General features: G+C 37.8%; 1 protein-coding gene across 1 annotated transcript; it reads right to left on the reverse strand.

Annotated features, from left to right (window-relative positions):
- Window positions 1-3,191: 3,191 nt before the first annotated feature.
- Window positions 3,192-98,304, reverse strand: LOC149126997 (myosin-15-like). Its single transcript, XM_089331388.1, has 14 exons — window positions 98,217-98,304; window positions 93,864-93,970; window positions 86,923-87,120; window positions 85,457-85,613; window positions 63,602-63,697; window positions 59,407-59,510; window positions 57,393-57,531; window positions 50,284-50,402; window positions 45,335-45,484; window positions 44,774-44,944; window positions 34,674-34,853; window positions 33,424-33,556; window positions 24,568-24,685; window positions 3,192-3,486 (listed from the first exon to the last, which is right to left on the reverse strand). Exons 1-14 carry the CDS (start codon window positions 98,302-98,304, stop codon window positions 3,192-3,194), a joined length of 2,055 nt encoding a protein of 684 aa, XP_089187514.1.
- Window positions 98,305-119,521: the final 21,217 nt, after the last annotated feature.

Genomic DNA, 119,521 nt, shown 5'->3' on the forward strand with positions numbered 1-119,521 from the left:
AATTCTTCTTAAGTGCTGAAACTTAACTGAAAAGTGATCACTGTTAAATATAAGAATGGGAATAAGAGAGGGAAGAGATGTGCAATTCGGGACATGCTCAAGCTGACTTACCTCAAATAGTAGAGTTAGAAACATACCAGGGGATTCCAATTCAATCCCATCAAGGTTGCATGTACCAATGCCATCTCACTAGTCCCAGTGATCAATTTCTGTTCAGAATTGATCATAATGACAGGACTAAGAACCAAAGGGATCACATAAACAAGAATAGTGTCTGCAAATACTAGCTGATAGAATCAAAAAGGGAGAGAATGATCCAACATGGGAAACGAGATACACAGCAGACCCATAGAATGGCAGATGTCCTAAACAGCTCTCTGGCCTCGGAATCAGCCCTTAAGGCATGTGGATCCGGCTGAAAAGCCCATGAGAGTATTTCAGGCATGGAAAGCCAAGACACTCTGGGGGAAAAAAAAAAAAACCTAAATGAAAGATCTCCGCAAGTGAGATTCCAGTGGAAAGAATGGGTCATCAAAGAAGGAGGTACCTTTCTCTGAAGGGAGGAGAGAACTTCCACTTTGACCATGGCCTTTTCTAAAAATTATCAGAGTTGGTGAACTCAGGGGGCTTCCATAGCCTTGGCAGCTCATGACAAGAGCCTAGGGTGATTACTGAGGCCATAAACAAGAATGTCAAGTTGTTAAGTCAACAACAGGAGTCACTGTGCACTTACTCCTCATGTAGGATCTTTGTCCTTAGTGTGCTCTACATTGAGATTTAATGCTATAACTAGTACTCAAACAGTATTTTTCACTTTATGTTTCTGTGTGGGAGCAACCTGTTGAAATCTGTACTTAATATATGCTAAACTGATCTTCTGTATATAAAGAGAAACGAAAATGAATCTTGATGTGAATGGAAGGGGAGAGGGAGTGGGAAAGGGGAGGGTTGTGGGTGGGAGGGACGTTATGGGTGGGAAGCCATTGTAATCAATATTCTGTACTTTGGAAATTTATATTCATTAAATAAAAGTTTAAAAAAATTATTTCCATCTCTTGATCTAGTCTTTCTATTAGCATATTAATTTGTTTTTCTGTATTTCTTAAAATTCATTGAGTATCTCTGCAATAGCTATTTTAGGTTCTGTATTCAAAAATCTGTAAATGTCAGTTCTTTTCTGGTTCATTTCTGACATCTTATTTTGTTCCTTATACGAAGTCATGATTCCCTGAAATTTCCTGTTGCTTGTTGACATACAATGCCATCTTCACATTAAAGAATTAATTTTTTTTTCAGTCTTTGTAATCAAGTTTCATTTATAGCTCCCCTTACAGAAATTGTAAGCTGTCTGCTCATATTTCTCTGAACTGGTAGACTGTGGGGAGCAACTGGGAGCAACTCGGACTAGACTAAGTTACTGGAATTAAGACTTATTCTATGCATCTGCTCTCCCACAATATGGCGCTGGGAGAGGAGGAAACAGCTTCTACACAGCTGCCTCCAGTTCAACCAATAAACAGCAGGACCTGCTCCTGATTGGAGGAGAGCAGCGTACTAGGTGTGTGGGTAGCAGAGTTGGGATTGGTGGAAGAGGACTATAAAGGAGGAGAGAGACAACATGCACCAGGAACATCTATCTGAAGGAACACCTGTGCAGCCCCCAAGAGAGCCGGCCGGCGGTGTGCCGCTCCCCTGCGGAAGTGGGGAAAAGTGGCAGGGGGAACCACCCTTCCACGGAGGTGGAAGGGTTGGTAGCCAACCCAGGAAGAACCAGCAGCAAACCCGGGGAGGGCCGAGCAGACGAAAGAACAGCGCAGGGTCCTGTTTCGTTCCTCCACGAAGAGGGGGAGCGACAGTAGACATTTTTTCTATGTAACGTAAGATGGACCCTAAACTGAGGTTGCTGCAAGTTTACTGTTTCAGTCTTAAAGATCACCTCGAGCCTGGAATTATCCCAAATCCATCACTGATATTTTGTTTAGGATGAACTGGGGAAGTATTTAAAAAGGAGTAGTCTGCCCTTGAAGCCTCTGCCTGGAGATGTGGTAGGCCCATATGCTTGGTCTTCAGAATGTTTGGCGATCACAGCAGTCTAGGTGGCTAGGAAGAATTGTGAAAAGTAGCGAGTAATGGAATATTGGCTTCAGATCAGAGATGGAGGCTTAAATGCCAAGATAAAGATTTTGATTTCTAAAATGTACATGTTAGAGGACATGAAGGTGACTCATCAGGGAAGCAACATGGCGTTTTTTTTTTCCTTAAAATGATGGTTCTAAATCCTACCAGATATCAGAATCACACATCTATAAGGATAACCGTTAGACACATTAAGACATCACTTGGGATGCCTGCATCCCATATCACAGTGCCTGGTTCTAGTTCCAGCTCTGCTTCCAATCCAGTTTCCTGCTAATGTACACCATGGGAAGGCAGCAGAAGATGGCTCAATTATCAGGGCCAATGATATTCATTTTAAGACCTGGATTGAGTTCTTTGCTTCTGGCTTAAATCTGGATAGTCTTGGTTGATGTGGCATTTGGGTAGTAAAACAGTGGATGGCAGAGTTCTCTGTGTCTATTTCTCTGTTTTTCAAATAAAGTAAAAATAAATTAATTTAAAAATTTAAAAAGAATCACCCATGTAGAGTCCTTAGATCAAAACAGGGCTTGCTTAACTTAAAATAGCGGAGAGTGAGGTGTAGGCATCTTTTGTCTTTGTTTTAATGCTTCACACACAAAAAAATTCAATACAAAGCGAAATTAGAGAATTGCTGCTTTAAGAACTTATTAATAATGCATATTTGGACCACAGAAAAGGAAGTAAGAATACCAAAATAAGGAAATACAAGTAGAAACACTGCAATAATCCTGAAGCTCTCAGTTAAGCTCAATTAACTGTTGAGCCCAGCTGATTTTCTAATTGGTTACTTTAAATTGGGACCCAGAGTTTCATAACACCCATAATAGCTACGGTGCTTTATATACAGTGAAAACACTTCTGATAGTTTTTCCCTTTTTCAGAGACATGCTGCTAATAATAATAACAATAATAAAACATTTACTATGACATAAATGATCTTATAAGTTTCTATGGTCTGGTTTAATTTTTTTGAAATTCCATGATATTTGATGAGCCTGGACTTCTGCTTACTTTTTTCAAGACAACATTAACTGTGAAGCAAGGAATTCTAGTTAAAAACTTGATTCAAAGAAAACGGAGGGGCCACTCACAGCCTGCAGCTGAAGAAGTAAATCATTCTTTTCCTGAATGAGGGAGACTTGCTTCGCATTCAGTTCCTCCTTCTGAGAGTCTGCTTTTTCCAAGGTTTTCTGCAGTTTCATACATTCTTCTTTCAGTTTGGCTATCTCATCTCCCACTCCCATGTATTTAATAAGAGGCTTAATCATAAAGAAGAGTCTCATCCAGGGCCAATTCTTCACAGCCATGAAAGCTCTTATGTTCCACTGGATCAAAAGAAGTGCATTCCTAAATCAAGACCAAAAAGAAAACCAAAGTAACCTACACCACATTAAGGGGTTATTTTCCTTAAGATCTTCAGTAAGCACATCACTTCAGGAGTCATAATAAATTCTCAATAGCCTCCAGGGCATTTTATATCTGGGTCATCATTTGATTCTGTACAAAATCTCTAGGAGGGATTTCTGGGGCTCACACAATATGGAGTAGATGTCTAGAAAATATTTCAATCATTTTCATCCTCTAAATGACTGCTGAACCTATAAGAGAGTAAGAAACACAGAAGGAGGGGAAAATCTGACCAGTAAGTAAATGTACACATAACTTGACCATCTTTATGTAAAGGAGCCAGTTGGTGGTGTGAGCATTTGCATTTTCATATTCATATAGATAGAGGAAGGGCAGAGGCCATCAAAGACTGTACCCTCAATGAAAAGGAGGACTAAAGTATTCAGCCACTAGAAGAAAGACATCAAAGGAAAATATAACTACTGCAGCTATTTTTTAAAGTCTTAGTCCAGCCCCACTGGAGTTTGTCAGATTTTTACTATACTACTGGATTGAAGCAGAAATATTCAAGAAATGAGTGTAATGTATTGTAATTTTTACAGTGCTCCTCATAAAGAAAAGAGAGATAAATACTTTCTCAACCAACAAAAGCTATGAGTCAATCACCAGTACATACCTTATAAGAAATCCTATAGGGAGTTTTACCAAAAAAATTGATGCGAACTAACACCATTAAATATATGAAAGTATAAAGCTCACTATAATGGCAAAAGGTAACTAAATACACAATACTACAATATCATTAGAGTGATATATAAATTGTTTCTGACCCTAGCATAAACACTAAAAGATAAAAGTTTAAAAAGTAACTATAATTACAAAATTTGGTTAATGGATATATAATATAAAATTATATAAATTGTGGCATAAATAGCATAAAATGTTAGGGCAGAATAACATAACATAAAGAATGTTATACAGTGTAAAACAGGTTGTTATAACCATAGTTTTTATAAGCCACATCGTAATCTCTAGTATATACACTGCAGATAAAGAAAAATGAATCAAGGTAAACCACCATAAAAATAATCAACAAGAAAGGAATAGGACAATCAGGTACCTAACAATCAGAAAATGATGAGCAAAATCACAGCACTAAGTCCTAACCTACAAAAATGATTTTAAATATAAGTGAAATAAATCTGATCAAAAGACATAAAGTAGTTGAATAGACAGGAAAACAAAATCTAATTATATGCTGCCCATGAACAATACATTAGCTTTAAGGACACACACAGTGAAGGGAGAAAGATATTCCACATAAATGATAATGCAAAAATTATAAGAAGATGCCTATTTTCCTGCTGGTCTATAATCTTTTACTTTTTATTTGTTGAACTCTTTATTTATTGAAGCCAATAAACTGTAGGATATAATGTAAATTTAAAAAGTTCTTTTGAACAATAATAAATATTTTTAAAAAGAATAAAGGTAGCTATCCTTATATCAGATAAAAGACTAAGTAAAAAATTGGAATAAGAGATAAAAGATCAAGTCATTAGAAGAATATAACAATTGCAAATATATTAATACAACTCAGACACTTAAACATATAAAACAAATAATTAGCAGAACAGAAAGAAATAGACAGAAATATAACAGTAGATGACTTTAACAATCCAGTTTCTACAATGCATACACCATTAAAGTGAAAATAAATTAGAAAACAGTGGTCTTGGGGCCGGCACCGTGGCTCACTTGGTTAATCCTCTGCCTGCGGCGCGGCGCCGGAATCCCATATGGGCGCTGGGTTCTAGCCCCGGTTGCCCCTCTTCCAATCCAGCTCTGTTGTGGTCCGGGAGGGCAGTGGAGGATGGCCCAAGTGTTTGGGCCCTGCACCCGCATGGGAGACCAGGGAGAAGCACCTGGTTCCTGGTTTCGGATCTGCGCAGCACTGGCCGTAGCGGCCATTTGGGCAGTCAACCAATGGAAGGAGGACCTTTCTCTCTGTCTCTCTCTCTCACTGACTATAACTCTACCTGTCAAATAAATTTAAAAATAAATAAAGAAAAAAAAAATGAAAACAGTGGCCTGAACCACACCATAGACTCAGGGGCCCTAATAGACCTATAGATATCATTCTATCCAAAAGAAGCAGAATACACATTCTTTTGAAGTGTATAATGAATGATCTTTAGGGGGCTGGCGCTGTGGTGCAGCAGGTTAACACCCTGGCCTGCCTGAAGTGCCGGCATCCCATATGGGCACCGGTTCTAGTCCCGGCTGCTCCTCTTCTGATCCAGCTCTCTGCTATGGCCTGGGAAAGCAGTAGAAGATGGCCCAAGTCCTTAGGCCCCTGTACCTGTGTGGGAGACTGGAAGAAGCTTCTGGCTTCAGATCGGCGTATCTCCAGACGTTGAGTGAAACCATCACAAGTATCTTTTTTTTTTTTTTTTTTTTTTTGACAGGCAGAGTGGACAGTGTGAGAGAGAGACAGAGAGAAAGGTCTTCCTTTGCCGTTGGTTCACCCTCCAATGGCCGCCGCTGCCGGCGCGCTGCAGCCGGCGCACCACGCTGATCCGAAGGCAGGAGCCAGGTGTTTCTCCTGGTCTCCCATGGGGTGCAGGGCCCAAGCACTTGGGCCATCCTCCACTGCACTCCCGGGCCACAGCAGAGAGCTGGCCTGGAAGAGGGGCAACCAGGACAGAATCCGGCGCCCCGACCGGGACTAGAACCCGGTGTGCTGGCGCCGCAAGGCAGAGGATTAGCCTAGTGAGCCGTGGCGCCGGCAAGTATCTTTTACAACTATAGTTCTTGGAAATGAAAAATCAATAATGGGGGAAAATAGGATATTTTGCTAGTCTGTGCAATTTAAGTAATAAGCTCCTTCACAAGCAAGTGTTCAAAGAAAATCAAAAGGGATATATTTAGAAAACTATACTAATACAAATTAAAATAGAAACACAACCTACCAAAACTTATGAGACAATGCAAAATCATTTCTAAGACAAAAGTTTATAAGTAATAAAAGATGTCAAGCAATCTAACACTACACTTCAAGGAAGAAAACAACAAAAAAAAATAAGTAAACTAGAAAAATAAAAAATGTTCAATGAACAAATGACAATCCTTTATCTATACTAAGAATAAAAGAGATAAGACTCAAATAAACAAAATTATAATACAAGAGGATGCATCACAACTGATTTCACAAAAATATCATGAATAATTATAGGTCCAAAATTTGGATAACTTAGGAGAAATGGAATAAATACCTAGAAACACACAACCCAAAAAAGACTGAATCATAAACAAGTAGGAAAATTGAATAAAGAATGAGTACCAATATTGAATTGTAATGAAAATCTAAGTAGAGTTTAGGACCTGATAACTTCACTATAAATTCTACCATGGCCGGTGCCGTGGCTCACTTGGCTAATCCCCCACCTGTGGTGCCGGCACCCTGGGTTCTAGTCCCAGTTAGGGTGCCGGGTACTAGTCCCAGTTGCTCCTCTTCCAGTCCAGCGCTCTGCTGTGGCCCAGGAGGGCAGTGGAGGATGGCCCAAAGTGCTTGGGTCCCTGCACCCGCATGGGAGACTAGGAGGAAGTACCCAGCTCCTGGCTTTGGATCAGCATAGCGCTGGCCATAGCAGCCATAAGGGGAGTGAACCAATGGAAGGAAGAACTTTCTCTCTGTCTCTCTATCACTGTTTATAACTCTCTCTCTCTCTCTCTCTCTCACTGTCTAACTATGCCTGGCCAAAAAAAAAAAAAAAAAAAAAAAAAAAAAAAAAAAATTCTACCAAAAATTTCAAGAAAAATTCCAATCCTTCTCAAATTCTTCCAAAAATAATCAAGAGCAGAAATCACTTCTAAACTTATTACAGTTCAAACTTATCCTCTTAACAAAACTAGACACAGAAACTAAAGCAAAAAGCATTACATGCCAACATCCCTGAAATGTATAGATGAAGAAATACTCACTAAAATACTAGCAAATCAAATTCAACAACTTGTTGAAAGGACAGTACACCAGTGCAACATGAGGGAAGGCTCAACATCTGCAAATGAGAGTGTTATACATTGCATCTCATACCAATTTCTATTGCTCTAACTGAATATCATAGATTGGGAATTTATAAAGAATAATAATTCATCTATTTATCTATTGGTGCTAGAGGCTGGGAAGTCCCAGAGCATGATGGTGGCGTCCTGTGGAAGCCTTCTGGATACATCATGTCAGAGGGCATAACTTGCAGCACAGGGCAAATGTGCTAGCTTGGATCTCTCTTCCTTTTCCTACAAGGTCACGAATTCCTTCATGGGGGTCCAACCCTCATGAACTCATCTAATCCTAATTATTTTCCAAAGGCCCACCTCTGTAAACTGTTGATATATCATTTTGGAGACTAATTTTCCAACACAGGAATTTCAAGGGATTTACCTACACCACAGTACATCACATTAACAGAATGAAAGAGAAAAACACAATCTTTATAGATGCAGCAATTACATTTGATACAATTCACTGACCTTTCTGCTAAAAACCTTCAACGGATTAAGATTAAAGGGAATATACATTATGCTCTTAAAATTATATATGAAATATGTGAAATGTGTTCCATTTATATAAATAAGAAATTTCAAAAAGATAAAAAGAGCAAATAGAGTTAAAAAAGAGAGAGAGAAAGAAAAGTACCATGACATAAAACAACTATTCTACAACAGCCTACAAATAGCATCATAGTTAATGGTAAGAAACTGAAGAGTGCCCAGGTAGTCATTTCTATTCAACATAGTACTGGAAATGCTAGCCAGAAAATTAGGGAAGACAAAGAAATAAATGGTATCAAAACTAGCAGACATTAAACTGGTTTTGTTTGAAGTTGGCATGATCTTATATGAAGAAAATCATAAAGATTCAAACAAAAAATGATTAAAACTAATAAATCATTCAGTAAAGTTGCAGAATACAGTTAACAAATAAAAAAAACAATGACTAGTATTTCAATACACTAACAATAACCTATCCAAAAAGAGAAGTTAAGAAAACAACATAATTGACAAAACCATCAAAAATATACTTAAGAATAAATTTAATGAAGGAGGTGAAATACCTGTACACTAAAATCAAACACCAATGAAAGAAATTGAAAAAGATACAAATAAGTGGTTTTTAAAAAAAAAATGTCCTGTGTTTATGGACTGCAAGAATTAACATATTTAAAATGTCCTTACTGGGGTCAGTGTTGGGGTATAGGTGGGGGAAGCTGCTGCCTGGGATGCCAACATCCCTTATGAACTCCAGTTCAAGTCCACTCTGCTCCACTTCCAATCCAATTCCCTGCTAGTGTGCCTGGGAAAGCAGTGGAAGATGGATCAAGTACTTAACCCTTGCTACCGTCATGGAAGACCCAGAAGGAGTTCCAGATTCCTGGCTTCCACCTGGGCCTGGCCCAGCCATTGTGGCCCCTGGAGGAGTGAACCAACTAATAGAAGATCGATCTCTCTCTCTCTCTCTCTGCCTCTCCTCTCTCTGTGTAACTCTGACTTTCAAATAAATAAGTAAATCTTAAAAAAAATTCTAACTGCATTTTTCACACATACAGAAGAAAAATTTTAAAATCCATATGGAACCACAAAGAACCTCAGGCAGCCAAAGCAATTGAGCAAAAAAAAAAAAAAAAAAAAAACAAATTGGAGTAATCACATTACCTCATTTCAAAATAGACTTCAAAACTGTAGTAATCAAAATATCAAAATACAGACATAAAAACAGACAAATAGGACAATGGAAGAGAATAGAAAGTCCAGAAATAAATCTATCTAATTATATACGCAACTGATCTTGATAAAGATTACAAGAACACACACACAAAAAAGATTACAGGAACAAACAATGTGGAAAGGACAATCATTTCTTTTTTTTTTTAATTTATTTTCTTTATTTGAAAGATAGAGTTACAGAGAAAGGCAGAGCCAGAGACACAGAGAGGTCTTCCATCCACTGGTTCACTCCCCAAGCCAGGAGCTAGGAGCTTCTTCCACATCTCCCACATGGGTGCAGGGGCCCAAGGACTTGGACCATCTTCTACTGCATTCCCAGGCCATAGAAGCAAGCTTGATTGGAATTGGAGCATCTGGGACTTGACCTGACGCCCATATAAGATGCCAGCACCGTAGGCTAGAGCTTTAACCCACTGTGCCACAGCACCAACCCCAGGAAAATCATTTCAATAAAATGATTTGGTAAATTGGAAATCCATATTCTGAAGAATAAGTGGACAGTACCTTACACCATACACAATAACCAATATAATTGAGTTAAAGAAAGGAAGTGGGCTGAGGGAGAGAGACTGAGAGGAGTGAAGCATTGTTATCTTCTTAGAATTGTACCTGTGAAATACATGAAATCTGTTATCTTTATGTTAATAGGTTTTTCAAATAAAAATTGCCATAGAAAAAAAATTACCCCACTTGACATAATGACTTTATATAAATACTAAGCATAATGGATTGCTACTTTCTGACATTAGAGTCCCTGTTAATTACCTCTTCTTTCCTAACTCCTACAGTTCTCACAAATCTATTCCTCATGATCTGTTCCAACGCAGAATAAAAATGTCATGGCTAGTGCATTAGCATCCAATGTCCTGGGTCCTGGAGATGATATGTTGGTTTGTTTTGCTGTTGTTGACATCAAATTAATACTCAATACCAGAAATAAAAAAATAAAAGGACTTAAATGTGAAAGTGAACATCATAAAACTTCCAGATGAAAATACAGGGAAAAAACCTTCTTGACATTGGTCTGGGCAATGATCTTTTTATATTATCCCCAAAGAACAGGTAATACAAGTAAAAACAATTAGGATTATATCAAACTGAAAAGCTTCTATATAGCAAAGGAAGCAAACAACAGAGTGAAGGACAAACCTATGGAATGAGAGAAATTATTTGCAAACCATATATCTGAAGATGAGTTAATCTAAAATTCATAAGGAAACCAGACAACTGATTCATAGCATAAAAATAAACATTTTTAAAAATGGATGAAGGACATGATAGACATTTCTCAAAATAAGACACATAAGTGGCCAATGATAAATAAAAAATGTTCAACAATAGTAAAAATGAGGGAAATGCAAACTACAATGAGATATCAGCAATTCAGGTAGAATGGCTATTACCAAAAAGACAAAGAGAAGTGTTGATGAGTATAGGAATAAAATGGAATCATGTACATCTTTAGTAGGAATGTAAATTGGAACAATGATTATGGAAAACATAATGGAGGTTCTTCAAAACATTAAAAATAGAATACCATGTGGCTCACCAGCTCCATTTCAGGGCATATCAGAAGGAAATGAAATTATTATCTAAAAGATATCTGCACTACCATGTTCATTGCAGTATTATTCACACTAGGCAAGATATGGAACTGGTCTAAGTGTTCATCAACAGGTGATTAAAGAAAATATGTTAATATATGAGTATATATACTAGAATATCACTCAAAAGAAGGAAATACTATCATTAGTGACAACATGTATAAACCAAGAGGACATCATGCTGAATGAAATAAGTCAGTCACGGAAGGACAAACACGTGATCAGATTTATATGTGAGATATGAAAAAGTTGAACTCAGAAGCAGAGTAGAACTGCAGTTTCAGGAGAAGGGCCAAGGATTGAGGGAAATGCACTGATGATGGCACTCAGATTCAGTTAGGCAAGAACAACAGGCTCTGGAGATAAAATACACACTGTGGTGATGATAATTACTAATACTATATTGTCTACTGGAAATTTACTGTGTGTAGATCTTAAAATGTTATACACAAATACACAATAACTATGTGAGGTGATAATCATTAATTATTTTGATTGTGATAATCATTTCACAATGTAAATATATATCAGAATATCAAATTAGGGGCCAGCATTCAGCAGGTTAAGCCACCACCTGAGACACCGCATTCCATATGAGCTCTGATTTGAGTCCTGGCTGCTCCATTTCCTATCCAGCTCTCTGTTAATGCACCTGGGAAAGCAGTGGAAGACGACCCAAGTGCTTGGGTCCTTGAACCCAAGTGGGAAAACTGGATGAATTTCCAGGCTCCTGGCTTTGGTCTGGCCAATTCCCGGCCTGTTGCAGCCATCGAGGGAATGAATCATGCAATGGAAGTTTCCCTGGCTCCCTTTGTCTCTCCCTCTCTCTCTGTAACTCTGCCTTTCAAATAAATAAATAAATAGTGTTTAAAAGACTATCAAATTATTTACAATTTTAGCTGACAACTAAACCTCAGTAACACTGGAGGTGGGAGAAGAAGAAACCCAAGACAAATGGAATAAAAGAAAGAATTAATATGAGATGAGAATTTAATGAACCAGAGAGCAAAGAAATAATAAAATGTAGAACAAGTGTATATTAAATAGACTAATTAAATCAACAAAATTCATGCAGCATGAATGTTCAAGAAAAAGGAGAGAAGGCCCAAAAATAATACTAGGAATTCTTGGAATATAATAATTTACAATTATGCTATAGGAACTTAACTAAAGATACAATAGAGATTTAAAATTCACAATTTATTATGAATTTGTAAAAAATGATGCTGAAATTCATATGGAGACGCAGGAGACCTCGAATAGCTAAAGCAATCTTCTACAACAAAAACAAAGCTGGAGGCATCACAATACCAGATTTCAGGGCATACTAGAGGGCAGTTGTTATCAAAACTGCATGGTACTGGTATAGAAACAGATGGATAGACCAATGGAACAGAATAGAAACACCAGAAATCAATCCAAACTTCTGCAGCCAACTTATATTTAATCAAAGATCCAAAACCAATCCCTGGAGTAAAGACAAGTCTATTCAATAAATGGTGCTGGGAAAATTGGATTTCCAAGTGCAGAAGCATGAAGCAAGACCCCTACCTTACACCTTACACAAAAATTCACTCAACATGGATTAAAGACCTAAATCTACAACCTGACACCATCAAATTATTAGAGAGCATTGGAGAAACTCTGCAAGATATAGTTACTGGCAAAGACTTCTTGGAAAATACCCCAGAAGCACAGGCAGTCAAAGCCAAAATTGACATCTGGGATTGCATCAAATTGAGAAGTTTCTGTACTGCAAAAGAAACAGTCAGGAAAGTGAAGAGGCAACCGACAGAATGGGAAAAAATATTTGCAAACTATGCAACAGATAAAGGATTAATAACCAGAATCTACAAAGAAATCAAGACACTCCACAACATCAAAACAAACAACCCATTTAAGAGATGGGCCAAGGACCTCAATAGATATTTTTCAAAAGAGGAAATCCAAATGGCCAACAGACACATGAAAAAATGTTCAAGATCACTAGCAATCAGGGAAATGCAAATCAAAACCACAATGAGGTTTCACCTCACCCCAGTTAGAATGGCTCATATTCAGAAATCTACCAACAATAGATGCTGGAGAGGATGTGGGGAAAAAGGGACACTAACCCACCGTTGGTGGGAATGCAAATTGCTTAATCCACTATGGAAGTCAGTCTGGAGATTCCTCAGAAACCTGAAGATAACCCTACCATTCAACCCAGCCATCCCACTCCTTGGAATTTACCCAGAGGAAATGAAATTGGCAAACAGAAAAGCTATCTGCACATTGATGTTTATTGCTGCTCAATTCACAATAGCTAAGACTTGGAACCAACCCAAATGCCCATCAACAGGAGACTGGATAAAGAAATTGTGGGACATGTACTCTATAGAACACTATACAGCAGTCAAAAACAACGAAACCCGGTCATTTGCAACAAGATGGAGGAATCTGGAAAACACCATGCTGAGTGAATTAAGCCAGTCTCAAAGGGACAAATATCATATGTTCTCCCTGATCAGCGACAACTAACTGAGCACCAAAGGGGAAACTTATTGAAGTGAAATGGACACGATGAGAAACAGTGACCTGATCAGCTCTTGTTCTGACTGTTGATGTACAATGTAATACTTTATCCATTTTAGTATTTTCTCTTTGTTTTGTTCTAGTACTATTGGTTGAACTCTGTAATTAACAAACAATTATTCTTAGGTGTTTAAATTCTAACTGAAAAGTGATCCCTGTTACATATAAGAGTGGGAATAAGAGAGAGGAGATGTACAATTTGGGAAATGCTCAATAGTAATTGCCCCAAAAGGTGGAGTTAGAATCATGACAGGGGATCCCAATACAATCCCATCAAGGTGGCATGTACCAATGCCATCTCATTAGTCCAAGTGATCAATTTCAGTTCACAATTGATCACACTGATAGGTCTAAGAGTCAAAGGGATCACACAAACAAGACTAATGTCTGTTAATACTAAGTGATTGAATCAAAAGGGAGAGAATGATCCATCATGGGAAGCAGGATACACAGCAGACTCACAGAATGGCAGATGTCCCAAATAGCACTCTGGCCTCAGAATCAGCCCTTAAGGCATTCGGATCTGGCTGAAGAGCCCATGAGAGTATTTCAGGCATGGAAAGCCAAGACACTCTGGCCAAAAAAAAAAAAAAAGAAGACCTAAATGAAAGATCTCTGCAAGTGAGATCCCAGTGGAAGGAAGAGGGCCATCAAAGAAGGAGAAAGAAGGAGGTACCTTTCTCTGAAGGGAGGAGAGAACTTCCACTTTGACTATGACCCTGCCGGAATAAGATCAAAGTCGGAGAACTCAAAAGGCTTCCATAGCCTGGGCAACTCATGACTAGAGCCTAGGGAGATTACTGATGCCATAAACAAGAGTGTCAAATTGTTAAGTCAACAACAGGAGTCACTGTGTACTTACTTCTCATGTGGGATCTGTCCTTAGTGTTACTAAGTTACTTACTTCCAATGTGAAGTAATGCTATAACTAGTATTGAAACAGTATTTTCCACTTTGTGTTTCTGTGTGAGTGCAAACGATGAAATCTTTACTTAATACATACTAAATCGATCTTCTGTATATAAAGAGAACTGAAAATGAATCTTGATGTGAATTGAATGGGAGAGGGAGTGGGAGATGGGAGGGGTGTGAGTGGGAGGGAAAATAAAAAAAATACACAATTACTCTTAGGTGTTTAATTAATGCTATAACTAGTACTCAAATAGTATTTTACACTTTGTGTTTCTGTGTGGGTGCAAACTGGAAATCTTTACTTAATATTTGCTAAATTGATCTTCTGTATATAAAGATAATTGAAAATTAATCTTGATGTGCATGGAAGGGGAGACGGAGTGGGAGAGGGGAGTGTTGTGGGTGGGAGGGAAGTTATGGGTGGGGGAAGCTATTGTAATCCATAAGCTGTACTTTGGAAATTTATGTTCATTAAATAAAAAAAAGAAAAAAACTGATTAAAATTAAAAAAATAAATTAATTAAATTCACAATTTATTATGAATTTGTAATAAATTTATAATTATAATTATATAGTATAATTATAATTATTTATAATTATGAATTTATAATAAAATTGTAATTTATTAAATTGGAAAAGTTGAAGGAAATATAAATTTTCTTTTGCAAAAAATGAATTTTCTTAAGCTGATTCAAGAGGAAAATGTCTTAATAGGTCCATAATAATTTTAAAGATTAAATCAAAATTGTAAAACATGCACACACAAAAACACAAGAGGCAGATGACTTTCTTAGCAAATTCTACCAAAGATTCTCAAATAATTGAAGTATATAGTTTTCTGTTTTGAAATAAGGAAACATTCTTAAACTCATTTACGATGCTAGGTTAGTATTGACCAAAGATCAAATAAAATAGCAAAAGAATTGACAATTGCTGGCCAATTTTTTTTGAGTATTAATGCAAAATCTCATGATAACATCACAATTAAGGCCAGCAATTAATTATTAATTCATTATTAATTATAATTAATTATAATTAATTATAATTATTAATTAATTATTAATTCAACACAGCTTTAAATCAGAAAAAAATCTGTGATTGTTTTAAAATATTTCATCACTTACTTGATTTTAAAAAAATCAATAAAAGAAAATAAAAGGAATATCCACCATACAATAAATCATATTACTAAAAATATAGAAAATATTGTTTTAAAAAGAAAGAGTAGGGGACTGACATTGTGGCACAGTTGGTAAAACCACCTCCTGCAGCACTGGCATCCCATATGGGATCCATCTCCCTATTAATTTGCCTGGGAGAGCAGTGGAAGATGGCCCAAGTACTTGGGCTCCTATATCCATGTGGGAGAACCTGAAGGAGCCCTGGCTCTTAGCTTTGGTCATGCCCAGCCTTGGTCATTGAAGTCATTTGGGAAGTGAACCTGCTGATGGAATATCTTTCTCTCCCTGTCTCTGTCTCTCCCTCTCTGTCTCCATAACTCTAACTTTAAAATAAATAAAATAAATCATTAAAGAAAAAAAAAGATTGATTAAAATATACTTTAAGAAACAAAAATGAAAAGAAATGGTAGCAGTAGTTCTCCCCAGTGTCAGAAATAACGTTTGACAAATATTTTCAAACCTGAAATTCCACAAGTTGGTGAGAAAATGAGTCAATGGTAATCTCACATTCTGCTGATGGAAAGTAAATTGGAAAGGTTTTTGGAAATATGTTGGAAAGATGAAACTATATGTAATCTAAAACATACGAAGTCTTGCCATAAGGAATCGTGACTCCAAGCGTGTTCTGGTCAGCTGCCATCTAAAACTTTTTTCAGAGAACAGATCAATTTGAGTAACACTACCCTCAAGAAACATTGCATACATGCATGTAGGGTCATTTACAAAAATGTTAATGGAGAACTTATTGGAGCAGCAAAAAATATATACATGCATTTTATACATACATATATGGAAATAAATTCATGTGAGCTGGAAAACAAATTATACTATACACATGTAATATAATACTATTTAGCAGTTAAAATCAATAATTTATTCCCATATCAATATTATTATTATGTATTAATACTGACTATAAAATAAAACTCAGGAGTCATTCATATAGAATATTATTTACATAAATACTAGAAACATGAAAGATCAATGCACCTGTCAAAGATATCTACCTAGTAAAGTATGAAAACATACCTTTTTTATTTAAAGATTTTATTTATTTGAGAGGTACAGTTACTGATAATGAGAGGGAAAGACAGAGAGAAAGTCTTCCACCTGCTGGCTCACTCACCAAATGGCTACAACGGCCTGAGCTGTGCCGATCTGAAGCCAGGAGCCACGAGCTTCTCCTGGGTCTCACACGCAGGTGCAGGGGCCCAAGAGCTTGGGCCATCTTCCACTACTTTCCCAGGCCGTAGCAGAGAGCTGGATTGGAAATGGAGCAGCCGGGACTAGAAGCAGCACCCTTATGGGATGCCAGTGCTACAGGCAGAGGATCAGCCCACTGTGCCAATAGCACCACCCTCTGGAAACATAATTGTATATGGGTTTTTTAACCTGGAATGATAATGATAAATTCAGAATTGGATCAAAGAAGAAATACACAGGGATTTCAACTCTGATCAACAATTACAGAAAAAATATTAAGAATTTGTATATCTATATGATGTCTTTATGAGTGTGCACTGTAGTTGTTTTCATTACAATATTTCATAATAATTTTTGAAGTCAAAACTTTGAAAAAAAATGGATCATTCTGGCCTCATTTTGGAATTTAAGGAAATGAACCATGGAGAAAGGATTTTTTCCACAGTCACACACTTGTGCTGGAAGTCCTGTTTCCTCATCCCCAATCACTTGTACCACATTAACCCCTGAATGATAGTTATAGAAGATTCTTAGGATTTCTCTCTTTGGTATATTTGACATTCATGTAGCAATTGACTTCCTCTTTGATGTTCTCTTTGGAGAAACAGATGGAATTAACAAGTTGTCAATGAAGAACTGTGACATCAACAAACAGTAACCCTGGCCAGGATGTGGGGAAAAATGTACCCTAATCCACTGTTGGTGAGAATTTAAACTAGTATAGCCATTGTGGAAGATATCATGGAGATACCTCAGAAAGCTAAAAATAGATCTGATATATGGCCCAGCAATCAAACCCCTGGGAATTTACCCAAGGTAAATGAGTTCAGCATATGAAACTGTTACCTCTATACCCATGTTTATTGCAACTCAATTCGCAATAGCAAAGGTATTGAATCAACCCTGAAGTCTATCATGATGACTGGATAAAGAAATTATGGTATATATATACCATCTGTTAAAAAAAAGAATGAAATCCTGTCTTTTGCAACAAAATGGATGCAACTAGAACCACTATAATTAGTGAAGTAAGCCCGTCTCAAAAAGACAAAGCTGGCTGGTGCCGCGGCTCACTAGGCTAATCTTCTGCTGCAGCGCTAGCACACCGGGTTCTAGTCCCGGTCGGGGCGCCGGATTCTGTCCCGGTTGCCCCTCTTCCAGGCCAGCTCTCTGCTGTGGCCCGGGAGTGCAGTGGAGGATGGCCCAAGTGCTTGGGCCCTGCACCCCATGGGAGACCAGGGAAGCAACTGGCTCCTGCCTTCGGATCAGCGTGGTGTGCCGGCCGTGGTGGCATTTGGAGGGTGAACCAATGGCAAAAAGAAGACCTTTCTCTCTGTCTCTCTCTCTCACTATCCACTCTGCCTGTCCAAAAAAAAAAAAAAAAAAAAGACAAAAGCTATATGTTTTCCCTGATCTGTGGCAACTAATAGATTATCAAAAATATAATGTATATGAGTGAAATTGACATTTTGGGATTTGATGATTGTTTATAGCCTTTGTCTCTACTATTAAAAAACTATTAAAAAACAGTGTTTTTCTTCTATTTGTTGAACTCTTTTTTATTTTATTTTTTTATTTAGTAAATATAAATTTCCAAAGTACAGTTTATGGATTACATTGGCTTCCCCCCCCCCATAATTTCCCTCTTTTTTATTTTATTTTTTTATTTAGTAAATATAAATTTCCAAAGTACAGTTTATGGATTACATTGGCTTCCCGCCCCCATAATTTCCCTCCCATCTCCTGCTCCCTCTCCCATTCAATTCACATCAAGATTCATTTTCAGTTCTCTTTATATACAGAAGATCGATTTAGTATGTATTAAGTAAAGATTTCATCGTTTGCACTCACACAGAAACACAAAGTGGAAAATACTGTTTCAATACTAGTTATAGCATTACTTCACATTGGAAGTAAGTAACTTAGTAACACTAAGGACAGATCCCACATGAGAAGTAAGTACACAGTGACTCCTGTTGTTGACTTAACAATTTGACACTCTTGTTTATGGCATCAGTAATCTCCCTAGGCTCTAGTCATGAGTTGCCCAGGCTATGGAAGCCTTTTGAGTTCTCCGACTTTGATCTTATTCCGGCAGGGTCATAGTCAAAGTGGAAGTTCTCTCCTCCCTTCAGAGAAAGGTACCTCCTTCTTTCTCCTTCTTTGATGGCCCTCTTCCTTCCACTGGGATCTCACTTGCAGAGATCTTTCATTTAGGTCTTCTTTTTTTTTTTTTTTTGGCCAGAGTGTCTTGGCTTTCCATGCCTGAAATACTCTCATGGGCTCTTCAGCCAGATCCGAATGCCTTAAGGGCTGATTCTGAGGCCAGAGTGCTATTTGGGACATCTGCCATTCTATGAGTCTGCTGTGTATCCCACTTCCCATGTTGGATCATTCTCTCCCTTTTGATTCAATCAGCTAGTATTAGCAGACACTAGTCTTGTTTGTGTGATCCCTTTGACTCTTAGACCTATCAGTGTGATCAATTGTGAACTGAAATTGATCACTTGGACTAGTGAGATGGCATTGGTACATGCCACCTTGATGGGATTGTATTGGGATCCCCTGTCATGATTCTAACTCCACCATTTGGGGCAAGTCTGATTGAACATGTCCCAAATTGCACATCTCCTTACTTAGTATATGACTCATCTTAGAAGTATAAAGTAACATGAAAGCAGATCAAGGTACAAATTAACAGAGGGAATAAGAGAGGATGGATTAGGAAGGGTGGGAGTATGGGCAGAAGCAGGGTATGGTGGGAAGTATCACTATGCTTCTAAATTTCCATATATGAAATATAGGGAATTTTTTTACCTTAAATAAAATTTTTAAAAAATAAGTACTGTGAAACACACTCCAAAAGACAAACTGTACTAAAGAAAAAATAAATACAACAACTACAGAATTCTGTGCTCATGGCCCTTTGGAGATTTTGAAATCTTGCTTTTCATGATTCTATCAAGTAACAGGCAAAACCTTTAATTAAATGTCCAAATGTGTAGATACATATCTCCAGTTAACTTGCCTGAAATAAAATAAGAAATTAATAATTTCATGCTACTAAGAGCCATAGTTTCACACCCATGAGGGGTAAGAAAGTGAAGCAAACTCCCTCACAGAGTTGGCTGTGTGATGTATGCAAACCCTTCCAGATCTGCTTCTCTCATAAACTGTGAGCCATTCCGCCTTCAGAGATCCACACTTCTAGACTGTACAGAATCTTTCCCAAAGGAAAGGCTGGAAGACATGCAAATAATAATTATACTTTTACTTGGCTGGATAAGGGCAAAAATAGCATATTGTGCTCTGTGTTTTGGGCATACCATGATTAAAATATTTTAAGACCCAGACTAAACAGAAGAGGCGGCGCATTACCTTGGCCTGTTATTTGAAATAAAGTCATATTGGCTGAGGCATACCATTACTCTGGGAGTGGGGATGCAAGGTGAGGGTATGATAATACCTTTCTTCCAGAATATTCTGGTATTTGATTCGCATCAGTTTGCCCCTTGCTCTGGCTTGAAACAATGTGAAGAATTTAGAAAGTCTCCCATCTCTCATTGCTTCCAGCAGGTCCAGGAAGCCAGCTTTTAAAAACACCTAAAATAAATGTTGGATATTAGTTCTACTCATAATGGCTATGAAGCAAATGGCTGTTAATGATTCTGTGAACAACCTTGGGATTTTAATCAGTTCAAAATATCTGTTTGGGCTTTATTTAAGGGTAAAATCCACATTAGAAAGTTTAGCTTTATGAATCTAAAATTCATGCAAGAACTTTTAAATTTAATTCTGTGGTTAAATGGATTAATTAGGAACTTACAGAACTTTCTCTCTTATTTATTCATAGTGCCTAGGTTTTTTAAGGAACTTTATTTTAAGTTTTAATATGGTCCCAGGCACACAATGCTATAAATTGCCAGGCAGGACTTCACAAATGTTTTTCTCTAAAGGGTCAGATAGTAAATATTTTTAGTATTTGTGGACCCCAAATAATTTTTGTAGAATATTCTGTTTTGTTTTTTAAACAACTCTAAAAATGTAAAGCTAGTTTTAATTAGTGAGCCATATAAAAAAGTAGGCCATGGATATAATCCTTAGGACATAGTTTGCCAACCCCTGCTTTATAGAAACATTTTTTTCTTTTTATAGACAGAGAGAGCTCCCATCTGTGAGTTCACTGCCCACCTGTCCAGCAGCACTGAGACTTGGTGGGACTTTAGATAAGAGCCAGAAACCCAATTCAGGTCTCCCATTTGAGTGGTAGGAAACCAACTACTTAAGAAATCAATACTACTTTCAAGGTTGTGCATTGGTGGAAAGCTAAATCAAAAGGTGGAGCTAGGAAGCAAATCCAAGCACTCTGATACAGAATGCAAGCATCCCAACTGGTATCTCAACTGCTGGGACAGATGCCTGCCTTAGAAGGCACATTTGTCCTAGGCATTAAAAAATGCACAAAAATACTTTATCAAAATAATTAGTAGCAACCAAGGTGAAATGCTTTTAAGGAGGCACTAGGTACTTTTTGATCATCTGAGAGTGAGAGAAGCCTTAAAATGTTTGGCTTAGGAGTCTTACTCACTCTGTCCCTTCTGACCCAGATGAGTAGTATACAGCAAAACTAAACTAAAAACACAAGGAAGCAAAGCACTGTCAGTGAAGATCACTGGAATCAACAAAGGCAAAAACTGATTCGTGGGTCCTCAAAGTGTTGTTCTACCTGGATCTTCCAATTCTCCTTCAAATAATTTGTTCTGTATACGGATATCAACAGGAACAACTTGATATTCAATACAACATAAAACTAAATCTATTAGTCAGAAGTTTCTAAGATTTTTTTGGGCCTCCAAGATGGTATGGAATTTTGAGAATTACATTTAAGAAAATTGGTTTCAGGGGCCGGCGCTGTGGCACAGCAGGTAAACCCCTGGCCTGAAACACCGGCATCCCATATGGACGCCAGTTCTGGTCCTGACTGCTCCTCTTCCAATCCAGCTCTCTGCTATGGCCTGGGAAAGCAGTGGCGGATGGCCCAGGTCCTTGGGCCCCTGCACCCACGTAGGAGACCTGGAAGAGGCTCCTGGCTCCTGACTTTGGAGCGACGCAGCTCCGGCCATTGCGGCCATCTGGGGAGTGAACCAGCAGGTGGAGGACCTCTTTCTCTGTCTCTACATTTCTCTGTATCTCTCTTTTAAATAAATAAAATAAATCTTAAAAAAAAGAAATTGTTTTCAGATTAATGTTTTGATAGTTAGCTTGACTCTAAAGTTTTAAATTGTGGGAATAGTGTTATAATATATATTCCCCAGGGGACAGTGCTATGGCCTAGCTGGTTAAAGCCGTGGCCTGCAGCAACAGCATCCTATATGGGCACTGGTTCGAGACCCAGCTGCTCCACTTCTAATCCAGCTCCCTGCTAATGTGCCTGGAAAAGCTGCAGAGGATGGCTTGAGTCCTTGGTCCCCTGCACCCACATGGGAGACCCAGATGAAGCTTCTGGGTCCTGGCTTCAGTCTAGCCTAGTCTGGGTGGTTGCAGCCATTTGAGGAGTGAATCAGGGGATGGAACATCTCTCTCTCTCTCTCTCTCTCTCTCTCTCTCTGTAACTCTGCCTTTCAAATAAATAAATATTTAAAATGTATTCCTTAAAAGAAAACCATGGATAAATCAATTCACACACAGACAGGCAGTTAACACCAGGAAGCTGTAGCTGATTCACCTTTGTCTTGCTCTGATGTGTACACATATTTTCTAGCTCCATAAGATTCACTCAGTATTTTATATCTGGGAATAAATTGGCTTACCTAATTATAAAAAAGTAAATATAGGGGCCGGCACTGTGGCATTCACATTCCAGCTGCTCTACTTCCAGTCTTCTCCCTACTAATAGCTTGGAGAAGCAGCAGAAGATGGCCCAAGTACTTGGGCCCCTGGACCCATGTGGGGGACCCAGAGAAAACTCTTGCCTTATGGCTTCAGTCTGGCCCAGCTCTGGTCATTGTGGCCAGTTAGGGAGTGAACCAGAGGATGGAAGATTTGTCTGCCTCTCCCTCCCTCTCTGTAACTCTGACTTTCAAATAAAAATAAGTGAATATTTTTTAAAAATGTAAATATAGTCAAGAATGAGGATTAAGCATTGAGTTTTCTTTCTAAAACAGCAATGAAGTTCCTACTGTTAATTAAATTCTATATGTGTGTCACGAGAGTAGAAAAATGCTTTAGAACTGCTCATTCATGGATATTTTAAGACACAAACTTTCTTCCTGGTCTTCTTCAAATATATTCTTTGCAGTTTTCAGGTTACCTTGGTAATTCCAAATTGGTACTGGGTATGGTCTATATCCATGGAGCCAAGTAGTTCTTCCGTAACTTTTTTGCTGCTCAAAAACTTGCTCTTTGGAAAAGTCCTTGGATTCAGAATGCAGTACCTATTTTGAAATAGAGTCAGGAGACCATATGATTAAAATAAAGCTAATCTGAACAAATGAAGTGAAAGTATTGTGGGCTAGCTTTATTAATAATTTTAATATTAATATTTTGAGGGTTCTTGCCATTTATTCAGATAAGAATTCTGAATATCAGCTCGAATAAAACAGGCAACATGGTAAGTTTTTAGCATTTATTTAATGAGAAAAATACACAAGAAAGTGAGGGCTTTATTTAAGGGAGAAAGAAGTCTAGAAACGTAAGCTGGATCCATATCAGGCAGAGAGCTGACCATGAGCCACGTGGAGCAAAGCATGTGGTTAGGAGTAGCCATAGGTAGTATAGCACAGGCAGGAAAGCAGAGAGGGACGGCCAGAAGGCTGTCCTTGCCAAGAGGTGTGGGGCAAACAAGAGGAGGGGCTCAGGTGCTCCAGGCCTTTTATTCATTTCCAAAGCAGAGTGGTTATGTCGTCTGAATGACAGGTGGGCGTACCGGTGAGGCTGGATGAGGGCATGAGATCACAGAGGGGGCAGCAGTGGAGGTGGTCTCCAGCTCACAAATCTAATTAATTTAATCCTATCTGCCTGCCCATATCAAAAGAACATGCGGACTTCTATCCCTCCCATTAATATGTTCAATTTCATAAAACTCTTGGCAATAGGCAATAATGCTTTAGATTTGTATAATAGTTTGTACTTGTCATAGTGCTTTAGAAGCAACTTCATTATATTGTCTGTTCTATTAGGAAGCATAAAAATAGAAGGAGAAAGTAAGAGAGAAAGGTGAACAAAAAGGATCCCTATTGCATGGACCAGGAGACTGAAGACAGATACATTGAATATATTTTCAAGATTTCTTCATTCTAATGGTGAGTTTGCAGAAAATGACAAATACACCTCTTCATTCTGAGATTGGTTATTTTTTACTCTACCATACTGTGCTCAAATGGCTTGGTAATCTATAATTTACACTTTCAAAATTCAAAATATAAAAAGTAAAGAAGCTTCTTGTGCCTCCTGCCACACACACACTGCTGGCTTCCTTCCCTTTGCAGGCTTGCTTATAAAGTATTTGCCTGTTTGGATGGCAGCTACAATTAAAACATTTCAGAGATTCAATTCAGCCTCTAGACTTTTACTTCTATATGTAGTTCTTCAGTATGTGGGTCTATTATCTGTTATAGAGATTTAAGGATATTATAGTTACATAGATGTTGGTTTAGGGGAAAACAATAATGAACTGTCACTAAATATCTCACCATCACCAAAACACATAGATTTGCAGTCTGGAGCATATCCCAACAAACAATGCATGCCTAAGCACTCATAAAGAAGGGAAGAGAGGGCAGGATGCCTCAGTGTTCTTCAATATTGGGATGGATGTTTACCTTTGTTTAAAATCAGCATACAACAGTCGGTTTGGAAAACCTTCACGGAATATTCGAATCCCTTCCAAGACACCATTACAGCGCAGCTGTTGCAGAACCAAGTGAGGGTCCAATACACCTGAAAAAAGAAGTATTATTGGATCTGTATCTGCAAAAAGATTATGCCAGATTTTTTGTTAGGTGGTGCATCTTGTGTTTTAAAAATGAGTTAGAATTTGATGTTCCTCTACATGATAGATCATAGGAGTTTCTTCACTCCCACCCTGATGGTAGTTATACTACCCATCCTATTATTTGGGAGTTTCTAAATTCAATTAACACACAACACTTTTAGCATGCACCAAGACCTTCAGGTCACAGAACGGATTTTATAAGGAGATACTCCTGGAAGATGAAAAAGATAACACGTTTTACTATAATGTAAATGGCTGGTTTTTACCAGCAATTGACCAATCAAAAACCAACTAGAGAGCAGGATAAAAACACAAAAGGGAATTGCCATCTCTAAGTAGGAGAGAGAGGGGATTCCAAAAAGGAGGAATAAAAAGAAAGGAGTGGACGTGATATCGACTAGCCCTATTAATAATTTTAAATATTAGTATTTTTGGTGGGTTCTTGCTGTCTATTCAGAGAAGAATTCTGAATATCATCTTAAAATAAACCAGGCAACAGGGTAAGTTTTTTTTTTTTTTAACATCTATTCAGTGGAAGAAATGCGCAGGAAAGTGAGGGCTTTATTTAGGGGATAAAGAAGTCTAGAAACACAGGCAGGGTCCATACCAGGCAGAGAGCAGGCCAGGAGCCACAACGGAGCAAGCATGCAGGCAAGAAAGAAAAGGCAGAGGCCAAAACGCTGTGCGCCTGAAGGTGTGGGGCAACAAGGGAGGAGCCCACGATGCTCCAGGCCTTTTATTCACTTCCAAAGGGGTGTGGTTACATAGTCTGATTGGCAGGTGGGCATGCAGGTGAGATCAGGTAGGGGCATGAGATCACACAGTGGGTGTGGGTGAGGGTGTGGTCTTCCAGCTTACAAATCTAATCAATTTGATCCTATCTGCCTGCCTCTATCAGATGCACACAACAATAAAATTCTTACAGTTTTGCCTAGGAGGACTTGACAGCAGTTTGGTTTTTATTTTCCTTTTTGTATCTTGACAAGACCTAAATTATATTACATAGTATATACTTCCTTTTATGATCTCTTTGTTCATCAAAAGAAGCCCTAGTATACTGCATAAGCTGTCAGCTACACTCTCCCATAGAAGTCTGAAAATTCATTCAAGATGCCATTGGATCCTGCTCTCAGAAAGTCTTCTACAAGAAGTCAAGGAGTACTCCTATGACAAAAGCCACTACGGAATTCCAATAAAAATGGGAGAAAATGACTCTGTCTATACCCAAGGTCATAGAAATATATTTAAGTCATGTACCCATATTTCTGTAATGTAATCTCCTTCATGGACAGAAACAGACGATCTATAAGAACAGACAGAAATAGGAACCAAAGACATACTCATTCCTTTAACTATATATTAAGTATTGTTTTGATTAGATGGTGAATCTTTTGAGTTTGTCCTTACATAAATTTCTTTTAGAAAACTGCTGAATTCAAAATTGCCTCAATTAAAAGCAAATCTATTAGGTGATACATTGCTCCAAAGCAGAGGCATCTAGTTAGATTCCTTGCTAGATGGAAGTAGAATTCCTAGGTGCATTAAAAACTCAGGTGAAAGATCTTTGTAAAAATTAAGAAAGGGAATAAAAGATAGAGTAGGAAAAAGGATGGGAACATGGGCATGAGGGATGGTAGGGTGGAAAGAATCACTATGTTCTTAAATCTGTATATATGAAATGCATGAAATTTGTAGAATTTAGGTAAAAATTTTAAAAAAGAAGCAATGAAACAAAAATGTGCAACCCTAAATGAACATAAAGTTCACTGGCAAAACACAAATCACATTATCACTGTTTAGCATCACACTTTCCACAAATAGGCCACAGACTATCATAACCAAGGTCTTAATGACAGGAGGTTTAATAAGAACGCAAGATATGTTGAACATTGGAAGTGAGCATATAGCAACATCTGGCTATATACCTCCTGTGAGACTGACAGCATCCAGCAAAAGCTCTCTAAGGACTGCAGTTATAATGAGATGGTTCAGAATCTTTAAATCCATGATGTAGAGAAAGCAATCCACGTGCTTAATATCAGTAGAAATTTTGTTTTGATAATCATAAACATTTTATAAATCTTAAAAACCATTAAAATATCACATCATCCCTCTACTACTCTTCACTCATCAAACAAAAACAAAAATAAAAACAAAACAAAACCCACTTCCTAGAATCATATAACTAAGGAAATGGATGTTTTCAGGAAGAAGGCAGATGAAAGTGTTGGGAAGGATGTTAGTATATTATAGTAATTATACAATGACATAGGAATTGTCTTTATGGTCAATTTAAAGAATTCAGACCAAATAATTTTCTTTATGCTGAAATATCTACCTCGGTTTCTCAATTGATTAGTTAATCGCATTCTATGATACTTTGCTCTTGTAGACAGTGGCATAGAAACATTCACATTTTGGCATGAAATTCAAGAAGAAATTTCAATGGCAGTGTCAAGTGTTGCAATATTACCCGATTGATCCTGTTTTGTGAAATCCTTCTGTGTGTGGATTTGAATCTCAATTGTAAGGCAGTGTTGAGGAGGTATCAAAGACCTAACTTTTAACTTACATTTTATTTTTCAATCTGAAATTCTACCCTTATCTAAAAGGGATCAGTAAATGTTTCTGAAAAGACAGACAATGTGGCTAAAATAAAATGTGTTTCCTAGTGTAGATTGCAAAGAAATTTAGTTTTTACCTGGCATTTTGTTCACATTGGGATTTATGCATCTCACAAAATGAGGTTCTGTTGATTTCAGATTAGTCATCAATTTATTTAAAGTTTTCTAAAGTAAAAAACATAATAAACATGCATTAACTTTTCGAATCACTGAAAACACCAATCTAACTCATAACTGTCTTCAAATATCTTAATATTATAGCCAACATGAAAACTAATTCATAAAATAATAAATTCAACATTCTTCCTTATCAAAAATATATTGTTTCCTTCCTTTGGAAAATAAAAATTTATCTGACACACATAGTTGCAGCGTGAATAATTTATACTTGTTATTATTTGATAGCAATAACTTATGTCTTGATGATAAAATGGCTTGAAAACAGAAATTGTTTCTCACTTTCCTATCTGTAGAAAATTCATGCATTCCACTCCTAGAGAATATAGAGCCTCTGGTTGGAAAGATTAACTTAGACTGTAAGGGAAGTTTAAAGTGGGGCAGGAGAAGAAAAAAGCAATTGTGTGGATTAATTGATCTTGCTCCTTATAGGAGCTATAGATAGATGTATAACAATCATGACAAAATTGGTCCTTTCTTGAGGCAGGGAAGAGACCAAAATCTGGAGCAGAGGGCAAGGAGGCAGCTTAGCTTCCCATGTGGCCAAGGACAATTCTGGCAACTGGTATGTATAACGACCAATATTCACATCAACTGGAAGATGGGTGCAGATATGGCAGAGGGACCTTGTGAGGTACTCACAATGTCATCTAAAGTCCTTGATAATACCAAGATAAAGTTCCACTTTTTCAGGTTAGTTAACTTATAATACTTATGCTTATTTGAAAATATGGAATTTCAGATAAGTAATAATATATATAAATAGATGCAATTAAAATTACTTTGTGCAGAGACGCAACTGTTTGGAATGAAGTTCCCTTTTTGTGTTTCTTCTCCCCAAACTGTATTGCTAAAAGAAAGAATAGAAAAAATATATAAGCTTTTCTTGTCATTTTATCATTCCTTGTGTATGGAAAGATAAATGCATTAACATTCAAGAAACAGTATGACAATATCTACCAAAAACTGAAGTGATGCCTTAATACTAGGGACTCCATTTTAGAGTGCCCAAGACTCCATCTTAAGAAAGCACCCCTCACTGTGAGACTATAGTCTGAAAATAACTATAGTCTAAAACTAAGACAGTAACAGTGTACTACATCCTGCTTGACAAAACAAAGAATTCCCCTAGTATGATTGCTCAAGCTGAGAACAGATAGGCTGCACCTGGATTAATGTTACAATTTGATTTGTCTATGTCCCACAGATGACTTAGGTCAGTACCTGGATTAATGTCAAGACTGTAATTGGTATTATCAAGATTGCAATTGATATTAGTTTTACACTTGCTTCAGGTCAGCTTGATCCTAGCAACCACGTATTCCCCTTCCCTTCCTTGTTTTTTATTTATTTATTTTTTGTCTTTATAAAGCCTGTTGCTTTGAGTTTCAGGGTCAAGTGTTGACCACGAGTCCACTCTTGGCCACTGGCAACAAAGGACCCCAAAGTTCATCAGTGTGTGGTGCTCCTCTGTCAGCACTGGTAATGTACATCAAAGTTTCATAAATATGTCACTTAACATTAAATGTCTATTTCTAGTACTTTTCCTTTTGGAAATCATCAAGTAACTGAGCAAAGACACTGACTGAAGCATTATTTAGTCCACATACAAAAATTAAGTGGAAATCAGGGCCAGCATTGTGGCGCGGTGGGTAAGGCTACCATCTGCAATGCCAGCATCCCACATGGGTGCTGGTTTGTGTCCTGGCTGCCCCCCCACACACATGGGAGACTTAGAAGAAGCTGCTGGCTCCTGGCTTCAGCCTGCCCCAGCCTTGGCCATTGCAGCCACCTGGAGAGTGAACCAGCTCATAGAAGATCTCCTCTCTCCTTCTCTCTGTAACAAATGCTGGCAAGATGTGGAGAAAGGGGAACTTTAATACACTGTTGGTAGGAAGGTAAATTAGAATAGCTATTGTGAAAATCGTTACACATGAAGTATCTAAAAAACAAAACAAAACAAAAACAAACGAACAAAAAAACAACCTGGGGCTGGTGCTGTGGTGCAGCAGGTTAAACCCCAGCCTGCAGTGCCGGCATCCCATGGGCACCGGTTCAAGTCCTGGCTGCTCCACTTCTGATCCAGCTCTCTGCTATGGCCTGGGAAAGCAGTAGAAGATGATTCAATTCCTTGGGCACTTGCACCCACGTGGGAGACCCGGAAGAAGCTCCTGGCTCCGGGCTTTGGATCAGCTCAGCTCTGGCCATTGTGGTCATTTGGGGAGTGAACCTGTGGATGGAAGACCTCTCTCTGGCTCTACCTCTCTCTGTAAATCTGTCTTTCAAATAAAGTAATTCTTAAAAAAAAAAAAACCCTAAATTTAAAACTACAAAATCTAGATATATTACTCCTGGGAATATGTCCAAGAGAAATGTAATCAGTTCATCAGGGAAACACATGTAGTTCCAGAGTCATTTCAGTACTATTCACAATAGACAAGAATGGAAGCAATTGAAGTGTCTATCACCTGGCGAATGGATAAAGAAAGTACAATAACATAACAATGGAATATTTTTAGTGTCTAAAAGGGGTAAAATTCTGTCATTTTTGTTGTTTTCCATTTGCTGGGTGGAATTGGATTTCATTATGTTAAATGAAATAAGGAATGAGCAGAAAGAAAAGTACTGCATGGTCTCACTAAAATGTAGAGTTTTAAAATGTTCTCAAAGAACTTAACACAGAGTCATAGCAGAGACTGGGGAGAATAGGGTAAAGAGAGATAAGGAAGGTTCATCAAAGGGCTCTATGTTACAGTTAGGTTGAAGGAAGGAGAGCTGATTGTGTATTGCACAGTAGGATGACTATGGATAATGAAAATGCAGCACACATTTTTGAAAACAAGCTAGGACAAAGGCCATTGAGGAGCAGGCATTTGGCCAAGTGATTAAGATCGCAGTTGGGATGTCCATATCTTATATCAAAGTGCCTGGGTTTGAGTCTTGGCTGCGCTTCTTGTTCCAGTTTCCTGCTAATGCACACCTAGCAGACAGCAGGCAATGGCTCAGTAATGGGTCCCTGCCACTCCCATGAGAGACCTAGATTAAGTTCCTGGCTCCTAGCCTCCTCATAAGGGAGTCAGTCTGTACTTTGAAGCCAAGCATTAACTTCTCCTCTATAGCAATGTTAAGTCCTAGATGGCCTCTACTTCTAAATAATACAATTTTATCTGCATTGAATCTGTAGTTTAGTGTAGCCATTTTCCTCAATTAGCTTAGCTAGTCCTTCTAGATAACTTGTTACAGTTTCTTAACAGTACTTGCTGCTTTAAACTTCCATTTACATGCTGTGAAGATAGCTTCCTTCCTTAAACATCATGAAGCCAATTCTTCCAGCTCTAAACTTTTCTTCTTTAGCTTCCTCATATTAGGCTCTCTTTCTGTATGAGGCTTTGACTAATGTTGTGTCTGGTTTGAACTTCTACAGAGATGACTCAAACTTTCTCCATATCAGCAGTAGGAATGTTTCCCTTAGCATTCATGTGTTCACTGGAACAGCTCTTTTCATTTCCTTCAAGAACTTTTCCTTTATAAAATTCATTTACATAAAGGGAACAGATTCTATGTATTTCATATATACAGTTGTAAGAAATGATAATACTTCCTACCCTCCTTCCCTCCCTCCCTCCTTTGTCTCCACCATCCCTTCTCCTTCTCTTTCTTATTTGTCTTTTAATTCTCACAATAACATACTTTCAACTTACTTTATAGTCACAAGTTTAATCTTCCACTAAGTAAAAAATTCATGACAACTTGGCTGTTTGGAGCAAGAGGCCTAGCTTTCAGCCTATCTCAGCTTTCAGTATATTCCTCACTATGCTTAATAATTTTCAGCTTTTGGGTTTTTTTATTTATTTTTTAAAGATTTATGTATTTATTTGAAAGAGTTAGAGAGAGGAGAGGCAGAGAGCGAGGTCTTCCGTCCCATGGTCCACTTCCCAGTTGGCCACAACGGCTGGAACTGTGCTAATCTGAAGCCAGGAGCCAGGAGCTTCCTCCGGGTCTCCCACATTGGTGCAGGGCCCAAGGACTTGGGCCACCTTCTACTGCTTTCCCAGGCCATAGCAAAGAGCGGGATGGGAATTGGAGCAGCCGCGACTAGAACCGGCGCCCACATGGGATGTCGGCACTTCAAGCCATTGCGCTAACCCGTTGCGCCACAGCACCGGCCCCTTCAAGCTTTTGATTTAAAGAGAGAAACGAGAAGTTCTAATTGAACACATAGAGGACATTGTAGGATTTTAATTGGCCCAATTTCAATATTGTTGTGTCTTCAGGGAAAGAGAGGCCCAAGGACAGGGAGGAAGATGGGAGAGTGGCTTATCAATGGATCAGTCAAAACATAAACATTTACTAAGTTCACTATCCCATTCAGGTATGATTTGTGGAACTTCGAAACAATTCTAATAACATCACAGATCACATACCAAATATCATCATAACAGATATAAAATAATGAAAAGTTTTGAAATATTGGAAGAATGACCAGAATATGACACAGCAATGTGAAGTGAACATTTACTCTTAGAAAAATGGTGCTAAGAGCTCTGATGCAGAATTGCCACAAGCTTTCAACTTTTAAAAACAAAAGCCCACATAACTGCAAAGTACAATAAAATGAAATATACTTGCACTGTATTATTCATCAGTTTTCTACAGTGCATTCCTACTTTTTTAAAAAAAATTCACTGTAATGCAGGAGGCCTGTTATGCAGACAGCAGCTTCATGTAACTTGAGTTCAGTCTCATGATTGCATTAAGGAGCACCATTGAGTGATTGATTTGACATCTAGATTTGTGTGGGTACATTCTGATTTTTGGACAATGAGGAAATTGCCTAAGAACACATTTCTCAGAACATATCCTAGCCACTAGAGCAATGTTTGATAGTATGTAGTTGTGACTTGCTACTGCTCCAAAAATCATTCATCAAAATTACATTTGTAACAATTCTCTCTTTGCAGTAAATCAAGTAGAAAACAAAAGCAGCCCCCAAACATACTCTTTAATACAATGGAACTACTTCAAAAAGTTCTTGGGAAAATGAAATTAAAAGGTACGTTCAGGGCAGGCATTTAGCCTACCAAACAAGATGCCAGAATGGACACCCTCATCCGTTATCAGAAGGCCTGGATTGGAATCCTACTAATCTGCACCCTGGGAGGCAACAGGTGATGGCTTAAGTCATTGTGTTCCTGCCAGCCTCATGGGAGACCTGGATTGAGTTCCCACTCTTAGCTCAGCCCTGGCAGTTTTGGATATTTGAAGAATGAACTACCAAATGAGAACTTTCTGTCTCTGTATCTATCTATAGTCTCTGTGCCTCAAAAAGAGACAGAAAGAAAGGAAGGCAGAAAAGAAATGTATGTATTTATTTATTTAAGATAATAAATCCAGGAGCTTTTTCCAAGTCTCCCATATGGATGGTAAATCCCAAGCACTTAGGTCATCTTCTACTGCTTTTCCCAGGCCATTAGCAGGGAGCTGGATTGAAACTGGAGAGCTGGGACTCAAACCAGTGCCCATATGGGATGCTGGCATTGCATGTGGCAGTTTAACCTGCTGTGCCACAATGTCAGCCCCCAAAGTTTATTAAAGTATGTTTACTTTGAAGCAAACATATTTTGAAATCCATGCATACAAAGTTTTTCATAAAATGTCTTTTCCATAAACTTTTTAAGGTCAAAGTCCACATATGTCTTAGAGCACTAGCAATACTTCCCTATAGAACCACCTGCATGGGGGCAGAAAAGCTAATAAGATGGGATAACTTAGACTAGGGGGAATAGAAACAGATTGCCCCAGGAAAGAAGCAAGGATTTTTGTAAAATGAAGCAGCCATGAGTTCCATTCTGAGGTACAAAAATGAAGGAAAGTTGACTCACCACTGTCACTACTGATGTAATTTTCAAAAAGACTTGCCAAGAGTCTGTTGGAAGACTTCTGAAATATAGCCACCACTGTTTCATTAAGAAGGTCTTTATTTTTTTCAAGCCAACCATTGATGTTATAAGGTACCTTTAGAAAAGCATGCAAAAGGAGAAATTGCATAATAGCAAACTGTTCATCACTTGAGAAAATATCACAAGTTATGTAACTCCTTTAACTTTGAATCGGTGTGACATAACAGTACTGAATAATACTTCTAGATGTCCATTGTGCAACCACAATGAGGTTTTCAAAGTTTATCTTTCACATTATCAAAAGAAAGGGAGAGACAGGAGGGGAAGGAAAAGACACACACACACACACACACACAGAGAGAGAGAGAGAGAAAGAGAGAGAGAGAGAAGGGGAAAATAACGGGGAGAGGGAGAGAAGAAAAGGAAGGATGAGCAAGGAGATTAAATGATGTTTCCAGCTGGAAAAATTCCTATCAGCAGCCTGTCATCACAAAAACAGATGAAATCATCCAGCTGTCAATGATTAAGTGAGCACTCAAAAAAATAGCAAATAGAATGGCATTTTATTCTAAATATCATTTAATTAACATTCCAGGATGTCCAAGATGAGAACTATAAGAATACCTCTGTACATTTGGCACATCATTTTTTGATTGAAGTATTACCTGTCTTTTATCAGTTCTCTTTCTGTTCCACCCAGAGGCATTGACCAGAAGCAGAAAAGCAGAAAAAATGGGCATACATACCAGCAGGGAAATGAGGAGAAGCTGTGAGGGTCATATAAACTTTTGTTGGCCATAGTTTAGAGGCCATTACTTTATACTTTATATTCTTTATGGTAGAATAAAAACAAAAAAAAAAGTCAATAGAAACATCAATTGAAATCACTCATTCACATGATGCTAAGTTAAAGTTAAAGACAAATGTGGAAAGAAAAAATCATGACTTTGATGGACTCCATGCCTTTTTGAAGCTCTCTTGCTTTCAGTTGTGGTGAGTGAATTCATCTTGAGCTTTTTCACCTCTGTGCACATGGAATGGCATTGTAATGCGGCCATACCATTCCCAGAGTGTGCTAAAACACCACACTTCCTATTTCTGAAACTGAGATGTATTCTGTTTATCTCTTTGTTTAATATAAATGTTACTTAAATATTATCTATGGACTCTGACAGAGTGCATTTGAAGCGGACATACGAAAATTCAGGGCAAGCAGTCTAGAGGTGACTTACCATTCCTGCATAATGGACAACTTCAAAATGAGCTTCGTATTTTTTCTTTTTATCAGGTTTGGGCTTGTGGAGATGAACCGACTTTCCAAAATGATTGTCAAAGAGTTTGCTCATGAAAGTCATGTCCGTAGCCTTAGGGAACATGCATTCCTCTTCAAGAGTGGAAAGGATGCCTGTTGGCTGTTGGAGAGGCAAATGAGCAGCAGATTAAAAAAAAAAATAAAAAAAATAAAACAAGAAATAGTATTTTCAGTAGAAAATCAGTATTAATTCTGTCTTGAGAATATAATAAGTTAACAAAGGGAAAGATCTTCACTCCCAACACCTAGCCAATCATCTATATATCAAATGTTTGTTAAATACCTTCTACTGATATCAGTATAAGCTGATGATTCAGCTATGACCCACATACATTAAGTGCCTATCCTCAAGTGGTTTACATTCTAGTGGAGCAAAAAGATAATAAGTTAGTAAACAAATATATAAATATAAAAATAAATAACACTTTTCTATGTACAAATGGTCTCCACAAACCATAAAAATGTCTCAAAGAAATCATGCAAATAGATAGAGAATGAATAGGATCAGGGGCTCTGGTAAGTGGTGGGGGTGGTCAGATAACATCTCTGACCTATATAAGAAAAGCACCCTGAAAAGATCTGAGCATAAGTATTCAGGCAGAACAATGAAGGAGTACAAAGGCCCTAAGGCAGGAGCCCACTTAGCAAGCTTGAGATCCTGGCACAGGAAACATGGACAGATAAAAATTAGATAGAGAACACCACATGACATAAAATTCAGAAAGGTAAGAACTGGCTTAACAAGCATCCCACAAAGATGTTTGCATTTTAAGTGTAATGGGAGGCCTTCAGAGACTTTTAACGTGAAGTGATATGGTTTGATTTGTGCTTTAAAAGAATTATTGGTTTAGAATAGGGTGGATGAAGTGGATTGGAAAGCCACTGAGCTAAAATGAGCTTTTACCATTCTAAAAGGTCACCAAAGAAAAAGAATATGTGATCAAAATCTTTATAGCTCCCTTAAGGAAACTCTTTTTTTTCCCAAAAGGGCTATAGTAGTACTGAGAGCAGCAGTTAACATATAAACAAAATGGATGTGGTGATGTTCCAATAAACTTAGAAAAAAGGCTGCAGACTGGATTTGAATCAACTGAAGCTTGCTTTTCCCTGCCCTACACTAGTGATGGTATTGGAGGTTGTTCAAAGTCCTTGGATATAAAATATATGTCCAAAGAAGATTGAGTCACAATGTGCTGATTGATAGAATATGGGATATAAGAGAGTTTCTTGGCCTGAGCAACTGAGTAATGGCTGCCGCCATTCAAAACATACATGTACATAGACGAGGAGCTTCACAGAGTTCATGGTAAATTGGATTTAAAGGTCATATGAATTTTCATTGAATTTGTGGAGACCATTTGTACATAGAAAAGTGTTATATGCACACGTGGTATGCACAGACACATCTACACACAGGTCTTGAGGATGGGGGAAAAAGAAAGGATTCTTATATTTGAATATATATTCCAATTTTTATTTTACTAATGTACTCCACAAACACTTTTAAAAGAATTTATTTATTTATTTGAGTAGAGTTACAGACAGTGAGAGGGAGAGGCAGAGAGAAAGGCCTTCCATCTGCTGGCTCACTCCCCAAATGGCCAGAGCTGAGCCAATCTGAAGACAGGAGTCAGGAGCTTCTTCCAGGTCTCCCACGTGGGTGCAGGGACCCAAGGACTTGGGCCATCTTCTACCGCTTTCCCAGGCCATAGCAGAGAGCTGGATCAGAAGAGTAGCAGCTAATACTAGAACTGGTGCCCATTTAGGATGCTGGCATAGCAGGCAAAGGATTAACCTACTGTATTATAGCACCAGCCCCTCTGCAAACATTTTTGATCTGCCTTCTATGATCAAATTATTGTACCACACACTTTCAATTGTACAGGATGAATCGGACATGGGTTCTGGTTCCAAAGTATCTAGCCAAGAAGATAAGACATGTATACAATATTATGTACTAAAAAGCAGATAAAACAGGTACAGAAAAAAATGTGAGAATTCCAAAGCAGAACAAGCAAGATAGAACATGACTTATATTCCAAGCACTATAGATTTCATGATTCTTGACCAATCCTTGACCTATCAGGTTTGGAGGAGCCATTGAGAGTCTGGTCCAACTTTCCCAATGTATTCTTGAGTATCCCTCAAAAATGCCTTCTAACAGGCTGGTTAGCTTATACTCAAATATTTTCATGAAAAGAGAAAACGTTTGACCAATTCTGAGTCAAGGTTCTGGGTGGAATACATATGAAAACGAAATTCATTTGCCTTTTAGAATCTTTTGTACTAAATTATTTCAGTGGAACTATATGAATGAATATAATCCTTCTTCCATGTGGTGGATCATCAGATTATTTGATGATTGCATTTTTTAATTCACATGAATCTTTCACACGAAAAGGTACACTCTGATACTGTAGCCCTTTGCTGTATTTTTGTAGACCTGCAATCTGCAATTCATAGAATGTGTATTGAAAAACATCCCACCTCCAATTATAAGGAGTCTGGGGTATTTTACTTAATTGTAAACATCTAGCTGTGGAATACAGTATATATACAGAAGAAGGTTAGTGTGAGCTTGAAGGCCAAACTAAGACTAAAGTTGTTGTTAAAACACATTTATTTAAGTTTTATATAAATGTTTTTCCTATTATTTAGGGTTATTAGCCATGCAAACTCTAAAAGGCATCATCCCAAGATTCAAAAGAACATCTGTTGTAATTCAAAAAAATACTTTAAACCAAATAATTTATTATTTTGCTTTCACTAAAGCTCACACTAACTTTCTTCTGTATATATATACTGTAGAAAAATTTACTACAAGATTAGTTCACACTTACTTCATTAATTGAAATATTCTAATTTGTTTAGAACTTGAGCCTAGTCCCAGGGTAACCAAAATGTAGGGCCTCAGCAAATTTCTGCTAGTCAACTGATTGGCATGGGAACACTAATGCATACAGGTTTAAGTTCTGGGACCCAGATTGCTTAGCTGTTGTTAAAAAATAGTAAGAGTTGCCAACAACAAAAAATAATAGAGTTATGTGCTTAAAGACATATTCCTGTACAAAAAATGCATAAAACTAGGTATTAACATTTCATTTTATATGAAAAACACCAGAATAAGCACATCCAAAGAGCCTTCTTTGGGAGGCAACAGCGATATATAATGGCAAGATGCTTTCAGAACTTTAAAAAGGTATTTTACAACTTTTGTGGGGATATTTGGCATCATTGACCCTACTGACAAAGAGAAAGTTCCTGCTTTTTGAAAGTATATTATTATACAGAAACAATCAAAAGTCATTCAGACCAACAAATATGAAAAATACAAATAATGTCAGCAAATTATACAATTCAAATTGGACTCAAAAGCCAGCAAAATGATAAGTATTGAAGCAAATTTTCTCTTGAGGCTGGTAAAATTTTAACATCTTATCCTAATTCAAATACTTTGAGGGATTTTCCATGAAAGATGAAATATTCCAAGAAAGATGTAGTCTTCCAAGTGACAAAACAAAAAGGATAACAACTTTTTCTTAAAGATTTATTTATTTCTTTGCAAGTCAGAGTTACACAGAGAGAGGAGAGGAAGACAAAGAGAGAGAGAGAGAGAGAGGTCTTTCATCCGATGGTTCACTCCCCAATTGGCCGCAATGGCTGGAGCTGCACCGATCCGAAGCCAGGAGCCAGGGGCTTCTTCCGGGTCTCCCACGTGGGTGCAGGGGCCCAGTGACTTGAGCCGTCTTCTACTGCTTTCCCTGGCCATAGCAGAGAGCTAGATCGAAAGTGGAGTAGCTGGGTCTCGAACCGGTGCCCATATGGGATGCGGGCACTTCAGGCCAGGGCATTAACCTGCTGTGCCACAGCGCCAGACCCAACAAGTTTTTAAACATATAACTTTGGCTTTATTTATTAAGAAATAATAGCAATCAGAACCAGTGCTGTGATGTAGTGGGTAAAGCTGCTGCCTTTAATGCCAGCATTCCATATAGGCACCAGTTCATGTCCTGGCTTCTCTGCTTTTGATCCAGTTTCCTGCCAATGGCCTTCGGAAGCAGCAGAAGGTGGCCCAACTACCTGGGACCCTGCCACCTACAAGAGAGACCTAGAAAAAGCTCCTGGCTCCTGGCTTTGGCTTGGCCCAACACTGGGTGTTATGGCCCTCTGGGGAATGAACCAGATGGAAGATCTCCCTCTCACTTTCTCTCCTCCTCCTCCCTCTCCCCGTCTTTCTGTAACTCTTACTTTCAAAATAAATAATTTAAAAAAAAAGAAATAATGGAGACAGCTCCTTTATTAATGATTTATTAATACCATAAATATATAATAACATATTTATATATTAAAATATAAATTATCAGTATTCAAGTTGTACACAACCCAGAACATTTCAAATAATGAAGTAAGTATGAGCTAATCCTATAATAAATTTCTACACAGTATTTATATGGCAGAATGTTACTGTAAGCTTGAAATTAACAGCAAAAGTTAGTGTTAAAATACCCTTATTTCAGTTTGGTTTAAAATTTTTTCATTTATATACAGAAAAACATGCTATAAAACATTTCATACACACTGATGCATTTTTGTGTTTTTAATATTGTTTTTCATGTTATTCAAAAGAAGACAGATGGTGAGATGGAGATGGATGGAGATGGAGCTGGAGATATTCCATCCAATAAATAGTTCACTTCCCAAATGCCTACAATATTCAGGGTTTGGCCAGGCCAAAATCAGAGCCAGAAACTTCATCTGGGTCTCCATTGTTGGTGGCAGTGACACAACTATATTCAGCCGTCATTTGCTGCCTCCTAGGTTACACATTGACTGGAAGCTAGAACTGGAAGCAGAGCCAGGACTTGAACCCAAGCACTCTGATATGGAATGTGGGTAGCCCATAACTGAAACAGAAATTGAAACAGTAATGAAGGCCCTCCCAACAAAGAAAAGCCCAGGATCAGATGGATTCACTGCTGAATTCTACCAGACATTTAAAGAAGAATTAACTCCAATTCTTCTTAAACTATTCAGAACAATCAAAAAAGATGGAATCTTCCCAAATTCTTTCTATGAAGCCAGCATCACCTTAATCCCTAAGCCAGAGAAAGATGCAGCGCTGAAAGAAAATTGTAGACCAATATCCCTGATGAACATACACGCAAAAATCCTCAATAAAATTCTGGCCAATAGAATACAACAACACATCAGAAAAATCATCCACCCAGACCAAGTGGGATTTATCCCTGATATGCAGGGATGGTTCAACATTCACAAATCAATCAATGTGATTCACCACATTAACAGACTGCAGAAGAAAAACCATATGATTATCTCAATAGATGCAGAGAAAGCATTTGATAAAATACAACACCTTTTCATGATGAAAACTCTAAGCAAACTGGGTATGGAGGGAACATTCTTCAATATAATCAAAGAAATTATGAAAAACCCATGGCCAGCATCCTATTGAATGGGGAAAAGTTGGAAGCATTTCCACTGAGATCTGGCACCAGACAGGGATGCCCACTCTCACCACTGCTATTTAACATAATTCTGGAAGTTTTAGCCAGAGCCATCAGACAAGAAAAAGAAATTAAAGGAATACAAATTGAGAAGGAAGAAGTCAAACTATCCCTCTTTGCAGACGATATGATTCTTTACTTAGAGGATCCAAAGAACTCTACTAAGAGACTATTGGAACTCATAGAGGAGTTTGGCAAAGTAGCAGGGTATAAAATCAATGCACAAAAATCAACAGACTTTGTATACACAAGCAATGCCACAGCTGAGAAAGAACTGCTAAGATCAATCCCATTCACAATAGCTACAAAAGCAAACAAATACCTTGGAATAAACTTAACCAAGGACGTTAAAGATCTCTACGATGAGAATTACAAAATCTTCAAGAAAGAAATAGAAGAGGGTACCAAAAAATGGAAAAATCTTCCATGCTCATGGATTGGAAGAATCAATATCATCAAAATGTCCATTCTCCCAAAAGCAATTTATAAATTCAATGCAATCCCAATCAAGATACCAAAGACATTCTTCTCAGATCTAGAAAAAATGATGCCGAAATTCATATGGAGGCACAAGAGACCTCGAATAGCTAAAGCAATCTTGTACAACAAAAACAAAGCTGGAGGCATCACAATACCAGATTTCAGGACATACTATAGGGCAGTTGTAATCAAAACAGCATGGTACTGGTACAGAAACAGATGGATAGACCAATGGAACAGAATTGAAACACCAGAAATCAATCCAAACATCTATAGTCAACTTATATTTGATCAAGGATCTAAAACCAATTCCTGGAGCAAGGACAGTCTATTCAATAAATGGTGCTGGGAAAACTGGATTTCCGCGTGCAGAATCATGAAGCAAGACCCCTACCTTACACCTTACACAAAAATCCACTCAACATGGATTAAAGACCTAAATCTATGACCTGACACCATCAAGCTATTAGAGAACATTGGAGAAACCCTTCAAGATATTGGCACAGGTAAAGAGTTTCTGGAAAAGACCCAGGAGGCACAGGCTGTCAAAGCCAAAATCAACTATTGGGATTGCATCAAATTGAGAAGTTTCTGTACTGCAAAAGAAACAGTCAGGAGAGTGAAGAGACAACCGACAGAATGGGAAAAAATATTTGCAAACTATGCAACAGATAAAGGGTTAATAACTAGAATCTACAAAGAGATCAAGAAACTCCACAAAAACAAAACAAACAACCCACTTAGGAGATGGGCCAAGGACCTCAATAGACATTTTTCAAAAGAGGAAATCCAAATGGCCAACAGACACATGAAAAAATGTTCAAGATCACTAGCAATCAGGGAAATGCAAATCAAAAGCACAATGAGGTTTCACCTCACCCCAGTTAGAATGGCTCACATATAGGAATCTACCAACAACAGATGCTGGTGAGGATGTGGGGAAAAAGGGACACTAACCCACTGTTGGTGGGAATGCAAACTGGTGAAGCCACTATGAAGTCAGTCTGGAGATTCCTCAGAAACCTGAAGATAACCCTACCGTTCGACCCAGCCATCCCACTCCTTGGAATTTACCCAAAGGAATTTAAATTGGCAAACAAACAAGCTGTCTGCACATTAATGTTTATTGCAGCTCAATTCACAATAGCTAAGACCTGGAACTAACCCAAATGCCCATCAACAGTAGACTGGATAAAGAAATTATGGGATATGTACTCTTTAGAATACTATACCGCAGTAAGAAACAACGAAATCCAGTCATTTGCAACAAAATGGAGGAATCTGGAAAACATCATGCTGAGTGAAATAAGCCAGTCCCAAAGGGACAAATATCATATGTTCTCCCTGACCGGTGACAACTGACTGAACATCAAAAAGGAAACCTGTTGAAGTGAAATGGACACTATGAGAAATGGTGGCTTGATCAGAATAGCCTTGACTGTTAATGAACAACTTAATACATTATCCCTCTTAGTATTTTTTTTGTCTGTTCTACTTAATACTACTGGTTTAATTCTGTAATTAATACACAGTTATTCTTAAGTGTTAAAATTTAACTGAAATGTGATCCCTGTTAAATATAAGAGTGGGAATAAGAGAAGGAAGAGATGTACAATTTGGGACATGCTAAAGCTGACTTGCCCCAAATGGTAGAGTTAGAAACATACCAGGGGATTCCAATTCAATCCCATCAAGGTGGCATGTACCAATGCCATCTCACTATTCCAAGTGATCAAAATCAGTTCACAATTGATCATAATGAAAGGACTAAGAGTCAAAGGGAGCACATAATCAAGTCTAGTGCCTGCTAATACTAACCGATAGAATAAATAAAGGGGAGAGCGATCCAACATGGGAAGCGAGATACACAGCAGACTCATAGAACAGCAGATGTCCTAAACAGCAAGCACTCTGGCCTCAGAATCAGCCCTAAAGGCATTCCAATCTGGCTGAAAAGCCCATGAGAGTATTTCAGGCATGGAAAGCCAAGACACTCTGGCAAAAAAAAAAAAAAAAAAAAAAAAAGGGAACTAAATGAAAGATCTCTGTGAGTGAGATTCCAGTGGAAAGAACAGGTCTTCAAAGAAGGAGGTACCTTTCTCTGAAGGGAGGAGATAACTTCCACTTTGACTATGACCTCGTCTAAATAAGATAAGAATCGGAGAACTCAAGACTTCCATAGCCTTGGAAACTCATGACTGGAGCATAGGGAGATTGCTGATTTCACAAACAGGATTGTCAATTTATAAAGTCAACAACAGGAGTCACTGTGCACTTACTCCTCATGTAGGATCTCTGTCCTTAATGTGTTGTACATTGAGATTTAATGCTACAACGAGTACTCAAACAGTATTTTTCACTTTGTGTTTCTATGTGGGTGCAAACTGTTGAAATCTTTACTTAATGTATACTAAACTGATCTTCTGTATATATAGAAAATTGAATATGAATCTTGATATGAATGGAAGGGGAGAGAGAGCAGGAAAGGGGAGGGTTGCAGGTGGGAGGGAAGTCATCGGGGGCGAGGGGAAAGCCAATGTAGTCCATAAGCTGTACTTTGGACTATATTCATTAAATAAAAGTTAAAAAAAAAGAAAGTGGGTAGCTCCACAGTGGTATTAACTGCTGTGCCAAACCCGCCCCCATTCTTTTGAATTTTAAAAATTTCCTATGGTTCATTCTATCTCAACAAATAAATTTGATCATTATATTTGCTACAAATTTTCTTCTGATGGCCCAAAGCAACATAAAAGTTTTTATCCAAAATACAAAATCTTTTCAAGAAAAATTTTAGTATTTTTCATTTGCCTGAGCTGAATACTTTTAATATAATTCACAGGAAATCAAATATTTATTCCTCTTCTATCATCTGATCAGCATTTTTTTCATTTTATCTTATCAGTAGAAAATGCAACAGGAGGTTATTTCTGTACTGCTAATGGGTTATGTGGAATAACTAAATCCAGCATAAGTGAGGCAACAAACTCCAGATTTAATAAAAATCAGTAACATTCACAAACCTACCACAATTTTCATGCTTGACTAAAAACCTTTTTTTTTTAACCAACCCCAGGAAATTCACTGGTTATCAAATAAATAAAATCAATGTGATGTGCTTTACCATGAGGTAGCTACCTTAAAGGAAGATTTGGTTTCATTGAAAGCTTAACAAACAAAAGTGATAGACACGGATCTGAGGTCTACAAAGGCTGGCAACTGACCAATAACCTTAGTTGAGATTCAAAGGTATCAGCTAGCATGGCCAACACCTTTCAGAAAGATAAAGGCTCAGCCTACCCAGACTTCTCTCCAAAACTCCCTGTAATCTATGACACAGGGACTTATGACAGCTAACATGCTATCATGCTTGTTCCTGTGCACAAAACCAGAGAGACCACATGTAATTCCTCCAGCAGACCCTGTAACTCCCCCCACAGTACACTAAAAGATTTCAGACTATGAGGATATTGCTGAATTCAGAAACAGTACACTGCAGCTAATTTACTAATAAGCCATGAAGTGTTGTCATAAATTATTTAAATTAACTGGTACTTGTCCAATTAAATGAACAAACTACATTCTGCAAGGCAGTGATCTTTAAGATTTATGGCAATTGTTTGTTTGTATGCCAATTTGCTAGAATCACTAAGCTTCATTGGTTCTACTCATTCACCTTATGTTAATCAACCAAGCCCAACAGTGCTCATATTTTCAGTCCCGTGTTTGTCCAGTTATGACTATGACTGTTTTCAATCTCCACAGTTCTCTTGGTGTATAAGAATGCAGGCCAAATATGTTGTGATTGGCTGTGTCAGATGCGATGGAATAGATAACTGTGAGAATCCAGTTAGTATGCCACAGGTATACCCACATGAAGACCATTAAGAAATGTTGTAAAAGGCCTTCCTGGCCCATGTCCCATCTGCTGACATACTAAATCCTGACAGGGATCAATGTTGTAAGTAGGGACAATTCTCCAAAAATGAAATTAGACAAGGAGAAAAATATATATTACCTTCTCAATGAAATCTAGGCAGGCTTGCAAATCCAGGCCAAAGTCAACAGTTACCCAGTCAATGCCTTCTTTCCTATATTCTTCTTGCTCCCAAACAAACATGTGCTGATTGAAGAACTGTTGTAATTTTTCATTGGTAAAATTAATGCAAAGTTGTTCAAGAGTATTATACTTCAAAGATACAGGAAGACGAGATAAAAATAAAATTGAGGCTCACTTACAAGAATTCACAGTAAAGAGAAAACTGTAACTAATATCATAAAATGTAAAATAAGCCCAACAAGTAAAAACACTCAGTTAAATTCATGCCTCCTACAGATATACCCACAAACTAAATATTATAATAATAAAATACTTAATGACATTATAATTCAAAATCATGGAAGACTCTTCTCTATTTCCCTTTAATATTGAATAAGAACTCAATAAATCATTACTACTATTAGTTATAATATCTATTAGGTTCTCATCATGCTTTGACCATATTTTCTCATGTTGAAGTCATAATTTCTAATCTCCTTATATGTATGCACTGACTTCATTCTTACGAGACATACTTACATCAAGGATTTCAAAACCGGTGATGTCAAGGATGCCAATGAAGAACTGCCTTGACAGCTTGGTATCCAGGCCTCTGTTGACACGTGCCACCAGCCACTTAAACATCCTTTCATATACTGACTTGGATAGTGCACCGACAGCATATATTACCTAGAAACCACATTGAAAACCCCTTCATCTGCTAGCAGTCTCCATTTCAGTCCTGGGCATACTCTAACAGCAACCAGTGCCTAGTCAATTCTATATACATTAGTGACCTTCTGTGTACATATCTTCTGCTGAGTTCAATGAAAGAAAAACAAGTAAAGGAGGGAAAGAGGAGGAAAGGAGAAGGACAGGAGAAAGGAGTTTGCTGATTTTGTGCCTCCCAACCAAAAATGTAGCTGACAGAAATCATGTCCTTTTTCGTAGAGGACTGCACATCCTGAGGTAAGTCTTTGCAGTGTGTTCTAGCCCATCTGTTCAAAGTGTGATCATACATACAGCAGCATCAGCATCCTCTTGGAGCTTGTTAAACATGCAAACTCACAGACCTAGTCCCAGACTTGCTGAATCACAATCTGTCCTCTCACGTGACCCATGCTGATTCCTATGGACAGACTCTCCTTGAGCAAAGTGTGGTCAGGAGCCTCTGACCCTACCTTCATCTCATCTTGGTCCTGCTTAGACCAGTTGAAGCAAGAATCCTGCTAAGCCTCATTAGCAAAAATCCACCACCCTTGATATCTGATTGAGTTCCTATTCCTCCACCTCTAATGTACTGTATAAGTTCTTGGTCTGCTTTTAGCAAAAAATCATTAGACCAATTTAAGAATGTCTTTGCCCATGCTATCTCCTCTTAGTAATTTTCTATTCACTGATTCCTTCTGTGACAAAAATCTTCACTTGTCATTATATGTGAAGTTGAGCCAACCTTCTACACTATTGCAATATCCCTATTACAATATCCTGAATAAAGTCTTCCTTGTCATTCTAACAAGTATCAGAATTTTTTTCTGTTTAATACTGTCCACAATAAAATTTGAAAAGTGCTAGTATAGTAGATGGGAAATCTCTAAGTTCTAGCATTTGTTCTAATGCTGCAGTTGCTGCTGATAATAAATTGTGTAAACTTGGCAAATAACATAACCCTCTTTGGAACTGCAGTGTCTTCATCCTAATAATGCTCTGGAAAGTTCTCTCTAGTTCCAGCTTTCGACTCTCTTATATTAGTTACCGGTGTTGCTCTCAATTTCCCAGATGGAGAATGGCCATCTGGTGCATCCATATGACTCAGATTCCCCTACTGTGATAGGAGCTAGTGAAAACTCCTATCTCTGTATCTGGCTGACAATGTACAAATGTGATCCTGCTTCCAAAATGCAAAGGGCTCCTTTTTTCCAACAGATTTCCAGTAGGAATGAGTTACAGCCGGACGTACTCCAAGCCTAGAAACCAAATGTACTCCAATCACTTAACATTTAAAATGGGCTCATCACATCGATCCTTCTGCTGAACACAGAGCACATAGCAGGGGCCACTTGGTGTCTGGTGGTGATTTAGTTGTGAGTCATTCACTATCTGATCCATTATCTGAAGTCATTTGCACAGTGATCCATAAGCCCAATGGCATCACAGTTTTTTATTATCAGTATCAAAAGCACACTCAACAAATAAAGTGTCCAGAGTGATTTTCATTCTCTCCAACACCAAGAGAATCATTTTTTATCTACGGTAGTCATTATGAAAATTTAAAAAGAACATGACTAATTTGCTCACAACTTTTACTTTCCTAAACAATCAATAAGTGAAGAAGGGAGAGAAACTATTTGACCAGGTGTGGAGAGTGGTCAAAAAAATACAAGAAGAAAGCGTAAAGTAAAGGCAGAGAGAAATAGATGGCACAGTGTCTGCTAAATGAATTAGTGAAACTAATAGACCAATATACTCACACTGTTCACTAACTAAACATTGTAATCATTTTCTGTCCAATGAATAAAAATAAAGTGACTAAATTTATCCTTCTTTATAGGGGCTAAATGGATCCATTTATTATCCTTTCATAAAATAACTTCATAGAAGATTTTGATTACTAAAAGGAAGTTGTGTATACCAGAAAACAATAACAGAAAAAGCAAACAAAAAAAGTGTAGTCAAACCATCAAATCTTAATCACTCTACCTTTCCCATATATAAGATAGTAATAATAAAGCATGAGTATTTCAGGGATGTTATGGCAGATCCAGTGAGACAGACTGCCAACCTTCAAAGCACAATGTTTGCTATTCCGTATCCAGTAAATACTCATTTCCCTTTCCCTAGCCCTTATTCACCTTCATCACTTCCTCATCCTTACCTCGGCTTTGTCACCTTGGTCAGTAACTCTTTCTTAGAGTCACTATCTTTACCTATAAAATACAAATATTTACAAGCTCTGCTTTTAAGCTTGTTCTTAGAATGAGTGGCATAATCCATACAAAGTACTTAGTAAAACACTTACGGCAAGTACTTTGTGGATGTTGATTATTGTTATTATTATTTTGTCATAATAATTAATCTTTTTAAAATTGACTTACTTCTACAAGAATTCTCATGAAATCATAAAATACTAGACCTGAAAAATATTTGTTCTTGATAATCATGAAGAGTGGTTGTCTATTGGAGATAATACCTTCCCTTGAAGGAGAAGTGAATGTGGAAATACATTTTGCTACTCATAATGATGAAGTATGTTACTGGCATTTAATTGGCATTTATGAACAATTTTCTTATCTTTGATGCCTACTTCTCCACAAGTGAGAAACACAAAGTTGTTCAAACCCTTTATTGGGGTTCAGGAAGATAAAGAGATTTGGCCAACGTATCAGAGTTAGTTATTCTTAGAGTTAGAGTTAAATTTCGGATAGACTATTAACACTCTAAGTGTCTCCCATCTTTTACAACTGCCACCAATTGAGCACACACATCTCCATTTTTAGCACTGGCAATTGGCTCTATAAAATCGATAAAATTCCTAGGAAAAGAAAAGCCTTTTACAGTGATTTCTCTTACTCTGCCTCTAGTAGAGAGAAGGAAAGAATGATGACTTCCTTCTTTTTTAATGTTGAATAATAATACATTACCTTGCTTCACTGGCTAGTTGTATTACAGTAAAGGTTAGAGTGGTAACTCAGTCCTTTAGAACACAATAATAAAGAGGCAAATGTTTGACTTCAGTCCTCCTATAGGTTCACTAGTTTAACACATAGAAAGATACTATCCTATGATCATAGCATGTCATGCATGCATGTTGTGGTGAACATCTAAGAAAGAATGAGACTGCTAACTAACTCTAACCCCACTACCAAGAAATAGCTCAATTATTTGTCTTGCTGATTGCAATTCAGATGCAACTCAGTTTAGTCTGTTTTAACACTTGTGGAGCACCTACTGCTTGCAGAGCCATGTGTTAAATGCCATGGAATCCAAGACCATTAGACACAGCCCATGGCCTCAAGGAGCTTAGGTCACCAGGGAGGACAAAAATGCAAGCAGATTATTTTAAAGTGGTATAGTTAGTATTATGGCAGAATAGAATTATTGATTTACAGAGTAGGCTAATTATAAAAGTAATTTTGATTCACTGATTAAATGTTTTAAATAACAAATACATCAGATACCTTAATATACAAGGGAAACAAGTTTATTGCAGTACAAATGATTGTCTTTTAATCAAAAATTTCTTCATATGCCTATCTCATTTTCATATTTAAGTTATATGCAGAGTTAGAAAAGCTAAATCTCACCTAAATACAAGCTGGGTGTCCTTTGAAAAGTTGTCTGTTTCCTTATCCTCAGATTCCTCAATTGGAAAAATTTAAATTAAGTTTTCATGCCCTACTTACCTCTGAGTATTGTTGTAATAATGGAAGAAGATAATTTTGAATTATCTTTGAATGCTCTACACATTTTCTGTGATAGAGAGACAAGTCTGTTTCCATAAAACACTATTTCTTCTTTCCAAAAAGACATCTCACAGGCTCCCCCACCAGTAAAGTGGATATTTTGACTTATTCATACCAAAGGAATATTAGTGAAAGTGATAGCATTTCTAGCCCTAAGCACTTAAGGTAGTATACTTTCTTCAAAATTATATTTTCCCTTTGGGCAAGAACTCTGGAGGCCATGGCATAACTATAAAAAGAAAGAAGGCTGTATAGTCTGTATTAGACTTGATATAAAAAAATAAATGTTCTGTGTTACTGAAATTTCAGTGCACATGTATTATGATGGCACAGCCTATCTCATAATAATATACGTTACAGATATAAATTGCTATTTTGAAATGTACTAGTATACTTACATAGCTTCATTACCCAGCAGGCCTGGGAATATTTACTGCATGAAGTCAAAGCCTCCAGATCAGCAATCCTCAGAGCATTTGTTATTCAACCATTATAAAATTCTCTTGGGTGCTAAATAAAATCTACATGACCTTCCATCTGTCATTCCTGTTTTCAGACCTCCCCTTCCTTCAAGATTAACTTCAGCATTTGTTCTGAATCTTTACTAATATGCCATGTGTCTTTTACACTTAAAGAAGTCAATATGCCAGATAGGTGATAGATGCCAATTTGCCAATTGTATTCATGTCAGGAATCAGCAGACCTGAAAGCTTTTTAGCTAGACAAGAAAGACATTGTTCACACAAGTGGAGCGTTGGTTTGCATCTATAAAGAGATTTGCTACCTAAGGAAAAACTGTCAAAATGTATATTTCAGACTAGACAGACTCTTAACACAACAGCATTTACTGTGGTGCGCCACATAGCTTATATGTGGAATAGTCATCACAATAGTTCTTTCCTGCTTATTTATAGAAGCCCTTTTTGTAGATAAGCTCAGTAGTTAAAAGATTTACAAGTACAGTATGCATACTCACATAATTATTAGAAGCCCATAGGATCACATATTCTCAAAATACCATCTTACCTGTTCTACAGTTTGACTTCTGGTGACATATTCATTACCAACTTTGATTCTAGGATGGGTCAAGCCCTTCACCAACTCAGGGGAGTTAATGCCCATGAGGAAAGCAACTTTGTCAGCACCTGGTCATAACACAAGAAGAAAGAGAAGGAGGAAGGAAGGGTGAGATGGAGGAAACACTGTTAAAATTCATTACATCACAGTCAAATGTACTGCCCACTGGACAGACTGATGGTATGTTTAGATCAGGACAGCAAAGTAGATTGCACCTTTAAAATAAATGCCTGACTCTAAATGTTTAAAGGAATTTATTTCTTGGAAATGCAAATCAAAATTACAGTGAAATGTGACTTCACACCAACTAGAATGACTATAATAAAAAAAAAAACATGGGTATAAAATATGTTGGCAAAGATAAGGTGAACTGGAACTCTCATGTATTGCTGATGGGGAGGCAAAATGCTGTGGACATTATAGAAACCAGATTCCAAGTTATTTGAAAGTGAAATGCAATTCCTGTCTTATCCATACCTCCAAGGGAAATATAAACATACACAAAAGGACACAAAAAATTATTTAATATGTTCCCAGCAGCATTATTATAAAGTCAAAAATGGAAAAAAATTAAATGTCCATTATTCAAAGAAGAGATAAATAAAATGTGATCTAACCATACATTGCAATATTAACAATGAAGAGCCAAAGCATGGTACAACATGGCTGAAGCTTGACAACATTATGCTGAGTGAAAGATTTCAAAGGCCACATGATGTAGGATCCCCTTCATATGAATTGTCCAAAATAAGCAAATCCATGTACATAGAACATAGTCTTGTGATTGCCAAAGGCTTTAGAGATGAGAGAATGGGAATAACTACTAAGGGGTATAAGATTTCTTTAGGGGCAGGTGAAATGTTCTGGAATGAAATTGTGGTGGTGGTTGCCCCCTTTATAAATATACTAAATCCATTGAACTATACACTTTAAAAGACTCAATTTTATGTTATGTGAATAATATCTCACTTTTTGAACAAATATTATTCAATACTGGCACTCTTGGAAAACAAACTCTGAAGAATATGAGGAATCCCATGCTTATTATTTGCCTGTTTCCCCTCCTATGTACATAATTCTAGATTATTTCAGCAAAGCAGGGACTGGGCACTATACTTTGAAAATTCAAGACAACCACCAATCAACAGACACCAGGACATACACCTAGTTTCTGTTAAAATATCTTTCTTTTCTAGTGAAGTCTGTTTACTCTATAGTGCCCTCTGCTGCCCAGCAACAATACTTCTTTTTTTAAACTTTTATTTAATGACTATAAATTTCCAAAGTACGGCTTATGGATTACAATGGCTTCCCCCCCATAACGTCCCTCCCACCCGCAACCCTCCCCTCTCCCACTCCCTCTCCCCTTCCATTCACATCAAGATTCATTTTCGATTCTCTTTATATACAGAAGATCAGTTTAGCATACATTAAGTAAAGATCCCAGCAACAATACTAATATCCATGACACCAAATGAATAAAATTTCAGTTTTCAAAGGAAAGACACAGGTGAGAAAAATTGTTATGGGAAGGAAAAGCAAAAAGGTATCTATCACATCAAGTATTATAAAGTGACAATAATACAACAAAATGCCACAGGCAAAAAGATAATAAGTGTATTTCAAATTGTAAATTATTTCAGTTGCTAAACAAAATGAATCTCCCACTCATGTGAAAATTCTCTGAATGTTTTCCCTTTTAAATGAATTCTGAGATTCACTAACATATGTTTAGGATAATGTATTATACTAGAAGTTAATCACAAACAGGGAATGAAGTAAAACCAGAACACAATTAGAGCACTATATATCATTTGTATTAGTGATATCAATTTCCTTTTTATGGGTATTTAAAATTTTCACAGAGGCTTAATGAGCTTGAAATGTTTAATTTGTTTTTAACTAAAATTAATATAAATTATACACACTTTCCTACAAGCTACACAACTACTTTATGTTAGTGTATTTACAAGAATAACGGTGTAGGTACCAGGCTATAATGAAATCTCAAAAAATGAAGATCATGTGGCATAATTAAAATCTATGGGTTCATTCATGAGATCCTGAGATAATTGATGCCCATTGGTGTTAATTTTATAAAGCTTCTTTGGGAGCACAATGGAAACAAATGGAAAATTAAAAGCACAGCAGACATCCCCACCCTAAGCTGACATGTCCCTGCTAAGAGTGTCATGTTTGCAGACAAAAGACATTATTTCAAGTTGAGGATCCAGCGGGTTGGAACATAAACCTTTTGAGTGGATAGACATCTTGAGAGTATCTAACCAAATATGACAATATTTACAAGAAAGAAATAAATGAAATGTGCTTGATCAGTCTGAATACAAAAGACTAGTAGCTGACAATGGGACAAATGAACAATTCTACATTTCTGTTCAGGCAGAAAAGGTTAAAACTTTGGGTTTCTAAGCTTTGGAAATATTCAGATGAATAATACAAGCAATAGTCTCAAAGAATAATTTCCCACACCAAGAGCTTTCATGCATCCTTTTTCCAGCGTTAAAGACAATGTTTTGAGTCTAATTTTTCCCATGAACAAAGGAGACCCAAATACTCTGTACCATTTCCCATTTTGGGCTTTAACAGAAATAGTATCTAGTGTTACAGCATAATATCTCCCCCACTCCAAAAATGGCTAAGTATCCACAAACAGGAACGACGTACCTTGTATTTATCCCAGCATCATGCAAGTGCTCCATACTTCCTATGGGCCAGAAACAGTGACCACTGTGTTCCAGAAAATAAATTACTTCACTTGCACTATATGTTTATATATATGAAAACAGTGTAAGTCAATGAATAAACATTCATTGACATTAGTTAATACTACTGTAAAAGTAGCAAAGTCTGTAAAATAGCTTCATTAATTTGTCAAATTTACTAAGCCCTTGGTATGGGCAAAGCCTGGTGCTAGATACGTTACTAGGAAGATCAAGGAGCAGCATTGTGGCAGAGGGTTAAGCTGCCAACTATAATACCAGCATCCCATATTGTTGGATCAGTTGGAGTCCTGGCTATTCTGCTTCCAATCCAGATCCCTTCTAATGTGCCTGAAAAAGCAGTGGGAGATGGCCTAAATTCTTGAGACCCTAACACCCATGTGGGAGATCTGGATAGAGTTCCAGGCTCACAGGTATTGCCTGGCTCAGCCCTGGCCATTGCAATCATTTGGGAAGTGAACCAGTAATGGAAGATCTTACTCTCTGTCCTTCACTCTTTCTCTGTCAACATGCCTTTCAAATAAATAGTAAAATAAATATTTTTTTAAATTAATAAATTAAACATAACTCCCAAGCATCAAGAAGTTTATAAACCATTAAAGTAAATAAGACATAGGCACAAACAGCATATCAATAAAACAACTGTAAAGGAGACACAGAAATTGAGTGTCAAGAAAGTTTGAAATAAGAAAAGAGCTCTTTTGGACTGCATAACTGGGGCAATTTCAAAAAAGAACCAACATTTAATCTGAGACTTGAGTGGTTTTGCTAGGCAAATAAAGGAGAACAAGAATTTCTCAGAATGGCATGAAGCCACAGATATATCGGAGTTCAAGATATAATCAAAGTTCTGACTTTAATGTATAAAACCATGATGTCATGACTGAGCAGAAAACTGAGAAGAGGGGGGTGACTTCTGCTTGTAGAAGATGGCTGATGACACTCTAAGGTATTAAATAATTGGGAGAAGTGTTAAAGGAACTTTGAACAAAAAAATCATAATTAGAGTTATGCATCAGAATTATACTTGTAGAAGCATGCAACAAAGACCATAATGGGAAGAGTTTAAAAGGATGCAGAGAATGAATGCATGGCAGGATATCAAAATGCAAGATGCTAAAGGTCTAAATAATAATGAAAATGGTGGGGAAAAATAAGATTGAGAAACATGACCGAGATGTTCCAGTCTGTGCAGCAGGGAGTAGTATCATGAATGTGAACAGGAAGACAACAGTTGTGGTAGAGGACAGTGCACTGAGTTTTAGCCATGCAGAGTTCAAGATACCACAGAATATGTGGTTGAACATCAGAAATGTAGGATTGGTAGTCAGGAAAGAGATATTCACCAAAACTTTGTTCATAATAGCAAAAAATCTAGAAATAAACACTTAATAACATCTTTAAATTAGTATGGTACATCCATACAATGGAATATTTTATAGGCATATAAAAGGATACTGCAGAAAAGATGAACAATATGTTCATATATAATTCAATTTTAATAATCTTACAGAAAACAACATGAAGAATATCATCAATTTTTTTATTTTAAAAATTACAAATGCATAATAAGGTGGAAAAAGATGTGAAAGACATATATGTCCTGTGGTAATAAGGTTGATTGTCCTTGAAAGGTGAGACTTGTTTAACAAATAAAAATCCATCTATAGGTGACAGGCACACTTGAAAACCTGGAAATAACACAGTGAACAAACCCAGTTAGGTCCCCGCTCTTATGGAGCTTACACCTTGTGGAGACCAAGAAGAGTTCTACAGGTAGTGCAGGAAGAACAGTCAATAAAACAATAGTTGCATGAATCATAGAGAAAAATATTCAAGATAAGGGGTTAGTGATGGGATGGTGGGAGTATCAGAGAAGGCATTTCTGATAAGGTATCATCAAAGAAGTCATGTTAATAAAGTGAGGGAATAAACTAGGAGGATGCCTAAGAAAAGAAATTCTATCAGAAAAAATAAAAAAAAAATCTTGGTACCCCAGAAGGTACCAAGAGGCTCTGGGCTGGCATTGTGGCATAGCAGATTAAGCCCCTGAATGCAATGTCTACATCCCTTATTGGGGTAGGTTCAAGGCCTGGCTGCTCTACTTCCAATCCAGCTCCCTATGAATGCACCTGGGAAGGCAAGGCAGCAGAAGATGGCCCAAGTGCTTGGACTGGTGCGCCCATATGGGAGATCCAGAAGAAGCTCCTGCCTCCTGGCTTCTGCTTAGCCCATCCCTAGTTGTTGCAGCCATTTAGGGAGTGAACCAGCGGAAGATAGATAAATAAATTCCACCCCCCCTTTCTCTGTAGCCCTGCCCTTCAAGTAAGTAAAAAGTAAATCTTTATTAAAAAAAAAAAAAAAAAAGAACCAAGAAGAAAGGGTAACTGAATAGAGGGGAGAGAGGAAAGAGGAAATAATGGGAGATGGGGCTAGAAAGGAATTTAGAGAGGTATTGCAGTGGCCAAGGAGGCTATGATAAGGACTAGGAAATTTCTGTGGAGTAAGCTCTGAGCCATGTTCAGTTTAGAGCAGAGTGTGGTCGTGGACTGGCATGCATGAGGAAAGGACTGCCTCTAGCTTTCACATACAGAACTAAGTACCACAGGCAAAGGGCCAGGCAAGGAGATCAGTAAGGAGGTTTTACCAACAATCTTTTACAGGCAAGAAACAGAAGCTCGGGTAAATTGTAACAGCTGACATGATCATGAGATGTTGTGAGCTTTTGGAAACATCTAAATGAAAAGCAGGAAGAAAAGATGGAAAGGAGGGAGAGAGGGAGGAAGGGAGGGAGGGAGGGAGAAAGGGAAGGAAGGAAGAAGGAAGGAAGGAAGGAAGGAAGGAAGGAAGGAAGGAAGGAAGGAAGGAAGGAAGGAAGGGAGGGAGAGAGGGAGGGAGAGAGGGAGGAAGGGAGGGAGGAAGGGAGAAAGGGAAGGAAGGAAAGAAGGAAAAGAGGGAGGGAGGGAGGGAGGGTGGGAGGGAGGGAGAAGGAAGAAAATGGAATGATTCTAAGATTTTAGTCATGGCAGCTGGGAGACTCCAGTTGGCATGCATTTAAAAAAACTGAGAAATGAAGAGCTGTTAGTGAGCGCAGTGTAGAGTGAAGAGTTAGGTTCTATGCATGTTGAGTTTGAGATTATCGCCTAAGACATGAGTATAGAATAGAATACAGGAAAGTCGGACTCTGCAGCCCTATGGCAGGTAGCAGTGGGGAAGAAGGGGATGCTCTGCAAAGAACTGAGAAGGAGCCACGAGGGAGACTGGGGGGTGGGGGGGTCACTTCATTTGCTCATTTGTGTTTTCTGATTTATTAATAAGCATGCCTTGCTTTTGTGATAAAACTTTGTTTCAAAGCATTGCCAAGCAAGAAAACAACAAAATAAGATGCTATGAAAGCACACATTAATGTGTTAATATACACAATATCTGCAATATTGATCTTCATGTCACATTCCTTCACTTCATTTGCATCTGTGTTCAAGTGTGCTCCTCTCCAAGGGGACCTCCTGACCACCCTGTCTATAATAATCCCTGTCTCCTATTTCTCTTTATTCTTTTCCTCTGCATTATTTTCTTTTCATAATAATTAAAAGGACCTTTATTTATCTTTTGTGCATCTCCCACACTAGACAAGAGAGGGACAATACTTTGTACACAGATGAGCCCCCAGCATCAAGAGTAGTGCCTGTCACAGATTGACCTCAAAAATTATTTTTCAATAAAAACAACAATTTGAAAAATGAGTAAATGGGGTGAGCATTTGGCTAGCAGGTATGGCTTCTGCACCCCATCATCATACTACCTGGGTTCAACCCCCAATTCTGGCTCCTGACTCTAGTTTCCTATTAATGCAGATCAAAGGAGGCAACGGTGAGGTAACTGTGTCCCTCCCACACATGTGAAAAAAGCCTTGTGGTCTCACCCTTGTGGACTTAGTTACTTTGCCTTTGAATTCAAAGGATCTCAGTTCACATCTCTAATTAGTCACTTAATACATTTTATGGTAATTTGCTCCTTTCTCTGTTTTTCCCAAGTCTATGTGCTAAAGGCAGACCATGTCTTACTCAACTGTTTCATCCAAGTGTAGCAAATTCTTCAGCTATTTGAGGAATGCTTCTTATTCTATGGTAGGGGGATTCTATATCAGAATAGTTGTTAAGAGACTAATTTTGAAGAACAGCAAGCAAGTGAGATGATACTAATTTCAACATTTTTCCAAAGCGCAAAATGTGAGGTCAACTATAAGAAAAAATGAAGTGGAGCTAGGGTCAGGAATTTGAAGGGAAGTACATGCCACATCTCCAAAGCAGATCTTACTTTCCGTGCCATCTGCTTCCGGCTGCTCTTCTCTGGGTTTCTGTTTAAATTTCATGTTTCCAAAGTGCAGAATGGCTGCAGTGAGTTTATAACATGCATACTTCTCATCAGGAAGAAAGCCCAAGCCATCCATGGCTTCCTGCAAAAACAACAACAAATGCCTTTGTCTTCATTTGCCTAATGATTGCAGTATGCACCTCATCCCTGCTGTGTGTCACACCTCCTCACACTCTGGCTGTGGGCTGGCAGGGATGGGACAGAGTGAAGATGTGACAGCCCTGTTCAAAGCATTGCAAATCAGTCCTATTGTCAGTCACCTGTAGCCTGCTCATCCATTTTAAAAAATAAGAAGGAAAGACTAGCTTGCTTCATTTCTAGTAGGTTCAGAACTTTCCCTCATTGCCTATGACTCGTCTCTTCTCTCCAATAATGATCATTAAATAGCTATAGGAGGTCAGTTATTTTGCTGTTCATGATCATGGCAGAAAGTACTATATTTGCTGGCTTGCTGAGTTCTGTGATATCACATATTCTGACTTTTTTCCAGAAAAGATGCAACTCAAAGATAAATTCAAGGAAGTTTTAAGAAAAGAAAAATCATATTGAAGTGGGCAGGCATACAGGTTAAAATCAATTAGGTCTGTGAGCTGGAAGACCACATCTTCTCCATGCCCCTGTGTGACCTCACGCCCTATCTGATACCTTCACCACGGCCCTGTGTGACCTCATCCCTCTTCCTGGCCACACCTGGGTGCCCACCAGCCAATCAGGTTAACAACTCCAACAACTCCCCTTTGGAAGTGGGTGAAAAGCCTGGACACGGTGTGTCCTGCCGTTCTCTTCGGCCCTGGCCTCTTGCCAGGAGGGGGGCTTGCTGTAGCCCTGCGCCTCTAGGCTTCCTGACCTAGAAGCTCCTCTATGTGGCTGGTTCCTGGGTCTCAGCATGAACCCAGATTTACCTCTCTCTCTTAAATAAAGCTCTCACTCTTCTATGCATCTTTCTCACTAAATAAAGGCTTAAAATGTACCTTGCTGCCTCGTTTATCTGTGCTGGTATTTAGAATTCTTCTCTAAATATTAGGCAAGAACCCTCTCAGGCTTATTAATATTGGGGATTTATTAATAAGCATATGGTGAAATCGTATGGCACCCCAAATTCTGGTAGCATATGTGGTGCTTCTGGGGAACTCGAAGGGGCCACATTTTAGTACAAATTTTAGGGGGTCATCTCCGATTTCAATATCACCATAGAATTACCTCCTAAGGAACTACTGCGCTTAGCATGATGTGCTTTGTCATATTCTCTAATAGGGTAAAAAATGGTGTAATCTTTATAGTGGTTAATTTAAAGTATGTATCAAGAGACAAAAAATACACAATCCTCACCTTTTAATTTCACTGTTAACAGTCTAACAAAAGGTAAATCTGATATACAGAAAAAAATTTTATCTACAGAGATGTCTACCATAGTGTGTGTGTGAGGGGAAGGGAGGAGAGTAGGAAGATCAAAAATATTTGAGTCTAATAATAAGAGAATGGCTCAATAATCAAAAGAACAAATGCCTGATAAAAATTAAACATTCATTTAAATGTTTATGAAGAGTTTTTAATGGCACTTGAAGTACTTATGACTAAGTTGGAAAAGCAAACTCCATATGTGAACCTTAAAGGTATGCAATGTGATTACAATCTTTTACAAAAACCATGTGCTCATCATAATGACTATACAAATGGGATCTCAAATAGATAGAAATAGACTGTAAACATATACATCAGATTAAAAAAAGTACTGCCCACTGAGCTGAAACATCATTCTACTTTTCATGTGGTCTAAAGTTACTATACTAACAACATATGCTTTTACAATAAATAAGAAAACAGAAGCAGCCCTTTAACACACAAGGGAAGCAAGGCCATTTCTTTAGATATTTTATGCAGACTCAAACTCTAAGATGCTTTCTTTCATTTCTCATTGTTATTTGGAGACTTTGCTTTGACAACTAACAATCCTTACTTGTGTGGCCAGCAATTCTTCAATGTCATTCAAGCTCTCCAGAGTAATTACTCCACAGGAGCAAAAGTGAAAGTCAGAGGGATTTGCAGACACCAGGAGCATGTCTACAGTGGGAAAAACATCCATTAGACAGCTTAAAGAAATCCTCAAGGCCTGAGAAAATAATTGACCAATGGTGACACTTTACTCTTACAGCTTATAGCATACTTGTAAACAAGCCCAAATAATATCCAAATTCTAGACCCAAACTTTTGCAATCAATTTTTTCCCTCTAATAACTTGTCCATCATGTGTCCATGCCTCTCAGGAGAACAGGCTGGTGAATTCCAAAGCAGATTCAATTGTAGCAGCTTCAACTGGTATAAGACAAAAACAAAAACAAACAAACAAACAAAAAAACCCAGATAATGTGTGTTGCCAAAACTTTGACACAGGAATTTGACGGAGGTTCATGGCTGAGGGCCCAAGGACAAAATAATGTTTGGTAAAATATTCTGTAGAACAGAGCTGAACTTCAAAGGCTAGGAAGCAGCCAGATCCTGGGGCTTGTACCCAGAAAACCTTAGCAGTGTATCTCTGTCACTTCACAACCTTGCTATCAGAAGTCTGAGAATGAATTTCAAGAGATCTGCAAATCAGCCACTGTGTTCAACATTGCAACTCTGATTTGCCTAGGATTCCGGACATGATCCCCTGGTCAGGAAACTAATGTAGGCTGAAACCAGGGCAGGTTGGCAGCAACACATCATCAACTGACTGACAGATTACATTAACCTCCTGCCCAACACTTGTTCCCAATGAAGTTTCATTCAGTTAATCTTGTTTGTCTGCTTATCTCTCAGTGAAATGAAAATCTATTGTCCTGGACCCTAAATCTCAGGAAAAAAAAACAAACAGAAAATGCAGTTAGTAATAATGAATGTTCTTAGAAGCTTTATTTGCAAATAAGACAAATATCCATGAGTGGTTCAATGAAGTAACTGCAGTATATTGATACAGACAAAAGAATGAACTGTGAATAGATATTCTGAAAAGAAATTTCAAAATCTTGTGTGAAATAAGCCAAGCCAAGCCCCCCCCCCAAAAAAAAACAAGTAGTAGGATTCTTTAAATGGCTCATGGAAAATGCATGCTATGAAAAAAATCTGCATGCATTTCACATTTTTCTTGCACCAAAAATAAATGCATCTTTTAATTCCATTTTCCAGAAACTTTAAAAAATATCCTTGTGTATACAATATAATCCCATTTTATGAAATTCTAGAATATGTCATCTAATCTACATTGCCAGAAAGTATATTAGTGGTTGCCTAGGCTGGGGCTTAAAGAGCTGCAATGAGTGAAAAGGGGCAGGATGGAGGGATTATAAAAGATCATGAAGAAAACTTGAACAGATAACCTGTATTAACTTGACTAAGGGGATAATTTCATACATATATATACATATGTCAATATTTACCAATTGTACACTTCAAACACATGTAGTTCATTTCAGTTCAATAACACTTCAATAAATTTGTTCTATAAAACTTAAAAAGTAAAATTAGCACCTGGCATTGTGGTGAGCAAGGTAAGATATCACTTGCACACTGGCATCCAATAACAGAGTGCCAATTCACATTTTGGGTGCTTCCTGCTAATGTGCCTGGGAAGGCAGCAGATGATGGCACAAGTGCTTGGGAATCTGTGACCCATGTGGGAAACCTGGAGCAGTTCTTGGCTCATGGCTTCAGCCTGGCCAAGACTTGTCTGTTGCAGCCACTTGGGCACTCAATCTGTGGGTGGAAGATCTCTTTTCTCTCTGTGTCTCTCCTCTGTTACTCAATCTTTAAAATTAAATTGGGGTAGGTGTTGTGGCATAGAAGGTAAAGTTGGCACCGGCAATGCCAGCATGCCATATGGGCACAGATTTGAGTCCCAGCTGCTCTACTTCCCATCCAACTCCCTACTAATGCACCTGGGAAAGCAGCAGAGGATAGCCCAAGTCCTTTGGCCCTTGCCACCCATGTAGGAGACCCGGAAGAAGCTCCTGGTTCCTGATTTTGGCCTCGCCCAGCCCTGGCTATTGAAGACATTTGGGGAGAAAATCAATAGATGAAAGATCTCTCTCTCTCTTTCCCTCACTGTCTCTCCCTCTCTCTCTATAACTCTGCCTTTCAAATAAATAAATACATCTTAAAAAATCTTTTAAGAAAATGGGCTCACTCAACAGAAGTACAAGAAAATACATGTATTTTGATAGAAATATAAATAATAAAAATGTATAACTTTAAAAGTGATTTTACATATTTTATTTAATAAATAAAAAGTATATATATTGATGGAATAAGACATGATATTTTGATGAGTACACATTGTAGAATCCATCTAATTATCATAGCCATTACTTCACAAAATTACTATTTTTTATTTGTGGTGAAAGCATTTTAAATAACACTTAATTAGCAATTTTCAGGTGCACAGTACCTTGTTATTAACTAAAATCAAAATATTATAGAAGATGTTTCCTAAGCTTATTCAGCTATTTTAGTTTCCAAATATTTCCTATTTCTTCTCATCACCAATGCTTGACTATAATTCACAATTTTCTTTAAGAATACCTGACCATGCCTGGTCTTCCTTTTTGTACAGGTCACTTCTTTCTCACATTTCAAGAAACTTAAACAAATATTCATATTTACAACACACATCCTCCTACAGCCATCTTCAAAATGCTCTGAAACTCTTTGGCAAAAATGAGTGGAAAGATTTCCCAATCACTTTTAAATGTCTCCCAAAACAATATGACACTAAAAGCAAGTGAACTACAATATTCTTTTCAGACCACCAGATGTCAGCATTTCCATAGTAATTAATCTGAGCAGGGCCTAGGACTCAACAAGATACATGAATTCAGTATGAACATGCATCTTCCATAGCAGACCAAAAGCTTTAGACAGCTCTATTAGCAAATAGAGATCCTCTAAAGAATGTGATGTGATGGCTTCTGGTACCCACATTGAATCCTTTGGGTCAGATGCCCAAATTTTTTGACAAATATTAGATTTCACAGGGTTAAGCAAGGGAAGATCAAAAAACAAGTGTTATTTTTGTTGCTCCAGGTTTAAGTGGAAGGAAAATGAAGAGAAGAACTTCTGCTATTTATATATCCCGTATTACACCCATGGCTGATAATTCTCCAGTTTTCAGATCTTTATCCACCCCGTTGAAGGCATTTTGGAGTTGTACAACAAGTAGGCAAAATACTATCTGATTTATGCTAATAAGCATAATGAACTGGGAGGGGTTTTGCTATCAGTGTGCTAGTCTGTATCTGCAACCTCATCCTACATTCACTCTAGTGGGAGAATTGTTATCCTCAATGCCATATCTCAACTGTAATACCTTTAAAATGCCACTCACAGTCAACACCTATCTTGTTTTTCTTTGAATCTGTCCCCCAGATCCCCCATTGCCATATCTGTTATCTTCGACAACTGTCTGTCATTTCCTACTGGGACTATTACCATTGCTTTTCTCTAAGATTTCTAGCTCCTGATCATCACAGCAGCTTAACTATCCCACACACTGTCACCAATAAATCATGACCTCTTATTACTCCACTCCACATTCACATTCACAATGCACAGACGCAAATGGACATCCTCTCAACTCCCTGAATAACCACCAGAATAAAATCTCCACTATTCCTCCAGGTAAGTGGTTTCTTCCCATCACCTGGGTTTCTTTGCTCCCTGATCTTGCATGTCCTTTTCTTGACATGTATACACTGCTTCTCCTTCTGCAACTTCCTTCCATTCTTCACTCCACCTGATTAAATCTTCATGTTCCCCCAAGCCCCCACTTCTCTGTGAAACTTCCATGGGCCACTACAAACCATGCTAACATCTCCCTCCTGCAACCTTTTGTCTATGCTACACAAGTGACTCTAATATCTTTCCACCAACACACACACCATGCACACTCATTTAATTTTGTTGGGCAGCCCACCCATTTTCAAACATTCTTCTTTCTTTCACTATGAACTTGAAGAAAACTTTTGGCACTTGCTCTCTACAAATAAAAAAGTGCTCAGATGAATACACTGAGTTTTAAAGAGGCTAACAGAATTACTGAAATAAGTGTTTCAGTCCTAGAAGTCTGTCTTCTCTCTTTCATTCTGCAATGATTCTCAGCTCCAGAATCCTACACTTACCATGAAGCTCTTTTTTTCCAGACAGAATTTGATAGAATATATGGTAGTTCCTCTCTCCAGCCTGCTGGAAAATCACTCGAGATTTTTCAAGTAAATCTGCACAATGAGAAATGGTTAAAAATTCACACTTAGAAGTTGTTACAAAATTTAAAAGAAAATAGTCAGTACAATAAGTACTTACAGATATCGATGTCTGCAGAAGACAGCATACCATTGGCACCAAAATGCATTCTGATTAATTTTCCCTGGATGGGCACAGAACACAGTCACCTTCCAAACTTTCCAACCATTACAGTGTCTTCATTATAAAAATATACAAACTACCAAAGAAACTACTTTCCCAAAAGTTAAGAAAAAAATGCAACCTTTGAGATGAGATGGGACCAGTTAATGTCGAGAAACCAGAATGATTGTAGGACTAGCCTTGGTAGTTGGTATAAATAATAGAAACACACCCTTGCTTCTCAAAGAAAATTCATAAGACAGTATCCACTGGGGGCAGAAATCTTTTCCAGAGATGATAATTCCTATATCAGAATGCCAGAGGCAGTTAAATAGGCCTGGCTTCATATATCCTACCAAGATTAAATCAAGAAGATATAGGCAACCTAAGCAGATCCATAACAAGCAATGAAATTGAAGCAGTAATCAAAAGTCTTCCATCAGGGGAAAGTCCAGGACCTGATGGCTTTTCTACTGAATTATACAAAATAGTCTAAGAGGAAGCAACTCCAGTACTCTTTAAATTATTGCAAACTATTGAGCAGGATTGAACTCTGCCTAATTATTTTTATGATGCTAGTGTTACTTTGATATGAAACCAAATATATGACATGAAAACTATAGGCCTATATCTTTAATGAACATAGATGCAAAGATTCTCAACAAAATACCAGCAAATTGAGTAATTGAGTCCAAAATCACATCAAAAAGATCATACATCATAATCAAGTTGGATTTATCCCAGAAATGGAAGGGTGCTTCAACATTTGCAAATCAATAAATGTCATAAATTGCAACAACAGAATGAAGGCCAAAAGCCATAAGGGTCATTTCAAAACATGCAGAGAAAGCATTTGATATATTCAATGCCACTCCATGATAAAAACCATCCAGAAATTAGGTATGCAAAGAATGGTCATTAAAATTATAAAGGCTGCATATCACAAACCAACAGCCAATATAATCTTGAATATAATACTTAGATCTGTGACAAGACAATATTGTCTGCTTTTGCCATTATTATTTAATATAATACTAGAAGTTTTAGCAATTGGGGAGGAGAAAGAAATAAAGAACATCAAAATTGGAAAAGAGAAAGTCAAATTATCTACATTTGCAGATGACATCATGTTATATGTGAAAAAAACTAAAACAATCCACCAAAAAGCTGTGAAAATTGATAATCCATTTCAATAAAGTTGCAGATTGCAAAATAAATACATAAAAATAGATTTTTTGTATGCTAATAATGAACTCAATAAAAGTCAAGAAAGAAATATCACTCACAATAGCCACAAAAAATCAAATATTTGGGAATAAATTTAACCAAAGAAATAAAATATCTCTACAATGAAAATTATCAGACGTTGATGAATGAAGTTATTAAGGACACAAAAACTAGAAAGATATTCCTTCCTCATGGGTTGGAAGAATCAATACCATAAAAATGTCTATAGAACCTAAAGCAATCTACAGATTCAATGAAATCCCTGTCAAAAATACCAATGATATTCTTCATAGAATTAGAAAAAGCAATCCTAACATTCATAAAGAATCACAAAAGAACCAGACTAGCCAAAGCCATCCTGAACAAGAAAAATCAAGCTAGAGGCATCACAATACCTGACCTCATAGCATACTAAAAGGCTATAGTAATTAAAACAGCTTGAAACTGACATAACCTATACTTAGATCAACGGAACAGAAAAGGGAGCCCAGAAATTAATTCACATACATACAGCCAACTGATTTTTGATGAAAGTGCTCAGACCATACTGTGGAATAAAGATAATCTCTTCAAAAATGGTGCTGGCAAAATTTCTACAGTATATATATATATATATATATATATACACACACATATATACATATATATAAAGAATATATATATATATAATGTAGATGAATGAAATTAGATCTATACCTCTTGCCATATGTGAAAATCAACCCAAGATGAGTTAAACTCCTAAATTTAAATCCTGAGATTATGAAGTTGCTGGAAAAAAAATGTAGGGAAAACACTTCAAGTTACTTGTGTAGGGGATGACTTCTTGGTTAAGACCCTCAAAGTGCAGGCAACAAAAGCAAAACTAAAAACATAGGACTACATTAAACTCAGAAGCTTTGCAGAGCAAAGGAAACAATCGATAGAGTGAAGACATTCAACAGAACGAAAAACAAATTGGCCAGCACCGTGGCTCATTAGGCTAATCCTCTGCCTGCGGTTCTAGTCCCGGTTGGGGTGCTGGTTCTGTCCTGGTTGCTCCTCTTCCAGTCCAGGTCTCTGCTGTGGCCCGGGAAGGCAGTGGAGGATGGCCCTAGTGCTTGGGCCCTGCACCCACATGGGAGACCAGGAGGAAGCACCAGGCTCCTGGCTTCGGATCAGCGCAGCACGCTGGCCATAGTGGCCATTTTGGGGATGAACCAATGGAAGGAAGACCTTTCTCTCTGTCTCTCTCTCTCACTGTCTAACTCTGCCTGTCAAAAAAAATAAAAATAAAAAAATAAAAAAAATTTACAAACCACCTATCTGACAAAAGATTAATCACCAACTTAAAAAAAAAAAAAATGGTCATGCCCCGTGGCGTGTTAAGCAGGTTAAGTTGCCACCCCAGCTCCAACATCCCATATGGATGCCAGTTTGAGTCCTGGCTGCTCCATTTCTGACCCAGCTCCCTACTAACGTGCCTGGAAAAGCAGCAGAGGATGACCCAAGTTCTTGGGTTCCTGCAAACTGACACCCAGAAGACCCAGAAGAAGCTCCTGGCTGCTGGCTTTGGCCTAGTCCAGCCCTAGCCATTGCTGCCATTTGGGGAGCAGGTGGATGGAAGACCTCTCTCCATTTACCTCTCCTTTTCTCTTTCCCTCTAATTCAGCCTTTCAAATAAATAAAATAAATCTTTCAAAAAAAAAAAACCCTCAACAATAAAAAAACACCAATCCAGTTGAGAAATGAGTGAAGGAATTCAATAAACAATTCTAAAAGGAAAAAATATATTTGGTCAACAAATACATGAAAAAAATGCTCAATAGCACTAGCCATTAGATAAATGCAAATCAAAACCACAATGAGGTATCACCTCACTCCTGTTAGAATGGCTAAAATCCAAAAAGCAAAGAGTAGCAAATGCTGGAGAGGATCTGGAGAAAGGAGAACATTTTTTTAAAAATTTATATTTTATTTAAGTTATTCAAATTTCATATATTTCCTTTATTGCATTATAGGAACAGAGAGGCACTTCCCCCCCAACATCCCTCCCAGCCATATTCCAACACTTCCTCCCCCTCCCTCTTGTATTTCCACTCTTAATTAATTAGTACACTTGACACTCATATAGTTAATGCTACCCTAAATAAAAGAGTTCAACAAATAATATAAATAGAAAACAAAACAAAGCAAAACAAAACTCTTATTCAATGAAAAAGACAAGAGCTATAAATCATCATTGATTCTCAAAATGTCTATTTCACTTCAATACACTATATTTCATGTACTCTATTCATTACCTCTGATTAGAGAAAACATGATATCTGTATTTTTTAGACTGCGTATTTTACTAAGCATAATGGTTTCCAGTTGTGACCATCTTATTGCAAAAGACAGTATTTCGTTTTTTTACAGCTGAGTAGTACTTTATAGTGTATATATACCATAATTTCTTTATCCATTCATCAGTTGATGCACATCTGGGATGATTCCATATCTTGGCTATTGTGAATTGTGCTGCAATGAACATGGGAGTACAGATAACTTTCATATACTGGTTTATTTTGGTTTGGGTAAATTCTCAGGAGTGGATGGCTGGTAGGTCTATATTCAGGTTTCTGAAGTATCACCATACTTTCTTCCACAGTGGTTGCATCAGTTTATTTTCCTACCAACGGTGTATCAAGGTACCTTTTTCCCCACATTATCACCAGCAGTTTTCATTTGTTGACCTCTGTATGTGGGCCATTCTAACCAGAGTGAGGTGAAAAACTTCATTGTGGTTTTCATTTGCATTTCCCTGATGGCTAATGATCCTGAGCATTTTCTCAAGTGTCTGTTGGCCATTTGGATTTCCTCTCTTGAAAAATGCCTGTTCAAGTCCTTTGCTCATTTCTTAATTGAACTTTTGTTTTGTGTTTGTTGAAATTCTTGAACTCTCTATAGATTCTGGATGTTAACCCTTTATCAGTTGTGTAGTTTTCAGATCTTTTTTCTCATTTTGTGGGTTGCCTTTTCACTTTGCTTATTGTTTCTTTTGCATAGCAGAAGCTTCTCAGCTTGATATAACCCCATTCGTCAATTTTGGCTCTGATTGCCTGTGCTTATGGGGTCTTTTGCAAGAAGTCTTTCCTTATGCCAATGTTTTCTGGGTTTCCCAAATATTCTCTAATGGTCAGGATCATCAGTATCAGGATGTAGATTTAGGTCTTTGATCCATTTTGAGCAAATTTTTGTGTATGGTATAAGGTAGGGGTCTTGTTTCATACTTCTGCATGTGAAATCTAGTTTCCCCAGCACCATATTTGTTAAATAGACTGTCCTCACCCCAGTGATTGAGTTTAGCTCCTTTGTCAAAGGTAAATTGGTTGTAGATCTATGGATTGACTTCTGGATTTTCTATTCTATTCCGTTGGTCTACAAGTCTGTTTTTGTGCCAGTACCAGGCTATTTTGATTATAACCACCCAGTAGTATGTCTTGAAATCAGGTACTGTGATGCTTCCAGCTTTGTTTTTGTTGTGTAAGATTTCTATAGCTATTCAGGGTCTCCTGTGGTTCCATATGAATTTCTTCTAGATCTGCAAAGAATGTCACTGATATTTTGATGGGGATTGCACTGGATCTGTAAATTGTTTTTGGTAGTATGAACATTTTGATGATATTGATCTTCTGATTCATGAATATAGAAGATTTTTCCATTTTTTAATGTCTTTTTCTACTTCTTTCTTTGATTTTTTTTTAATTTTCATCATAGAGATCTTTGAAATCCTTGGTTAAATTTATTCCAAGGTATTTGATTCTTTTTGGAGCAACTGTGAATGGGACTGATCTGCAATTCGGGACATGTTCAAGCTGACTTACCTCAAACGGTAGAGTTAGAAACATACCAGGGGATTCCAATTCAATCCCATCAAGGTGGCATGTACCAATGCCATCTCACTAGTCCCAGTGATCAATTTCTGTTCACAATTGATCATAATGATAGGACTAAGAATCAAAGGGATCACATAAACAAGAATAGTGTCTGCAAATACTAGCTGATAGAATAAAAAAGGGAAAGAACGAACCAACATGGGAAGTGAGATACACAGCAGACCCATAGAATGGCAGATGTCCTAAACAGCACTCTGGCCTCAGAATCAGCCCTTAAGGCATGCGGATCCAGCTGAAAAGCCCATGAGAGTATTTCAGGCATGTAAAGCCAAGACACTTGGGGTGGGGGGGTGGGGGAAACAACCTAAATGAAAGATCTCCGTGAGTGAGATCCTAGCGGAAAGAACAGGTCATCAAAGAAGGAGGTACCTTTCTCTGAAGGGAGGAGAGAACTTCCACTTTGACCATGGCCTTGTCTAAATATGATCAGAGTTGGTGAACTCAGGGGACTTCCATAGCCTTGGCAGCTCATGACAAGAGCCTAGGGTGATTACTGAGGCCATAAACAAGAGTGTCAATTGGTAAAGTCAACAACAGGAGTCACTGTGCACTTACTCCTCATGTAGGATCTTTGTCCTTAGTGTGCTGTACATTGAGATTTAATGCTATAACTAGTACTCAAACAGTATTTTTCACTTTATGTTTCTGTGTGGGAGCAAACTGTTGAAATCTTTACTTAATGTATGCTAAACTGATCTTCTGTATATAAAGAGAATTGAAAATTAATCTTGATGTGAATGGAAGGGGAGAGGGAGTGAGAAAGGGGAGGGTAGCGGGTGGGAGGGACGTTATGGGGGGGAAGCCATTGTAATCCATAAGCTGTACTTTGGAAATTTATATTTATTAAATAAAAGTTAAAAAAAAAAAGTTCTTTCTTAGCCATGACATTGTCTGTGTATACAAAGGCTACTGATTTTTCTGTGTTGATTTTATATCCTGCTACTTTACCAAACTCTTTTATGAGTTCCAGTAGTCTCTCAGTGGATTTTTTTTGGATCCCCTATATGAAGCATCATGTCATCTGCAAATAGGGATAATTTTATTTCCTCCTTTCCAATTTGCATCCCTTGATATCTTTCTCTTGCTTAATGGCTTTGGCTAAAACTTTTAGTACTATATTAAATAGCGATGGTGAGAGTGGGAATTCTTGTCTGGTTCCAGATCCTAGCGGGAATGCTTCTAGGTTTCCCTATTCAATAGGATGCTGGCTGTGGGTTTGTCATAAATTGCCTTGATTGTGCTGAGCAATGTTCCTTCTATACCCAATTTGCTTAAGGTTTTCATCATGGAAGGGTGTTGTATTTTATCAAATGCTTTCTCTGCATCTGTTGAGATAACCACATGGTTTTTGTTCTTCATTTTACTAACGCAATGTAATACATTGATTGATTTGAGAATGTTGAACCATACCTGTATATCAGGGATAAATCCCACTTGGTCTGGGTGAATGATCTTTCTGATGTGTTGCTGGATTTGATTAGCTAATATTTTCTTGAGGATTTTTGCATCTATGTTCATCAGGATATTGCTCTATAGTTCTCTTTCTCTGTTGCATCTTTTTTCTGGCTTAGGAATTAAGGTAATACAGATTTCATGGGAGGAGTTTGGGAGATTTTCTTCTTTTTCAATTGTTTTGAATAGCTTGAGAAGAATTGGAGTTAGTTCTTCTTCAAACGTCTGGTAGAATTCAGCAGAGAAGCCATCCGTTCCTGGGCTTTTCTTTGTTGGGAAGCTCTTTATTATTGATTTAATTTCCATCTTGGTTATTGGTCTGCCTAGGTTTTCTATGTCTTCATAACTTAATTCTGACAGATTGCATGTGTCTAGGAATCTGTCCATTTCTTCTAGGTTTCCAATTTTGTTGGCATACAGCTCTTTGTAGTAATTTCTGATGATTCTTTTTATTTCTGTGGTATCTGTTGTTACATTTCCTTTTTCATCCCCTATTTTATTGATTAGGCTCTTCTCCCTTTTTTGGTTAGTTGTGCCATTGGTCTGTCAATTAGGTTCATTTTTTTCTAAAAAACATTTCTTAATTTCACAAATTTTTTGGATTATTATGTTTTCAATGTTTATTTCTTCTCCAGCTTTAATAATTTCTTTTCTTCTATTAATTTTAGGTTTGTTTTTGGTATTTTTGAGATGCATTGATAGCTCATTTATTTGGTACCTTTCCAATTTCTTCACATAGGCACTGAATGCTGTAAACTTCCCTCTTAACTCTGTGTTTGTTGTATTTCATAACTTTTTATATGATGTACTGTCATCTTCATTTCTTTCTAGAAATTTTTTATTTCTCTTGATTTCTTCTATGACACACTGTTCATTTAGAAGCATGTTGTTCAGTCTCCATGTGTTTCCTTATCATCTAGAGATTACTGAGTTGTTGAAGTCCAGTTTTATTAGAAAGGAGAACACTTATACACTGTTGGTGGGAATGTAAATTAGTTCAGCCACTGTAGACAACAGTGTGGAGATTTCTTAGAAAACTAGAAATAGACTTGCCGTAAGATTCAGAAACTCTACTCCTGAAAGACTTGAACACAGTGAATCAAAGATATACCTGCATTACCACGTTTACAGCAGCATTGTTCACAATACCAAAGTTTAGAATCAACCAAGGTGTTGATGAATGGATAAACAAAATGTGGTATATATTCACAGTGGAATATTATTGAGTTATAAAAAAGAATGAAATTCTACCATTTGCATTAAAATAGATATACCTGGAGGACATCATGTTGAGTGAACTAAGTTGGACACAGAAAGATAATACTGCCATGCTCTCCATTATTGTGGGAGCTAATTTTTCTCAGAAAAAGAAAATCAAAACAAAAAGAAATGTATGCATGTATCAGTATTATGCAAATATAGTTTTGTAAAACTTTGTTTTTTACCTTTATCAAACCAATGGTTAAGAATGCCATACTCCTGTGGATTTAATGATCTCCGATTACTTTAAAATTTACTATATATAGTTGAAATGGTCATTTTTCCATTCAATTATTGTTTATAGCCATCATCTATATTCCCATTAAACTGAGTCTTTTTGCTTTTTACTTGTTAAACTTCTTATTTGGTGAAGTATTAAGTCTTTTTACTATATTGTAAATTTAAAATATGTTATCTCAAAAACTTTAAAAAAAAAGAAAGGGAGAAGAAATGAGGGTGGAATGGAGAAAGGGGGATGGAGGAAGGGAATATCAATATTTTCTTAGAACTGTCTCTATAAATCACACTGATTCTGTTAAAAGCTAATTAAAATTCAAATTTTAAAAATTAAAGACTATGATACTACGCTAAATCATATTACTCACAAAGCGAGAGGAGTTGTCATTTCTCAGAGTTTTGGCATTTCCAAATGCTTCCAAGATCTTATTTGCTTGCCTGATATGATCTTCTAAAGTCCCCTGTAATACATACAGAAGATATACAACTGATGAGATTTTTAGCAGAAATCCTGTGACATGGAAAGTCCTCCAAGCCCACCCTGGTCAAACCTCATTCTTGCTTTGATAACTAGTAGTGAAAAGCTGTTTAAATTTTGGTTATACAATATTATTTTAGAAATGGGAATTAAGAAAGACAGATGGCTGTGAGACTAATATATAATATGAGTGAAAATTAGTAAAAATAGTAAAAAAATTAGTAAAAATAATGTTAATGAGACTAATACATAATATTCCTATGAACATTCATGGGAGCTCATTTAACTGATTCTCTTTTGGTTGGCATTGGCCTCAGTGGGAAGAGAAAATGATTATTTACAAAATGACCCCCTCCTCCTAAAATACCATAGCCCATCTCCAAACAAATTTTATTCCATATATTTCCCTATTGTTAATCTTCCTCTCCCACATCTTATCCTCACACCTGGAAATTCATCCTAGGATAATGCTCTAGAGTCTTGGCATTATTTGATTATATTTTTCTGTTCTACTGTTCCTAAGCAATCCAGAAGCTCACAATAAGCAGTGACTTATAATAGTCTTGGTCTTGAATTTCAATCTTGAGTGTTCAAGCTGATGAATCAACAGAGATCTCCACATAGAGTAATTTTGAATGACTACCCAGCCCTCACATTGCAACGTGGTTTTCTTGCTTTCCACACAGACTTAAGGATCTATTTTAGAAGGCAGAGCAAGATGCTGCAGGCTGAAAAGGATGCTCAAGTTTTCATTTCACCATAGAGATACCAATTTGAACAGCAATTCATGCACCAAGTCATCTTTAAAGGCTAAGGAAGCCAAGTAAGGACCACAGTGCCGGTTTGGTGTAATGTTAAGAAAAGATGAAGTAAAGAAGACATGAAGGAAAGAGTTGCTGCATCATCTCCTCTACTTCCCAGTTACACACCATGGAGAGAGATGATGCCTCCTACTTGGGGGATGGGAAGGGCAGTAAGTTCAGACCTTAGCCTGAAACTCAGTTCCAGGTTTGCTTATGATGAAACACAGAGCCTGATGGGGCCCCATAGCCTCTACCAACATGCCAGTACTTGCAGACTCAGTCTGGATCCTTCTTAGTCAGGCAACCAAGGAACCACCTCCAGTACCCCCCTCCCCAACTCTAGCATACAACAAACCAAAACTCCAGTCACTGGGGAGTAAGGTGGGAAAGCACATTTAAGATTTTGCTTTGAAGCTGAGATCCAGGTCTTCTGCAGTGAGATACAGCATTAGATAAAGCTGGAAGGCCTCCATCCCATGGCCAGTGCTCAGATATGTAGCTTCTAAATCTGCCCTACTATCATCACCCAGCCTCATGTGGCTCAGGTGTACAAAGCCCAGACAATGCAGGGCACAGTGACCATGAGACTCAGGTGTAGTCCAGCTTAGTGTCAGCCAGGGCAGCCAACAGACTACCTCCACCACCTTCCCTCCACCCTCTAGCAGATAGCAAGGAGTGAAACTCCAGCTGCTAGGGAGGGGAAGAGAGCTTCTTTGAAGCTCAGAGCTGAGCCTGTTGTGAAGAGAGTTAACATCAGATAAATCTCAACAGCCCCTTTATCCAGGCCAGAACTCACAGACACAGCTTCTGTATTTGCCCCAATATCAGGCAGAGACCTGAAGCCTAGCAGAGCAGACTCATTTCAACCTGTATAAGTACCGGCATCATGGAGACCTGCCAAATACTATGAGGCTTATAATTTGAGACTTAGGTGCAACTTAGTGTTGCATTAGCTTGAATGGTCACAGGATTGTTTCAACTGCCTCTCCCAACTTGGGCAGAAAATGGGGAAGAAGTTTTCAATCACAACACAGGACAGAAAAGTAAGCTCAGAGCTTTGACTTGAAATTCAGTGCTCAGTCTCACTGTGGTGAGACCCAGCATCAAAAAGAGACCAGAAGCCACTATAAGCAGGGAAGTACCCACAGGCAGGTCTCCAGACATGCTCCAGCATTAAGTGGACAGGCAACTCTTTCAGTCTGCATGGCCCCTAGCTCCTCATGGATATAGTGTGCACCTGTAAAAGAGCACAGGGTCCTATTGTGCTATTCAGGTACAATCCAGCTTAGTGGCAGCCTAGGTGCCTATAGTCACTCTGGATTCTGGACCTGTTTTTCTGAAGTGGAGACATATGGCTCCCATCAATTGGAATTTTATCCCAGCCGGCATCACTCGTGGTTGGTTGTGGTGGTCTCAGGCCATAAGTCAACCTCAACTGCAGGTAGCCCATAGCAAACTGGGCCTTGATCCTACTCCACACTGGTCAGGTAATGCTGTGGGCTCCAGATGGGATCTATCATTGTGACATAGGTGGCCATAGGACTCATTATTCCATTCCTCTCCCAACCTCAGGTAACAATACACAAAGAGGTTGCCTTCTTGGAGGAAGTAAATGTAGATGGGTGCCAAAACATTACTTAGAAACTTTAGGCTGGGATAGTAGGGTCTCACATGTACCTGTCAGACTTTGAGTTAGCTCTGTAAAAATCCTGGCCAGGCTCCTGCCAATGTGAATAGCCAAGCAACACTCTAGGACTACAGCCCAGAGCCCCTACAAACCCAGTCAAAGTGAACTGAAAACCAGCAATCCAGGGACCCCATGAGCCTCTGCCAAAATCCATGTAACCCTACAGCTTGTGAAAAAACATCCTATGCCTCCAATGCTACTGCCATCAATTGTTGTGGAAGAAGATTCAGGGAGAATGTACAATAGCATCCAACTAAAAATAAAGCCAATGTAGCTACCAAACCAACACGTGAACATGCGTCTTCAGAAAAAAGCTTTTTACCAGGAAAGTCACTCATTAAAAGTATTAGAAACAAATAATCTGTCAGGCAGTCCAATATAAATACAGGGACATAAGAAGTATGGAAAAATGGAATATTATGTCCCTCCAAAAAATGTTAAGTTAATAATGGATTCCAAGAAAAAGGAGATTGATGAAATGTCTCAAAATGAATTTAAAAGAATAATTATAAGGATGTTCAAAGAAATAAAAAGAGAATGCAGACAGATGAGTGAATCCAGGAAAAAAATGTATGATATGAATGAGAAATTCAGCAAAGAGACAGAGATCTTGATAAAGAACCAAACAGAAATCTTGGAAATGAAGAACTGAATAAATCAGATAAAGACACATTTGACAGTTTCAACAACTGACTAGATAAAAGAAAAGAAAGAATATCTGAACTTAAGACAGGTCATTTGAAATAATAGCAGACAAACAAAAAATGTAATGATAAATATAAATGAAGACAGCCTCTGGAATGTTTTGCTCACCAACTTTGGTAAAGTTGTAAGTATAAGTATATAACCGATCAAAAAGATAGGGTAAGTGTTGAAGAGATTTCACAAATAAGACCAGTGTAAGCAAATAATGAAGGATAGAATTAAAAGGGAGAGAATGATCCTGTGGGGGAAGCAGGACACACAGCAGACTCATAGAATGGCAAACACCCTAAACAGTACTCCAGCCTCAGAATCAACCCTTGGGACATTCGGATCTGGCTAAAAGGCCCACGAGAGTCTCACAGGTATGGAAAGCCAAGACACGGTGACAAAAACAACCTAGATGAAAGATCCTGGTAAACAAGACCCCAGCAGAAAGAACGGGCCATCAAGGAGGGAGGTGCCTTTCTCTGAAGGGAGGAAGGAATCTCCACTGTGATATGGCCTTGACTAAACAAGTTCAGAGTTGGTAAACTCAAGGGACTTCCATAGACTCGACAGCTCATGGCAAGAGCCTCGAGTGATTACTGACGTCATAAATAAGAGTGTCAATTGTTAAATCAACAATGGGAGTCACTGGGCACATGCTTCCCATGTAGGATCTCTGTCCTTAATGTGTTTTACTATGTGAGTTAAAGATAACACTACTAGTCGAACAATGCTCTATACCTTGTATAGTTGTGTGAGTCTGTTGAAATCTTTGCTTAGTATATACTAAGTTGATCTTCTGTATATAAAGATAATTGAAAATGAAACTCGAAGGGTGGGATGGGAGAGGGAGTGGGAGAGGGGAGGGCTGTGGGAGGGAGGGAGGTTGTGGGGCAGAAGCCACAACAATGCAAAAGTTGCACTTTGTTGTGGTGGAATGAAGTGAAAAGTTTATATCAAGATGGCCGCTGAGGTGAAAAGTTCATGCCAAGATGGCCGCTGACAACAGAAACTGCCTGGCAACAGGCCATGATTGGATGGCTTCAGAAACCACATGACAACAGAGCCTGACGGCAGGCCGTGATTGGATGGTTTCAGCAACTGCCTGGCAACAAGAGCCTGACTGGCAACAGGCTGTGATTGGTTGGGGTATAGACTGCCCCTTGACAGGATTGGCTGGTCTTGACTATATAAGCTGTTGTGCTAACTGAAATAAATGAGTCTGCAGGCTGCTTGCCTCAAGCCCGCTTTCACCCGCCTCCCGGGGTCTGTGTGGTGACTCCGGAGATCTTGCCCCCACCATGCTCCTCCTCTCAGAAACGAATCCACTGCAATATTGTTGAGAAATCAACTGCAACACTTTGTAAATTCACATTTATTAAATAAATAAAGAAAAAAGAAAAAAAAATTCCAGAGATCCTTAAGGGTAAAGAAAGCAATACAAAATATATCTAATTAAATAATAGCTGAAAACTCCAAATTTGGAGAAAGAGTTAAACAACCATCTAAGGAAGAATTAATAACAATTATTCTCAGACTATCCCAAAGAATTTAAACAGAGGGAACTCATAAAATCATTATTTGAGGCGAACATGTCTTGATTCCAAAATCAGAGAAAGACACAAAAAGACAAAAACTCTTTGCCAAGATCTGTGGTAATAGATATAAAAATTCTCAACAAAATCCTAGAAAATCAAATCCAACAGCACATTACAAAGTTCATTCACCATGATCAAGTGGGATATTTCACAAGCTTTCAGAGATGGTGCAACATATGCAAATCAATAGATGTAATATACCACATCAACAGAATCAAGGAAAAGAAATTACATGATCCTCTCATTAAATACAGAAAAAAATTCAATAAAGTTATCCAATTGTGGTTATAAAGACATTAAACAAAAAGTATAGAAGAAAGAAACTCAACATAACAAAGGCTATCTATAACATATGCACAGCCAATATCATATGGAACAAGAGAAAGCTGAAAGCATTTCCTACAGGATATGAAACCACACAAAGATGAGCACTCTCACCACTGTTATTCAATAGTACTGGAAGCCAGAGCTAATAGGCAAGAGAAGTAAATGAAAAGCATACATATCAAAGAAATGTAAGCCAAATTACGGGTGGTTACATATGACATGATTTTATATAGACAGAAACCTAAAACTTCACCATGAGACTATTAGAACTAATAAATGAAATAGTAAAGTTGCAGGTATAAAATTAACACACAAATATTAGAATTTTCACACACAAATGAAGAACTCACTGAAAAAGAAATTATGAGTAACCCTATTCATACTGGCTACAAACAATATTAAAATGCTTTGGAATAAGTTATATTTCTACACTGAAATTGCAAAACACTGATGACATAAATTGAAGAAATGCAAAAAATGGAAATACCTCTGAAGTTCATAGGTTGGAAAAATTAATGTTATTATTAAAATGTCCATAATTTCCAAAGGAATTTACAGATTCAAAGCAGTCTTCCTCAAAATACTGAAGAGATTCTAAATGGAGATAGAAAAAATCCTAAAATGCATAGGGTAGTTCAAAAGACCCCAAATAGAAAAATCGATCATGAAAAAAGAACAAAGCTGAAGACATCACAATATCAGATTTCAAGACATAATTCAAAGCTATGGAACTTGGTGTAAAAACAAACACAAAGACAAATGGAATAGAATAGAGAGCCAATAAATGCATCAATACATCTATATCCAACTGATCTTTGAGAAAATCACAAAAAAGATACATTGGAGAAAGGATGATCTGTGTGATAAGTGGTACTGGGAAAACTGCACGTCTGCATGCAGAAGATTTAAACCTTAGCATATGTCTCACCCTATTAAAAATCTACTCAAAATGGGTTAAAAACTTAAATGTAAGACCTCAAACTATGAAAATACTAGAAGAAAACAGAGGTGAAACTCGTCAAGATACTGGAACAGAAAATAGTTTTTTTTTTTTTTTTTTAAATACGATCCCAAAAGCACAGGAAACAGAAGAAAAAGAAACAAGCTAAGAAACTTAAGCACAGCAAAGGAAGCAATCAAAAGTGAAGAGACAATGAAGAGAATAAGATACTGTATTTGTAAACTGCCTAAAAACAGATTCATATCTAGAATGCAGAAATATCTCAAAACCTCAACAACAAAATAAGCAATCCAATGAAAAAATGGGCAAAGCATTTGAAAATACAGTTCTCAAAAGAAATACAAGTGGCCAACAAAGACAAAAATTCATTCAATTTCCTAGCCATCAGGGAAATGCAAATCAAACCAAAATGAGGTATCATCACACCCCAGTTAGAATGGCTACTATCAAAAAGATGAAAAATAACAAATGCTGATAACTATGAAGAAAAGGGAACACATACCTGTTAGTGAGAATACAAATTAGTACAACTATATGAAAAACAATACTGAAGTCTTCAAAAAACTAAAAATAGATCTACCATTTGATCCAGTCATCCCACTACTGGTTATACATTTGCAGAAAATGAAATCAACATATGTGACATATCTGAACTCTGGTTCATTGCATCAACATTCACCACAACCAAGATATGAAATATACCTAAATGCCCATCAATGGATGAATGGATTAATCAAATATGGTATGTATACATAATGGAATATTCTTGAACCATAAAAAGAATGAAATTGGGCTGGTGCTGTGGCATAGCAGGTAAGCCGCTACCTGCAGTGCTGACATCCCATATGGGCGCCACTTTGAGTCCTGGCTGCTCCACTTCTGATCCAGCTCTCTGCTATGGCCTGGGAAAGCAATGGAAGATGGCCCAAGTCCTTGGGTCCCTGCAACTGGCCAAAGCTCCTGGCTCCTGGTTTTGGATCAGCTCAGCTCCAGCAATGTGGCCATCTGGAGAGTTAACCAGCAGATGGACCACCCCACCCCAACTCATTCTCTCTGTACCTCTGCCTTTCAAATATATAATTTTTTAAAAAAAAGAATGAATTCATAGCATTTGCAGATAATGGAGATCATTATACAAAAAAGAAAACCAGATATAGTAAGACAAATATCACATTTTCTTTCTCATATATGGAAGCTAAAGCAAAATAGGTAGCCTGAGCTTAGAATAGTCATTACTACATGTTAGGAAGGGTGGAAGAATGGGGATAGAGGGAGGTTGGATAATATGATCAAATGGAAGTACCAAGTTCTTGTGTTCCATAGCACTATAGACTACAGTTCATGATTATGGATTGTATAAAGCAGGGAAGAGAGGAGCTGGTGGGTTACAAACATACACAAGGTGACAGGATAATGAAAAGCCTGTCTACTTTGATTGGTTTACACTACGTATGTGTGTTGAAATATTGCTGTGTACTCCATCAAAATGTATAAGTAACATGAAACAAGTATTGCTTGCTAGTCAAACATTTTAAAAAACAAAATAATTTAATGATAAAAGGTAAGTAATTGAAATGAAAATACCTGCAATTTCAAATATACTGAAGAATCAAGATATTCTAATATAATGATACACATATCACTCATCCCAGGTATGGGAGATCATGTGACCAGATAAGAAGAAAAGGGGGTGAGGAATTCAGATGTGTGACATCTAATTTCTTTGTTATAAATAGTGTCAAAATTAATGGAAATTTTCTTTGCTTTTGTAGTCATATAAAATGCTTTAGCAGCACATGCTGTGGCATAGTGGGTAAAGCCACCACCTGCTGCACAAGCATCCCCTATGGATGCTGGTTGAAGTGCCAGCTGCTCCACTTCAGATCTAGCTCCCTGCTAATGTGCCTGGGAAAGCACTGGAATATGGCCCAAATCCTTGGGCCCCTGTAAACAAGTAGGAGACTAGGATGAAGCTCTGGCTCCTATTTTCGGCCTGGCCCAGGCCTGAACATTGCTGCCATTGGGAGAGTAAGCCAACAGATGGAGGATCTCTCTGTCTCTCTCTGTCTCTCCTCCCCTCTCTCTTTCTGCCTCTCCTCTCTCTGTGTAACTCTGACTTTCAAATAAAATAAATAATCATTTTTTTAAAAAAAAGATCTATTCCCTGCACCCCATGGGAGACCAGGAGAAGCACCTGGCTCCTGCCTTCGGATCAGCGCGGTGCGCTGGCCGCAGCGGCCATTGGAGGGTGAACCAATGGCAAAGGAAGACCTTTCTCTCTGTCTCTCTCTCTCACTGTCCACTCTGCCTGTCAAAAAAAAAAAAAAATCTATTTGCTTGGATGTCAGAGTTACAAAGTAGAGGCAGAGGCAGAGAAAGAGAGGTCTTACATCCCACGGTTCACTCCCCAATTGGCTGATCCGAAGTCAGGAGTCAGGAGCTTCTTCCGGGTCTCCCATGCAGGTGCAGAGGCCCAAGGACTTAGGCCATCTTCTACTGCTTTCCCAGGCCATAGCAGAGAGATAGATCAGAAGTGGAGCAGCCAGGACTCAAACAGGCACCCATATGGGATGCAAGCACTGCAGGCAGCAGCCTTACCTGCTATGCCACACTGTCAGCCCCCAAATAAACAGATCTTAAAAACGCTTTAATTTGTTCACTTAATAAATAAATAGTGTTGGCTGGCGTCGCAGCTCACTAAGCTAATCCTCCGCCTATGGTGCCGGTGCCCCAGGTTCTAGTCCCGGTTGGGGCGCTGGATTCTGTCCCGGTTGCTCCTCTTCCAGGCCAGCTCTCTGCTGTGGCCCGGGAAGGCAGTGGAGGATGGCCCAAGTGCTTGGGCCCTGCACCCACATGGGAGACCAGGAGGAAGCATCTGGCTTCCAGCTTCAGATCAGCGCAGTGCGCCGGCCATTGTGTGGGGTGAACCAACGGAAGGAAGACCTTTCTCTCTGTCTCTCTCTCACTGTCTAACTCTGACTGCAATAAATAAATAAATAAATAAGCAAATATATAGAGTTTTATATATATAACTAAACATTATATCCTCCTTCCTGAAGAGACTAATTTTATAAGAATTATGTAATATAGGATTCAAAAATATACAGATTTATAAAATATTAAGAATATTAAGTTCCTTTTAAGTAAGATGGGTCTACCCTTCTTAAAATAAGTAAAATAGCCATAGAAGCAAATATTTCCATAGAAATATTACATATAATATATTGTGCTATAATTATCATAAGATACAGTGTCTAGACCAAATGGAGTGATGCATATCAAAAAACAAAGATATGAAGGAAAAGTTATATCTAGTGAATAACTGAATTCAAGGATACCTAAAAAATTGGGCCAGATGTCTATTAATATTTTTTAATTTTCAAAAATAGCATGTGACATATCAGATTGAGTTTAAAAAGCAAAATAACTGTGAAAAGTTAAACAGCTCAACAACTTATTCTGCTCAGTATCATCTCATTTTATTTTGCATACAAATCTTCATGGTCGAGTTATCCTTCAAGCATTGTGAAGCTCACTAACCTTTTAATGATGCTAAAACAAAATCAGCTAAATTAAAAATAACCGATGATAAAATTTAGAGGAGGTAAAGTGTTTTAGGATATGGAATGAGATTAAAGTTGAGGGCATGTCCATTGAGTATTTGAGATATTATTCGGAGTTAGGAGAAGGAATTCTTTAATTTGTGCAAATTGGTGGAAGCTTGTCATCTCATGGTTGCCAAAGGCATTCGGATATATAAGTGTCCGGGGCTGGCGCTGTGGTGCAGTAGGTTAATCCCCTGCCTACAGTGCCAGCATCCCATACGGGAGTCGGTTCGAGTCCCGGCTGTTCCTCTTTGTATCTGGCTCTCTGCTGTTACCTGGGAAAGCAGTAGAGGATGGCCCAAGTCCTTGGGCCCCTGTACCCACGTGGGAGACCCGGAGGAAGTTCCTGGCTCCTGGCTTGGGATTGGTGAAGCTCCGGCTGTTGTGGCCATTTGGAGAGTGAACCAACAGAAGGAAGACCTTTCTCTCTCTCTCTCTCTCTCTCTCTAACCGTCTATAATTCTACCTCTCAAATAAATAAAATCTTAAAAACAAAAGAAGTGTCCATTTAAAGCACTGGTGACCCTAACCTTTAGGTAAAATGCTTTGGATCCTGATGCACAACTCTTGGAGGATTCAACCAATGAAGGCCAGGTCAGAAAATCTGAACCTCTCAAGGGGCAAGGGAAAACGGGGGAAGAAAGATCTTTCTTTCTATAATTTACTAATTGATCTGCGGTTCTTGTCTCCTCCTCCCCATGACTTATCAGAGCAGAATCTTCATGATCCAGAGGACAGGGAGCTACCTTACCACAAGAAAGATAAACACTTACCAGTGTCTTCCTGGACTCACCCATTGCTGCTATGGTAGCAAAATACTGGATAACATGCTTGGTGTTCACAGTCTTCCCAGAACCAGATTCTCCTCTGTGATTAGAAATTCAGTGATGTACTTAAGTGGTTCAGATTGTCAATGTCATGAACATTAAGAAATTCTTATCATAAAGGCTAAAGCAAGAAGTAAGATTTTAGAGAAAAGTAAAATGTAGGATGGAACTTGTGAATATGTTAATTTTTAATTAGGAGAAGGGAAAGCATAGCTTCGGGTGAAAAACAAAAATATGGAGTTGAGAAAGATCAATAACTTATAAAATCAAGAAACCAGTTTGGGGCCAACACTGTGGCATAGCGGGTTAAGCCACAGCCTACAGTGTTACCATCCCATACTGGCGCTTGTTCAGTCCTGGCTGCTCCACTACTGATCCAGTTCCCTGCTAAGGCACCTGGGAAAGAAGCAGAGGATGGCCCAAGTCCTGAAGCCCCTGCACCCTTGTAGGAGACTTGGAAGAAGCTCCTAGCTCCTGGCTTCTTGTTTCAGTCTGGCCCAGCCCTTGACATTGCAGCCTTTGGAAAGTAAACCAGCAGATGGAAGATTTTTTCTCTCTGTCTCTCCCTGTCTCTCTTTCTGTACTCTTTCAAATAAATAAAGGAAATCTTTTTTTTTTTTTTAAAGGAAATAAACCTGTTCTTCATGGTCCTATTAACAAAAAGCACAGACCTCTGCTAGAGACTGGTCTCCTCATTACTAACAGTTCAAGAGACTTTTGCATATTAAGGCTAACACGTGATCAAGCCCAGCTGTTTTCCCAGAAAAGGAACTCTGCTAATCACTTTTTTTATTTGACAGGTAGAGTTACAGACAGTGAGATAGAGAAAGAGAGAGAGAGAGACAGAGAGAAAGGTCTTTCTTCTGTTGGTTCACCCCCCAGATGGCCACTATGGCCGGCACACTGCGCCGATCTGAAGCCAGGAGCCAGGTGCGTCCTCCTAGTCTCCCATGCGGCTGCAGGGACCCCAGCACTTGGGCCATCCCCCACTGCCCTCCCGGGCCACAGAAGAGAGCTGGACTGGAAGAGGAGCAACCGAGACTAGAACCCGGCGCCCATATGGGATGCCGGCGCCACAGGCGGAGGATTAACCTAGTGAGCCATGGTGCCAGCCCCATTACTAATCATTTTATCAGGCAGTTGGACTTTAAGCTTCCTCTTTTCCTTTGATAACCATGTAACACTGGGAATGTGGGAAGAACGCAGTAGTAAGCTGATAGCCTCTTCACACAAAGCATCATAGAATCAAGGTCTATTCTTATTCTTACGAAACTCCAGAAAACAGTTCTATCCTTGTGGCAAAGGGCTAAAGATGAATAGGTAGCTCTAATATTCTGATGCCTTATGATCCCTGTTTGCATAGTGGGAGCCAATATTGAAAGCAACACATGAAGTGGCATCTACGTTATATAGGATGTCCAGAGCCTCTGGGTCTCAGCCACCATGCTAATATTCCCTTGGCCTGGCAGAGCTCTTTTTACCAAAATTAATAAATAATTAGCTACCACTAAAGTCATTTCCTTCCACCTTCCTTCCTTCTCATTATCTTTACTTATTAGTCCAAGTCTTACCCTCTTGTAGTTCCTGCTACTTAATGTACCTTGGCCTTCCTCAATCTGCCTGCTTACAGTAGCATGTTACCCATTCCAAGTTCAGATTTATTTAACTTTCAGCCTCTGCTTAATTAGCCACTCCAGAGGTCTCTGAAGATGATCATTCACAATAGTGGAGCTTTCCCAATCAAAAAAGTAATTAAGCACAGCTTGTATACTTGTGTTTCTAAAGTATCTTTTAAAATGATGGAAGCAGACTAGCTGACACCAAATTTGGAATAAAGAATTATGACAATTTTCTGAGGATCTTACTCTTGCCTAGAATATATTTTATGTCTAAAAATCAAACAATTCAAAGATAGTGAAGGTAAGTTTTATTCCCAGTGAAATGTAGGTGTGTGTTTCCATTAAAAATTGCTGTAAGCCAAAGAGAAAAACAAGGCAAACACTTACGTGAAGAGTATAGACTGATTCTCTCCCTCTACAAAATAAAAGAAAATGTCAGAATATTCTTATGCTAGAGGCTTATGTGTTCGCATGAATTTATTCACAACTTTCTCAGCTGAAGTTTGAATTCAGACACAAGGGGAAGAATTTGCTCCATTTAAAGTCAGTAAAAAATATCATTTAATGATGCAGCATAAAATAGTTTTTTTCTTGCTCCTATGTTTTCCAGTCATAGAAATATCCTTGCTCTAAATACGAATGATAGCCAACCAAAGGTTCTTTGTGTCATATACTGTAACAGTTGTTCAATGTAATGAAACCTGACTCTGGGCCAATCACTGTTCTGATCACTTTAAGTGTGTGATCTCTATTTGGCATGCAAGCTCGTAATCCTGAAAGCCATGGGAAGTAGGTGCTATTTCGCCCACATTTTATCTAGAAGAAAATTGAGGCTTCAGGTGATTAGGTAACTGTAAAGGCCGCACTCATAATGCTTAAGTGCCTCTCAGACACATGGAGAAAAGCAGATGGGCTGCTTTTCTTCATTTTGTAGGGCAGCTACTTACTGCGAAGCATATCCTGAAAGGCATTATCAGCAACAGCGAAGATGTGAGGGGGAGCTTCTGATCGCCTCTTTCCTTTGTAGGCAGCCATGACTTCTTTCTGATACAGTGGGAGGCACTTGTAAGGGTTTATGGTCACACAGAAGAGACCTGAATATGTCTGAGGGAAGAACAGAAAAGATTTCAGAAAATGGATTAGTAATATTTCCAGGTTTGTCAGCTCTTCCCCTGTCAAAAACATTTGATTGAATATGTACTTATAAAAGAACTCAGGAGGAATATTCATATTCTTGTCAGCAAGGGATTTCCAATATGAAAACATAGAACAAGGTTAGAGTAAAACAGGACCTGGGATTTCTTCTCCCTGGGAGGCACACTAACTACTAAAATATCTGTCGCATGTAGCTCCTGGAGCCAGAGTGGAAGCTAACAGCAGGCTGGCAGAGATTTCAGTAACAATCAACGAGGCACTTGAGGCCAGAGGGGAACATGTGTGCACCAGTAATATCGAGAACCTGACTTTTAGGGCCCAAAGGAGAATAAATTGCTCAAGTGGGTCAGTTAGTCACTGCAGTGGTTTAATTGTGACCTCTAAAAAGATATAAATGTGTCCTAATCCCCCGAGTCCATGAGTATGCTCTTATTTGGAAAAAGGATATTATGGATACAATTAAGGATCTCAAGATGCCCTCTGGTGGACCTTAAATCCAATGATTGGTGACCTCATAAAAGACACACAGAGATGGTGAGGTGGAGGCAGAGATTGGAATGAGGTAGTCAAAAAAACTGCCAACAGCCACCACAAACTGAAATAGACAAGGAAAGACTGTCTTTTAGAGCCTCCAGGAATAGTGAGACACAGTAAATTTGATTTTATTTTGGACTTCTGGCCTCCAGCGCTATAAGAGAATAACTTTCTGTCATTTTAAAGCAACCAATTTATGATAATTTTCCCAGGGAAAGAATTACAGTGATAAGGTAGGCCAGACAACAAAAGTGCAGACAGGTTTCATGTTATGACTTCTATATACCGAGTGCTGCTTCCACTGCATAGATTTTAAACAGCCAAATAGTGTGCACAATCAGCTATTACTGTAATGATGAAGAAAATAATCACCTTATGTATTAAGCACTAATAGGCAGGCACTGAACTATGTGCTTTACTTACATTCTTTTAACTAATTCCCTAAATTATCACTGAAAAGACCTGGCAGTGTTGTCCCACTTTATAGGTAAGGCTATTTTAAGAAGTTAAGAAAATTAAAAACCAATAAGTAAACAACAGGACACTAATCTGTCAAGACTCTAAGTATCACATTTACAGTTTATCATGACAATCTGTGAAAAGAAAAAGGAATGTTGGCAAAATAAACATGAGGAAACACTAAGGTCTCTCCCCATTGGACATTCCCACATGAGTACGCTTGAATTCAATGTAAAATATCACCAGGGAGAGGTTGGAACATCACCCAATGAGTGTCAGCATGATGTTTCAGCAGTAAAGCAGACAATGGAGTACGCACATAGATCATCCAATGGTCATAGCGCCTCTTCAGGGTATGTAGCACAGAGGCTTCATTGAGGTGAGTCAGCATTGCCACGTCTTCAATCATTTCAAACTTGGGAGGATTCATCTGCTGGATCGTATCCTCTTTGACACTCAGAATCTGCAAGGAGGAGAGAAGTCTTAGACATATGCCCCTATTTTTCCAATGCCTATTTATTTCCTCATGCATTGGGAAGAATATCCAGAGTGAAAAAAAAAATGATGCCTCTTTAGGGGATGGGTCCAGAAGAGATTAAATCAACATTTATGGAAGAATCCCATTTCCCCCTGCCAAATCCTTTTCTTTTCCTAAAGATGAAGTAAAATATTTTTGCTAGATCAAGATTTTCTGTCTTTCAGTGTTCTATTCTTGTAGGTCTTCGCTGACCCTGATGACTTCTGAGAGCATATGCATCATGATTTGTCCCCTCTATTAGCGTCCCAACATCTCTCTCAGGTTTAGAAGAAGGAATTTGTTATGGTGAACCGAGGCAGACCTCATTCTTTCAGACTTAATTCAAAACATATCTTCAAAGCCAGCATTGTAGTGCTGTGCATTAGGGTTTACTCGCTATGCCACAATGCCAGTCTACAAATAAATAATTTTTTAAAAAAGAAAGTCTTATAGAAAAGGTCTGGTGGTGATAAATCATTTCAGACTCTGAGAATATCTTTATGTTGACAAGTCTACATTCAGGAAAACAGGACACCCTTTTGTATTGTTTCTTTTCTCATGTACTTTTGAGACTGCTTACTTTATCTTTAATCTTAGACAGCTTAATTATTTATGTCCTGGGCATAGATATGATAATGTCATATCTGACTGGTAGCCTTTTCACCTTTCCGCACCTGGGGATTTGTATCTGTCTCTAAGTTAAGCAAGTTTTCTATTGCCTCTTTAAATATGCTTTCTACCCCTTTGGCATTTTGCAAGGCCCTCCTGAACCTTATATGTCAGATATTACTTGTTTAATGTTATCCTAATATTCTCATAAGCCTCATACATTACTCTCCATTCATTTTTCTTTGTTCTGCTCTGAGTGTATATTTTAAAATAGCTTATTTTTTAGCTCATTAATTCTTTCCTTTATTGATATATTCTGCTATGGATACCTTCTTTCATATTTTAAATATTGCTTAGTGTACTTTACAGCTCAAGAATTTGATTTTTTAAAAATTAGTTTCTGTTAAATTTGTCTGTTAGAGTATTAAATTATTTTTCTGTGTTCTCATGAAGTTTGTTGAGCTTCCTTAAAAATAGATGTTTTGGATTCTGCATTTTGAATTTGCATGTATCAGTTGCTATCTGACAGATTTCTAATACCTTACTTTGTTCATTATTTAATGAAAATTCTTGATGCTTATTAGCATATAATATCCTCTTTGCACTGAAGTATTAGGACAGTCATTGTAAATTGCCTTTGCTTGTCTCTGCCTCCCAGAAATTCTAAGCAGTCTATTTATTTTCTCTAAGTCTGGGTACACTTCTGCTACTTCAGCACTAGACAGCACCCTAAATCAAGGCATGCTGCAAGTCTACTGTTAGTGTGTTATTATTACTGTTTCAGCACTGGAGGGTGTCCCATCTCAGGTTTTTCTGAAATCCACAGTTGGTGTGCTGTTCAGAATGAATCTGGGACGTGTCTGAAAATGAATAGTCTATCTCTGTAAGCCTCTTCCTGGGCTTAGGTCAGGCCCAGATAACGCTGGATTGTAGCCAAGCACCATAGGATTCTATCTGGCTCTATTCCCTACTGTGGAGAGATCAGCCCCAGATTCTTATAAAAATGACTTTCCTTTTCTTCTCTCAAGTGGACAATTACTGTCACTGTGTTGCAACACCTGGAGTTGGGGAATAATGGGGTACATAGTCTGTAATCATCAATGCCACAAAGTCAGATTACATCTAGTGTCTACAACACTGAGGCCAGTGTACTCCAGGAGGAGGATCAAGGTCAACACTGCTATAGGCTGCCTGTTGCTGTGATACTCATTGTCCAAGGCCACTGTTACGAGCCACAGGTAGTGTTTGTTAGGATGTAAGTCCAACCTCCTGCTACCACAAGTCTGCACTGGGCACCAGGACAGATACATAGACTATTAATATGAACTGGCCTAGGAACAGTATTGGGTTCTATCAGCTTGGCAATGAGTTACAGACATAGTTCCATGTGTAGTTTTGTGCTTTATTCCCCAGTGGCTGGAGTCTTGTTCCTTGCTATCTGTCCAAGGCCACCCAGGCTGAACCTAAGTTACGTGGCAATTAAGTCTAGCAGCCACAGGGCCCTTCAGTTTCATGGTGTGTGCCAGGCCTATGCAGGCTGGTGGTAATATAGGACAAAACAAGCCCATTCCAGAGACAGACACACATCTGATAATTGGTTTCAAGCTTAAGGTCTGGGCTTAATTTTTCTCTCCCTCCCCTTGAACTGAGGGCATGAGATCTCTCCCTAAGCTGAACAGCTTGCAGCACAGGGAGAAGTGACACAGGCATCTCTCTTTCCTGTCTTTTCTAATTACTATAGTAATACCAGACACCATAGTCTCTCACCTGGCTTACTTTGCTCTTATAAAGGGCTTGATGTGTGAATTGCTCTTCAAATTATTGTTTCAGTGAAGAACTGATTGCTAGAGCATAATACTCAGCTGCTAACTTGCTCTACCTCTCCCTACTATACTCAATTCAGTAAATATATTTTTAAAAACCTATTGAAATGTACACTTTAAAGAGGTATACTATTTATTGTGCATACATTTTATTTCAATGGAATTGTTTTTAAATTCGTTTTATCAAGGGGCTGGTGCTGTGGCATAACGGGTAAGGCCACCACCTGCAGTGGCAGCATTCCATATGGGTGCCGATTCGCATTCCAGCTGCTTCACTTTGGATACAGCTCTCTGCTATGACCTGGGAAAGTGGTAGAAGATGGCTCAAGTGCTTGGGCCCCTGCACTCATGTGGGAAACCCGGAAGAAGCTCTTGGCTTCTGGGTTCAAATCTGCACAGCTTGGGGCATTGCGACCATCTGGTGAATTGAACCAGTGAATGGAAGCACACTCCCTCTGCCTCTGTCTCTATGTAACTCTGCCTTTCAATAAAATGAATAAATCTTTAAATAAATTAATTTTATCAAACAATTATAGAAAAGAGAAGAGAGACAATCAAATTTGCATTCTCTTTTCCAATAAACTATTGCTTCAAGGTTGGATGGCCCTCTGTTTTCTTAGTTTTTTTATTTTTTATTTTTTATTTAGGACATTCTGAATTTCTCCTTGCCTGCCTCTTTATGTCCCTGTTGAAAGGATCAAGTTCCTTCCTTTACTACATTAGTTGGCTATATGAAATATACCTAATTTTGGATTTTTTACATATAGAATTGACTGTCAAGAAGCTATATTAAAGCATTATAAGTGCTAGTTTGAGTGGTATCCAGACTTCTACAACTTAAAAGGCAATAATTTAGTTCTGAAGTTGTCCAAAATCAAATATAAGAAAATGAAAAAGACAACCATCCTTAATAACAATATATAGCTGCTATAGAATGTGGATTATTAAGGAGATAGAAATGGGGCAGAACTGGGATGAGTTCAGGAAAGTTAATATTGAAAGGGAAGCATCTGTAAAATTTGTAAGAAGATGTCAATGCAAATCAGAGTAGAAGAGGGGCCACATTCACACCAGGAGGCTGACAGGTAACACTAGGAACATAAGGTCAGTGATTTAGGCAAAGGTCGTGAGAATGAGATGTCTTCTCAATATTCACCTGATGCTTTGAATGCCCTGAGGACAAAAAGTAGAGGTTGTATTTGGAGACTATCATGGCTTCCCACTATGGATTCTTACAGTATATTTTACATACCAACCCTTGACCTGACTTTTAATTTCAGAAGTCATAGATGACTTTATAAGTCTCATATGTAAGACTTTCTCCAATCCCTTACAATATTTTTCCCTAGCATAAGACATGTCTAACCATTTCTCCCAGCTCTTAGCTTCTCCACTGTGCTACTTTTATTCACATTATACAACTCTTTGCTAATCTGACAAACGCGTGTTTCTTTTTTTTTTTAACTTTTATTTAATGGATATAAATTTTCAAAGTACAGCTTATGGATTACAATGGCTTCCCCCCAAATAACTTCCCTCCAACCCACAACCCTCCCTTTTCCCGCTCCCTCCCCCCTTCCATTCACATCAAGATTCATTTTCAATTCTCTTTATATACAGAAGATCAGTTTAGCATACATTAAGTAAAGATTCCAACAGTTTGCTCCCACACAGAAACATAAAGTGAAAAATACTGTTTGAGTACTAGTTATAGCATTAAATCACAATGTACAGCACATTAAGGACAGAGATCCTACACCAGGAGTTAAGTAAACAGTGACTCCTGTTGTTGACTTAACAAATTGGCACTCTTGTTTATGGCATCAGTAATCACCCTAGGCTCCTGTCATGAGCTGCCAAGGCTATGGAAGCCCTTTGAGTTCACCAACTCTGATCATATTTAGACAAGGTCGTAGTCAAAGTGGAAGTTGTCTCCTCCCTTCAGAGAAAGGTACCTCCTTCTTTGATGACCTGTTCCTTTCACTGGAATCTCACTCACAGAGATCCTTCATGCAGGGTTTTTTTTTTTTTCCAGAGTGTTTTGGCTTTCCATGCCTGTAATACTCTCATGGGCTTTTCAGCCGAATCTTCATGCCTTACGGGCTGATTCTGAGGCCAGAGTGCTGTTTAGGACATCTGCCATTCTATGGGTCTGCTGTGTAGCTCACTTCCCATGTTGGATCATTCTCTCCCTTTTTTATTCTATCAGCTAGTATTAGCAGACACTAGTCTTGGTTATGTGCTCCCTTTGGCTCCTAGTCCTATCATTATGATCAATTGTGAACAGAAATTGATCACCTGGACTAGTGAGATGGCATTGGTACATGCCACCTTGATGGGATTGAATTGGAATCCCTGGTATGTTTCTAACTCTACCGTTTGAGGTAAGTCTGCTTGAGCATGTCCCGAATTGCACATCTCTTCCCTTTCTTACTCCCACTCTTATATTTAACAGCGATCACTTTTCAGTTAAGTTTCAACACTTGAGAATAACTGTGTATTGATTACAGTATTCAACCAAAAGTATTAAGTAGAACAAATAAACAAAAAAAAAATACTAAGGGGGATAACGTATTAAGTTGTCCATCAATAGTCAGGGCAAGGGCTGGATTTCCACGTGCAGAATCATGAAGCAAGACCCCTACCTTTCACCTTACACAAAAATCCACTCAACATGGATTAAAGACTTAAATCTATGACCCGACACCATCAAATTACTAGAGAGCATTGGAAAAACCCTGCAAGATATAGGTACGGGAAAAGACTTCTTGGAAAATACCCCAGAAGCACAGGCAGTCAAAGCCAAAATTAACATTTGGGATTGCATCAAATTGAGAAGTTTCTGTACTTCAAAAGAAACAGTCAGGAAAGTGAAGAGGCAACCAAGAGAATGGGAAAAAATATTTGCAAACTATGCAACAGATAAAGGGTTAATAACCAGAATCTACAAAGAAATCAAGAAACTCCACAACATCAAAACAAACAACCCACTCAAGAGATGGGCCAAGGACCTCAATAGACATTTTTCAAAAGAGGAAATCCAAAGGGCCAACAGACACATGAAAAAATGTTCAAGATCACTAGCAATCAGGGAAATGCAAATCAAAAGCACATTGAGGTTTCACCTCACCCTGGTTAGAATGGCTCACATTCAGAAATCTACCAACAATAGATGCTGGAGAGGATGTGGGGGAAAGGGACACTAACCCACTGTTGGTGGGAATGCAAACTGGTTAAGCCACTATGGAAGTCAGTCTGGAGATTCCTCAGAAACCTGAATATAACCCTACCATTCAACCCAGTCATCCCACTCCTTGGAATTTACCCAAAGGAAATTAAATTGGCAAACAAAAAAGCTGTCTGCACCTTAATAGCTAAGACCTGGAACCAACCCAAATGCCCATCAACAGTAGACTGGATAAAGAAATTATGGGACATGTACACTATAGAATACTATACAGCAGTCAAAAACAATGAAATCCGGTCATTTGCAACAAGATGGAGGAATTTGGAAAACATCATGCTGAGTGAATTAAGCCAGTCCCAAAGGGACAAATATCATATGTTCTCCCTGATCAGCGACAACTAACTGAGCACCGAAAGGGAAACTTGTTGAAATGAAATTGACACTATGAGAAACAGTGACTTGATCAGCTCTTGTCCTGACTGTTGATGAACAATGTAATACTTTATCCATTTTAGTTTTTTTTTTGTTCTAGTAGTATTGGTTGAACTCTGTAATTAACACACAATTATTGTTAGGTGTTTAAATTTTAACTGAAAAGTGATCCCTGTTAGGAATCTGGAAAGCATTATGCTGAACGAAATAAGCCAGTCCCAAAGGGTCAAATACCATATGTTCTCCCTGATCAGTGACAACTAACTGAGCACCAAAAAGGAAACCTGTTAAAGTGAAATGAACACTATGACAAACGTGTGTTTCTTCATAGTTCATTATTCATTCAAAGAGTACCTATAAGAAAAGAAGAATTTGAAAGACTGAGGAAAGAAGTGGAAATGGTTGAGTTCCAGAGTCAATGATCTCTGCCACTGGTAATAATTTTACTCTGATTTATTTAGTGTTCTTCATTAAACATATCATCAAGATACATGGAGGAACTTCCTAAAGATAAATGTCTCCAGAGTGCCTCCGTGTCATTCCTATCCCAGGTATTTAATAAAAATATCAGAGTAAGGAGATACTTACTGATAAATTGATAGCATAAACATCTCTAGGATGAATAAAGATTCCTTTACCTTTCCATCTGCAGTCTCAACCATTATTGTCCCATCATCTTCACTCCCTTTAATCTCAGCTTCAATGTAAGCTTTTGTGCCATCATGAACCCAGCATTTCTTCTCCCCTGTAGAGTAAAAATAATTATTTGTAATTACAGTATTTATAGAAATATAGATTGGATACTTTTAAACTGATATATACAATATTGTTAATGCTTAGTTTGCTTCTTGACATGGAGTCACGGATATAGGAAACTGTAGTTAGACAAAAGCATGAATGCTCACTCTCAAGTTATACTCACACATTTTCCATAGGAAGAAGAAATATCTCAGCAAGCTGACACCTTGGGGCATCAAACACCTATCAGCACCAACTAAATCCTTCTACATCCCTCCCAACTCCATAACTTAACTTTGACTCCAGACGCCTGGTGGTTACCCTGGTGTCAGACATCCTTCCCAGTTCCCCTTCAAAACCATCACTCAAAAAGTCTGGTTACAACTAACTGATAATCTAGCCTAGTCATCATTTCCTGCGGGGTTTCTTTAGACCTTAGCTTTAATCTATGAAAGAAAATCTGTTAAGATAATTGTGTGATAGAATTAGAGAGGGAATGAGGACTGGGAAAAAAGGGTTATTATTATCATACTGACTCATTTTATTTCTCCTCATATATGTCATATATGGCTTTTATACACTTCAGCCTCTTCACTCCAATGGCTCATCCTTAAAGCAGCCTTCCATAAGGTGATCAGTCAACAGGAAGTTTCTAACTAAAATGAGCTAGAATTCTTGTGTGCATCTGAGGTAGCTGCACTTGATTTAACTTCACTACTTCTTGAGTTCTCTCCCACTCAAGGCCAAAAATGAAGATTCTGTGTGTGTGTGTGTGTGTGTGTGTGTGTGTGAGCAGAAGCTCGTAGAACTCTCTAGATCATAACTGCTCAGATATATTGGGGGAAGGGTGAACAAAGAATGTGTATCTGGAAGAAAGAAAAATACTAGCCTATGGCCAGGGGAGACCCAGCTGAAAATGCCACAATAACCATAGCCCTGACAGGGAGAACCAACCCAGTCACCGCCACCACCTCTAGTGTCTGAATCACAAAAGCTAGAGAGGCATCCTTGCTGCTATAGGACAGCTGGCCTTCTGCAGCTATTTCTCCCAGGGGTGAGCATTAAGACTGAGGAAGGAGTACATACACAGGAGGGGAATTGGGGCACCATTTGCTTCTTATTCCACTAAACTTATTTCTGCAAAGCTTTGTATTGCTCACTAAGTTTCTTGCTATCACAATCTACGACAGGTTGCCTTCTCCAGCTCCCTAATTACAAATAATTAACCACTAAAACTGCTTGACAAGAGAATTGTATATTCCCATCAAATTGATTGTATTTTCTTCCTACTTGACGAATGTGTTTCAAATACTGGCTTTCCATTATATGTATTATTTTGTTCCATTTTTGCAAAAACTTATTTTGCTTTGTGCTGTGTCTCTGAAAATATACTTGATTTTGAAAAGCAACCGTTTAATATGTATTTCATGTGTGTATGTTTAGAGTAAATATTCTGCATTTTAAACCAAATGTTATGACTTGAAACAATTTTGATCACCTGGCACAGTCTCTCATTCTCCCACCCTCCCACCCTCATTCCCTCTTTCTCTTACACACACACACACACACACACACACACATTCTTTTTTTAAGAAAAGAATCTAGGAAGAGAGATAAAGAGACTTGCCCCTAGTCACATAGCTAATTAGTGCCAGTCATTAGAATAATGACTGTAGATATTAGATCACCCATCTCTTAAATCAGTGCTCCTCCATCATGCTGTGCTCCCTCTTAGCATGTGCTTAGTTTTTATTCCTTCACCTCTTCAAGGAGCAGCATCAGCACGTGCCTAACAATGAACTCTTTCATCAACCCTGGAAACAGTGAGAAAGAAGACATGTCCGAAACTCCTTCCCTGCTGAGACTCAGTCCCTGTCGAACACGTTTTAAATGAAGTAAATAGGAGTGGGTGTTTTCTGCAGGGTTTAAATGGCTGCTTAGAATATCTGTTTCCCATATTGCAGTGCCTGGTTCAAGTCTGGCTCCTCCATTTCTGATCCAGCTTCCCGATAATGTGCATCCTGGGAGGAAGCAGGTGATGGATCGTGTACAAGACTGGCGTCAGCCTGGCCCAGCCCTGTCTGTTGCAGGCATTTGGGGAGTGAACCAGCAGATGGAAGATTTCTCTCTCTCAGTCTCTGCCTTTCAAATAAAATGAAAATAAATAAATTTTTAAGTAAATAAATAAGCTCAGTCAACTTTTAATTCCTTGTGTTCATCAATAATGCAGAGCTGAAATTGCAAATAGGATTGGATTTGTCTGGTAACCTGGATTTTAGTAGTGGCTTCCATAGTAAAGGGATGTAAAACAATCAACTTGCCTGCAGTTTTAGATTTCACATCTATAAATTGAGATTTTTACCTATATGACTTCATATATTTAGATGTTGAATTGTATTATCTAATATAGATATAACATGGATTTACTGGAGAAAATTTCAAAAGTAAAAATGTATAAAGAAAAATAATTTTAAATGATTTATAATCAAACAACACAGAGATAACTACTATTATCAATTTAAAGCATTTCTTGGGAGGTGTATTATATAATATTGATCAAAATAAGAGACATATTATCATCAGTTTTATAGTTATTTAAAGAATATTGTTTACCTGTCTTGAGAAAAAAAAAACACATTTAGATTGGGAATAGTGTTTGGTCATAATCTCCTCCATGAAACCCTGGAATTCTGGTTTTTTCTCTAGGTATCATAAATTATGTTTCCTTTTTTATGCTGACGTCTCATTTGATCCTTATAGCAATAGAGGAAGGTAGGGCAAGTATTATCATTCCCATATGACAAGTAAGGAAGCTGAAGTTCAATAATGTGAAATGAATTTCTCTAATTTCACAGCCAGACAGGGACAGGGAGAAGGAGTTGAATCTGAAGTTAGCTGCCAAATACTTATTATCACATTTCTCCCACTTGACCTGAGTTCAACACAGCAAACTTCATTGTCTACGAGCCCTGGAGTATGCAAAACTTCTGCTGACCCTTGTCTTTTTGTTGAAAGCACATTTGTAGGAGGAAGGAGTGCTTGGCCCAAAAAAATTAATTAAAATTATGTGTATTGTTATTTTTTACTAATTATTTACAATGCTGATTCTACTAATGTATTTCGAATTATCTCTAAAGCTTTGGCCCGATTTTGCCTTTTTTCCTGGCAACACTATCATCTTGTCCTTAGCTGGTTAATTACCTATGATAAGCTTCTACATGGGTAGTTCTGGCCTCAGGGACAGTTCTGTTATTGTATTTGATTTAACGGATTATAATTAGCTACTCTCAAATCCAATAACAGTAATGAACTCCAATGACTAGAAACTGGGAACTGATCCAGGACTGGTCTGTGATGGAAATATAATGTCCTACATAACTGGCTTGAATTATCATTGGTCATATTAAAGTCCAATGTTGACCAATTCTGAATATAAGAACAATATTAACTCACTTTTTACATTACGCTGTTGAATAGTTTTGGAATTAAGACATGTCAGTGGCTTGTTATTAGATCAAACAGTGAATCTGACTTCTTATTCTCCAATTAGCTGAAATTCAGAAGATGATCACATAGTCCAAACACTTAAAATAGGTAGGGAGGAGCATTTATTTAGAGATTTTAGTCTTGGTCTCGAGGCAAAATCCTTATTAACCTTTGGCCTTGCCTGTTACTGCCAAAAATCATGAATCAGGCTGAGTAGGTGTCCTAGTTATCTCTCCTTTATTGCTGCTTGAGCAACCCTGCTGACCAAGAAGATCACCACAAGGCAAAGTTCACATTTCAGAAAATTCTGGACAGAATCAGAGACAGCTTCTACTTCTCCAGACTTCCCAGAGTCTTTGCTTTTTTCTTCCTCACAAGGTAAAAACCCCCAACTCCAGTCCAGGTCAGAATTTATTCTGCAGTATTTATTCACTGACAATTCAAAGGTTTCTGAGGAAGTGTTTTTCCTGACCAGTCCTGAGGTTATCAGGATTAAAGAGAATTCACGTCTTGTACCCAATGAATAAGGGCCCATGTCTGCACTGTCTCCCTGCTACCCTCTTTTTCCTTGTAAATGTCCATTCATCCCCTGGACATCACGATTTCTTTAGTTGCTAAGAGCTGGAGATTCAAAGAGAATGATTACATGATTATATCCTAGCAAATAAGCTGAGCTCCAGAATGGGTGGTTCCTCCCAATCACACAGCCTAGCTGCCATCTTGACAAGGTAAAATAAAATGCAGCCAGCAGTCACTCCAAGACTTACCACCAAAGGCTACGGCCTGTAGCAGAGGAAGCTCAGCCTCACTTCTTCTGAGGAAAGCTGCAGCTTCTCCAAGCTCTGACAGGTCCATCCTTCTTCAGATGATTCACCCTAAAAGGGTTAGGCCTAAAAGGGAGCCAAAAGGATTTACTCTGCAAAAGATAGGAAGAAAAAAGAAAAAACAAACAAACAAACAAAAGGAAATGAGGCATCGGGCTCTATAATGGAATAATAGAATTCTCTATAATAGAATAAAAAGTCTACTTTGTTTAAGTTATTTGTACCTCTTCTTTCTCTCTGCCATGTCCCAAATTTATAACAAAAAGGCCCAAAAAATCAAAGCCCAGCAGGGCCAACTTTTCCTGTAGATATAGAAGGCACAATGGCTAGGGCATACAATCCTTTTAGGGGACCCATGAAATGTTTTAATTTCTTTTTTTAAAAAGGAGTTTAACAGAATATTCTTTTTGCAGCAAAATTTATCATAAGAAAAACATGTACATAATATTAATGACCTTTAATAATGAATACATCCTGGATTATACTCATATTTCTGCTTGTACTAGTGTAATTATAAAATATAATATGTAATATTTTTGTGGAAAAATCACCCAAAGACAAAAGTATAGCCAGTAAAAGTCTTATTGCAACCCTGAGCGTTGCATTCTGGCCTTGCAGTTGGTAGAATGGGCCAGACTAAGAAATGTCAAGTGGTAGACACTTGCTCCCTTGACAGGAGTTGAAAGGGGCTCAGAGGTATCTAACTGCAACCAGGTAGACAGAGCATGACTGCCAGAAGATAGTGACAAATGGGGAGAAGTTGTTCAGATAAATGTTCAGCATTAGAGAATATAGGAGCAAAAAGGTTAGTATCCTGGCAGAGATGAGGTCTGTGAGCTGATTTATAAAAAATACATGCAGACAAGTATTTAGGAAAACTGGTTGAGAGCAAGAGTGGGGAGGTCAGGCTGGAAGTGGGAGGCAAGTTGTGGGGTAGGGAAGGCAATGGAGTAGATGTGAGTAAATGAGTTAATTGACTCATGAAAGGAAAGTATAAGTCTTGGAGGAACAGAATTGGTGAAAAAATTATCAAGGATACATTCATTGAACATGTACTAAATACTAAATACTTTACATAGTTAATCTTTAATTTTCATATGTTTAACAGCAATGAAAAAAAGAAGTAAACTGAATCATCATGATCCAAAGTGAGAAACTATTACATTCAAACATAAAATCTTCCTCTCCACTCAAGCATGCCAGGCAAGTATTATTAGTTCTGTTTACAAGTGAGAAGGGAGGAAAAATTTGGAACGTTTGCTTAGCCCGTTGTCACATTTGAGGAATGCTCAGCACCATGATGTAGCTTCCTTGATATGAATGGGAATTACTTTATCTCACACACTGGTAACAATGAACAGAACCAATAAACTAATGTACCTGACTGTAGTTAATCTACTCCTTTTTTTTTTTTTTCTCATGAGTTGGTACTATGATACCCTTCCTGGGATGTAGTTTAAAAGAGTTTGGTTTAAAGTAAAGACTAGTGGTACATCCACGAGTTAGTTTTCTCTCTCCCAGAAAATAGACATGGGGTATGTAGGAAATCAGCCAACCTTTGCAGGTACAGTTCCTTCACGTGTGCAAGGCAAACAGATAATATAGGAGAATATCTCCCTGAGTGGAGAAAAGAATGCTCTATGTATTAATGACTTATAATGAGGAAAGAAATGATATAAGTAAAGTTCCAGAGATGGGATTGAAGGTGGCATTTCTCAGGGGAAAAAGACATAGTTGACCTTTCTGTGAGTTAGTATTCACATTTAAGACTTGTAAGAATTACAATAACACTACTAATAACATTACTAGATATTTTAATAGAGCAATGCAAAGCTCTGAAAGTTTGGCTGAGAAGTTTTGAGCCAGATGATAGAAAATATAGACTATTTGGGCAAGAGCCTGGAGAAAGGATTATTTTAGGGAAATGTCTGTGCAGAATATTCTAGGTGGATTGGGAAAGGTTGAAGATGCAGCCAGGAAAACACTTCGTGGGTACATATTTTTGAGAGAATTGCACTCTATAGTCCTCTATGTGTGACTTCCTGGTGGTTCGCATTCAGGAGACAGTAGAGCTTTGGAAGTATATTTGGGATATCAAAGATATCCATAGATGTATGTAAGTGTGTGGGTTTCCCGGAAAGATACCTAAGAAAACGATATCTGTCTGGGAAGTGGAAACAGGAGATCTGTGGGGAACTACCTTTCATTTCATTCCATTCTAGTCTCGTTTAACACATGGCAAGTGCTTATACTTTCATAATCAACAGGTTTTTCAAAAGTAGTTCTTATTATAACATGCAGGGATAAAAAGATCACATCAAGACATAAAAAACACATCTGTGTAAATCTCCTTCCAAGTCTGGAACATTTAGCATATTTAAAAGCTTATAAGAAACAGAATATGTAGCAGCTGGCACTAGACTGGAAGTAGGAATCTGTGTGTGCTAAGAATAGGGAGGGCCTGGCAACCATTTGGTGTTGGATAATGGAGGCCAAGAGAATGATTCATCTGAGCAAGGATCAGCATCGTCCTTCCTCTTTGCCATCCTCTAGTACCCACTAACATCCTAATGTCCCACTGAACTTCGAGTCCCTTTAGGTTCAATTCCAAACACATGGCTTTAAAATTTCATTCATAGAATAACTCATTATTTTTCACTGCCTGGTCATATCAGTACCTTAAAATGGAAAAATGAAAGAGCCTAAACACCTAAAACAAGTAAACATACCAAACTTGTCAGCAAAATAAACAGGAGAGCATACTTCACTCATGATAGACAAACACAGATGAATATAAGACGAAAGATATTTCTGTTAGAAGGAAACATTTTTTTTTTTTTGACAGGCAGAGTGGACAGTGAGAGACAGAGAGAAAGGTCTTCCTTTGCCGTTGGTTCACCCTCCAATGGCCGCCGCGGCTGGCGCACTGCGACCGGCGCACCGCGCTGATCCGATGGCAGGAGCCAGGAGCCAAGTGCTTTTCCTGGTCTCCCATGGGGTGCAGGGCCCAAGCACCTGGGCCATCCTTCACTGCACTCCCGGGCCACAGCAGAGAGCTGGCCTGGAAGAGGGGCAACCAGGACAGAATCCGGCGCCCCAACCGGGACTAGAACCCGGTGTGCCGGCGCCGCTAGGCGGAGGATTAGCCTAGTGAGCCGCGGCGCCGGCCCAGTTTGGTATAGTTTTACCATTGTAAACTTTCATTTGTTATTGCACATGTTTAAATGGTTGAAGCAGTACAAGGGTGTTGATAAGTTGCTGTGTGTTCACCACTTCTAGCTGGAGCTTAGTGTAGAACATCCTAGAACATCCTAGAGCTTGAGTTATCAATACATAGAGAAATGATTACATTCTGGGAATCATATAGTTATTCCCATAAGTATATTGATCATATGATATATCACCCAAACTTAGATATATTTTTTCACACTGGGACACTTGTGAAAGTTACAAGGGTTGCTATTAACAAAAGACAATCTGAGATACCCCCAAGCAAGTAAGCATATATGGTTTAACTAATCATAGGAGAATTAGTGGCTGGGACCCTACACTGTGAGGACACCTTTTCCATAACTAAAAAGTTTGGATTACTTGTTTCCACTATTCACAGACCACTTAGATAACACCAATACTATAAGAATGTTGAATTCATAAAGAAGCATTAAGTAACCATGTATTAATCACACTGACAACTAATTCTGTTGGCAATTCAGACAAATAACTCATTCTGTTTGGCTTACACTTCTTTTCTTAGGGACTGAGTAACATATATCTACCATGCTTTAGTTTGCATTGATATGATTCAATTTCTAGATGTATTTCAATTATGTATAGCAAGGAAAAGACAGAATGGGAAATCCTTAGGTGGAAGGGAGAGTTGATGTATGCGCTTTTCACTTTGGCCTGAAAAGAATCATGTTGTTCAAAATCTGACTACTTTTCATGAGAAATAATCTAATGCTTTCCAGCTGAGACATGACTTTAGTATGGAGACCAATTATCCATTTTTGTCCAAGAACATAGGTGTTTTCCAGGACATGGGACTTGCAGTGAGAGAACTGAGAAATTTCTGGTCAAACTGGTCCAAGAATATAATCTCTATTTTGGAAATCAGTTATTTTTATGTTGCTTATATTTTTATGGTTTTCTTCCTCTTCTTCCCCAGATATTTTGTAAACATCTTTTTGAAAAAATGTGTATTTATTCTGTCATCTGGTGTGGGTGTATATATATATATATATATACACACATATATATATACACATATACATATGTCATCTGTATACGTGTGTGTGTGTATACATAAACACACTTATTTTTACTTGGAAATTTCATTCCTAGGAATTTTTTTTTTAAACTGGTGTATATTTACTGTCCATCTGTAATTGCCTGTGCTAGGCCTACATGGTACAAGAATGAGAAAAACATACACATTCCTTTCCTTCTTAGAATAAGGAATTTAGGTTGAGGATAATTCAATTATGGCTACCTGGCCCTACCTAGCCATGCCCTGGTCAGGGGTGGGGTAGTGCTCATGGCATAGCAGAGGTCAAAAAGAGGGAGCTCAGAGTAGGACTTTGGAAGCACAAGGAAGAATTGAATTTATGCAGTCACGTCTCCAAACTCACAATTCTGAGTAGAAATTTCAGAGTTACATCTTTAAATGTGCATGTATTGTTTTCCTATAGGCTGCTTCACTCCCTCTTTATCCTCTGCCTGCCGTCCAGACGAAAGGATGTCCTCCTTGACTCTCTTTGTCCCCAAGTATAGAGCCCTTGGAGTTATCACCAATCCCCATTTTCCCTTATGGCCACATTTAATTAATCAGCCGGTTCTACTGATACTATAATTATCAGATTCTTTTCCACAATTAGCCAGCAGTTTAGCATGCCACCTTAACCCACCTTCCTCCCTGAGAAGTGCCTACTGTCATCCACAGGAACGAGCCTCAAGCAGCTGTGTCTGCAAGATGACATGTGTATCCTGGCCCAGCTGATTACACCAGGAATGAGTGTCTGATTGAATCAGGGACAATCAGGGTGTCTGCCTGAATATGGATTTGGCATTTAGATGCCACTCTCAGCCTGGGATGGGATCTTTGCCTATTAAATGGAGTGATGCAAGCTTGAGTGGTGAGGTTGGTGTGGTGATCTAGTTACATGATGTCCCATGTATTCTAATCTGCAAAAGCATCAAGAGAAGTGGAGTCACAAGAATGAGCAGCAGCAATAGAGTCATGGGAAGAAAGAAATTGACTGCTTATGTCTCAAATAGCTTACCTGGTATCAGTAATGCTTATTTTTTGATACCTAGAATGTTTTTGCATTTAGTTTTCATAAGATTTCTCGATAAATATTCCTTTCTCCCCTCATTTGAAATATTTTGATTGAGTTGCTATTATTTGCCTTCAAGGTTGTTGTCTATTGCATAGTAAAACCTAAAATCTCAATCACTCTTCACTACTATAGTTACTATTCAACAAGTATCCATGTAGTCTTTGAGTGGTGTGCTAAATATGTAGGCAGGTAATGCTGTTTTCTAAATTGCTTAATGAACCTGAGATATCCAAAACTATAACAAAGGACAGTATTATACATAAGTGGAAAAATTGCAAAGTTGCAGCCATAGCTGGATAATTGGAGTGTGAATCATCTACTTGGACAGGATCTCTTCTGGGAGATCACACTTACACTCTAGTCCTCTCATTGCTGCCCATGGTAAATCTATCACTCAGGAATCTTATCTTTTTCAGTCAGTTCTAGACAATAAATTCCTGGGGGAATAGGTACAGAAATCCATAACTTGGCATATTAGAGCCTTAACTGTAAGCAGAAACTCATTTGGTGCTTATTAAGTAAATTGTTAAAAGAGTTAAATTATTTTCATGTTAGCAAGCCCAGCAGAATTCAAGTTGGCTTCATCGTAATTGATTAGATGCACTTGAGTTCTTCATCAAGGCAGGTCATTAGGCATGTTTACTTTCAAAGACTTCCACTGCTGGGAAACTATGATGCAAATAATAATATTAATACTCCTCTGAATAAACAAACACTAAACATCTCTTTACAAAATATCTTCCATTATTAAATTGGAGACATAAACTGCTTGAAAATGAGAATGGATTTATCCAGATGCCAACGGAAGAAAACTACCAGTAGGTTAAATGATTCCAACCAAGATGAAACATATGTTGCAATGCAGTAAATGAAACACATTTGAGTTATAAGCCCCAGTTAATGCCACAAAATCTGGTGAAATACTGCAAGATGCCCTTAATTAGGGACACTACTGGGAAGACAAATGATGCTGATGCTTTCTGTTATTCATGCTGTAGGGATCATCATATTATATGCATTTACCAAGCATGGTTTCTCAGTAAAAAAAATTCCTAACTTATTAGTCCTTCTACACAAATTTGTCATCCTCCAAACAGTTACTATACCTGCATTTTATTTAGTTACATGTAGTTCATCTCTTTATAAAATAAGTAGCTTTAGGCAAATATATCTACTTAAGAAAGAAAAGTTAAAATGTTGAATTGAATCAAGAATGTTAAAAATTATTCATTGTTTGAAGGCTTCCTTTCAAAAGGAGATTATCATTACAACTACAGGTGTCTAGACAGTACAGTGTACACTCCAAGATTCTACCCATCTCAATTTTTCACCCCAGTCCACCAAACTTTTGGGATTTGACTATTCCTTCCTTTACTCTATAGGGATTGCTCTTTCTGATAGAATCCTAAAGACAATTCCTGAGTACTTAATCCAACCCACATTCTCTGTAGCATTTAAGACGCTAGAAAGCCATACAATTTTCTACTTTTTGTTCTTTTCCTCTGTGATTCACTTAAGTCCTACCCCCAATAAAAGTTTATTAGTGATAAGTCCCTCCAGCTCTATTTCTTCCATTGAATCTCATCTCACAGCTTATGTTGGGTCTTCTGCCCTGTCTAGAACTATCTCTTCCTTCACTTTCCTATCTCCAGTCTCTGATTAAACACTGGGCATCTCCATTGAGCTATTTTCTAGTTATCCAGAGAAAAAAACTTCTGAGTAAATTCTCCAAAGCTTAATGCCTGCTGTCTTCGGATCTATGAATTAAAAAAATAGACAGCAAAAGTAATTAGTAAGCACTGGAATCCAGAGATGTAAATGAGCTATTACAGTCCAGTATGACAAATGTGGAGATAAAGCATGCAGAGTGCAGGTCAAGGAAGAATAACCCTTTCACCTCTGTTGGTATTTTTAACAAGAATAGTTTACACCTCAAAGGAAGGAATCTCAAATAACTCTGAAATGATACTGTGCAGTTAGTACCAAAACACTTAACCTGGTACCTTGTGTTAATAAAAACTGGTAAGTATTATTTACTCTTATTAAATTGCATTGGTACTAACTGTACAGTATCATTTCAGGGATATTTGAAATTCCTTTCTTTGAGTTGGGGACATATATGCAACTTCTATGAAGACACTGAGATTTAGGGAGTAAATAAGTGTTGTCTCTGGTGTTGAATCCAAACATGTGAAAGTCGTCTTTCCCTCATGCTTCTCCCTTCACTTTCATATGCAATTTTCTGACTCTATTTAAAAATATCTCAAAATTATTCACTTCTCTCCACTCCTCACAGCAAGCTTCCTAATCAAGGCCATCATCAATTCTCTGCTGCAATATTATTATCTTATTTAAAACCTTTGTTCAGTTTTACTTACAGTCCAACACACTAATGGAGTCTATAGAATCTCTCTAACCCCCTGCTTGCCCAATGTCCTCATCACATTTCTCTTGCTCTCTCATCCCCAGACATTACGATCAGACTACTGCACTACCTGTAAAGACTAAAAACATTCTCTGGCCTCTGGGAATTTACCTGTGATGTGACTTCTGACTGGAATACTCAGTCCTCTTTTGTCCTCTGGTTAATTCCATTAAGAAACATTTATATAGGAAAGTATTCCCTAGGTTAAGTCTCTCTGCAAGATGTTTTCCTAGATCTCTTTATTACTTGTATTGTGATACTCTCAACGCTATTATTTGTGCAACTATTCATCTTCCTAACTAACCATAAGCAATCTTAGGGCAGGGACTAAGTCTGTCACAATCGTCACAATCAAAGAAGTCCTTTCAACAAAATTGGACTTTAATAAGCACTTCGGGTATGAACCAACAAACAGACGATATAATGGGGGAAGATGTCTTAAAATAAGCCTCCCAGCCACAGCTTTCAGCCTGATTGCACAAGACATTCTACCCATGTCGGAAGGGCCCACAGACTCCCAGCCCCACCAGGCAGCCTCACAAATTATACTCATCAATCTGACTTCTGACTCCATGGTCTTAACCATGATGCCACATTGCCTCTTAGCTGAGCTCCACTTTAGGAACTTCGATTAGAAAAGCACGTAACCAAGATCCAAAATGTCCTCACAGGAACCATCTCTTGGTTTAAAAACCTTGACTACCTCATTTTCTAAGCTATATAAAAATGAAATTCTATAGCTATATTCTAAAGAAGTATGATGCAAATAAAAATCAACTTCTTGAGTTTTTAACAAAATTGAACTATCAGGTAAAATTTAAATAAGTAGTTTATTTTTAAAACAGTATTTAAGTCATGAAAGTGAAATTGTATTGTCTCAAGATAATAGTGTTCTAATATCAGCTACCTTAGTGTTCTCTAACTTACACATTAGTATAATGAGCATCTGAAATATATATAGTTGGATCAAATTCACCAACTAATAATAGTACAGTCAGGTTGAAAGCATACACTATTATTTGAGGAATTTAAAACTAATACTTATATTAAATCTCTTATGAGAAGCTGAAGAAAACTGAGAGTTGTACCTTTGTGCTTCAGAATGGAAGAGAAATATACCACTCCTATAAAATATTAGTTAACTCCACAATCAAAGAGTATTAACTGGAATAGAATATTTTAGAATAGTACAGCATTCTGGTTTTAGAATAGTTGATGCTATAACTCAACACAAATGATATAATGCCAAAAATGTGATGGAAAATGGAATTAAAAGTTTAACTTGGTACAAAAAACTGAAATCCATGCATTGAAGGAGTCTTCAAACAGTTCATAACACTGTTTATTATGAAAAAGTATGCATGGTCTTTAAATTTTTGCACCAAAATAAATGTGTCTTTCAATTCCACTTTTTCATAAACTTTTAATGTGTCCTCATATTTAGTGATTCCAAAAGGTGACATAAAATACAAATCTAAGACATTATTTGTATTTCTCATTATTTTGTATTTTCAGAAAGCTATGTATTAATGCAGAATAATTATATGAGTTTTAACTAAGTACAATTGTAATCAACATCTTCCAAAGATAGATAATCAAAGATATATTCACCTTAGATAAAACTAGAGTATTATACATGATAGTTAAATTCAGCAAATACTTTTTGAACACTCAGTAAATATTAAGGGAGGGAAAAATTCATGGCATGACAGAGTAAGTAATACCTGGCTCTGAATTAAAGATTCAAGTCTTTATGACACATTTTGTCATAAATGATTTTCAATATAATTGCAATAGTAGACATATTTGTATATTCCACAAGAGATTAGATTAAAAGCAACACAAATTTTTGTTAAAATTATTTCCTCAGAACAACTATACCATTACATCAATCCATTTTCTTTTTCTTAAAACATTTTATGGGAAACTCTCGTGGGAAAATACCAGTAAAAATATCAAATTGCCTTCCATGCCCAATATTCAATATGTTGGTGGAAAAGAGAGAGACACAAACCTACCTTGGAAAGAGCAAAAGAAATAGGGACACTAGTGTTGAGTCAAGACTTTATACACTCTTATCAAGGTCAATGGTGACAGCCTCAGTCAATTTTGCCATTGCTTCTAAATTTGTCTACTGGTTTTTGAGAAGTTGAACCCATGGATCTGGATTTGGCACCCAAAATGTCTCTGAGGCAAGGCTGGGAGATGCCAGAAAACTATTCCATTTCTACAACCCAAATCCACAGACTAATTTAACTCATTCTCCAAATGCTTGCTTCAAAATAGGATTAGATAATATTAATAAGAGGCATCAACAGCTTCTATGGTAGCATAAAATTTGGAGTCTTGGGTTCAAGGGCTCTCTCAACCAATAATTTCAGTATTTAAGAGTCTCAGTGTTTTTCATATTTCCAATAAAATAGTAATTTTTATAGTCTATTTATTTAGGTTATTCTAGGAACACTATGAAAAAGTATTTATTAAGGGTATTCTATGTTCTAAGCACTATTTTAATGACTCTGCATATGTGAATGCATTTAAACCTCCTAACAATTCTTATTGTTCCCATTTTACAAATGAGGAAATAGGCAGAGGTGATAAATTAATGATTTTTGGACACCAAATATGAGCTCAGTCATGGGCTTCAAAAATTTTTTTCTTTTAGTCGTTTTTATAATATGCAATTAATCACTCTGATAATTGATTTCCTTCCTACAAAAGTTTAACTTAAAACATAACCTTATATATAGCCACAGAAATGCATTGATTTTTTCCTCTTCTAACATGCAAGAAACTTTCATTCACCAAGACTTCAGGTAAAGGAAACAGCTAACTGATTGCTATTAAAGGGGAAACTACACACAGTCAAGACTATTGACCTTGAATCACTTTTTCAGGATGTTAAAGCCTTCTATGAAACATAAAAGTCTCTCTTGAACAAAAAACCTTACCAACTATGCTTAAAATAGATTTGGGAAATTTATGTAAAAGAGCAAATCTCTGAGTTATAGGAAGCATTTTATGCAATCAGTTCTCACTACTGATGGGCCAATTCTGCATAAATATTCCTTAAAATTAATTAATTTACCACTTCTCAATGGGGAAAGATTGAACAGACAGAGACCTCTTTTGAAGCATATTATAGCAGCATGGAGGACAGAAATAGACTAATAACAAGTGCTAAGGAAAGTACTGCATAATTATAACTAGTCACTTATTCTAAAATGAACCAGTGTGGCAGCCTAATAGAGATGATCTTTATTACTTCTTATAAAAGTGCAATTTAATTAGAAAGGGTAAGCTAACAGTCACCAGTAACTTCACAGAAGTCCTAAGCAATATGAGATGAAGCAAGAGAAACATCACCCTGGCTAGTTTTCAGGTAGTAGAAAATGGATGTTAAAGATTCCCATTGACCCTCTGGGACATGGCAAGCTACTTTCATGTGCTTAGTGCCTGAGGGAAAATGGCGTGCTGTGTTTGGACATCTTGAAAAAGGGCAATACAAATAATGCAAACAAAATCATCTAACATTCATTTCAAGGTGTTCTCTGGATTCAAAATATCCAAATGGGGAGGAAGCTAACCAGACTGGTTATCAGAGAGGCTTAATTTGGAATAAATGAGAGGCAGCTGTTTAAAGTAATAAGCCTGTTTCCATTTTTGACTGATCAGGAGAGGCATGTATCACTAGACTCTGAGGACAGGTGGCAGGGAGCAAGGGAAAGTACATGTGGTATGTGTGCTATGTTTCTGTCTGAAAAGAGAAACAGGAAGGAAAAAAATCCCAAGAGAGGACAGGCTCAGGGAGATGTTGATTTGTCTCAGTTGGTATTTGGTAGCTGAGAAATATAAAGAGCAGATAGGCCTGACAGCAGTGGATACCTTATTAGAACCCCAGGAATGAGGGTCAGGGTTACTTCTTTGAATAGAAAACAGGCATCAAAACAGACAAAAAACACAGAAGCCCTGTGATAGATTTTTTAAATTTCTTTTTAAAACTTCATATTTATTTGAAAGAGTTACAGAGAGAGGAGGAGAGACAGAAAGAGATATCTTCTATCTGCTGGCTTACCCCCAAGACAACCACAACAGCCAGGGCTGGATTAGGCCAAAACCAGGATACTGGAGTGTCTTCCAAGTCTCCTATGAGGATTCAAGGGCCCAAATAACTGGGAGATCCTCTGCTGCCTTTCCCAGGCAGTTAGCAGGGAGCTGAAGGGGAAGTGGGGCAGCCGGGATCAAATTGGGACTCACATGGGATGCCAGATTGCAAGCGGAGGCTTAACCTGCAGCATCACAATACTGGTGCTGGAAGATTTCTTGTGTATTCAATACCACAAATAATTCTACTTAAAATGTAGCTCATCTAATATACAGAACCAAAAGTCAAATCTGGAATCTTACTACAATAATTACTGAACAGCCAATGCTTTGCTACACTGAATACAAAGATATTGTCTCAGAGAGCAAAAAAAATCATTTATTTTGCTTTCAAACAGGATTTATAATAACAGTCATTCTTTCCTGTTCTTAACCTAGACATAAGAGTCAGTATTATAAAATTATTAGAACATATTAGGGAATGGAAGAAAAGAGAAAGTTTTTTACATTCAGATTTGGTACAGATTTACAAATAAAGAAGAATCACATTTTCGAATATTCTCACTTCCATGGTGCCTACCTTCTTCCCTTTCCAATTTTATTTTTGTGATTTGAAGATGAGAACATCTGTGAAAGGACTTGAAGTGGGAATCTAAGGTGATAAATGTTAATATTATATGTTTCTGAGGGAGAATTAAATATTAATGTCTGTGGTGCATAAATAAGAATGGATTGTAAGAGTATCTATAATATACTTGAGAATTATATACATCAATAAAAGTCCCAAAGTAGCTATATCTGGGTACTCTGATTATTGAATTATCTAAAAATTATTCTGCATCATTACATTTCTACTCTTTCTATAATAAATATGCATTTTTGTACAATAAAAAATTTTTAATTAAAATAAGATGCTGGTATAAATTAGGGTCAAATAAGGTCTATGTTATGCATATGTAAAAATATATATTTATATATATCTGAGAAGAAGGTCTTCGGTATCTTGATTGGTATTGCATTGAATCTGTAAATTGCTTTTGGGAGAATGGACATTTTGATGATATTGATTCTTCCAATCCATGAGCATGGAAGATTTTTCCATTTTTTGGTATCCTCTTCTATTTCTTTCTTTAAGGTTTTGTAATTTTCATCGTAGAGATCTTTAACGTCTTTGGTTAAGTTTATTCCAAGGTATTTGATTGTTTTTGTAGCTATTGTGAATGGGATTGATCTTAGAAGTTCTTTCTCAGCCATGGCATTGTCTGTGTATACAAACGCTGTTGATTTTTGTGCATTGATTTTATACCCTGCTACTTTGCCAAACTCTTCTATGAGTTCCAATAGTCTCTTAGTAGAGTTCTTTGGGTCCCCTAAATAAAGAATCATGTCATCTGCAAAGAGGGATAGTTTGAGTTCTTCCTTCCCAATTTGTATCCCTTTAATTTCTTTTTCTTGCCTAATAGCTCTGGCTAGAACCTCCAGAACTATATTGAATAGCAGTGGTGAGAGTGGGCATCCCTGTCTGGTACCAGATCTCAGTGGAAATGCTTCCAACTTTTCCCCATTCAATAGGATGTTGGCTGTGGGTTTTTCATAAATTGCTTTGATTGTATTGAGGAATGTTCCTTCTAGACCCAATTTGCTTAGAGTTTTCATCATGAACGGGTGTTGTATTTTATCAAATGCTTTCTCGGCATCTATTGAGATAATCATATGGTTTTTCTTCTGCAGTCTGTTAATGTGGTGTATCACATTGATTGTCTTGCGCACATTAAACCATCCCTGCATACCAGGGATAAATCCCACTTGGTCTGGGTGGATGATCTTTCTGAAGCAATTTACAGATTCAATGCAATACCAATCAAGATACCGAAGACCTTCTTCTCAGATCTGGAAAAAATGGTGCTGAAATTTATATGGAGGCACAAGAGACCTCGAATAGCTAAAGCAATCTTGTACAACAAAAACAAAGCCGGAGGCATCACAATACCAGATTTCAGGACATACTACAGGGCAGTTGTAATCAAAACAGCATGGTACTGGTACAGAAACAGATGGATAGACCAATGGAACAGAATTGAAACACCAGAAATCAACCCAAACATCTACAGCCAACTTATATTTGATCAAGGATCTAAAACTAATTCCTGGAGCAAGGACAGTCTATTCAATAAATGGTGCTGGGAAAATTGGATTTCCACGTGCAGAATCATGAAGCAAGACCCCTACCTTTCACCTTACACAAAAATCCACTCAACATGGATTAAAGACCTAAATCTACGACCTGACACCATCAAGTTACTAGAGAATATTGGAGAAACCCTTCAAGATATTGGCACAGGCAAAGAATTTCTGGGAAAGACCCGGGAGGCACAGGCAATCAAAGCCAAAATCAACTATTGGGATTGCATCAAATTGAGAAGTTTCTGTACTGCAAAAGAAACAGTCAGGAGAGTGAAAAGACAACCGACAGAATGGGAAAAAATATTTGCAAACTATGCAACAGATAAAGGGTTAATAACCAGAATCTACAAAGAGATCAAGAAACTCCACAAAAACAAAACCAACAACCCACTTAAGAGATGGGCCAAGGACCTCAATAGACATTTTTCAAAAGAGGAAATCCAAATGGCCAACAGGCACATGAAAAAATGTTCAAGGTCACTAGCAATCAGGGAAATGCAAATCAAAACCACAATGAGGTTTCACCTCACCCCGGTTAGAATGGCTCACATGCAGAAATCTACCAACAACAGATGCTGGCGAGGATGTGGGGAAAAAGGGACACTAACCCACTGTTGGTGGGAATGCAAACTGGTCAAGCCACTATGGAAGTCAGTCTGGAGATCCCTCAGAAACCTGAAGATAACCCTACCGTTCGACCCAGCCATCCCACTCCTTGGAATTTACCCAAAGGAATTTAAATTGGCAAATAAAAAAGAGGTCTGCACCCTAATGTTTATTGCAGCTCAATTCACAATAGCTAAGACCTGGAACCAACCTAAATGCCCATCTACGATAGACTGGATAAAGAAATTATGGGATATGTACTCTTTAGAATACTATACCGCAGTAAGAAACAACGAAATCCAGTCATTTGCAACAAAATGGAGGAATCTGGAACACATCATGCTGAGTGAAATAAGCCAGTCCCAAAGGGACAAATACCATATGTTCTCCCTGATCGGTGACGACTGACTGAACACCAAGAGGGAAACCTGTTGGAGTGAGGTGGACACTATGGGAAACAGTGGCTTGATCAGCATAGCCCTGACTGTTAATGAACAACTTAATACATTATCCCTCTTAGTAGTTTTTTTATCTGTTCTACTTAATATGACTGGTTTAGATCTGTAATTGATGCACAGTTATTCTTAAGTGTTGAAAATTAACTGAAATGTGATCCCTGTTGAACATGGTGGTGGGAATGGGAGAGGGAAGAGATGTATAATTTGGGACATGCTCAGGCTGACTTGCCCCAAGTGGTGGAGTTGGAAGCATACCAGGGGATTCCAATTCAATCCCATCGAGGTGGCATGTACCAATGCCATCTCACTGTTCCAGGTGATCAGTTTCAGTTCACAGTTGGTCATGGTGGAGGGACTGGGAGTCAAAGGGAGCACATAGACAAGTCTAGTACCTGCTAACGCTAACTGATGGAGTAAATAAAGGGGAGAGTGATCCAACATGGGAAGTGAGATACTCAGCAGACTCATAGAATGGCAGATGTCCTAAATAGCACTCTGGCCTCAGAATCAGCCCTAAAGGCATTCGGAGCTGGCTGAAAAGCTCATGAGAGTATTTCAGGCATGGAAAGCCAAGACACTCTGGCAAAAGATCTCTGCGAGTGAGATCCCAGTGGAAAGAACAGGTCATCAAAGAAGGAGGTACCTTTCTCTGAAGGGAGGAGAGAACCTCCACTTTGACTATGACCTTGTCTAAACAAGATAAGAGTCGGAGAACTCAGAGGGCTTCCATAGCCTTGGAAACTCATGACTGGAGCAGAGGGAGATTACTGATGCCATAGACAGGAGTGTCAATTGGTAAAGTCAACAACAGGAGTCACTGTGCACTTACTCCTCATGTAGGATCTCTATCCTTAATGTGCTGTACATTGAGATTTAATGCTATAACGAGTACTCAAACAATATATTTCACCTTGTGTTTCTATGGGGGTGCAAACTGTTGAAATCCTTACTTAATGCATACTAAACTGATCCTCTGTTAAAAAAAAAAAATGAAATTATCAATTCCCAACTTGACTCTCACTGGGATTAAACATGACAATAGGTCTGCTCTGATTTCATCATCATTTAAAAAATCATCTATTATTTTTCACTTTATGTTTCTGTGTGGGAGCAAACTGTTGAAATCCATACTTAATATATACTAAGCTGATCTTCTGTATAATAAGATAATCGAAAATGAATCTTGATGTGAATGGAAGGGAAGAGGGAGTGGGAAAGGGGAGGGTTGTGGGTGGGAGGGACGCTATGGGGTGGAAGCCATTGTAATCCATAAGTCGTACTTTGGAAAATTATATGCATTAAATAAAAGTTTAAAAAATATATATATATATTTATATATAATTTTCAAGTACACATAGCATACTTCAAAATGTTCATGGAAAAGTGTAATTGAAACAAACAAAAATTTGTTTTGGTGTAAATTACTTGAAATCCAGGCATAGTTTGAAATCCATGTACCTTTTGAAGAACCCCTTGTACACACATATTTCAGTATTTTTTGCATCCAAATATATTTATTAATTTCACTTTTCATATACTTAATATACATGAAATAGATGATTATAACAAATTTTACATATAACTAGATCAAACATACTATAAAACTTGGCTGTAACATAGTGGGTAAAGCCATATCCTGCAGTGCCAGCATCCCATACGGGCGTTGGTTCGTGTCCCAGCTGCTCCACTTCCAATCTAGCTCTCTGCTACAGCCTGGGAAAACAGTAGAAGATGGTCCAAGTCCTTGGGCCCCTGCACCCACGTGGAAGACCCAGAAGAAGCTCCTGGCTCCTGGCTTTGGATCAGTGCAGCTCCAGCCATTGTGGCCATCTGGAGAGTGAACCAGCGGATGGAAGACCTCTCTATCTCTCTCTGCCTCTCCTTCTCTCTGTGTATAACTCTGACTTGCAAGTAAATAAATAAATTTAAAAACAAAAACAAAAACAAAAACAAACTTGGCTCTTATTCTTTCTTTGATCTTTCTTTGTCCACATGCCACAATATCAGGTCTTGCGTTCTCCTACCCTTCTACTCACATCACTCCTCTTGCTTTTATCCAGCCTGTACATATTCCAGGTTAATAAATTAGAATACTTTCCTTAATAGTTCTCTGTATTAATACATAAACACATTGCTGTGAGTTGTTTAAGTGAGTCCAATTATACATGCTTCACTAAGTTCTAATTTTTCTCACTTCATTATAATAACCTGATAAATTAACTACTACAATTTTAATTCATTATTCAATATGCACCCTAATTTATTCAGTAATTCCCTTATTGAAGTTTCCAGGGATTTTTTTCTTCATTATGAAAAAGGTTGAAATCAACTTCCTTATACATATGTTATTACTCATAATTTTATTTTGTGAGAATATCCCAGGAGTGGACTGTTAAGTAAAAGACAATATGTATTTACAATTTTAATGGATATTGCCAGATTTTTTCCTGCAATATTGACAATAATAGGCATTCTCATTTTCTAAACCTCTGACAGTCCAATTGTAATCTTTCATTGCTACTTTAATTTTATTTCTCTGCTAAAGAATTTGAGTATTTTTAAAAATGTTTAACAGTTACTTAGATTGGTTCTTGTCTTCATTATTTATTCCACCTATTTGTCCATTTTTCTATGGGGTATTTGCTATTTCTTTCAGCTTACAATTATTCTTTGTCCATTTTATATTGTAATCCTATTTCTGTTATTATTAATTTAACTTGCCAAATCTATCATTTGTCTTATGAATTTGTTGGTATCAATAAGTCTGTCTTTTCTAACTTGGTATCAATAAGTCTGTCTTTTCTAACTTACAATTTTTAGTCTAGCTCTGAAGGATTATAAAATGGTTATACTTAGTGAGTATTTCTTAATTGTCTCAGTACTGGTTGTCAAGGGTAGCAACAACAATAACAAAATTGCTCTTTGTGAGTGGACAAGTTAGGAACAGAAAACCCCAAAATAACAATGACTTAAATGAGATAAAAGTTTATTTCACTCATGAAGTCTGGAAGTAGTTAATCCAGGGCTCCTATGCATATCCCAGTGTAAGGGATCAGGTTTCTTCTATTCTGATGACCTACTGATCATGACTTCAATTCCCCAGGCCAAGTCATGATTCAAAATTCCGTTAGAGACACAGCCATATTTTCCATTTCTAGTCAGGAAGAAAAAACAAAGAATAAAAACAGCAGGACATTTAAGAATATTTTCCCAATAAATTGCCCAACATTTCCATTTATATCACATTAACAAAATATAATTATATACATTATTATATAATTATTATACACTAACAAATTATAATTATATATTAATTATATGGCTACACCTGGTAGCAAAGGGTGCTTACATTTTCCAAGCCACTATAATGGAGGACCCATAAAACAGGGCTAATTCCAAGTGGCCTTATGCCCAGCTTAAAACTGGGGACTCCAATAGTTTGGAGGATGGAGAATATGGATATTAGATCACTACAAAAAAAAAAAAAAAAAAAAAAAAAAAAAAAAAAAACAAAACACAAGAATTAGCCAAGAATTTTGGGACTAATAATTTTAGGGAAAATAAGCCTTTAATGGTGACCTTACACTCCTCTAAATAAATGTATAAGTACATGAAAAAATAGGTGAATGAATGAATTCACTTTCAATATTTTTCAGAGCTATTTATTTTCTTTACATTCTCTCATCCAGTACAACCACCCCTCAGTCATCATTTTCTTCTACAGCCAGGTGAGCACAGATGTTCAAGCAGATGATACCTACTTATTTGGAAAAGTGGTGTCAATCTGAAGTGACTTAGCACCATTTTTAAAAAGACAGATTTCTTTTTTTCTCCTCTCCACTGTTAAGGTTCATCAGATGCCCTGGATGGTATCGACAATCTGGAAACTTCCTCTTGTGAGCTTGGTAAAATGATCAAAGAAACATTTGGATTGAAGAAAAAGAAAAAAAAAAACACTTTGAGCTAGAAGGGTTAATGTTGCTGTGGTTTTAAAAAAATGAATAGTTAGATTTAAGTTCTGCTTAGATGCTTTTATGTCTAATGTATTTTTAATAAGATTGCACATTGAAAAAAATGTAATAAATTTTATCTTTAAAAGTAAAGCTGGAAGTAAAGCAGGTGCTATAGCTTATAATGTGGGTCATTATCTGTCTAATTTTGTACCTAAGAGATAAATTTAAAAATGCATTTCACCAATGTGTATGGCATTTTCAAAATAATGTGGACTTTTTGAGTAAATCAGTTCTCTAATTTTGAAATAAAATAGCTTAATGATTAAAGAAATGGTCTGGAATTAGAATTAAAAACACATGACAGGCAATCAAGTCTTTTTGATTTTATTCTTTGCTCATGTCCAGTAGTAACTTAAAAAGAAAAAAAAAAGAAATAAATAAGTAACTTCTAATTGCTTATTTACAATTTTAATATTTCAGAAAACTCCTGGGCCTGTCATGTAGCAGGAAGATTTTTTCTCTCATGTCTGAAATTGAACGCAAATGTGTGAAATGGACCCCCCCCCCCAAAAAAAGGTATACTCCTATGCAGTGCTGCTTCCATAAACAAATTCTCCACATAGCACTTTATTAATCAATTCATGCCATCAACAAGAACATTAAAGTTATAACTCATGCAAATTAGAGCTACCTGATTTTGCAGCTGCAAAGCATATGCTTCTACTAAGAGTTTCTATTCATCTTCACTAAACTGGGAAAGATAAAGTTGTCAAGTCTGAAAAATTTTTCCCTGTTATCAGTTTTCCCTGTTCTGTTTCTTTTTCCTGTTTCTGCTCTCTTACTTGTGAGGTTAACATGCTCTGATCTATTTATGTGTTTTCAATTAGTTCATCTCATGTTCTTTTTATTGAGCATCTGGCTCTGTGCTAGTTACAGAGTGAACATGGTTAAATAAAAATGGATTCTTCCCTGAGGGAGTTCTGTTCTAGAGTTCCACTTCTTTGTCTTACATTGAGACCCCTTACATATGAACCAACACAAGCCAGTACTAACTGTAAGGCTGATATTTTTTCAGATATTTTTATTTTAAAAAAGTATAAAAACACTTAAATATTGTACACTTACACATGTGACTTCTCTTCACTCACATAGGTTTTCCCTATTGAATGAGTGGCTGACAACTGGCCACAGACTGCAGCCCATCTGATTTATGATCCAAGCCCTAAGCCTTGATTTTAGTGAACATGAATAATGTACATAAATAATGAGGGAAAAGGTGAGGATCGATTTTCTGGTGGACATAGTAAAGCAGAATATGAAAACAGTAAGTCAAGGTGCCCGGGTGCATCTCCACAGTGACTTGGCAACACCAAGTGATGTATTGCCCAGAATGCCGCACCCATCAAGGAGATGCATCGGTGACGCGGTCAGGGAGTGGAGATAGGAAGAAAGGAAATAGGATGTTTGATTAGTCCAGTCCCCATGTGACTTGTGAAAGCCATTTTTCAGATAGAGGAAGGTTTATGGTCTTAAGTCATAGAAGAGCCCCTCTTGAACGAGGCTTGAAACCCCGTGGGGAAAAGTTCACCAGGCTAACTAGAAGAGAGAGGAAAAAAAAAAAGTGACCGATACAGACACGAGTTTCTCTTTCTCCGCCGACCTCTCAAAGGTGAGCAAGACAAAGAGCAGGTGCCATTTTGGACATACGTCATAAGTGGGGTGATCTCAGGTCTGCACTGGCCCTCAGCCTAGCAGAAAAACCCGACTTGGCGGGGGGTGAAATAACAGGAGTTTAGGACCTAGTGAATGTGTGGTGCTAATGAACTGAGACTGTGAAAAGAGACGGTGAGGGAGAGAACTCACGGAATTCACATGAGTACTCTCCAGAGACGCTACAATTCGGTAACCTTGGCAACCCAGTGGGAGACTGCAGGAGAATTTGAGCCCACACTGAGGGCAGGACAGATTCCCTGTGTGGTCCTTGGGAAAGAGCTTCTGATCTCTGGCTCCTGTGGGTATATCATTCGCCTGCTAACTACCTCCAATTCCGCTCAGCTGTGTGGAATTACTTCCCTTTTGAAAAAGAAAGAAAGAAAGAAAGACAGACAGACAGACAGATAGATTTACCATGCCTAACCTGGGAGTGTTACCTTTGGCACATGCTTAACCCTGAGGAACCAAA

Source organism: Oryctolagus cuniculus, chromosome 4 (genome assembly GCF_051225735.1).
Source record: "Oryctolagus cuniculus isolate XC-2025 breed Fujian yellow rabbit chromosome 4, ASM5122573v1, whole genome shotgun sequence".
NCBI classification, from domain to species: Eukaryota; Metazoa; Chordata; class Mammalia; order Lagomorpha; family Leporidae; genus Oryctolagus; species Oryctolagus cuniculus.

Excerpts from the sequence above, each read along its gene's own strand:
- LOC149126997 (XM_089331388.1), bottom strand. The coding sequence starts at position 98,304 with ATGGACCTGTCAGAGCTTGGAGAAGCTGCAGCTTTCCTCAGAAGAAGT. Across the intron at positions 85,614-86,922 it reads ATCATGCTGACACTCATTGG|ACATATTCAGGTCTCTTCTG; the intron begins GTGATGTTCCAA and ends TTCTTCCCTCAG. Across the intron at positions 3,487-24,567 it reads TATGCTGATTTTAAACAAAG|GAATGCACTTCTTTTGATCC; the intron begins GTAAACATCCAT and ends GTCTTGATTTAG.